This window comes from Podarcis cretensis (assembly GCF_951804945.1).
Source record: "Podarcis cretensis genome assembly, chromosome: 9".
In the NCBI taxonomy this organism is placed as follows: Eukaryota; Metazoa; Chordata; class Lepidosauria; order Squamata; family Lacertidae; genus Podarcis; species Podarcis cretensis.
The window spans coordinates 65883-200524 of NC_137178.1; the positions used below are offsets into that span (position 1 = coordinate 65883).

A 134642-nucleotide genomic window follows, 5' to 3' on the forward strand; every position below is an offset into this window, starting at 1 on the left:
GGATGCAAGCCCAGCTGGGAGGGGCTGTTCTTTGGGGCAAAGGGCTGCAGTCTTTCCCCTAACGACAACCAGGCCGGAGTCGCACCCTTGGTACACAAAAGACACAATTCCACTTCGAAGCCGGAAGCTGGCTTGATTGTGTAACAGGCGGGGTCAGGAGAATCATCGCTGCATAAAAATTCAGGCCACAAGGGCCATCGAGTCCAACCCCCTGCCAAGCAGGAAACACCATCAGGCTAAACATGCCCAGCCACCTTCTGCAGAGGTGGTGCGGTCCTCTGGCAGGGCTTCTCCAGATTGGCCTACATGAACCTTGGGGGTCCCCTTCCGACTGTCCCACTTTATGTGGAACCTGTGCACAGAAGGGCAACCAAGATGATCAAGGCTCTGGAAACTAAGCCTTACAAGGAGTGCTTGAAGGAACTGGGTATGTTTAGGGGGTGGGACTAGATGATCCTTTGGATGTTTAGCCTGGAGAAGAGGAGGTCAAGGGGTGATATGATAGCCATGTTCAAATATATAAAAGGATGTCCCATAGAGGGTTGGACTCGATGGCCCTTGTGTTCTCTTCCAACTCTATGATTCTATGATCCCTTCCAATTATGCCAACCAGGTAGCTCTGGTGAATTTCAAACAATTGGGCACAAATGCACTTCAGAGCAGGTGAAGAAACATGCCTTGGAGACAGACACAAAGGCTCTCTGAATGGCTGCAGAGCAGGCAGTTAAGGGGGTGCTGTGGCAGGGCCAGGCAGGAGGGTTCACAGCCTAGGCTCCCCGCTGCAACTTTGCTTGTTTGGGATTGTGGCCAGGCCAGCAGGGGGAGGGGTACTTCTAGCACAGGCCACCCCCACCCCCCACTGGCCAGGCCACCCCTCCTCCTACTAGTTGGAACTAAAAACATAAGCAGGGCCTGCTGGGTCAGACCACTGGCCCACCTGGAGCAGCATCCTGTTCTCACAGCTGCCAAGCAGCAGCCTGTGGGAAACCAGCAAGCAGGATTCGAGCACAAGAGAGACAGGGCTCCTAAGTTTCATCCCTTTTAATAAGTCACAAAACCAAGAAATTAAAACAACCAAAATACAACAGTAGGAGAGCACAACACCCGTTTCACAGAAAGATGGTCCCTGGTACAGCTTCTTAGGAAGCAAAAACCCTGTGGGACATCAAAGGGGGGGGGTGGCAGAGATCCAGGATATGAGATCAAAGGGGGTACACATTTGGCCACATTCAAAAGGTGGGGAACCACAGAGTCTGTGTCCCTCCGAGACTGAGCAGGAGGGAGGTATTCCAAAAGGTCCTTTGCTCCCACACGGAGCATCCTTCACATTTATCAGTCCGAATCTGCTAGGAGGGGGGGGGGCAGTCTGCCTGCCTTCTTCTGTCCAAAGAGCAGCTGCAGGGATTGAAATGGAGGTGGGTGGTGAGCGGAACAGGTCACCCCCCAGTAAACATTCCAGGTGCTGCCGCTGCAGCTGGCAAGGGGGCTCCATGTGCCAAGGCACTGCCCCTCACTGGGCACTTTGGCACGTCCTTCACAGCAGGTCCCAGGACCAGGCGCTCACAGCCCCCTCGGGCAAGATGGCTGAGCCTGAGTGGCTCAGGCAGAGTGGCAGAAGGGCCTCTGCAGAGAGGGCGGCAGGCAGGCAAACTGAACTTTCCAGTACGCATCACACAGGCACAGTCAGGGGCTTCAACAGGCCCTGGAAACCAGCCCTGCGGCCTCTCTCACAGCCCCCTGCTTCTCCCTGGCCACCAGAAAGCCAGGGAGACCCTCTGGTCTCCCAACATAGGAAGGAGTTGCTCAGCCTGGCCTTCTGCCAGGAGCAGCAGCAGCCCAGCTGGCCCCCAAACAAACTTGCCCTGGCCCCAGAGAGATCTCAGCAGCCTGGCTGCAGTGGGGCAGCCACTTCCAGAGAGCCATCCGGCAAGAGTGAGCTGGACGCCCCCTTCTAGATGGAGGTTTCGTCACACTTGGCCAGGGGGACCCCTGCCAGGTAGATGCGGGCCTGCTCCGTGTCCAGCTCGTTGATGTAGAGGTGGGGGTAGCCGTTGAGACTGCCATTCTTCTTGCTGTTGGCCAGCGGGTGGCGCTCATCCTCGGGGGAGCTGGGCGTCTGGGGCTCGTGGCTGCAGCTGGTGGTGGTCGACTGCATCAGGTCCAGCCCGTTCCGCTCGCGGCAGATCAGCTCCCGCTGGAGGCGCTCTCTCCGCCGCCGCTCGTGCACGAGGAGGCAGCCGCTGCTCACCAGGACACCCAGCACAAAGCAGAGCACCCCCACCAGGACACTGTAGCTGCGCTCCTCTGAGCGAGGGGCACTGCTGGCCCCCCGCCCGCCAAGCACCAGGCTGTAGGCAGCCACCACCCCGCCCACCCCTCGCTCTGTGCAGCGGCAGGTGTACTCGCCCAGCGTGGCTGCGGCAGCCGTGAACTCCAGCCCATCCCTATGCAGGACGTAGGCCGAGGTGTCTTGGGAAGGCCTCTGCCACTCGCAGCTGGACCAGGCAGACTGTGGGGCGCAAGGCAGGACCACGCGGGCAGACAGGGGGGCCAGGATTTCGACCACCGGGGCAGCTTCTGTCGGGGAAAAGGCAGGCAAGGGAGTCAGAGGGCAGCAGGAACTGGGGAGGGGGTGGAAGCACCAGGACAGCCCATGAGCAGAGGCTGAGGTGCCCATCCCCCCAAATCTTCATACTGTGGCAGCTGATGCCCAGGCGGCACCCCACCGAAACCTCCTTCCCTGCTTCACAATTCCCCCTCTAGCCCCCCACAGGTCATCTCTCCCGCCCCACAGCTGACTGTCAGAGGGAGCTCCCTGGGCACTTCCTCTCTGCAGGAGAAGGTCGGACGCACCTGCAAGGCCTTCCTCTGTGGGGCACAGCGCCAGCACCTTGGTTGCCGTCATATCCTGGACCAGGCTGAGGAGAGGGAAAGGGGGCAGTTGCTGAGCAAAGCAGCTGGGCAAAGAGGCAGCCTTCCGAGAGGCCCAGCACCCAATGAGCCTCCTGCTTTGAGAGAAGGCTCTGCTTGCTGCCCGCTGGCCGTGCACAGTGATGTCCTTTTAAAATGTGGTTTGGGGGGCTATTGGGTTGGTTTTATTTTTATTAGGTATTTTGTGCTTTTATATCTTGATTTTATTTTATGAATCACCCTGAGACCCCCTGATATAGGGCAGTATATAAGTTCAATAATTAATAGTAATAATGTCCGTGGTGACCTCCCCAACCCCAACACTGGCTGGCAGCAGAGTCTATCCCTCCAGGCTCCCCCAACTCCAAGCAGAGGTGCTCCTGAAGCTGCACCTAGAATGGCCTGCCGGCTGCATTGGGGCCCTGGCAGCTCTGCTTTCGCAGCTGGGCCCCCAAGCTCCCACCCTCACTCACCCAGCCTGCCCGTGGTGGTCCCTGCAGGCCCCCTGCTCCCTGCTCCAAGCACAGGCTGGGTCTCTGGCCAGGACACACTGCTGGCATGTCCTGTACGTGGCACAGGTGGAGGTGCTGATCTGGGTCACTTCGCTGTCGGAAGCCACAAAGAGCCACTTCTGCAGAGGAAGCAAGAAGAGAGAGTTGCTCATTGGGAGATTGGGGGGGGGGTCCCAGGGAGGGAGTCTGCAAAGATGCATGTGCGGAAAAGGTCCCTCAGGTGCGCAGCATCTCCCACATGGGGCCAGCTGTGGCCATTGGGGGGCAAATGCGGAGCAGCCGCCACCACCCAAGTGCTGCACTGGCCATTCTGCAGAGACAGAGAAGCAGAGTTGGGAGGATCGAGAACTGTTCCCTTTCCAAGAAGGAAGGAGGGGCAGCTTTCCCTGTTCACTCAACAGGCCGCCATCCTGGCTGGCTGGGGAACGGTCCTTCCATGGCAGTTCACAGCCCCCCCCCCCCAAAAGCTGCTTTGGCAACCAGTGAGCTCCCAGTTCAGCTTCCCACTGTCTGGAAGGGGCCACGAAGGGCTGGACCCTGAAGAGGAGCCAGGCTCCCCCCTTCCTCCAAAAGGAGGGCAAGGAAGGCCAAGTCCAGCCCTTTTGGATGGGGGTCCCAGGGCCAGAGAGAGAAGATCCCATTGGCCCTTGTCCCCCTTGAGCCTTCTGGGCCAGGCCAGACCCACCAGCCACTCACCTGGTGGAGCTGCAGGTTGCGGATGGGCTGAGGTTCAGCAAACAGCTCCAGGTCCTCTATCACCCAGGAGGTTCCTTGGCTGGTCCTGACCACCTTGTGCAGGTGTCCGTCCTCTGGGGGAGCAGAAGGGCAGTTCAGCCTGGCCCCCTCCGATACCTGCCTCCCCACTTGGCATGCCTACCTGCTGCCCAGCCACCTCCTTACCTGTTCCCAGGTACAGGACATCATACTCTTGCCCAGAGAGCGCCCTGACCCGGTGGGCAGCCAGCCGGCAGTACTGGGTGTTCAGCTGGACCAGCAGCGGAGAGCCCTGCTGCGGGTGGACAGGCTCGTCCATGAGAGGATGGTCACGAACAAAGGTCAGGACTCGGTCTGGGAGGGCCAGCGTGGACCCGATCCCCTCCAGCTTCAGGCTCTTGGTGACACACTGAGGGGAAGAGAGGATGGGGGCTCAGGATCGGGGGCTTTGCTCAAGCCCAGGGGACCCAGGCCACCCAGCACCCAATGAAGCACCCCCCTGGGCCTCACTCACTGCCCCCGGCCGTGGGTCAGGAACATCGTCCTGCATGACACTTGTCCACTTGTCGCAGTCGCGCCGGAACTCCTTGAAGCGTCCAGCCATGGCCCTCTGGATATCCTGCAGGCTGTAGGCGCAAATGGCACTCCCCTCCTTCCTGAAAGGCACCAGCAAGGCAGCCTCACTCAGGGGGGCGGGGGGAGTGGAGCCCTGCTCTGCCAGCTGAGACAGCACCCCCCAGCAAAGCAGCCTCCCCCTGCCAGGCCAGCCATTCTGCCACTGGGCTTCCCCTTTCACCTCCATCTCGGCCCCCAATGAAACTGGCTGGGAAGGAATCCAGGAAAGTCGAGAGCAATGTCCTCCATTATGCAACCCAGAAAGGATTCGTGGAGACTGACCCCAACCACCAAACAGGGATGGCTTGGAAAGGAGCAAGGAAAGAAGCTGGTTGCCAGTTGTGTGTCACAGCAGGTGAGTGGAGCCCCCATTTCCAAGGGCAGTCTACCTTGAAACCTCTTTGCTAAGCAACAAGCACAGGAAAAGAGGCAGCTGGCATTCAGGTCCAGCTTGGGGGCTTCCCCTCTGGTCTGATCCAGCAGCCAAGCCTTGCAAAGGCGTCCTGCCACTCCTTCCGCTCCTCCCTCTTCAGTGCTGGCTGGCACTGTGCCCAGGCGTGGCAGCAAGAGAGAAGCAAGAGCCCATGTTGATGTTGCCGCCTCACCCCCCACAGAGCACCCACCTCTGGGCAGAGAAAAGCCTGCCTGGTGGAGCAGCCCAGAGGGAGGCACCTTCCCTCCTACCCTGCCCGCCCCAAAGGTGGCCTTGCCATGGGTTTCGCCTCCCTCACCTGTGGGCTGCAAAGACCCCATAGAAAACGGTGGCGTTCCAGTTGTCTGACGACAAAGTGACCACGTCCTTCAGGATGCCAAAGACGGTGCCACTCTGAGGGTCTGAGCAGACCAGCTGCGTCTTGAGGAAGGTTGTCCACCTCTTCTGCAGCGTCTTCTGGCCTCCCAAGTCTCCCTGCAGACAGAGATGGAGGGGGCAATGCAGGCACAGCAAGGAGCCCCCACCCCAGCAGACATTTTGGGTTGGGGGAGATGGTGCGGGGGGACTGAGCCAAGGTGGTTGGGGCAAAGAGTGGAAGGCCGGCTGAAGCAGGAAGTGGGTCACAGCCCCATATGGAAGGAGGACATGGGGCTTCCAGGGAAGAGGGAGAACCAGCTGGGCACCAGGCCTCAGCCCCAGAGCCCCCCGCCCCCCATCAGGGCACTGACCTTGCAGACTCTGGCCACGCGCGCAACCTTGACTTTCTCGTAGAAGTCGTACTCGCGCGCAGTCTCCGTGAAGAAGAAGTAGATCTTGTCATCTTCGCCGTTCTCACTCTCCCGCACAAAAGCCGAGGCCACAAATTCGGGATCTGGGCAGCGGAAGAAACAAGCAAAGCTCCATACAAGGACTTCTCCAGCCCCCCCCCCCCCCCCGGCCAGGCCCTGATCCCAAGACACCACCTTGCCCAACCACAGCAGCCGCTGCCTTCGCCAGCTCACCATTCAGCCAGGCCACGGAGTTTTCTGTTCGGATGAACTCTGTAGGGTTCCCTGTGGCTCTGGAGATGATGGGCTCCGTGGCCAGGAAGTTGTTGACTGTGGCTGCATACAGGACGCCATCTAGGGGGCAAAGAGGCATAGCAGGAAAGGGCAGGAAATGGGGGCGGGAAGGGCCACCTCAAGGCTTCATAGATGGGGGTGCAAGTGGCCGCACCCCAGCAGAGCGGCCAGGCTGAAGACGAAAGGGGAGGAGCCAAGAGGGGCAAACGCCAGGGCAGCTACATCCATGGCAAGGAGGAGCCAGAAGGGCAACAGGACGAGGGCAGGGAAGGATCTGGCCCCCAGACCACAAGAGAAGCAGGAACAAGGGGCTTGGCACTCCCCAGCCACCCACGGAGGCCCCTGAGGTGGCCCCTGGCTTGTGGGTGCTGCACTGTTCTGCCAGACCCTCACAAGCCCCCCCTTGATGCTCCCCTCCCCCCATACCTGCCATGATGGCTGCAGACGGCTGCAGGGGCTCAAAGGGGCACCTCCCCCGCCCGCTCTCCTGCCGCTCCACAGTGCGGAAGTCGCTCACTTTCTGCAAGAGAAGAAGGACCCCCCAGCCATGTCTGCACGTGAATGGCATGGAAGGGGGTGTGGGGCCCCTACCCTCTGAAACCCTCCAGCAGATGCCAAGGGGTTTTGCGGAGTTGCCCCTCCCCAAGGCTGAAAGACATCTGTCCCAGTCAGGGTGGAAGCAATACAGACCCCCCCCCCCAAGTTGAAGGGTAGCGCTTGCAAGACACACACACACACACACACACACACACGGCTGAGCCAGGCAGCCACTCACAATGTAGCCACATTGGGGGCTGAAGGAGAAGGTCCCACAGACAAAGAGGTGCGTCTGGTTGGCAAACTCCAGGATGCGAATGAAGTTGTGGCATTCGGCCTAAGAGGCGAGAGGGAAGCAGCCGTCAGCCGGGTGCGAGAGGGAGAGGCCAGGAACCCCCCACCCTCCTGGCTTTGAGGGGAGCCTTTTGCTCTGTGGGGCTCCAGGATATGGGCAGCTCCACAGGAACACTCAGAGCCCTCGGGAAGATGAGGAGGAAGAGGCCAAGGGCCCCCCCCCCACAAGCCCCCAGCAGCACTTACCTCTTTTTTCCCTTTCAAGGTGCAAGAGATCTGGAGATTCTCAGGCACATTCCAGGCTATCTGGAAGACAGTGAAGAAAAGCCCCAAGGCTTGCCAGTGGCCATCTTCCCCTCCCCCACCAGGGGAGTGGGGCAAAGAGGACCCTTCCTGACCCGTGCAGCGGGGCTTGTGATCCCCACCCAAACAAGGGGGAGGCAGGCAGGGCCACCATCTGATGCTCCTGGTCCAGCAGAGGCACCTTGGCCAGGATGGCAGAAACACCCCCCCACCACCACCACCACCAAAAAACCCCACCGCCTTGCCCCACCCCAATTGCTCCCTGCCCAAGCGACAGAGGTAAAAGGAGGGCAGGGGCCACAGGGCTCAGGCCCCCCAACCATCCCTGGGGACTCGGCTGCCACCCAGCTCACCTTCTTGGCCCCCTGACTGATGGTGCCCACAGACAGAGAGAGGAGGGTGTCCTTGGCTCCCACGTAGAGCGTGTGGGATCGGGGATCCACCCGGAAGGTGCTGTAGTTGGAAATGGCCTCATGAGAGAATCGCTGCACCAGACCCTCCACCTCTGCAAAGAGAGCACCCGAGGGTGACTGGCCGGCACACAGCACCCAAGGCGTATGCCAGGCATGGGGGCAGCAACTCAAAGGTGGGGAGCAGCCCAAGACATGCAAGCCCCCGGCCAATGCCAGGAGGGGCCAGCTCTGCCCGCCTCCCCACAGTGCACTGAAAGACGCAGCATAGGAGAAGGAGTTGGGGGGCAGGAGTGCCTCCTTTAGCCCTGGGGAGGCATCGCCCCAGAGGCTCCATCCCCACAGGGCTTGTGTGCAGCCCTGGGCAGAGAGGGGACTGGGCACGTCCAGACAGGAAGGCCACCCTCCCTCCCATGTTACTGGGTGTTACTGGATGATTGTTCTTATTTTGACTTTATATATTGTGATATTTTCTGTGAACTGCCCAGAGACATCCAGCTATAGGGAGGTATAAAAATTAAGTAAAAATAAAATAAAATAAATGGTGGCAGCAAGCATCACCTCCAGCCTTCGCCCTCCAAGGAGTGGGGCCACAGCCTGTGCCAGCTGCACCCACCCAATGCCAGCCATGCCTGGGTGCCACCTGCCCTATGTCCAGAGCTGCCTGGGCACAGAGGCAGTCGCCACGCTCAGCGCCCAGTCCTGGACCACTTGCAGGGGTGCCTGAGTAGCTCATCCGCAGCCTCTTAGGCCAAGGGAGGACCCAGCAGATGACAGTCCTCTGGCCACGCTGCTCTCACCCCGAGAAGGGCTGCAGGCTCCCCTCATCTCCTGCTGTGGGGCCTGGCTCTCAGCGACTGGCTGGATGTGGGGCACCACAAGTTCCTACTTGCTGTGGGGTGGGGAGCGAGAGAGGGGCCTCATGGGGAAGGGCTGGGCTTTTGCTGCAGAATCAGCCACTTTCAACAGGATGTGCTTTAATTGCTGCTTTCCTTTCCTTTTTCGCATAGCAGCTGGTGGGGTCCCTATTTTGCTATAAAAGGCAAAGAGAAAGGCCCAACAACGAGAAGGCTGTTGGGGAGCAGTTATCAGGACATTTCTCAGCCCCCCTCAAGGAGCAGGAAGAAAAGGGGCAGCGCTGCCAGCAGGAAGCTTCCAAGAAAGATTATTAGGCTGACCTTTGGCAGCCACCCACTTCTCAGCAAACATCCCAGGAGGCTCTTGGCAGGGGAAGGGCGTTGCAGGAAGGGCCAACAGAAAAGGGCGGCAGCAGAGAGACTGCCTGCCAGTCGCCTTCAGGGACTGCCACCCAGGTGGGCAGCTGGTGGCACTTGCAGAGGAGACCTGAACCTCCCAACCCTCAGCTTCACCGGATGCCCAGAACTCCCAGGGTTAAGAGAAAGAGAGGAAAACATTGTTCTGCCCATGTTCTCCCGGCCAGGCCTGGCTCTATGCACCTCTTCCATGCCCCACTTCCCTTGCCTTTTCCCTAAAGAAAAAAGTCCTTTCCTCACAGGAGAGTCAAACCCGCCCCCCACGCAGCCCTGCAATATTTCTGAGGGGAGGCAAGCAGACCTTCCTTCAATTTCCTTGCACCCCAAAGGCCACTGCTCCCCTCCCTTCCCCTTTGTGTGCATGCAGAAGTGATGCAGACAAGACCTGTCCCTCCCCATCTACGGAGAGCCAGCGGTGTGGTGTAGTGGTTCAGAGCGGTAGTCTCGTAATCTGGGGAACCGGGTTCGCGTCTCCGCTCCTCCACATGCAGCTGCTGGGTGACCTTGGGCCAGTCACACTTCTCTGAAGTCTCTCAGCCCCACTCACCCCACAGAGTGTTTCATAGAATCCTAGAGTTGGAAGAGACCACAAGGGCCATCGAGTCCAACCCCCTGCCAAGCAGGAAACACCATCAGAGCACTCCTGACATATGTTTGTTGTGGGGGAGGAAGGGAAAGGAGAATGTTAGCCGCTTTGAGACTCCTTAAAGGGAGTGAAAGGCAGGATATCAAATCCAAACTCTTCTTCTTCTTCTCCATCTGAACTGGTGAACTGGTGGGAATGGGGTGGCCTGCCCCCCACCCACCCACCCCAGGCACTCCTTTCATGGGCCCAGAGGATCCAGAGGATCTAAGGTAAAGGACCCCTGGATGGTGAAGTCAAAGGCGACTCTGGGGTTGCAGCGCTCATCTCATTCTGCTCATTCTGCTCTGGTCAGACCTCACCTGGAGTACCGTGTCCAGTTCTGGGCACCACAGTTCAAGAAGGACACTGACAAACTGGAACGTGTCCAGAGGAGGGCAACCAAAATGGTCAAAGGCCTGGAAACGATGCCTTATGAGGAACGGCTAAGGGAGCTGGGCATGTTTAGCCTGGAGAAGAGGAGGTTAAGGGGTGATATGATAGCCATGTTCAAATATATAAAAGGATGTCACATAGAGGAGGGAGAAAGGTTGTTTTCTGCTGCTCCAGAGAAGCGGACATGGAGCAATGGCTCCAAACTACAAGAAAGAAGATTCCACCTAAACATTAGGAAGAACTTCCTGACAGTAAGAGCTGTTTGACAATGGAATTTGCTGCCAAGGAGTGTGGTGGAGTCTCCTTCTTTGGAGGTCTTTAAGCAGAGGCTTGACAACCATATGTCAGGAGTGCTCTGATGGTGTTTCCTGCTTGGCAGGGGGTTGGACTCGATGGCCCTTGTGGTCTCTTCCAACTCTAGGATTCTATGATCTCGCTTTCAGGCCGAGGGAGCCGGCGTTTGTCCACAGACAGCTTTCCGGATCATGTGGCGAGCAGGACTAAGCCGCTTCCGGCACAACGGGACCTGTGACAGAAACCAAAGCGCACAGAAATGCCATTTACCTTCCTGCTGCAGCTATACAGATTTATCTACCTGCACTGGTATGCTTTCAAACTGCTTCCTTGTCAGCTCACGGAGGCTCAAGGCTGAGGGCGGGTGGGGCATCCTGTGAGGGGGCTGGCGCCTCAGGGCCTGGCCTGGCAGGCATTGTCTGAGCACAAGCACGCAGAGAGCCACAAACAATCACATCTTTTGAGAGCAGAAATCTGAAGGAGCAGCCAGAGGCCAGAGCAGCGCTGCAGAAAGGCTTCTGCACTAACCGTCTTGCTGAGAGTGGTAGGAAGAGAGGCAGGGCAGCTGCCACCATCGTCCCCAGCCAGGCCAGATGCTCCGCGGTGACAGCAGGCCGTGGCCAGAGTGGCATGCAAGGTGGCCAGACACAGCCAAGTCCCCCATGGCTGGGTTGGCAGGGAGCGGCGGTGGCTCTGTAGCCAGGCTAGGGCTCAGACAGCAAAGCCTTGGGCTGGGCCCACATTCTTCTGGGTCAGGGCTCAATGCCTCAGGCCAGGGCCCAGATAATCCCACGTGGCCATCCAAGGCAGGAAACCAACTTTCCACACCTTGTTTTGAGCCCACCCCCACAGCACAAGCCATGGGCCTCCCAGGGCCAGGGCCTCCCTGCCTCGCCATGCTGCCCCACGGAAGGAGGGCCCCTCTCCCAACCCGTTCCCACCTCCATCCGGGCTCTGCACGCCACGTCTGCCACCAGAATCTACCATGTGAGTTAAATAGCCTTTTTTCAGAAGCCATCGAAGTTGCCAAGAACTGCAACCGCCCCCCCCCCCCATCTAGTCCAGCATCCTGTTCTCCTAGATGCCTCTGGAAAACCACAAGCAGGATGTGAGAACGAGAGACTTCTCTCCTCCAGTGGTTTCCAGAAACCGGCCTTCAGAGACATTACTGCCTCTGCCTCCTTCCTCTTATCTATCTCAATCTTCCAACATTCAGTTTCATTGGATCCTGTCCCTGGTAGCTGAGGAGGAACAGAGTCACCAGGGCTAGCAGCCTCCAAGAGCCCTCTCCTCCTCCATGAATTTGTCTAATCCTCTTTTAAAGCCATTCAAGCTGGTAGCCATCACTGCCTCCATCCGCCCTTTACAAAAGGCCTGAGATGGTGAAGTCCAGCCATTGCTGGAGTTTGAGGTCAACAGAAACAGATGGAGAAAACTAACAAAAGGAATTTCAACAGAGATTAAATGTAAAATTCTGCACTTAAGCAGGGAAGAATAAGATGATGCACAAAAAACAGGATGGGTGTCATCTGGCTGATAGAATCAGAGAATTGGGAGGAACCTTAAAGGTCATCCAGTCATATAGAAAGGAACTCAGGGTTTCGGAGGAGACCTCAAGTTACAGAATGAGTCAGCTGCGGGACATGGCAGCCCAAAGGCCTGATGCAGACCTGTCCTAATGGACCCACTCGCTTTTGCTTAGCCTTGCCATCTCACCTAAAGGGCCGTGTCTGGGGCTGGACAAATGGGAAAGTGTCCAGAGGACGGCCGCAAGGATGGGGGGCTGAAGACAAAATCCTGCCAGTGGGAAGCTATGAGAGATGCTCCACCCAAAGAAGGGGCGACACAATAACCACATGCGGCCATTGGAAGCGCTGCCACTTTGCAGGAGGATGGAGCAGATCTGCTTTCTGCTGCTGAGGGTTCAAATGACAAGGGAGAGAGTTTGGATTGAGACCCAACACTAGGAAGGGTGAGCCACTTGCAAAGGAGCAGATTCTGCCTGGGAACCACAAAGGGTGGAGGATTTAGAGCAGAGACTGGAGAGCCACCCGTCCGGGATGTGGACTCTCCCCCATCCCACCTCTGGAGGTTTTCAACCAGTGAGGGGGGGGACATCTGCAAGGAGTGCTGTAGCTGCAAGGATCCTGCTCTGCTCTCTGCGCACATCTGTCATCACGGCCCTTAAAGCAGCAGCAACACAAGAGGGGCAAATAGAGGCAGTGGCCTTTGCCTGAGTCAGACCCCGTTGTCCATCAAGCTCAGCACTGCCCACACTGACTGGCAGCAGTTGGGGCTTGAACCTGGAAGCTTCCACACAGAAAGCAGGTTCTGAGCCAAGGCCCTTTGCAGGGGGGTCTGCCTTGCAGCAAAGGGGGCCCCTCCCCACTGCAACCATATCATGGGGGGGGGGGTTCTGCTACTGATCCCCAGGTTGAGCCAGTGAGAGATCAGGGCCCAGGCAAGGCAGGCAGGTGAATGAAGAAGTGGAAAGAAGAATCAGTAGATATTGGGGGGCTTCACAATGAGGGAAGGAGGGTCCCTCAAAAGGTGTTCTGCTCTGCTTGGGGGCCACCCCCCCCCACAACAGAAGCAGAACCAAGGGGCCTGGCACCCCCAGCCAGTCTCAGAAGCACCTGAGGAGAGCTCCAGAGCTGGAAGGACCCAGAGCATGTGGGGCTCCCCTCTCCTTGGGTCCCCCCCATCCTGCCCCTTTCCCACAACACCCACAACTGCTTCTCAAAGCTCTTCAGCTCCAGGAAGGGCCATCTGAACAGCATGGGGGGTTGCATTGGGGGGGGGGGCCTGAAGACTCACTGGAGACAAAGGGAGTTGCCCCAGCCCAGGAAGGAATCAGTGTCAAGTCTGCCATTTCAGTAGCCTTCAAGTAACCACTGAGCCCCCCCCCCCCCAGCAAGAGCCTGTGTGGGAAGCACCAGAGTGTGGGAACTTGATCTCTGTGGGTGATGGCAGTTCCCGGCAGCAGATAAGGCGGCCACTGGCTTTGCTCAGAGAAATCCCTGCTGCTAATTAAAGAGGAACCTCCGCGGCTGCAAGCAGTCAGGTGCCGCACAACGGGCAAAGCAGTTCTGGGGGCTCTGGCGGTCCCAGAGAGGCAGCCCCACAGGCCCGGGGGGGGGCTGTTTCACAGCAAAGGGCCCTTCCCCACTGCAGGGCTGCCCTGCTGATGCCAGAGGGAGAGATCCTGCGTCTGCTCGACACAGGCAGGCCAATGGAGGGCATGCAGCCCCAGAGAGGAAGCAGCCCCATTCCACTTTGCAGAGTAGGCCAGGCAGCTGGAAGGAGTGGGGCCAAGGGAAGCAGCTCCCCTGCAAGAAGTGCCAGCCCCACCCCCACCCCTCAAGACCACCCTCTGACCAAGGGAAACGGGGCCCAGGGGCTCATACACGCCACCCCCCTGTGCCAGGCACTCCCCAGTGCCAAGAGGGACTCCCCGCCCACAGCCCCACCCATCTGCCAGTGGCTTGTTCCCAACACCTGGGCGGCCCCGTGAAAATGCCAGAGAACCAGCCTCCCCCTGGGGCCTCTTGCCGGCTGGGCTCCTCCCTTCTCAGGGATTGGCAGCCGCCACTTAAACTAGCCCCGGGCCACAGTCAGATGCACAGGCCACATCATTCCGCCTAGGCAAGAACGTCCCTGCCCACCTGGCTCAGGAGCATACCCGCCTGGCCACTGCAGAGGAAGGCAGAGGATCTGCCCCCGTCTGCAGGCCTGGGGAGCTACACCGGAGGGCACACCCCAAAGCCATGGGAAAGGAGCACCCAGAGACCCTGTAGCCCAGGACAAGACCATCGGCGGCTGCCAGGAGGGTCGGTTGAGACATCTGCCTGGGCCCTGCAGGGCTGCTGCCGCCTGCCCATGCTGAGCTACAGGGACCCCAATGGCTAAGACTTGGCTTAAGGCAGCATTCCTACACTGAAAGGTTTTGCCTCCCTGCTAAAATCTATTGATGTACAGAATTCAGTCCGTTTTGGCTCCTTATTCTGCAGGTATTTGCGGTTCCCTGTGCAGCACTGTTCAGTGGCTTGCCTAAACCCACAGCACTGGAAACCTGGCACAGGCCCCCAGCCATCACAACACGCTGCCAGGCAGTGACCAGGAGAAGAGCCCTTGCTACAGTGACTCCTTTCTAAAAAAATTATATTTATTGCTTTTAAACCTTACAAACCAAAAGAAAAAGAAAAAGAGAAAAAAGAAGAAAAAACAAAAGAGAGAAAAAAACAATACAATACAATATATAAACAATACACCACACAACATTAACGCTTTAAACTCCTGCCCAGACAATGGGGCCCCTCCCTGCAGAGGCTCCTGCTGCCCCACGTCTCCTCAGCACCCCAGAGGAGGAACCCTGGAGGTGGTCAGATCAGGCAGGGTAAGGGAGCCATCCTGCCCCAGACAGGCCCCTTTCGGAGCAGCCCCAGGGGAGAGCCCAGCTGGGCACCCCAGAGATCCCGGCCTCCGCCCTCTTGCAGCAGAATCCCGGCACTCAGCCCTGCCCTTTCCTGGCAAGCTACTGAGCACCCAGCTGGATGTGGCCCCACATTCCATGGGGGTTGAGCTGCAGGACGGCCCCTTCACAGCCCCCAGACAAACACCCCAGTGTGCTCCAGGGGCAGGAGGCCAAGGCTAAGGGCCTCAGGCACAACACAGAGACAAGGCAGGCCGTGTGTGACCAGAGGCCGGGGGGCGGGGGGAGGCCAGGCTCCCCAGTTGGGTGGGAAGTGGCCGAGTCTTGCCTATTCCTACTGCCCACAAAGCCCGGCCAGGCTTGTTCCCTTTCGGAGGACACTGGGCACCTCGGCTCAGCTCTCCCACCAGACCGGGCTTCGGGAGGAGGGCAGCCCTGATCCAGGCAAGCCCTTGCCAAGGGAGCAGGCCCTCAGGCTGCTTGGCCTGGATGCTGGCTGGCTGCAGATGTGAGGATGCCAGTCTACATGCAGGGAGTCAAGCATAGGGCCTGCACAGTGGGGGGCCCTAAAGACATTTAGTCCTGGGGACCCAAATGCCCAGGGTGATCTTGAGATGGAGAATGAACTCAGAGAGGCCTCCCAAGGAGGAAGTGCTGCAGCCATGGGCAATTTCAATTAGACCAGCACTGTCTGCGAGAATAGCTGACCAAGGAACCAACCAGAGACAGGGCAATCTTGGGCTTAATCCAAAGTGGTTCCCAGCACTTGGTGTGAAATGTTAGGTGTTGTTGAATGGACTGAGAACAGTGACCCAAGTGCTCTCCCATTCGAGATAAGCGTCAACAGGCACGTTTAACTTCAAAAGAAACTTTCCCCAAATGAGGGGGCTGTTAAAAAGGCCGTGTAAAAAGGGCCAGATTGCTCTGGAATGTCTGGGGGTGTTTCAAAGCCACAATAATGAAAGCTAATATCTCCATATATCCGCAGATCAAGGAAGGCCAAGAGGATGCCAGCATGGTGAATGAGCAGAGTCAGAGCAGCTTCCCTGAGAAATGAGGCAAAAAGGGAACACACACTTTGGCCCAAACCCGAGAGTTCTCAAAGAGCAAAAATGTGAAATGGCGGATCAGCAAACAAAAAAATGACCCTTGTCCCTCAGATCAGCCTCCATATCTGAGGACTGGAACATGACCAACACAGACCAGTTTTTAAAAAGAGATCCAGGAGGATCCTGGAAATTACAAACCGCTTAACCGCTTAGCTTAAGTGGTGGAACATATTGTCAGAGACACAATGACCAAGCAGATAGCAGAGCAGGCAGGACTGAAGCAGGGCAGATTCTGCGGGGAAGCTCTGTTCTTGGGGTTCTCTGAAGCGTATCTGCAAGCCATGGACTGAACGGATCCAACAGACACCACACTTCAGATGTCAGCTACCTGCCAAAGACTCCAGAGGAATAAGAGGAGAGGGAGCCCAGGAACTGCTTAATAAGCAGGAAGCAGAGCATGGGAATAAATTCTGCAAGAGGAGGGATGTAGAAAGTGGAGTCCCCCAAAGGTCCATATTGGGACCAGCGCTTTTGAACATATTCATTGGGGACTCCCGGCAGGGGTTCGGGTTTGGGGCAAGTAAAGGGAAAAACTGGGAGCCTTAAAATGTGCTCCCTGTTGTGGGGGAGGGGCCTTGCATTAGGTACTGCCATGGGAATGGGTCCTCCCTGGAGTCCCCAACTGGAGCTCTCCAGTATAGCAGGGCTTGAAGCAAGTGCTCAGCAGCTAGGCTAGGAAGTCTCCCTCTGCTGTGGGAGGAAGCTGGGAATCGCCCTCAAGTCCTGCACGGGAACTTCCACCCACTGGCTGGCTAGCCAAGCCCCCAGTGGTCTGATTCAGCAGCAGTCAGGTTCTCCTGATGGTTTTATAAACCAAGCCAGAAGCAAGGGGGGGCATTGGCCCATCGCACCTGCCTTGCCCTCTGGCAGAACAAGGGAGAGGGATTCTCCTCCGCTCTGTTTGTTCCCTGAGATACCAGGAGGTTAATGCACAGAGAGAAAAACAAGAACTGATCACATCAGCTGTGCTTGCTGCTTCATCTTATGTGAGTTGAAAATAAGTAACAGTTCTGAGCATTGGTATAAAGCTAAGCACTTCCTGTACATCATCACACTTGTCTGTTTTTCTTTAAGCTCAATCATAGAAAGCATCAGCTTATGGTCATCAAGTTGCCTCTGTAGATTTGGGACTCTCTCTGCCTCCAGTTGTGTTACTTTATCTTCTATGACGGCAACTTTTTCCCTAGCTTCCTCTGCAGTCTGTCGAATCAAAGTAGATTGCTGTATCAATTTCTGGATAGTTTCTGTATTAGTATTCACCTTTTGTCCCAAGTTATTTATACTTTCTGTATTTAAGTCAATTTTAATAGTTGCAGCATCCACTTTCGCATTTGTCGCATCCACTTTCGCATTTGTCGCATCTGCTTTCTTATTAAGCTGTTCCAAAGCCTCATTAATCTTGCCCAATGCAGCCACTAATGCCTCTTCTGTTGACATTTCTCTTGGTTTAGAATGTACTGATGCAGCCACTGAGGGAGCAGGGGAACCTGATGTTGAGGCTCTCCTAGGTTGCTGCCAAGACTTCCCAGACCTTGTTGTTTTTTCTGGGATTGACTGGTCTATCTTTCCCTTTCCATCTGCCATAACACTTAAAGAATTCAAGGTCAGTTCCCACAGTCCCACAGTTTTTATCTTTACAGCTGGGAATTACCTGATCCAGCTCTTGTGACAGTTTCAAAAACTTCCTCTAGAGGGAAACAGTTGCAATTTGTAACAGTCCGTAATGTCCCCTTTTAAAATGCAGTTCAAGCAGTAAAGTTAATTAGTTACAGTTTCAGTTACTTTTTTTTTTAAGTCAGATGGAGACAGTCTAAACAAAGTATCTCTCTTATTTGGCAAGCTGTCAAAAAACGTTCTATTTGCAGTGCGTAAACATTTCAAAGCGCGTCAATCTTAATGGCAGCCCCAGACCAAGTTCAGAGCGGTAGTATTCTAACTTCCTTCACTCTCTCCTGCAGGCATGTACGATCCACATTTCCCCCCTCTTCTCCTGCTTCCAAGGGGGGGTTAGATGTTTTTTACTGATGGAAATTTAGTCTTTTAAGATAGGCTTTCCAAGACTGTAGCTTACAGCCTCTTTGCTTCAGTCTATTTACAAAAGGGGAAGGCGGACTTCCTGTTTTTAACCTCCCCCATTCGATGCCAAATTAAGACGTTTTAAAAAGTCCAATTCTCCACTCTACTCACGGGTAATTGCTTTAAAGTCAAATTGTCCACAGGAAAAAGTCAGTGCTCTCCGGCAACAGCTGTGCGGCTTCGCTCTGTGAAGGAAGCAGTCGGTTCGAAGCACCGCGCCGCTCACCCCACGTCGCTCCGGATCCCCGAAACTGGGTTTCCCCACGAGTGGGGGGGGGCGAAGAAGGTGCCAGCCGAATCCCAGGTTCACAGGCTTCACCCGCCTGTGATTTGTAGTGGGTCTCCGCCTTTGCCGTGGTGGCCAGACCGAAATTTTCACGAAGCAAATTCCTCTCAATCAGAGGAATTCCGCCATTGTCGATGGCACTAACCCGGAAGTCCCCTGTACATCATCACACTTAGCCATCACTGGGGTAAAGCGGGAAAGTCATGATGATGCCTGAGGCTACTTAGTCACTTCAGGCCAGAAGTGAACAAGAGACTTCCTTCTCCTGGGCCCCCTGCATTGCACTAAAGTAGGGAGGAATGCAACGTTTCTAGATGCGCCCCCTGCCCTGGCTCATGTCTGGAATGCAGTGAGTAGGACTAAGGGCCTCCAGGAGCATAACTAAAAATGCAGGGCAACTCAAGCAACCACAACCTGCAACAACGTCCTCAAGGAGGAAGCCAGAGCAGTTGCTGGGAAGAAACCAATTAGAGGACATAGCAGGACTTGCAAGGCGCAGAGGGAGCCAAGCGTTCTTCATGGCAGCCCTGGGCAAACACAGCCAAAACAACTGGCGGCAGAATCAAGCCAAAGAGATGCAACACTTGCAGAACGCTTTGCTGCAGGATTTTATATGTTGCTGTGCATTTACAGCCTGCCCTTCAGCATGCAGTCCAAGGGTGGATGACGGACAACACATGACAAGAAGCAAACTATGCAACACAGAAATGTTACAAGACCATAAACGAACTGAATCAAGAGGAGTCAGAAACAGCAACAAGACTATGATGAGAGGAGGGATATTCTGATCTCATCCTTCACCCCAAAAGGCTCATTGTTACCTAACATGACATGAATACAGTAATACGGGCAGGTGCTGCTGGGTGCCAGGAAGGGCATCCCACCATCTCAGGGGCCACCAGGAAGAAGAGCCCCCCCTCTCTCATACACCCCCCTAGTGGAGCTGCCAGCAAGGCCTCCCTGCAGACCCCAACATCTAGGTGGGTCTGGACAGGTGTCGCTGCTTCAGGTGTTTGGGGGCAAGTCAATGAGGGCTCTGCATGCCAACAGAAGCCACAGAAGATTTGAAAATAGACACACACTTATTACATTTGGAAAATCGTAATAAAAACATATTTAGAAAGCAAACAGAAGCCACAGAAGCACGTTGACTCAGGCCCTCAAGCACAGCACCAACCAGTCCTGGTACAATATGTGTCTTCTGCATAGTCTTCAAGGGCAGCCCCACAAAGAGCACATTTCAGCTGCCGTCTATTGAAGTGACCAGGTTGCGGGTGGCTGCAAGTGGATGGTGCAAGAGCATCTCCCTTCCCTCGCTGGTCCTGCGCAGTATAGGATCAAGCCTGTCAATGCCTATTCCAGGAAGCAGGACCTGTGAGGACCCCCTCCCTGCTGGGGATTCCCAGAGGCCTTTGGGGCCTGAGGCTGCCAGTTGCTGGCCATCCCCAGACAGAACATGGCTGTCATGGCAGGAGCCACCCATAGTCTCATCCCCCATTAATTTGTCTTAATTCTCTTTTAGAGCCCCCCAAGGTGAGGATCATCACTACAGTTTGTGCCAGTGAAGTCGAGTTTGACCACATGCTGCTTGCTTGTCATTTGCTGTTTTCAATCCTACATTCTGACTTGTCAAAGTGCTGGATTATTGTAACCCCCTCCTTCAAATTCTGCAAGCATTCTTGCCCTTATATCCACCCTCTTGTCCAAGGCGGCCTCCTCACCCTTTTCTGCGCGATTCATTTGCCTCTCTCCCGCTGCTTGTTGCACATTGCTGTTCCAGCAAAGCCTGGACGCTCAGCCCGCCCCGTCCCACTCCTCCTATTCGGGGGTCTGAGAGGCCGAGGGCTCGGGGCTTGGCCCCAGGGAGCCGCTTCCAACGCGACGAGGGACCCTTGCCCCTGGGGGAGTCTGGCTCCGGGGCTGGCCAGGCTGGCTTCCGAGCGGGCGCCCCCTGCCCCGAGCCTCGCCCTGCCGCAGGGGACGGAGACAACAGCCCGGGCGCGGGCATCCCCCCTCCCCTCCCGGCGCGGCTGCGGCAAAGGCGCTCGGGCATCGCCGTGCCAGGCGGGCGGGGCGCCCCGAGAGGCCGCTTCCCCCGGGAGCGCGCGCCGCGCCTGGGCGTGCCGGGCGGCGAGGGGGGCGCGGGGGGCAATCCCGGGGGTCTTACCCGGGAAGAGGCGCGCGATGCGGGGCCGCGCGGCGGGCGGCGCCCCCGAGGAGGACCCCGCCGGCGGCGGCGGCAGGAGCAGCAGGAGGTGGCAGGCGAGGAGCAGGCGGCGGAGGGGCGCGGGCGGAGGGCGCCGCGCCAGCCCCATCCCGGCCGCAGCCAGGCCCCCCCCCCAGCCGTCGGGGCGCGCGCGCGCGCTCTCGCTCGCTCCCGCTTCTGGCGGCGGCGGCGGCGTGTCGTCGTCCTTCTCCTTCTTCCTCGCTCGCTCGCTCGCTCGCTGCTCGCTGGGCTGCCGCGTGGCCCCGCCCACTCCCAGGTGGGGCGCTGACGTCACTCGGTCCGCACTCCCAGCCCCGCCCGCCCGCCCGCCGCGCAGGTAGCGTCACCCGCAGCCGATCAGGTGCGGCGGGGCTGGGCGGGGCTTGGCGGGGCTGGCTCCGCCCAGGCAGAAGCGCGGCGCCCCAGGCCACGGCGGGCGGAGGAGGCTCCCCTCCTGCGGCCGGAGGTTCCACAGGCGCCTTGGACCCCGAGGCCTCCCCACGAGGCAGGGGGAAGCCCGGCGGCCCTCAGGCGGCAAAGCGCCTGCCCTTCCGGCCCCAAGCGCCCCCTCTCCGTGGGGCAGGCGAGCAGGACAGGGGGAGATGGGCCCGCCAGGTCAGCCCTGAGTCGGGGGGTGGGGGTGGCCAGGGCCAGGGCCAGATCCTGCCCGTGCCAAGGCGAGGCTGCTCAGCACAGAGGCTGCTCTTGCTCCTGGTTGCAAGATGCTTCTGGACCAGCGTCTGGATCCGAAGTAGGCGAGAGTGATGGTGGCGCATCTCCAGCTGGCGGGGGGGGGGGGGCGGGGGGTCTGAAGCGGCTCCCATGTTCTCCGGACGGAGAATGTAGGTCAGGTTGGTGAAAGGCCTCCGGATTAGAGGCTGCAGCTGCTGCTTCCTTGGAGGGCTGGAGCGGCAGATTGTCAAACGGGGGGGGGGGGGTTTGAGGGAGAGAACTTCATTTGAGAGCTCCTTGAATGGCAGGAATAAGCTGAAACAGAATAAAAAAATTCCTTCCAGTGGCACCTTAAAGACCAACTAAGTTAGTTCTTGGTATGAGCTTTCGTGTGCATGCACACTTCTTCAGTGTATCTGAAGAAGTGTGCATGCACACGAAAGCTCATACCAAGAACTAACTTAGTTGGTCTTTAAGGTGCCACTGGAAGGAATTTTTTTATTTTGTTTTGACTATAGCAGACCAACACGGCTACCTATCTGTAACAGGAATAAGCTGCTCACTGCCAAACCCCAGCTCCTCTCCCTGCTGCCTCAGTTCCTCATTCTACCTGAAGGAAGTTGGCCTGAGGCAAGGACAGCAGAAGGGGGGATTCGGCTGAGCAGGGGGCTGACCCACTTCTGCCCCTGTTTCGCTTTCAGGCCCTGGTTCCCCTTGGAGCGGCTCCCTCTGGTTGGCTGCCACACAGGATCCTGTGGCAACCCCAGCAAGCCCAATCACCCAGGTGCTTCCTTTACAGGTGTCCGCTCAGTGCAGCTGCTCTGCCTTGGCAGACGGAAGGAAGAGAAGCGTCACTTGGGGGGCATTTCCAGGCAGAAGCCGAGGGGGTCAGCCTGTGGGTTCAGGGAGAGGACAGAGCCAGGATGAGACAGGCAGGATGTTTGACACCTGGGGTGGACAGGTGTAGAACCCACCTTATATCTGTGGTGGTTTTAAACTGCTTTTAACATGGCGTTTTAATTGTCGTAAACCACCCTGGGACCTTAGGGTGAAGGGCAGGTAACTTGTATCATAACTATTGCTGTATACCACCCCAATCTCAAGAGGGCCAGATCCCAGTGGTTCCTTTTGGAAGCCCCAATGATGGAGGGGTTCATTGCATCACTCCGAGGGGGTTTTGCTTCTTCCATGGGCACAGCCTTGGATCCAGACAGGCACCAGACATTGTTCTCTGCTGCTTTGCATCTCAGTCACACAACTAATTCTAACCTCTCTAAGCTCTGGCTTTATCTGTTTAGGGAAAGGCACCACTCATTTGCCGTCTCACACCAAGTCTTTTTGATCCTTTGTGTCTTAATGGCCCTTCAACCAGGCTATTTCCTGGACATGGGAAGCTTAGCCTAGCTTAATTAGCTCTTAAAATTTGCTGATTCCAGGGGATTAGAAATGTCTAGCACCCAACAAATACAAATGTATTTGTTGGATCCGGGAAGGGATAAAAATAAAAAATACAGATCAATTAGATTTGGAAGGTCATGACAATAGATTTGGCTAGCATCCATACTTATGGTACGAAAAGGCAAGAGTACATCAAAGTTTTCAAAATCATATTATAAAAAAGCAATATTTAAAGTTTGGGAGAAGTATAAAGGAATACTAGAACAAAAAACACCATGGTGGCTTTCTCCACTAGAGGCAATATCGGGGGGGGGGGATAAATATGGGCTACGTACAGAGAGTTGTTAATAGAATCAGAAAGTCAATTAAAATTGAAAGAATTTAACAAAGTTAGAATGTAACAGATTGGTTACAATATTTACAGTTAAATGAAATATTTAAGAATCATAAAAAGAGGATTTCAATTTTTCAGAGATAAATAATAGAAAATGATATAAAGTTAATATCAAAAATGTACAATCTGTTGCTAGAATGGGAAACAAAAGATGAAGAGGTTAAATCAGTTATGATTAATTGGGCACAAGATGTGGGACACAATATTCAGATGGAGGAATGGGAAAAATTATGGAAGAATTAGTTTAAATTTACAGCATGTGTGGCGATTAAAGAAAATTATATGAAATTGATGTATAGATGGTACTTAACTAGCAAAAATGTATAAAACTAAGGAAAGCAAATGTTGGAAATGTAAAATAACAGAAGGGACTTTTTTCCACATGTGGTGGGATTGTAAAATTATAAAAAAAAATATTGGGAAATGATTTATAATGAACTGAAGAAGATGTTTAAAATAAACTTTGTTTTAAAAAAAATTCAGAAGCTTTCATACTAGGTATTACAGAAGTGGACTTACCAAAAGCGCAACATTATTTATTTATGTATGCAACTACCGCCAATACTTTGGCCACCTCATGAGAAGAGAAGACTCCCTGGAAAAGACCCTGATGTTGGAAAAGATGGAGGGCACAAGGAGAAGGGGACGACAGAGGACGGGATGGTGGGACAGTGTTCTCGAAGCTGCGAACATGAGTCTGACCAAACTGCAGGAGGCAGTGGAAGACATGAGGGCCTGGCGTGCTCTGGTCCAGGGGGTCAGAAAGAGTCGGACACGACTAAACAACAACAACCGCCACACGGACATTACTAGCACAACTTTGGAAAGAAGATGGTGCCCTAACTAAAGAAGATTGGCAAGTTAAATGGCAAAACTGACAGTGAAACTAAGAAACAGAGACGACAATGAATTTAAGGAAGAATGGAAGAAGTTTATTGCATATATACAGCATTGTACACAGGGTAATACATTAGCAGGGTTTTAAAAGTACTTGTAATTTCAGAATGAATGAACAATAGTGATTTAAATAAATTATAAATTTAATAATGGACATGCAGTATATCGACAAATAATGGAACCAGGGAAGGGACTAGAGGGAAATCAATTTGTTTTGTTTTATTGTGGTGGTGTTGTTGTTGTTAGGAAAACGAATAAAATATTCTTTTTAAAAAGAAATGTCTAGCACTCAGCTTAATACACATGGGTCTAGTATCCAGTTTCAACACTCCAAGCATTGATTACATTCTAACACCTACTAGACCCAGGAATTTAGGGGAGTCTGGTACCCACAAACTCTTCATAATCTGGGGCCCAATGTGGGGGCGGTACCCAGGAACCCAGAGAAGAATCAAGTGCCAGTTGGCACTAGATCCTGGTTCCCTGCTTTGGCATTAAGTCTGACAACTTTTCAAAATCATTGGGGGCGGGGGAGGGGTTTAATTGCGTGTAAGAAATCTATTAAAAATCGTTTTGAAAGCAGCAGCGCTCTCCATGACTGGCCCTCAGTGACTGGGTGCCTTTTGGTGTCCAGGGTGGGGTTTTTTTCCTGGGGGGGCACTTATGGGAGAACAGCCGTTCTGCTGCCTGAGGCCCTCTTTCTTGGGGTCCTGGAAGGAAGAACAGCAAAAGAGGCTTGAGCCAAGGAGTCAGCCGAGGGCGGGTCAAAGGCCAGCTCAAGCAGGTGGGTGGCACCCACCCAGGTGAGCCTCGCTCGGGGCTGCAAACCCCGCACACCTGTGGGGGAAGGGAGGGCGGATACTGCCGCCTGAGGCCCTCTTGCTTGGGGTTCAGCTTGAGGTGGTGTAAGTGGGGGTCCCCCAGAGTTGGCGTCCCCCTGCCCCCTGCCCAGAGTCACCCCAGGCACCCCAGGCACAAAAGGGATATGGGGTCTCTCAGGCAGAGGACCCCCCCCTCCCAGCTGACCCTTCCTCTGCCCCCAGGGTGGTTATTACCGTATTTACTCAAATGTCATGCGCACCTTTTTTGTCCAAATTACCGTACTTTTCCTTGTATAAGACGAGGTTTTTTTACTCAAAAATAAGGTTAAAAAATGGGACTCGTCTTACACACAGGCAGTGCATTGTGGCGCTGGGCGATTGGTTGCAGCTGCGAGCTGCAGCTTGTCATTGAGGGCCTTCTCGGTGGTGGCGCCCGCCCTGTGGAACACCCTCCCACCAGACGTCAAGGGGAAAAACAACTGCCAGACTTTCAGGAGGCATCTGAAGGCAGCCCTGTTTAGGGAAGTTTTTAATATCTGAAGGACTGTTGTATTTTAATATTTTGTTGGAAACCCAGCCAGATAGGTGGGGTATAAATTTATTATTATTATTAGTGATTTGGTGGGTGATTGTTGGCTGCTGCGGCAAGGGCTGCTGTGGGTTGACTGTTGCTGCCACAATCGGGCGTTCGATTTCCGGCTGCTGTTGGCGAGTGGGAAGACGCTTCCTGTGTTCCACGTTATGAGCGAATCTGAGCATTTTCCATTCTGGTTAGCGATTTTCTGCAGTCCCCCCCCCCCAAGAAGCTCAAGAAATCTTGGCAACCCCCCCCCAAAAAGTTCAACAACTATGGGCCATCTCCCCCCATTTCCTTTGAGTCCCCCAAAATAAGGGGCGTCTTATACAAGGGGGTGTTATCCACGGAAAAATACGGTATGTCGCAAAAATTAGGGTGTGCATTTAGTTTCGTGTAAATATGGTATTCTTATTCTTTTCATTTGTTCAAGGTTTCAAGAAACCGCAGGCATAAAACACACAAGATAAGAAGCACCGTAAATGGATAGCTTTCAAAGGTAGAGACTAGATGGCAGCTGCAGGCCCAGGCGCCCGACTGGGGAGGAGGCCCAGATGGAGGCCCAGACCAGGCTGGGGCCTTGCCTGCCCTCCTGCCACTGCTCCCTCAGGACCAGTAGGCCCTAAGTGGCCCCTTCGGGGAGGGGGCACCCCAATTGGCCCCCAGAGGACAAGGCCCTGCCCTGAAGGGGGGCAGCTGGGGGGCCATTTTGCAGCTGGAGCCGCAACTCCCCGCCAAGGTCTCCTGCCTCGCCTCCTGGGGACCCCTCCTGGGGGAATCTGGGCTGGGGGTGGAGGGGCTGAGGGTGGCTGGGCCTTGGGGCAGAGCAGGGAGAAGCCGCTTTGTCACCCCCCCCCATGTCTGCCCCCCAGTAGCCACAGCGGCTGGCCCCCAGCCCTCACGCGGTGGAGGCCACGTCAGCTCCCCTGCGCCGGGTGGTGAGAAAGTCCTCGCCTCCCCTGGGGAAGCCACTGGCCTGGTCTAGTCAGCCCTCCCCCCGCCCCCATGCCAGGCACCATCTCCTGAATCTCTGGTGGGGGGCACTCCGGAGCCCCCTTTGCCTGGGCTGGGACTGGCCTTGGTGGCCTTTGCCTGCCGCCTCTGACTCGGTCTCTCCTCTCTTGTCTCCCTTCCAGGTCTGCTTTGGGCCGAGAGGCTTCTCCTTCGTGTAACAGGTAGGATGATGGGGGACTTCTGCGCATGCGGGGAAGGCAGGTTGGAGGGAAGTTTCCCCCGTCTGAGGCCAAAATGGGAGCCACTGGCATGCGTGAGAAGCCCCCTTTTCCTGTGAACAATGCACCTCTCTCCTGGCTGACGACTTCTTGCAGCTGGAGCCTCCATCTACTTGCTGATTAACAAAGAAGCAGATATGCTGGAATTTGGCAGCAGCCCTTCTGCTTTGCACCCGGGGCACATTACATCAGAAACAGTCAGTGTGGGGCAGAGTGTGGGACCAGGAGCTGGGAGACAGGGTGCAAATGCCCACTCAGCTATGAGCCTTGGGGCAGGTACGGTCTCTTAGACTTGCCCCATCTCTCAGGGTTGTTGTGAGGATCGTGTCCCATGGGGGAGAGTCATGCATGCAACCTTGAGCTCTTTGGAGGAAAAGTGGTATGTAAATAGGAACAAACTGGAAGGAAGAAGAAGGAAGAGAGAGAGTGAAAGTACAGTGCAAGTCCCTTAAGCCATGACAAGCGGCTTGGGCAGCCCCTGGGGAACCTCCTAGGGGCAAGAGCTTGCACAACTTGGCTGTGGCTTGTTTTCTGACCTGCTGCGGTTGTGGCCATGGCCTGGACGCCTGCTTGGCAGCAGAGGCCACAGAACTGCAGCAGCCAGACAATAAGTTGGTGGGGAGCACACACACCCCTCAAATCTTGGGCCGGGCAATCCATCTAGCGCCAGTCCCCTCCCGTGAAACTGGGCACATCTTCAGTCTGTTGAACTATTACCTTAATCTGCTGGCTTTTGCTCTGCCTTTGATGGTGAGATAAAAGGGTTGCATCTACCAGCTTGTAAAGGCACATCCAGAATATGTTCAGACAGCTTTTTATTAACCTTCTCTTGGGCTAACTCCAGAATTAGGTAAAGGTAAAGGTAAAGGTACCCCTGCCCGTACGGGCCAGTCTTGACAGACTCTGGGGTTGTGCGCCCATCTCACTTAAGAGGCCAGGGGCCAGCGCTGTCCGGAGACACTTCCGGGTCACGTGGCCAGCGTGACATCGCTGCTCTGGCGAGCCAGAGCCGCACACGGAAACGCCGTTTACCTTCCCGCTGGTAAGCGGTCCCTATTTATCTACTTGCACCCGGAGGTGCTTTCGAACTGCTAGGTTGGCAGGCGCTGGGACCGAGCAGCGGGAGCGCACCCCGCCGCAGGGATTCGAACCGCCGACCTTTCGATCGGCAAGTCCTAGGCGCTGAGGCTTTAACCCACAGCACCACCTGCGTCCAGAAACTCCAGAATTGGGGCCTGTTAAATAACCCACTAGAAGGCAAATTAGACAGTGCTTCCCTGAGTCCTGACTAGGCCTTCCACAGAACTGGCCTTCCCGTCCACGGCAAGAGCAAGACACTCTGGACTTCCGTGGGAAGATGGTGGGAACATGGGCCTTGCCAGGCTGCCTCATCTTGTTTCGCTGGTCAAGGGTCTGGTCCCCAAGAGTAGCCAGTCGGATGGCCCTGCAAAGCTCACTAACAGGGTGTGAGGCCCATTTCCTAACATCTAACTAACCCCTTTCCTCTACCTCCCAGGCCCTATAGCTGACCCTAAGCATGTATAACTGAAACCCTGTGCCTCTCCTTCCTCTGTTTTCTCCCCTCTGTCGAGTTTTAAATGATAAGCCCCTTGGGACAGGGACCTGTACTCTGTAAAGTGTCATTCATACTGATGGCACCATATAAACAAACAATCAGAGACTTTTAGAGTTGGAAGGGACCCCAAGGGTCATCAAGTCTGACCCCCATTTGCCGGACTCCAGTCTGCAGGAGCCTCACCTGTTCTCCAACAATTCCCGAAGATTATAGGCAGAGGCTCTGATATTATACCAGCAAGCTCCTTTCACACCCTTTTGTGCAGCTCATCAGGCCCTGGAGATCTGAATTAATTCAAAACCGCTAGGTGTTCCCTGACCACCTCTTTCCCTATCTTAGGCAGCAGCTCCCTCCTTGCGGCGTTTATTCTGTTATCACCAGGTTGGGCTCTGCTCTCGTTTTGCGCGAAGACACAGGCAAAGTAGGTGTTGATCAGTTCTGCCTTTCCTCTGTCTCCAACAGTATTTCTCCATCTTCTCCACACAGAGGACCTACTACTTGCTTGTTCTTCCTCTTGCTTTGAACATAGCTGAAAAACCCCGTATTGTTTTTAACCTCTCTCGCAGGATTGAGTGATTTCTGAGCTTTAACCTGCCTGACCAGGGAGAATGGCTAAATCGCAGGACATCATAGCAAAGTGGTTGACAACACAGCGTGCCTGCTGCTGCCTCTGCCCCCCAGTAGTCAAAGACGCAACCTCTTCCCCCTGCCTCAGGAGGTGCCCCTTTGCTCTTGCAGCCCTGGGTCTCCCTGGCCTGATGTGCTTTGCGTCTTCAGCCAGGGCAAAAGGCTGCAGCTTCTCATGGCCCTTCTGCATTCTCCAGAACCCTTTTCTGGAGGACTGAAACATTACAGACATTAGTTACACGTAGGTAGCCGTGTTGGTCTGCCGCAGGTATCTGAAGATGCACACGGAAGCTCATACCAATAACAAACTTTGTTTTGTTTAGTCGTTTAGTCGTGCCCGCCTCTTCATGACCTCCTGGACCAGAGCATGCCAGGCACTCCTGTCTTCCACTGCCTCCTGCAGTTTGGTCAGACTCATGTTTGTAGCTTCGAGAACACCGTCCAACCATCTCGTCCTCTGTCGTCCCCTTCTCCTTGTGCCCTCCATCTTTCCCAACATCAGGGTCTTTTCCAGGGAGTCTTCTCTTCTCATGAGGTGGCCAAAGTATTGGAGCCTCAGCTTCAGGATCTGTCCTTCCAGTGAGCACTCAGGGTTGATTTCCTTAAGAATGGAGAGGTTTGATCTTCTTGCAGTCCATGGGACTCTCAAGAGTCTACTCCAGCACCATAATTCAAAAGCATCAATTCTTCGGCGATCAGTCTTCTTGATGGTCCAGCTCTCACTTCCATACATCACTACTGGGAAAACCATAGCTTTAACTATACGGACCTTTGTTGGCAAGGTGATGTCTCTACTTTTTAAGATACTGCCTAGGTTTGCCTTTGCCTTTCTCCCAAGGAGCAGGCGTCTTTTAATTTTGTGACTGCTGTCACCATCTGCAGTGATCATGGAGCCCAAGAAAGTAAAATCTCTCACTGCCTCCATTTCTTCCCCTTCTATTTGCCAGGAGGTGATGGGACCAGTGGCCATGATCTTTGTTTTTTTGATGTTGAGCTTCAGACCATATTTTGCGCTCTCCTCTTTCACCCTCATTAAAAGGTTCTTTAATTCCTCCTCACTTTCTGCCATCAAGGTTGTGTCATCTGCATATCTGAGGTTGTTGATATTTCTTCCGGCAATCTTAATTCCAGTTTGGGATTCATCCAGCCCAGCCTTTTGCATGATGAATTCATAACAAACTTAGTTGGTCTCTAATGTGCTACTGGAAAGGATTTTTTTATTTTGTTTCAATTACGGACATTGTTTATCTAAGTTTTGCTCAGAGTAGACTTACTGAAAGTAATGGACCTACCTTAGTCACATTCATTAATTTCAGTGGGTCTACTTTGAGTAAAACTTTGTTGACTACCACCCTAGTATTATAAGAATGTTATATTATTACCGTGCCCTGGTAGCACATTTCTAGTGTTCTCCTAGCCCTGGCCCACTTGTTTTCTCCCCATCTTTGCTCTCTTGCATCCCAGGATTCCAACTCAGCCTTGCCCAGCCAGCCAGGAAGTGAAGTGCTCAGGTCCAGGCCTGGAGCTCCCCCCTGCTGCCACACTGCCCCCCTCCCTGCTCGCACCACCTGTGCCCTGTCAGCTCAGCACCAGGTGCGCTGAGCAGGTGGTGACTGGATCCCCTCCTCCCTCCTGCTCCCCTCTTGTGCCTCTGACACTCCACTTTCTCTCTAAGGCTACTGCTCTCCTTGCGAGGATTCCTGTGGATCCTTCCATTTGTGCAGCTGGTGCGTTGAGTAGATGCCTTCGGTTGCTACCCTGTCACCCAGTGTCACCCAGTCCTTGAGGCATCTCTCTGGGGTGGGGGTGCTGCATATTGAGGGGGGGAGAGTTGGTGACTCTCAGGCTCCACTCTCAATCAAGCTCCAAAGCCGCTCAGCCCACCTGCTGCTGCATTGGAGGAAGAGATCTCCTTATCGCCTGTGATCTCATTTGACCAGAGTAATAAGAGTCTTCCTTTTGGGATGATGTAGTATCCCCCCCCCCCCCCATAGCTTTCTAGATGGAATGAAGGATATATAATTGAAGGGCAAGTCCCAGGCTGTAGCCAGCTGCTGGGCGGGGGGGGCAGGGGGGTGTCTGCGAAGGCAGCCTGTGTTGCTCATGCAATAGCAGCCCAGGCTGGCCGCCAGCCCTTCTCTAATGAAGCCACTTAGAATGAGCCTAATCTAGAGTCCCTGCCAAGAATGCCACTCTCTTCCTCCCCTGTCCCTGCCAGGCTGCTCAAGGCAGCCCTGTGGGGCAGATCTGCTCTGCCTCTGCTGCCCTGCCCTGGGGCTGCAGCCACCCCTTCTCTGCCAGTTTAATCAGCCCTGGACAGAGTGATCCTAACCCTCCCCCCCCCCCATTTCACCTGCCTGCGCTTGCCCTGGGGGAATTGCCCTCCTGCCACTGGTGTTAATGCAAAGGAGTGGGGAATGTTCTCCTGTGTGTCTTGGGTGGGCCTCTCTTTGAACATGGTCAGGATACTCCAGCTGGTCCAAAACAGGCCAGCAGCAGCGTCTCGCTGACAGGGTCACACCATGCTGCCTGCACTGTTTTACCCAAGGTGTCCTTGCCAGTTAATATTTGCATTTTTAGTGATCTTTCACGGGGCATAAAGACCACTTCTGGAAATGTAGTGGAACTTTAGCACTCAATTCAGGGCTAGTTTTTTCCAGAAAGAAACAATCTGTTTGCAACCCTGTTAATGGGGGAAATCCCGTTGCTGGGCCCGACTCAAAGTGCTGCTATTACCCTTTAAGGCCCCCAAAGGCTTGAGGCTGGGGCAGCTGAAGCGTCAAGGCCCTTTTCTGGATGTGGGGGAAGGAGAAGGTTCCTTGAGCGAGATTCTCTTCAGTTTTGTGTCCCCCAGCCAGGCTCTCCTGAGGCCCACGCTATGACCTTTTTCTGCACCAGCTAAAGACATTTTCATTTCCTCAGACATGTCATTCTCTTTAGCCTCTTTGGTGCTCGTGAGATCCCACATCCTGATATTGCTCTCTCTGGCCGGCTTGGGGTTAGTTTGCTTCTAGATTTCACGTTTGTGTTTTATTATTTGGTAGTCTTTTCATTTTTACTGTAAATGGCAGAGAGCCTTTGTTATTGGGCAATGTATCAGTATTGCAGGAGAGTAAATAAGCCTTAAGAAGAGAACTTGAGGGGCAGCATGGGGCAAGGAAGGTGTGCTCAGTGCTCTTGAGCCTCATGCCCCCCCCAAGACACCTCCCAGAGATCCCTGTCAAGCTGGTGAGAAACTGGCTGGCTAGACAAGACTCTCTGAACACAGAGATGAAGCAGAACCGACAGCCGGCTGCTCTCCACCTTGACTCACCTTGACTCCTGCTGCCAACCGGGGGCTAGGCCTACGGTGCCAGGATGCGGCTGCGGCAGCAGCATGGAGGGCCTTGGAATGTGACAGGGATGCCCCACATTCCCCGGAGTCTCCCTGGGGGCCTTGCCTCCCTAGCAGGAGGAAGGTGGGCTGCCCTCTGTCCCTGAACAAGGAAGCCACCCCACCCCCCTTTGGGGCACGCTCCTCTTTGTCCCCCACCAGCCTGCCTGCCTCCAGACCCGGAATTGGCGTGGGCACAGGAAGAAGGCCTGGGAGCTTGAGGGATGCAGCGAAGGGTGGGCATGGCCGCAGTGGACTGCTTTGCATCTGCTGCCCTCTCCACCCCCTATTTGTTGGTGATGGGTGGTCTTTTCCCAGTGGGGGGGATGGTGGTGCTGGTGGGTGAGGAAAGCACATTCATTCTAGCTCTCCCCTCTTCAGAGGCAGCCGCAAGCTCTGTTTCCCTTGGACCACCATGAGTTCTGGACCGCGAGGAGGCAGCAGAGATGGTGCTGGCAAAGGCCTGGCTGGGGCTGGGGCCGCCTCTCACTCCTGGCAGCCCCCTCACATCCTGGTGGTGGAGGCCCACCCCTCCCACTGGGCCCACACCTGCCACAAGCTCTGCGATGCCCTGGAAAACGTCTTCTCTCTGGCCTGCAGTCTGGCGGGTCCAGCCCGCATCCCTCTGCTCAGCCTCTACGTGGTCCAGAGCCAGCAGGAGTGCCTTCTTCCCTTTGTGGTGAGTGAGTGCTGCTGGGGGGCACCGTGAGCAGCTGGGAGGAGGGGAGGCATCTCTCTGCTGGTCTGTCCATGCAGAATCCTCGTCCTGCTCCTTGGCTTGCCATCCCAGCAAACGCCAGCCGATTTAAAGGGCTCCACACGCCCACTTTCAAGGGGCCTTGTGCCACGGAGGGCTCCTTTGTGTTTTCTGGAGGGGTAAAATGGAGCAGCTTCAGGCGGCAGCACTTCTGGGCAGCAGAGGCAGCTTGGAAGAAGCTCACCTCAGAAATGGTGCTGCAGAGCTGGAAAAGGTCCACAAAGGGGCAGCCAAAGCGATCCAGGGAATGGAGCGACTCCCCAAGAAGGAGTAATGGCAGCGCTGGGGGGGGGGTTAAGTTACAGAAAAGGTGTGTAAAAAGTGACAGAATAGAAGTGTGTGCAGTGCTGCACTGCCTGGAGAATGTGAGGAGCTCTCTCTCTCTCTCTCTCTCTCTCTCTCTCTCTCTCTCTCTCTCTCTCTCTCTCGTAATGGCCAGTCCAGTGATGCTGGATGGTGGGAGGTTCAGGACAGAGAAAGAAAGTGCTTTTCCATGCAAAGTGCCGTTAGACCATGGAACTCCTTCCCACAGGAGGCACCAATGGCTTTAAAAGCGGATTCGACAAATGCATGGAGCATAAGGCTCTCTGTGGCTCTGCCTCCTCTGTCTGGGGTTGAATGCTTCCGAATGCCCGCGGCTCGGAGTGCCAGTGGGGGAGCCCTGTCCAGCTTGGGGGCTTCCCTTGCTTGGCCAGTTGGCAGCCAGTGAGAACAGGGCGCTAGGCTAAGTGGGCCTCCTTGCGCCTGATCCAGCAGCCAGGTGCCTCTGAGGGCCTTGCCCTGCTCTTGCGCAGACCTCCCCCTCCAGAAAACTCTTCTTCAGCTGTCCCCAAAGCAAAGAGGACCCCTCGTTTCTCTGGAGGAGCTGAGCCTCAGAGAGCCTGGCCACCTTCCTCCCGAGCAGACAAGGCAGTTGTCTCCTTGCATGGCTCCTGCAGCGGACTCCCAGAGAGCCTCGGCTGGGCTGCAGCTCATACCTGGCCAAGCATGTCTAGACTCGGGTGTCTCCTGCCCACAGAGGGGCTCATTAACTCAGGCTAACTGGCAGTGAAACTGCGCTCAGCACCCTGGCTGTGTCTCTGCCTTGGCCCCCGGCCATGATGCCCAGGCCGGCCCCAGCAAAAGCCCAAGCAGCTGCATCTTGGGGGGGGGGGGGCTTTCCAATGCCCAATGTGTCCCACTTCATGCCCATCCCAGAGACCAGGGGAGCAGGCAGAAGCTGTGGGCAGAGTGCATGGCCCGGGTCTTCCTCCTGGGAAAGGAGACGAGAAGCAGCTATTTGCCCCCCCCCCCGCCGCCCCAGGGGTGAGCACCCCTCACAGGGGAGGCATTGGGCCCTTGCTGAGGCACATCTCCTGCCCACTGTCATTGCAGCCGGTGAGAGGGAGCTTCTCTCGGCTCCAGAGCTGCCTGGCGGAGCTGCGCGCCTTGCCCTCTGAGGGGGTCTTCCACCTCAAGGAGGACGCCATAGTCCAGGCCGTGCAGGATGGGCTCCAACAGTTCAAGCAGTACACGGGGCAAGGCATGGCTGGGGCCTCCCTGAGCAGCTCTTCCCTGGAGGTAAGAGGAGGCCAGACTGGGGAGGCCAGACTGGGGAGGCCAGACTGGGGAGGGCCCCCCCCCGTCTGCTGCACACCAACTAGCAACTGCCCAATTAGGGAGGAGGGTCGCTGTTTCTCTCCACTTCCATCTCCCCCATCACCTTCCAGCCAGGTTGGGGGTCTTCCACTGCAGGGGGTTAGACTAGATGATCTTCGGTGTCCCTATGAGATTTCTGCCCAAACATCCTTCCCCAAGCAGAAGCTGGCACAGAGGCACTAATAATAATAATAATAATAATAATAATAATGGTAGTGGGCAGGAGCCTCTGGTGCCCTCCAGGACCACATCCACTCCTGAGTTGCCCCCTCTCTGCCTGCCTCTTCTGCAGCCTCCAGCAAGACAGGGAGGCCTTGCAAACTCACCTCTGCCATCCTGCAGGCAATACAAGGAGCTCTGCAAAGCACCAGTTTGCATGGAAAGAGCAAGTTGATTCCTTGCACAGAATCCAGCATGACAGGGAGTGGCAGATTCCCTCTCGTGTGTCCCATTACTGCCAGGGATGTTCATGGCAGAGGGGCATGGTTGGTGGCACTGCCATCTGTTGCTTCAAGAAACTCAGGGCACATGTCCATCTATCCCTCCCCAAATATATCCACTCAACATCCTGGTGAGGTGCATTGAACTGGACCAAGGTCACCACCCTGTGAGGTTCCTGGCTGATCAGGGATCTGAAGCGCCCCCACCCCACCCCTCTGGGCTCCCCTCTGAGTCTCCGGCAGCCATGGGGCTTCTCTTCCAGATGACCATCCTGACTGGCCAGCCCAGCGCCAAGGTGGCCAAGCAGCTGGAGGCTGGGCTGCAGGGCATTGACCTGCTCAGCCTCCGCCAGCTGCAGGTGGTGGAGGTCTCCACAAGGGGGCTGCAGGAGGTGCCTGAGGCTGCGGCGGAGGACGGAGAGGGAGCCACCCCCAGCAGCAGCAGCAGCAGCGACAGCCGTGGGGGTAAGTGCCCCCCAACCTCTGGCATTTCAAATGATGCTTCCGAGCCTCCCGCTGGGTGTTGCTATCGCTCCGGGATGCTCCTCTGGTGTCTGCTCCAGAGCAAGTGCCATTCATGAAAGGGAACTCATGGCTTCTGCCTCTGATTAGCCGTGAATGGCTGGCAAAGTGCCCCCTAAGTGCACAGGAAGTCAGTTTCTGTTCCCTGCAGGGCAATGAGAAAGGTGGTGTTAATTCCTTGGGTCCTCTCATGGGTTTTTACATTTTCTTCTTTGGCTTTTACAGCACATTAAAATAAAATAAAGACAATGAAAGGATGTCACTAATTGAAGCCCACCCCGACCAGGCAGGGAGGAGAAATTGGCAGAAGAGGCTTGCCAGAGATCTGCGCTGGGACCTCCCAGGCTGCTCAGTTTTAGCAGAGAGCAGCTGGAGAGGAACCAGTTGAATCTGTCTGGATTAGGAGGAACTTGGGTAATTGCGCTTGAGTGTCACCTAAAAAGGTGACACTCAGGGCAGAGACGGGTTTCCCGGGGCATCCAGGGCTGCTCTTTGCTGAGACTTAGAGAGTCGGGAGATCCAGTCGCAGATCTTGGTGCTCAGTGAATAATTCATGCCTCATCCCAAGCTCTGCTGAGGAGGAAGCACTTAGAGGCGCAGGAAGCCGCTCGGCCCAAAGGGGGAAACCTCTAATTAAAGGCGCGAGAGCCCAGGAAAGCCTCTGCGGCACTTGGCCTGCTCCCTCTGGGCTGGCTGGCGCTGGAGCTGAATTTTAAGCAGGGGGAAATCACCACAAATCAGATCTTGGGGGAAAAGGCAGGAGAATGAGGCAGGAAACTCTGGCGCACAGCTGTGGGTTGGCACCAGCAGCGCCTGAAAGGGAGCCGGCAGGAGCCTCCGGAGGACAAGAGCCAGGGCAGCTTTCTGCCCTTTGTGCAACCATCACACTGCCGGTTGCAAAGAGGTCCTGAGAGGGCCAGACAGGCCCCGCAGAGGTGACTTGACTTGATGTGGAGAGACAAATGCACTCCCCACCCCAAGTCACCCTTTGGCCAGGCCAGCTGACGGAAGCCCTTCTCTGGGGAAAGCCAAAGATACCGCTGGGGACTTCTTGCTTTCAGTCTCACCCCAGATGCAGAAGGGAAAGCAGTGAAAGGGGCCCAGCCTTGGTGTGTGGCTGGGCTGTGCATTGGGTCTGCTTCCTCCCCTCTTGCTAGCTGCAGGGAGCCTTGATCCGCCTGGGTCTCTCAAGGATCTGGAGTGTGGCTCCCTGACGGGACTGGGGCATAGAATCCTAGAATCATAGAGTTGGAAGAGACCACAAGGGCCATCGAGTCCAACCCCCTGCCAAGCAGGAAACACCATCAGAGCACTCCTGACATATGGTTGTCAAGCCTCTGCTTAAAGACCTCCAAAGAAGGAGACTCCACCACACTCCTTGACAGCAAATTCCACTGTCAAACAGCTCTTACTGTCAGGAAGTTCTTCCTAATGTTTAGGTGGAATCTTCTTTCTTGTAGCTTGGAACCATTGCTCCGTGTCCGCTGGAGCAGCAGAAAACAACCTTTCTCCCTCTTCTATGTGACATCCTTTTATATATTTGAACATGGCTATCATATCACCCCTTAACTTCCTCTTCTCCAGGCTAAACATGCCCAGCTCCCTTAGCCGTTCCTCGTAAGGCATCGTTTCCAGGCCTTTGACCATGAACTGGACACAGTACTCCAGGTGAGGTCTGACCAGAGCAGAATACAGTGGCACTATTACTTCCCTTGATCTAGATGCTATACTCCTATTGATGCAGCCCAGAATTGCATTGGCTTTTTTAGCTGCTGCATCACACTGTTGGCTCATGTCAAGTTTGTGGTCAACCAAGACTCCTAGATCCTTTTCACATGTACTGCTCTCAAGCCAGGTGTCACCCATCTTGTATTTGTGCCTCTCATTTTTTTTGCCCAAGTGCAATACTTTACATTTCTCCCTGTTAAAATTCATCTTGTTTGTTTTGGCCCAGTTCTCTAATCTGTCAAGGTCTTTTTGAAGTGTGATCCTGTCCTCTGGGGTGTTAGCCACCCCTCCCAGTTTCGTGTCATATGCAAATTTGATCAGGATGCCCTTGAGTCCATCATCCAAGTCGTTGATAAAGATGTTGAATAAGACCAGGCCCAAGACAGAACCCTGTGGCACCCCACTAGTCACTCTTCTCCAGGATGAAGAGGAACCATTGATGAGTTCGGTCAGACAGCCAGTTACAAATCCACTGAGTGGTAGCATAGTCAAGACCGCATTTTACCAGCTTCTTTACAATAATATCATGGGGCACCTTGTCAAATGCCTTGCTGAAATCAAGGTAGGCTACATCCACTGCGTTCCCTTCATCTACCAGGCTTGTAATTCTGTCAAAAAACGAGATCAGGTTAGTCTGACATGACTTATTTTTCAGAAATCCATGCTGACTATTGGTGATCACAGCATTCCTTTCTAGGTGCTCACAGACTGTTTGCTTAATGATCTGCTCCAGAATCTTCCCTGGTATTGATGTCAGACTGACTGGGCGGTAATTATTTGGGTCCTCTCTTTTCCCCTTTTTGAAAATAGGGACAACATTTGCCCTCCTCCAGTCTGCCGGGACTTCGCCTGTTCTCCAGGAATTCTCAAAGATGACTGCCAGTGGTTCTGAGATCACATCTGCCAGTTCTTTTAATACTCTTGGATGCAGTTCATCTGGCCCTGGAGACTTGAATACATCTAAACTAGCCAAGTATTCTTGTACTATCTCCTTAGTTATTCTGGGCTGTGTTTCCACTGCTGAATCATTTGCTCCAAATTCTTCAGGTCGGGCATTGTTTTCTTTATCGGAGAAGACTGAGGCAAAGAAGGCATTGAGGAGTTCAGCCCTTTCTGTGTCCCCTGTTTGCATTTCACCATTTTCTCCTCTGAGTGACCCCACGGTTTCTTTGTTCTTCCTTTTGCTACGAACATACCCATAAAAAAGCCTTTTTTGTTGCTTTTAACCTCTCTAGCAAGCCTGAGTTCATTCTGTGCTTTAGCTTTTCTGACTTTGTGTCTACACGTGCTGGCTATGTGTTTGAATTCCTCTTTGGTGGTTTCCCCCTTTTTCCATTTTTTGTACACATCCTTTTTTAATCTTAACTCAGTTAAAAGTTCTTTAGATAGCCACCCTGGCTTCTTTAGGCACCTTCCATGTTTCCGTCTCATTGGTATTGCCTGAAGTTGTGCTTTTACTATCTCCCTCTTAACAAACTCCCAGCCATCATGAACTCCCTTTCCTTTTAGTATTACTGCCCATGGGGTCTCACCCAGCACTTCCCTAAGTTTTATGAAGTCGGCTTTCTTAAAGTCAAGAAATTGAGTCCTAGTATGCTTGGCTGCTCCTTTCCACTGTATAGTAAACTTCAGAAGAGCATGATCACTCGCGCCTAACGATCCTTCCACTTCTACCCCACTAACCAGGTCATCAACATTGGTTAGGACCAGATCTAAAATGGCTGTTCCTCTTGTTGCTTCTCCCACTTTCTGGACAATGAAGTTGTCTGCAAGGCCAGTGAGGAATCTGTTTGACCTTATGCTCTTGGCTGAGTTTGACATCCAACAAATATCCGGGTAACTGAAGTCCCCCATTACTACTATCTCCCTTCCTTTTGCATGCTTGGCCATCTGTTTCAGGAAGGCATCATCTATGTCCTCCGTTTGGCTTGGGGATCTATAGTAAACTCCCACAATAAGGTCACTGTTATTCTTCTCTCCCTTAATTTTGACCCAAATGCTCTCACTTTGGCTTTGAGGTTCTAAATCTTGGATTTCTTCACAGGTATACACATCCCTGACATATAACGCCACTCCTCCTCCTTTCTTGTCTGGTCTGTTTCTCTGAAATAGATTGTATCCCTCCATTATTACATTCCAATTGTGGGACTTATCCCACCAGGTTTCAGTGATGCCTATTATGTCATATTTCGTTTGCTGTACCAAGAGCTCAAGCTCATCTTGTTTATTTCCCATGCTTTGCGCATTAGTGTACAGACATTGAAGTCCATTAATCATTCCCCCGTGTGTCTTATTTAAGGATTTTTTCCTCCCACCACTAGGTCTGCATGCTGTTTGCTCCATTTGGTCTATGACATTTGGATGATCATCCTCATCAATTGATAGACTCCTACCTTCAGGAGCACTGTCTCCCTCCCCCACATTAGTCAGTTTAAAGCCCTCCTGATGAGGTTTCTGAGATTTTTGGCAAAAACATTCCTCCCAACCGTTGTGAGGTGCAGCCCATCGCTCGCCAGAAGTCCATCTTCAAGAAACTGCAGTCCGTGATCTAAGAATCCAAACCGTTCCTGTTTACACCATTTGCGAAGCCAGCTGTTCACTTCCACTATTTTTCCCTCTCTCCCTGGGCCACGTCGTTCAACTGGAAGGACAGATGAGATGACAATTTGTGCATTTAATTGCTTCAATTTCCTGCCCAGAGCCTCGTAGTCTCTTTTGATCTTCTGGGCAGAGCTCTGCTGGATCAGAACCGAGGCCCATCCAGTCTCCCCAGCCCCCAGTGCCCCACCCTGGCCCCCCAGATGCCCCTGGGAAGCCCCACAAAGTTCAGAGGCAGACTACCCCTGGTGCTGGAGGCACCAAGTAGCAGATGCAAGGCTAGGGCTCCTAGGAAGGGAAGGGAAAAGAGACCGTCAGTATCATAATGCACAGCCTCAGGAACGCCTTGCTGCAGCCGCCAGGATTTTTAGCAATGGCCTTCTGCTGCCCCCTAGTGGGCACGGCCACTCTGTCTCTGCCCTCGCTTGGGCTGCGGGCTCTTCCCTTTGCAAGGCAGCTGCCCCCTGGTTGGGCGCTGGAGGGCTGTGTGCTCCCTGCCTCCTCAGTGGGGCTGCTGGGGAGGGACAGATGGTGGCATCTGTCGTTCTTAATCCGGAGCCGCCTCCTTCTCAGGCGCAGATTTTGGCCCCCACCCCCTGCTGGCCTGATCCCCCTGCTCAGCCTCCCGGATTAAGCCAGCCACCCTCCTTGAGCTGTGACTGGTCCTCTCTCTGTTGCTAACCAGGCAGGCAGGATTCCCACTTCTCCTTTCTCACAGCCACCGACTTGAGAGGGCCAGGCTTCCTGCGGGGAGAGACCCAGCCCCTGCTGGGTGCCTGTTTCTGAGCAGCAGTGGCCGGAACCGTGGCCCTCGTGGTCTTGTATTCCTGCAGCAGTGGCTGGTGGGCCTCCTGCCTCCAGTGCCAAGGGGGTCTCTGCATTGGGGGACGAGGTGGGACAAGGTCACCCTGGTCCCAGAGATCACCATCACCTCTGCTGGAGACTTTCCTCCTGCAAGGAGCCTCCCCAGCGGAGATGTGAGTCCCAGGCAGGGTCTCTGCTGGACTTGAAATTGTCTTTAGATACACAGTGGTCTTATGTCCTCTTCTTGCCATGGGAAACCACTTCAAGGTGCTTCCTAAATGTTTTGCATCTGCGCTTGGCCTCCTCTGGGCGGTTCCTCTTGTCCCCCTCAGAAAAGATAGAGTAGAGCTGCAATAAGAGACAACATTTGGCCCGGAAAAGGGCAGCCAACATGATCCATGGGCTGGAGTGACCCTCCTATGAGGAGGGGGCTGGCTGGGGCTCTGCTCTGCCTTTACCCTCGGAGACAGCCAGGCTTGTGAGTGCCAGGAAGCCCAGGAGGGCAGAATCCTGCTCTGGCGCTCAGGTCCCTTGGGGCCCCTGCGAGAACAGGATGCTGGACTAGATGGGCCACTGGCCTGATCCAGCGGCTTCTTCTCCTGTTCGTAGGAGGAGACGGTACAATATTCAGGGCTTTTTGTTCAGAAAAATAGTAAGGCTTTGGGGGAGGAGGGGGGCATGATAGCTTATAGGAGGGTACATGGTGAGGAGAAAGGGGAGCGAGAGCGTTTCACAAGGCTGGAACCAGAGGCCTCCAAGGAAGCGGGAGGCTGGGAGGCTCAGGAGACACAGCTTTTGGCCCCCAGAAGAGGCAGAGACGGCAGCCACCAAGTGGGATGACGTAGAACTCAGGCAGCTCATGGCCCTGGAGGATGGGCCTCGGTTGGGTGGCACAGGATGGGCTGGCCAGGCTGGCAGCTGCTTTCCTCCTGAGGCCTGGGAGTGGGGCACTCAAAGGACACGCAGACCCTCCAGGAGCCCCAGACTTTGCTTACGAAGCTGTGGGCATGGGGGGGGAGGCGCTGCTCTAAGGGAGCTGTCTCTTTGTTCTGGGGGGTGGCAGGAACTTGTTGGGATGCCCAGGCTGAGCCATTGTCGGGGGGGGGGGGGATACCCAGGCATGTGCAGATGGGGCTCCTTTCCTCTCCCTGCAGAGAGCACTGTGACCCTGGGCGCAGTCCTTGATCTCCAGACTGTGGAGAATGATGTGGTGGCCCTGGAGACCTTCTTCAAGGGCTGGTTCCACGACCACAGCCCAGACCAGGAGCACCTCCACCTCCTCCTGCCCGCTGGAGCGCTCTGCCCCCCTGCTGCAGCCCAGAGCTGCCCAGGTAAGTGTGAGCCAATGGGATTCCTGTGTTGCTGCTTCACCCAGACTGAAAGCTTCCTCTTCAGGGAGTCTCTCTAACTCTACGATTCGCTGCTTCTGTGAGCCTGCTGACACCACACCCAGCACCTACCCTTTGGGACCCCTTGCTGTTGTGGGAGAGAGACGGGTGCCCTCGTCTCTTGCCTCCGCTGCTAAACATCTCTGTCCCATCCAGTGTTTGTCCAGTATTCTAAACTCCCTTTACATTTACAAATGTTTTGGTTTTTTAAATTGTTTCCCTGTGTGCAGTTGTTCTTGCTATTTCCGTATTTGTTTCATATAAATTATTGCATAGTAAATTGCTTCGGCATCCCTCATGGGAAGCCACTCATAAATAAAATTATTATTTACACAAATAAATACACACACGTACTAAAATGACTGATACAATGAAATGTTACAAGGAAGCTGACGTAAAAAAATAATCAAAATTTAAATAAACCCAATGGTTTTGAAAAAATAAAACCATATATTTGAATACATATCTGTCAGATACATACATGGGTAAGCTTACTGAAGCAAATCATAATAATAATTGCCGCAAAAGTGCTAGCATCATTCCCATCGGCACGGAGTTCCAGAGTGTTGGTGCTGTAGTCTGTGAGGGGGGAGTCCTTGGGGGCATTAAATGCCCAGAGTGGTGCCTTGAATTTGGACGGGGCCTGGCGGTGGCTTTGCCCAAGGCCCCAGGCTGAACTCCAGGGTTGCTGGAATGCCCCCTGCCCCATCCAGGCCAGGGCAGCCTCTCCAAGGGGTTCCCATGGAGTAGCAGGGTCTTCTGCCCTGGACATCTGCCCAAAGACACAAACCTGATCTCTCCAGCCCTCGCCCTCTGCCCTGAGTTTCATCCTGGGCAGGCAGTGCTGCCCGCTCTGGCTGGCAGTGGCTCTGGGTCCTTGGCAGCTGGAAGGGTCCCCAGCTGCCATGGCTTGGCAGAAGCATGCCCTGCGCCCCCTTAGCCCTGCTGCCTTCTGCCCTTGCAGTGTGCGTGAAATGCGATGCCCAGGAGAGGTTTCTCAGCCCCGCTCTGCTTTCTTCCGCCTGCGGAGATGGCCCCACCACACAACGGGAGGATGCCAGCGGCCCCTTCTGGATGGCAGCTGGCCCAGACCTGGTGCCACGCAAGCTCCACATCCTCAGGTACCTGCCCAGGAGCCATCCGAGCGGGGCGGGGGGGGGAGCACACTGGGAGCGCCCCCAAGGGCCCCTTTGAGAAGAGGGCCAGCCTGCCATGCCCCTCAGCCCTTCCCCAGTTCCCAGATTCCAATGGAAAAATTGTGTTGTAGCCACACCAGCTGCCCTGGGAGCCCTGTCCCATGTTCAAGAGGTGTGACTGCAGTGAGAAGCACTCTGTCCATGCTTAGAGGCACTCTTAACCCAAAAAGGGGCTCTTGTTAAAACTCAGGAAATCTGGCTTTGGCCACTCACTCTCTGGGCTACAGGACCTTTTGGCTAAAGGGCCCCTCAGGTGGAGGGGGCAGGGCAGCTGCTGTGCTGGAGCCAGTGTGTTTCTCTGCCTCTGCCCTCCCCCCCCCCCCGCGCTTCCTGTTCTGGGCCGGCTGCTCCCTTCCCCTGAACCTGCTCTGGCTTGCCTGGCTCAGTGGCGCTTGAGGAGGGTGGGGAGGACAAGCAGCAGCCCCCACTGGCTTCCACAACTGCAGACAGCCTGGGGGAAGGATCCTCCTCCCTTGGGAGAGCCTAAGGCAGAAGTCGCAACACAAAGCCTGAAAAATAGCAACAAACAAATGGCTGCTTGGAGGAAGCCCAGCAAGGCTGTTCCTGACTGAATGAAGGAGACCCCAACTCACCCACCCACCCGCTTCCTGTTTTGCCTTTTTAAATGCAGCAGAGCGAGGAGTTCAGCAGCCTCTTCCCTGCTCCCCACTTCCCATCTGCATGGGGGGAGGGGGCCAAGTGCCCCCACCAACGTGGACAAACTGTGTCATGAGGTGCAGCCACAGATCGCAAGGCTCTGGCAGGCCAGGAAGCCCTCCCCCCCCCGCTCCCCTTGCCATGATGCAGGAGCACCTTAACAGCTCTCCCTCTCCACCCCCAGGGCATGGGCAGGTGGACAAAGGGGGCAGAGGAGTGGGTGTCATAGAAGAGGTTGGAGCCACACTGGGCAAGTCACAGGCCTATCAAGTGGCCTGGTGTTTTGTCTGCTGATGTAACCCCAGTTGGTGGCCAGATGTGCATTGCGGGGTGGGAGTGCACTGCTTGCAAAAGTGCCATGGCAGGGCAGAGGCTGGTTGGCGCTCTGCTTGGGGACAGCCACCCCCCCCCACTCCACCCCCAGCAGCTCAGCACAGAGCCCCCCCCCCCCCGGAGCTGCCAGGCAGGCAAGTAGCTGACAGGCACACAAACAGCAGCAGCAGCTTCCTCTTCTTGGCTGTTCTGGCAGTTGCTGACAGCCAGGCTGCTGCAGGTTCCCCTTTGGCGCAGGACATCCTGCCAGGAAATGCAGACTGCTTTGCAGAAATGGTCCCTCCGAGAACCCCTCTCCCTCCCAATTCTGCTTGTGAGACGAGCCGAAGAGAGCCTCCTGTGGGGTCCAGCCAGCGGCTTCTCCAGCCCAGAATCCTTTTCTCACCAGATGCCCCAAAGGGATCCAAGGGCAGCTCCCCTCCTGGGGCTTCCAGCACCTGAGAATCAGAAGCACGGCTGCCTGGGTCCCGGAGGCAGACCAGAGCGCCCCTTGGGCCCAGGCTCATCCTCTTGGTTAGCCTTCCAAGCTGGTGGCCGTCCCTGCCTCCTGAGGGAGGGAGTTCCACTGGTGAACTCTGCTCTGTGTGAAGAAGTTCCTTTTATCTGTCCAGAGTCTTCCAACGTTCAGCTTTCTGTCATGTCCACCAGCTCCATGGTTTTCAGAGAGGAAAGCTGTCCTCCAGCCACTCTCTCCATGCCAAGCATTGCTTTATAAACTTTGATGCTGTCTAAAACTTGCCTTTCCTGCAAACTAAAAAGCTGCAGATGCAGCAATCTTCCTCCACTGGGGAGTCACTTGCCCCTAGATCATTCCCAGTCCTGGGGGGGCCCTGGGTGCTGCCTGGGAGCCGGAGGCAGGCTCTGCCCCCCCTGACCAAGGCCCTGCCCCCCGTCTCTTGCAGGGCCCTCGAGGCCAAAGGCCTGTGCACCTCGCTGCTCTATGGGCTGCCTCTGGTCATCCGGCCCACAAGCTGCTGGCGGATGAACTGGGATGAACTGGAGGCCAACCAGCAGCTCTTCCGGGCCCTCTGCCACTGTCTGTGGGTGAGTTGGGGTGGAGGGTGCAGAGTCGCAAGGCACTGAGTTATGGGGGGGGTGGAAGGTTCCACGCCTGCAGGGCTAAGCCATAGTGACCCCCGCCATGTGACGGTGCCTGCCTTCAGGAGAGGGCACCCCCCTTCTCCCTGGCACAGGGTCCCTGGGAAAGAGGAAGGAGAACCACCACCACCCCAGGAGGGGGGTGCCTGAGGCTGTAATTTCCTCTTTCAGAAGCGAAACTGGCTGCTGCTGGCCAAATATGAGACCCCACCAGGGGCCCCCGGTCCTGGCTGGGGTCCCCGCTGGCCGAGCCCCCTCCAGGTCCTCCTGCCCTCCGAAGGGGCCGCCTCGCTGCTGCTCTGCTCCCTGGTGGGCCGGGAGCTCCTCCTGCCCTGCAGCTTCCCTCTCCTGCCAGCAGAGCCTCCCCAGGACACTCTCAGCCAAATGGAGGCAAGTAGCAGCACACCCCTCCAACAACCTCGCCAGGCAGGAAGGGGGGTGGTCCCGGGAGAGGGTCCCAGGGGCTGCACCCTCGTGGTCCCACCCTCAGGCTCTGCCTGCTTTCAACCCTCCTGCCCTGGGGGGTGCGGAGATACAGGGCTTGCACCTAACCCTTGCTGGGAGGGGGGGCTTTGGCGGGTGGGCGGCAGGAGGGGCCTGGCTGGGCACCAGTGGCTAGGAATGCCCCCCCCCCTCTGATTCCATGATGAAACCACGTTTTCCCGCTGGCTCCTTCCCTGCAGAACGTCCTGGACGGCCTGGAGCTGGAGCTGGCCTACAGTCCCCTGAGTGGGGGGGCCCCCCTGTACCAAGCCCTGAGGAGCAGCCTGGGGCGCCCACCCCCCTCCCGGCCCGAGCGCAAGGCAGATCGGCACCTGCCCCGTCAGGTAGATATGGCAGGCACCCTCACCCCATGGACAGGGCTGCAAAGATCCACCCCAGTGGCTGTTGGGGGGCGGAGGTCCACCCCACTTGTGATGCAAAGGGAGCCGGTGCCCCCCAGGAGTGGCAAGGGGGACCCAGCCCTCGCCTGGGGGTCACGCTGCCTTTCCACCTCCTCCTTCTGCCCACAGCAGGGCAGCCGCCCCCACCCGGGCAAGGCCAGGGCCATGGTGGCCCCCCTGCGCATGGCACCCGCTGCCCCCCGCCCACCCGCCGTCTCCCTGTTCTCCGGAGATGAAGAAGAGTTCCTGGACACCATGTGACGCCGCAGGGGCCACTCCCTTCGCCCCATGGAGGCCCCGCTGAGCCAGAGCTCCCACAAAAAGAGGAGCCCAACCCAGACAGGCACCCCACGACAAGCACCCTGTTGAGCACCTGAGGGGGGGCTGGAGTTGTCCCTCCCCTTCGTGTGGCAAAACTGGAGCCTCTGCAGCAATGCCTGGATCTCTGTCTGCTTGGGGGGACGAGTGTGGCGGAAGCCCCCTCCCCAGTTTCTGGTTTCTGGAGACCCCCTTCAATAAACTTTTGTCTTTGTTGCACCAAACCTTGAGCTGTGCCCTTCTGTCCCCCCCCCCCTGCAAGAGCAGGGCACTCCCCCCCCCCCAGCTGTGGGGAAGACAGAAGAGGAAACCTGCTGGGAAGCCACAGAGGAGGAAGCAGCGCAGGAGGCGGGGGCTGCAGCCGCTCCCTGGGCCTCTTCCGCCTTGGCACCCCCAGGCTGCACCTTTTGGGGGGAGGGAGTTCTGCCTGGGACTAGTGGAAGGAAGTGGGGGGTGGCTCATCACTCTCAGGCAGTTCAGGGGCTGGGAAAGGGGTTCTCTCCCCTCACCCAGAAAAAATGAAAGTGGGGCAGACCCCCCCCCAGTTGAAGGAGATAGTCCAGTGCTCTGAAGCAGGACACCCCACACTGGAGGGGCCCTTAGGACCAGGGGGAGATGGGGGGGGGAACCCACCCCCTGGCGGTTGGCAGGAGCAGAAGGCAGGGCTCAGCGTCCCCTCTCCTGGCCTGCTCCAAACTGCAGCCTCCCAAAGCAGCTCCAAAAACCTGCTTTGCTCAGCCCCCCACCCACCCGTTGCCCCCTGGGGTACTCAGCCCCCCCCCCAGTGCATTCAGCTCCACTGAAACAAAATGCTTTAATATGAAAATAGACATCTGTAGAAAACTATTGCCCAAGATGGATCCTGCAAGGACCCAAGGGGTTCCCCTGCCCCCCTCCCCGACTTCCCCATCAGATCTCACCCAGGTCTTCGTAGACGGAGGCCGGCCGGCTCTCGTCCACCGACTGCTCCTCCCGACTGCCCCCCCCTGAGCGACGGGGGCTGGCCAGGGGCGGCTTCACCACCTTGCTATAGAGGGGCTCCTCCCCCCCGCGGCCACTGTTGTTGTTGTTGCTGTTGCCGGGGGCCGGTCTGGGGGCTCCAGGCTGGGGGGGCTTCTTGTGGGTGCGGGGGGGCTTGGGGGCAGGGCAGGGCTTGGGGGGCTTGGAGAGGCCTTGCTTCGGGGGGAAGGCCGGCACTGAATATTCCCCTGTGCCCAGCACACAGGGCAGCTCGTAGCCAGCCGGGCTTTCCATGCCCTGCGTCCGCCAGGCCTCGCAGGGGAGGCGGGCCTCATCGTAGATGGCAGTGGGGGTGGGCGCTGGCCACTGGGCCCGCCCCTCCGGCTCGTCGTAGATGTGCACCTTGCCACTGTGCTTCTCCTGGCCAGGCCCCACCTCCTCATACAGCAGTTTGCTCTGGGGAGGGCAACGCTCCTTGCCCCCCTCACGCCGGCTGTCCAGGGGTTCCGCATAGAGGGCGTCCGGCTGGGGGCGAGGGGCCTTGAGCGCGTCCAGAGGCTCGGAGTAGACGTTGCCCGCGTCCTCGGGGGGCAGTGGGTGTCCTGGCACCTCAGGGAGTGGGGAGCGGGGGGGAGTGCTGGGCCACTTGGCCAGAGGGTCGCGCAGGCCCAGCCCCCTGGCGGGGGCCACCACCTCCTCTTCCTCCGCAGCAGTGGCAGTGCTGAGCTTGGCCGGGGCTGGGCGCAGGCCGGGCCTCTCGGGGGCCAGAGCGGGCGCCAGGCTCTCCCCCTCCAGGCTGAGCGAGCCGGCCAAGGCGCCCGGGAGCTGGCCCACCTCGGCATCCAGGGAGCAGGTGCTGTGGCGATGCTCAACCACCTGTGCCTTCTGCGCCTGAATGGCCGCCTCCACCACGTGGAAGATCTCGTTGCCCTGCTTGGTCTCAAAGGTGAAGTTGCCTGGCCCAGACTCACAGCGCCGGCCAGCTTCAAAGGAGAACATCACCTGCGGGGCAGAGAGCGGGCACAGTCAGGGGCCGCAAAGGAGCCCCGGGGCCAAGAGGCACCCTTTGAGGGGCACAGGAACCTCCCCCGCTCCTGCTCTGCCCACTCTGAGCACAAGCCCTGCAAGCCAGAATCCCACAGGGCCAGCAAGAGAGCTTCTGAGCTGGCCGTAAAGCCCTTGGGCAGCACAGAAGGCCAGGGGCTTCTCCCCACTGCCCCACCCAGTGCCAGCTGGGCACCTCCTCAACCACTGAGGGAGCCCAGCCCCCATCACCAGCTCTCCCAGGGCAGCTCTTTGGCAGACAGGCAGCAAGAGCAGCTCCTCCTGTTCACAGAGTTGCAGAATTGAAAGGGCCCCTGAGGGGCATCTAGTCCCACCCCCGTTAATGCAGGAATCTCAACTAAATCACCCCCTGGGCTTCCATGATCCCTGTCCCTGCCCCCAGGAATTCAACCTCCCCCCCCCCCCCGCCTACCTGCCTCTCCCTACCACATGGACCTGGACCCACCTTGTCCCGGCCATATCTGCGGAGCAGGCGGTAGGGCCAGGTGAAGAGGGGCTGGTTGGAGTGGGGGTCCCCAAGGATGAGGCCCTCGCCGGACGCCTTGAGCACGTATACCCCCTGCAGCTTGCAGCGCTCAGCAGCCTCCGTCTTCTGCACCGTCACCCAGAACTCGCTGACTGTGGCCAAGGGGGAGAGTCAGAGCAGGAGACCCCCAGGGACCCTCGAGGGGGCAGGCACCCGCCCAGCAGCCGTCACCCAGAATCAGCAGCCCTGGCAGCCAGAATCCTCCCAGCCCAAGCTGCGTTTTCCAAAACGAGGGACTCCCAGCATGCAATTCTGTCCTGCAGAGCTGTGACTTCCTATGGAACTCCCTCTGCCCCACCACCCAAACTACGGGGGGGAGGGGGGAAACGGGCTGAAAGTCTGATGGGGACAGGGTGGAGCCAGCTCTGCTCCTGAGCACCACCTACCTTCCTCACGGGAGTAGTAAATGGCGTTCATGGCCATCTCCAGGGGTCGCCCCCCAGCGCAGTCGGCTGCAGGCTGTGCTGCTTTGCCTGGGTTGCCCTGCCGGGAGAGAGGACCATCAGCAGACACCCCAGCCCTTCCTAGGAATGGCAGCTCCTCTGCTGCAGGGGGCGTCCAGGGCATCCCCGGCATGCACAGCACCCCTGCCGCCCCTGAGCACAGCCGGGGGGGGGCAAGGAGTGAAGTGGGGGGCTCTTCCCACCAGCCAAGGCTGACCAGCCCTCCACTGTCCCTGGAACACTGGGAGCTGCCTTATGCAGAGCCAGCACAGTATTGTCTACACTGGCTGGCAGCAGCAGCTGAGCAGGGTTTCAGGCAAGGGCCTCTCCCTGCAAGGCGCTGAACCCCCCCCCCCAACCGCCACCCCAGGGTGGGCTCACCAGAAAGGCTGCCTCGCAGAGCCTGGCCATCCAGTCGGCCGCCTCGTGGGGCTCAGCGGCAAAGAGGTAGCTGCGCTCGCTGGTCTCCAGGCGGAAGGTGGAAAGGCCCTCCTTGGGGCTGCCGTCTGGGGCGGGGGCCACGCTCACGCAGTCCGCCAGGCGCACAATCTTCTTGTCCAGGCGCCTGGTGCCCACTCGCTCCACCAGCACAGGACCCTCCTTGCCGTCGAAGAACTCCAGGCGCGCCACACCATGCGGGCTGGCCGGGTAGAGCACAAACCAGCTCTTCTTCCATCGCTGCAACGAGAGGCAGAGCGGAAATGGGGGCAGAGGAGCCGCAGGGACACACAGTCGGTGCACTTGGAGCCTGCCTTTCTGCAAGGGAAGGGTCTGCCCTCCCCTTGCTGCCTTCAGCTGGCATATGAGAGGCCTAACAGGTGCCTCCAAGTCAGGGTTCGAGGAGAACTCAATGCACACGGACACAACCCCCTGGTGGTCAACATGGAGCCCCCCATCCCTGCTGAGCAGGGGCTGATGGGAACTGCAGTCCGCCCGGTCCCTGGAGGCCCCCTTGGCTCCCCCTGCAGGAGCCGATCATCAGGGCAGACGTCCCCCTTGCGCCCCAATGGGGGCTTAACAGGCTTTAGCTTCTTTCTCTGGGGAGGGGCTCCAGTGATGTAGGAGGAAGCCGGCCACTTATTAATAATATGAATGCTTTGATTTCTTTATATGCTGCCCATCTAGCTGGGCTGCCCTACCCGCTTTGGGCGGCTTCCATCAAAATATCAAAAAGCCCTAGAGTAAAGCATCAAAGATTAAGAAAGTCCCTCCACGGGGCTTCCCCTCCCTCAGTGAGGTGTTGTGGTTCTTGTTCTCCACTTGGGGGGAGAAGTGGTGGAAAGACCCTCTTGTCTTCTCTCCCTGAAGGAGGCTGGTCTGGGCCTGTCTGGGAGAAGAGCGGTCAATCCGGCCTGGTCCAGTTCTGCTCCCTGCAGCGGCCACGACGCCCCACCCCGTCTGGGCCAAACCGGGTACCCCTAGTAGCACCCCGGGGCGCTGGGGGGATGCGCTCGTCTGGCGCACGTTTGTGGAAAGAAGAGAGCAGAGCCCGTCGCCGGGGCCGGACCCAGAGTTGGAAGCTGGACGGGCGGCCCCCGAGGGCGAGACCAGGCGCCCGAGCGGCAGGAATGAACGCTGCTGCCGCCGCCGCCAAAGCCGCTTCCTCCGCGCGCGGCTCCTCTGGCTTCGACGGGGCGTCAGAAGAAGGGAGAGCACGGAAGGTGCCCCAAGCAGCCCGGGCGGGTCTTCGGGCAGGGAGGTGGTCGGGGCGTTTCGCCGAGGCAGAGCAGCCCACGGGGCCCCCATCCCGAAGGGGCGGCGCGGACAGGGCAGGGGCGCGCTTTCGCCCCGCGCAGAGACCGCGCGGCCGGCAGCGCCCCATCCCGGAAGCGGGTGGCGCTCGGAGCAACCCCCGCCGAGGGGCCCCGGCCGCGGCAGGACGCCCTTACCTTGGCGCCGATGCGCAGCCCCGACGGCTGCTGGAGCAGGAGCGGCCCGGCCTTGACAGGCGGGTCCATCCGGAAGAGTCGCCGCGGGCAGCCCAGCCGCTCCGGATCTGTCAGCGCCGCCGCCGCCGCCGCCTCTCGGCGCGGGGAGGGGCTTCGCCGACGGAGCGGAAGCCGCCGGGCGGGGAGGGGCGGCTCCGCCCCCAGGCCAGGGATGGGGGCGCTCGCCTGGCTCAGCCCGGCCGCCCAGGGGCGGACCGGAGGGGGCAGGCGGCCGCGCTCGGGGCCGCCCTCTGGCCGGAAGCAGCCTCGAAGGACGGCCGCCGGGGGGCCCTTTCTCTGCTCGGGGGCCTCATCCCGGACGACGAGGCCACCGCCAAGGGAAGCTTCGAAGCGAACTGGTTTCGTGATCCAAAGTTTACCTCTGCGTTTGGGACGTTGCCAGACCAGAGACATCAAAACTTCGACGGGACCAAAAAAAGTTTGAGAAAACAGTCCGCTTCAATCCCCAACCTACGCAAAAAAAGAAGAAAGAAGCGCGTTTGTATTTTGAAGCGTGGTGGCAAGTCCGGGGGGGGGGGTTGGCTGCGACGTCAGAAACGTCGTCGAAACTTTTGCTTCGTGACGCCGGAGCTCGTAGGTCTTGGGGGGGGGGGAGCGCGTGTCCGTGGGCGGGAGGAGCCCCGCGCTGCAGGTCTGTCCTGGACCCCCGAAGAGCTTCTCGGTCGCAATGCGCAGTCGGCCCGGGCGGAGCCCCTCGGAGATGCCCGGGGGGGAAGCAGCAGGAGAGGAGTGGGGTCTGTCGCACTCTGGGCTCGCGGGCGGGTTTCCCAGGATGGGCATCTGGCTGGCAATGGGGGGGGGGGTGGCCAGGAGGCTGGAGGAGCGGGGTCCCCTTTGGGGTGATTCAGCAGCAGCCACAGGGCTCTTGTTCCCTTTCCATTCCATCATGGATGCTTTAGAGGAGGGAACACAAATGCCGCCGGGGAATGACCTGCGCTTGACCACTGGACCCTCCCAGCACAGACAATGGCCTGATCTGGGCCCTCAAGAAGGACTGGCATCCAGCTTAGGATCCCAGCAGGGCGGGGCCAAAGCCTCTCCTGCCCTTGGAGCCCAGAGGAGGCGGGCAGAGCTCCTGCAGCAGCTGCATGGCTGAGGGTGGCTGGCATGGGAAGGGGGCTTCTGCTGAACCCCAGGGCCTCTCAGCTGAGAGGCATCTGGAGTATGGAATTTTTATTTTATTTTGTTTGTTTGTTTGTTTGTTTGTATACCACACTTCATCCCTAGATCCCATAAAATAAAAGAGAAAAACACAAAATATGCAATAAAAACAAGAACAAAAACCAACCAACCAATAACCCGTCCCCACCACATTTAAGAGAGTATCGTTGAAGGCCTGCTTATAAGGGAACAAAGAAGGGCCTCAGAAGATCAGAAGATGATCTCTTTTTTTTTAATAATATTTATTAGAATTTCAAAAACATTACAAAGATACAAAAGCAAAAAAGGATAAAAAGAAAAAATAACAAAATACAGAAAAAAATAAAAACAATTAAAAACATTTCCATCTCTCAATGTCTTATCTTTCATTTACTTGTTTCCCTGACCTCCTCACACCTCCCTTTTTTGTATTCTAATTCAATTAACAATTTCAGCAAATCCTTTCCATTTTAGTTTTTATCCTAATAATTTATCTTAATATATTATAACTTTACATTCTCACCTATTCATAATCCAATTTTACCTTATTCTGTAACATTACTGCTAAAAATTTGTGTTACTTTGTTTAACCTTATCTTGCCATAAAACACCTTGAAACTTAAAACTTAATGCTTATTTATACATAACTCTTTATATCATTTCTACTAAAGCCAGACAGTTTCATTCCAACATTTTCCCTAATATTCATTAATTTTACACTACTTCCCCAAATTAAAATTTTTTCTTTATAGACTTTCCAATTTTCATCCAACGTCCCTCTTTCCTGGTCTCGGGTTATGTCAGTCCTTACTGTCCATTCCACTTAGTCCATCAACCTGGTAGTTTTACGTCCGAGGCTCTTAAATCTCTTCCATGCCCCTTCTGCAAATCTTCTTCTTCTTGTTTATACTCATTGAGGAGTAGGTCTCTGGGGGATTTCAGCCCATAGTTATCTCCATCTCCCCTCATCAAACCAACCCATTCCCCACAGTCCCACTCCCCACAGTCATCAATACAATGCAGAAAGTATTTAACAGGATATTTCAAAGTCCCTCCAAGTTTAAAATCCTCCTCAGCTCCAGACTCCCACAGGCCCATTCCAAATTCAATCTTCCAAAACGACGGCTTATGCTCCTGCAGGGCCTCAGGTTTCTCCATTATTATTGCTTGTGGTACCATCACAACCTCTTCCATTATCATCTGCCCTTGCATTTGCACAGTCGAACCTGTTTCCTGAGTTGGTCTCTGTATAATTTCTGCGTCAATATTCCCTATTTGTTCACATTCCCTGACTACAACAGTCATCAAATCCAACTTCTCATTCATCAAATCCATCTTCTCATGCAGCTGCTCCAGCAAAGCGCTCGTCTTGCAGAAAGCAAGCACCAAAACTTCCTCCAAACACATTTTTGTTCAAGGTCACTGTCTGCTTCCACGATCTTAATCTCGCAGCTGTGAAGTCCCAAATAAACTGCAGAGCAACAATTTGACAAGCTCCCTCTAGAGGAGACAGTTTCTATTTGTAACCATCTTTTTAAGCATATCCAACAAAAGAAAAGTTACTTTCAATTTTCAAATATTTTGTTTCTTTAAAATGCAAAAGGCAACATTGGAATCAATTTATTTCTCTTTTTAGCTATCTGTCAAAATGTTCCATTCACAGTCAATGGACGTCTCAATCAATTTCTGTCTCTGACCCCCGTTCCCAGGTTAGAGACAGTGGAAACTTATTTTTCTTTACTCCCTCTCCTGCAGACTTAAACAGTCCAGTTGGGGATTTTAGTGGTTATAAATGAAGAAAATTTCGACCTTTACCACAATTTTCCAGGCTATTAGCTTGCAAAGGTCTTTGCTTCAGTCTATTTACAAAAAGCGGAAGGCGGACTTCCTGTTTTGAACCTTCCCGCTTCGATGCCAAATTAGAATATTTCTTGGTCCAATTTTCCGTTTCTACTCATGGGTACTTGTTTAGAGTCCAATTGTCAACAGGAAAAAGTCAGCGCTCTCCGACGATGGCAATGTGGCTTCCCTCCGTGAAAATAGCAATCAGTTCGCAGCACCGCGCTGCTCACCCTACTTCACTCCGGAGCCCCAGAATGGGGTTCCCCGCGAGTAGGGGAGGCGCTCCTGGTGCTTTGCCGAACCCCACGTTCCCTGGCTTCTTCCACCTGGGATTTCTAGTGGGTCCCCGCCTTCGCTGCAGCAGGAAGACCCAATTTCCACGGAGCCCCTTCCTCCGATCGGAGGAACTCCGCCATTCGCCGATGGCACTAACCCGGAAGTCTCCTCAGAAGATGATCTCAGGGTCCAAGTACGTGAAGGAGGTGGTTCTTCAGGTACTGCGATCCTGAGCTGTTTAAGGCTTTAATAGGTCAAAACCAGTACTTTGAATTGGGCCCAGAAACTCATTGGCAGCCAGTGCAGTTGCACCAGGATCAGTGTCATGTTCTCCAACCCTCTTGCCCCGGTGAGCAACCTGGCTTCTGAATTCTGCACCAGCTTAAGTTTCCAGAGGCAGCTCCACGTACAATGCCTTGCTTAAGAGAGGGGGAGAGCATAGACAATGGAAGTTAGGCTGTCCCTGTCCAGATAAGGATGCAGCTGGGTCACCAGCAAAGCTGATGGAGGGTTTTCCCAGTTTCCACCGCACTCGGGTCACCTGAGCCTCAAGAAGTACAGTACCCACAAGCGACGACGTCCCTGCTCCTACAGAGTCCTCTGAAATCAGTAGCAGGCGGCCGGGCAGGGCTGCTGTTTCCCCACTAGAGGGCGCTGGCGCCATCCTTGGTTCCAGCACCAGCTGTTCCAGCGCATTTAGGATGCCTAGAAACTCGGCCTCTTTGTCATGCCCGGAACCCACATGCAGCCCGCCTAGGTGAGCGTAGCGGAAGTCGCCCATTGCGTCCGTGCCTCTGCTTTTGGATGCTTCCTTGATTTCATTCATCCTGTCAAGGTCTCCTTGAGCATTTGGATCGGGGGTGGGGGCTGTGGCATGTTTCCAGGACTGAATTACTCCGGGGCTTTCATCCCTCAATCAGTTTAAAAGCTGCCAAAAACTCCTTTTTTATTTTGGTTTCTTGAGGTAGGAGTGGGTTTGTGGGGGAAGAAGAAAACGGGGGGATATGCTCTAGGGGAATGCACTGCATACCAGAAAAAAACCAAGTAGGCTTCTCCATGAATTTGCCGAATCCTCTTTTAAAGTCCCCCAAGTTGGTGGCCATCACTACATCCTGAGTCAGGGAGTTCCAGTGCTTAATCCGGCGTCCTCTCCTGGCCCAGAGCTAGTCGAAGGCCCTGGAGGAGACGCCCCCTGTGGGGTCTGAAGCTGAGTCCCGACCACACCCCGCTCCTTGCCTTCGACTGCAAGATGTGCCTCTTTTCCTCTCCAATGAGGTTTTCCGGCGGAAAGTAGGCTGCCGTGGCCCAGCCATTGGTCTCCGCTATAGGATCACCCTGCGCGCCTCCTCTTGCTGTTGCTGCTGGCTCGAGACCCCTCTCGGCTCCCGGGAGCTCCCCGTCCCCCCTTAAGTAGGGAGGGACCTTCCAGCAAGGCTTCTCCCTCCCGCCCCGCGTAAGTCGGTCCCGCCGCGGAGCTGCGCCCGCCCCGTCCGAAGCGGAGCCCCCGATGCTCTTCGGTGGCGGCGCGCCTGCGCCTCTCCGGCTGCCCGGGGGCTGCTGCCTGCGCCCGCCCCGCCGGCCCAAGCCAAGCGCGAGCAGGCCGGCCGGGGGCGGGGTGAAGGAGAGGCCGGCCGGGGGCGGCCCGTTAGTCGCCTGGCCTTGAACAGCGGGGCAGCGCGGCTCGGAGGCGGCGGCGGCGGCGGCGGGGACGCAGTGGAGGCGGCGCAGCTCAGCCGAGGTCAGCGGGGACCCCGGGCGGGGCGACGAGGACGGCTCTTGCGGGGAGCGCACCGGAGGCGCCCGCTCCTTCGGGAAGAGATGGAGCTGGGCGAGCGGGAGGGGGAACTTTGAAGACGCGACGCCGTCTCCGAAGCAGGCGCCGGTGGCAGAGGCCGCCCCCGAGCCTGGCTGGCTGGCCAGCCCTGCCCAGCTCCGGGAGGACGGGGGGGTTTCCGGGGTCGGCGGCTGCGTGGGACCCCGCGGCATCCCGGGGCAGCTGGGAGGCGGGACAGGGGAGGAAGGGGGTCTCCAGACGCGTCCCCGCCCGGCCACTGGAGGCCAGGACTCCTCGCGGGGGCGGGCGGGGGCGGTTCCTCTCGGAAGGCCCCGACGGGAGAAGGTAGACGGCCTCTGCCCGTGGAGGCTCCATCTCGCTCTCCCGGCTCACAACCACTTTCTCCTTTTAAAAGTCCCGGCTCGGCAAATGCGGCCGCCGGTTGCCTCCTCCGCCCGAAGGGCTCTCTGCCCGGCCCAGGAGGGGCCAAAGCCGCCTCCGCCTTCCTTCTCCGGGCCCTCCGCGCGTCTCAGGTTGCCCACCGGCAATCCCCTTTTTTGCGAAAGTTAAAAGCCCCTCGACAGTTCCGCAGGGTGACTCGATCCCCAAGTGGCGCCCACCTGGCCAGCGGAAGGGGCTCCTGCGGACGAGAGGCTTCTTATGCGGCGGGGGGACTTGTTCCGACCCCTTGGGAGCAGCATCCGCGCCAGTTCAGCAGGAGAAGCGGGGTGGGGCGCCTCTGGTCCTGGGCAAGGGCGCAGGATGGCCGCGGGGAGTTGCTGTGTGCTCCCGGGTGGAGGAGTGGCCTCGCTGGGGCAGGACGACCGCGAGGCTGAACTTGCAGGGCCGCGACTGCCTGCCTGGGGTTCCCCCCCCCTCAAGCTCTCTCTCTTCCCTCCAGGTCCAGGCAGCCAGGACGATGGGTCTTGCCCTGTGGGAGGTGCTTGGGCTGCTGTGTGGTGTCTGGCTGGGGGTGGGCGCCGCCCAGCAGAGCACCCCAGCGGCACCCACAGCGCAGAGCACCCCAGCTGGCCCCAAGCTGCAGTTCCGGCTGGCTGGCTACCCCCGCAAGCACAACGAGGGCCGCATTGAGGTCTTCTACGGCCAGGAGTGGGGCACCATTTGCGATGACGACTTCACTCTGGCCAACGCCCACGTTCTCTGCCGCCACTTGGGCTTTGTGGCCGCCACAGGCTGGACTCACAGCGCCAAGTATGGCAAAGGCATCGGTGAGCATCGAGGGCCGGGGCAAGGGGCGCTGGGATGGGGCAGGGCAGGGGGCGGGGGCAGCCCCTGCACTGTTTCATTCTTGAGAAGAGGAGACACTCATAAGCTGCAGCCTTGATCTAATCCAGGCTGCACATTTTAATTTATTAAATTTCTAGAAGATCCCAGGGTGCTTCACAATATAAAAATCACAAAATACATAACATAGTAACAAACACACCATGCAGTTTAAAAGGCCTCAGATTGTTTAAATACATAATATTATGTAATTGTTTATTGCACTTAAATAAGGAGCTCACAGTGGACCACGTGCTTCTCCCACTCCTCATTTAATCTGCACAACAACCCTGTGAGGTGGGTAAGGCTGAAAGGCACGGACTGGCCCATGGTCACCCAGTGAGCTTTATGGGCAAATGGAGACTTGAACCCTGGTCTCTCCTGGTTTGACACTCTAACCACAAGACCACACTGGCTCCTCGCTTTCCACAGCTTTCTAGGCCACAATCTTGCAGAACCAGTGAAGGAATACTAAAAGATTGTGCATTTAAGCATATGCAGAGAGCATTTCTCCTCTTTGCTGGGTAAGCACAGCCAGTCCTAAGGAGCAGGCATCCAAGATTGACTAAGGAAAAGTCTCTGGCTAGAGATGCTCTCAGGTCAGGCTGAGTGCTCTCTCCTTTTCTTTCTTTCTTTCTTTCTTTCTTTCTTTCTTTCTTTCTTTCTTTCTTTCTCTTTCTCCCTCTCCATCACCCACCTGACTCCTCCTGGCTATGGCTTTGCAGGGCGCATCTGGCTGGACAATGTGAACTGTGGGGGCAGTGAGAAGAGCATCACGGACTGCCGGTCGAGGGGCTGGGGCAACAGCGACTGCTCCCACGAGGAAGACGCCGGTGTCATCTGCAAAGACGAGCGCATCCCTGGCTTTGTGGACTCCAATGTGATAGAGGTGGGTGGGGGTGGGACATTTGCTTGGGGGCAGGGGCAGGGGGGGGGGAGGCCGGCAGGGCTGCTGTGCCTGTGGGAGCAGAGGCAGTGGGAGCTAGGGGGACCCCCGTTCCTGCTGCAGAGAACTGCTCCCTAAGCATGTGGGTCCCAACAAGGCTGCATTAGTCAGAAGGGGAAGGCTTGGAAGAGCACAGCATGTTCCCTGAAAGAGACTGGAGGAGGCCCAGGCGGGGCGGGGGGGGGGTGGAAGGAAGGAAGAAGGGCCCCCAGCTGGGCCAGCCCTGCCTTCGTGCCTGGGCCTGTTGCTTGAGGCTCAGTCCCTCTTGAGGAAGGATTCAGCTACCCTGAATCTTCCAACCTCAGCTTCATGGGCTGCCCAGGTGTGGGTGTTTATGCATCTATGGCAGGCGAAAAAGAGTAGGAAACAGCAAGCGAGAGCAAGGCAGCTCTGGCCAGATGTTCCTCTTGCAGCTGCCTGTGGCCAGCTGGCTGGGACATGTTTCCTCCACGAAGGGAGAGCAAATGTTCAGTCGGAGGGTGATTTTCCAGGAAAAATGTCTCGTGGCTCCAGCACACAGACTTTTCCAGGCGCATTCCTATGTGGGGCTTTAACGTCACTGTTAGCACAGTCTGGGATCTAGCCCTGGGGGTGTAAGGGGGTCACTGCGGAAGCAGGGAAGGAGTGGGGGGGCAAGAGGGAGCCTGGCCTGAGGTGTCCCTGGGAGTTGGGCATGGCTGGTTTGGGGCCACATTCCTTCCATTTTCCCATTGCCAGTTTGGCCATATTATATTCTGGAGAAATTTGAGGTGGGTGAGCTCTTCCCCACCCCCAGTTTTGGGCTTCCCTGCAAGCATTTCCCAGCTGGCCAGGCCCCAGTCAGGAAGTCCTCCTGGGAAGCTACAGTAGACCCCTCACCCCACACAGACCCCCTTGGCTCTTCCTTCCTCTGCTCAGGGCTTCCTCCTCACACCGCCCCGACGGCCTCCCGTCTCCAGCTGGCGGGGGTGACGTCACCCCTGGAACTGGGGCACCAGCTGGGCAGGAGGCCAGAGGCGTTTTACACCCACAACATTCCGTTCTGTGACTCGTCACTCGAGGGGAAAGTGGGGGCCGCCTGGCATCACTTGGACACAGCAAAGCCATGCTGCTTTCTATTAAGCAGGCCCCACACCCCTGTGGCTGCATTTTTGGGTCCAGGGATTCTTTTCTCAACAGCAGGAGGCTCCACCCCAGCCGCCTCCTTCCTCTCAGCAAAAGAGTCTCTGCCCTCTTCCTCCTCCTCCCCCCCCCCCCACTTTTGAGACCCTGCTGGTTTTCTGTGTGTGTTTGGGGGGTGGTGTTAAAAGTTGTTTTCCCAACAGGCTCCCACCAGACAGGTCCCACCTTCCAGCCTCCAACTCCTCCTCCTTGCAACCCTCTCCCAACCCGCAGCAATGTGGGAATAACAACTCAAGCATCCTTTCTCGGGTGGAACCCAATCCCCTGCCAGGCCATGCAGTTGGGGCAGAGGTCTCTGCCTGGGGCTGACCCTCCCTCCCTCCCTCCCTCCAGACAGAGCAGAACCAGGTGGAGGAGCTGCGCCTGCGCCCTGTGGTCTCCCACGCCAAGCGGCCCCTGCCCGTGGTGGAGGGCATTGTGGAAGTCCGCCACCGGGGCAGCTGGGCACAGATCTGCGATGAGAACTGGAGCAGCCGCAACAGCCGCGTCATCTGTGGGATGCTGGGCTTCCCTGCTGAGAAGAAGGTCAACCGCAATTTCTACAAGTGAGTGACTGCATGGGGGGGGGGGAGAACCGAGATGCCCCCCCCATTCAGACCCTTGGAGGACAGTCTTGCCACTGACCTCCATGGGGGAGGGGGAGTGGACTGATCACATGCTGGGAGATTGCTGGTTAACATTGTCTGTCTCTGGAGACAATGGAGGAGGGTGTCTTTGGGGGTGAAGCCAGGCTGTTGAAGAGTTCCAGCTGTGACTGGAGAGACCGATAGGGGAGAGACATGTTTTGTTGCAGCTGGGGCAGAGAAAGGTGGTCAGTTGCACCATGGCATTTCTTCTCTCTGCGCTCCTACCAGTGGTCATTCCTCCTCCAGTCACTGCTATAGAAGCATGACCTCACTGTCTGTCTCCAGGCACTGCGGTCATCTGTTGGGAAATCAGGAGAGGACCTTTGGGCTCTTCCCCATCCTCTGCACTTAAGTCTTGGATACGGTCGTCATCATCATAGCCATGTGTCAAGACCCCTTTAAGGTTCTGCCCACCTGAGTGCAAATTCCTGTCAAGGATTATGCCAAACTGGGAGGTGTCACAAATGCCACAGAAGTCAGAATCTGGATTCAAGATGACCTTTAACAGATTGGGAAACTGGGTTAAAACTGGCAAAATGGATTTTAATAGGGACAAATTTCAGTTTCTACACTTAGGCAAGGATAACCAGCTTTGTATATAGAATGGGGGACACCTGACTTAACATCAGGTCATGTGAAAAGGATCTTGGGGTCTTCTACAATCACAAGCTTGACATGAGTCCACAGTGTGATGCAGCAGCAAAAAAAAGCTAATGCAATCCTAGGCTGCATCAACAGAAGTCTAGTGTCCTGCTCTAGTCTGTCTTGGTCAGCCTCCACCTGGAGTCCCATGTCCAGTTCTGGGCATCAAAATTTATAGGTTTGGACTGCTGTAAATGACATCACCACCCTGGAGCTGAGCTATCCTACAGCTCCCGTCTAGCAATGTCTATCTTGCCTTGCAAGGAGCCAAGGTCTTTGGAGGAGGTTGTTGTCTTGCCTTGGACCTTCCTGTCTTGCCAGCTAAGCTGCTTTGAATTCAGACGGTTAGATTTGGGGACTGTGTCTGAGTGGGAGGTAGGAAGTGGGAAGCTGCTCAGCGGAAGCACCTCCAGCTCTTGCAGCTAGAGAACGGGAGGATTGGGGACCAACTTGGCCAGATGTTGCCCTTGGGGCTCCCCCACCTCCCCCTGCTGGCCCCTCGCCTGTCTTCCTGAAGAGGCGCTGTTGACTTTCCTCCCGCAGGCGGGCCAAGCGAGCTGCCAAGGGCCAGAGGAAGCCAGGCCCCCGGAAGAGGTAACGGAGCCAGGAGGCCCCTGCTTCTGTGCAGCAGGCGGACCCTGGCCCCCCGCCCCTGAGTCCTGCCCTACCCCCCATCTGACAGGGGGCCATGCTGTCCTGCTCAGTCCGGATTCACTGGCTGTGGATCCAGAAGGGGAGGTGGTGAACCTCCTCCCCAAACCGAGCGCCCCTTTCTGCAATGCTTCCCCCGCGGGTTTGAGGGCAGGAGGTTCACCGGTGACTCAGAGGCACTGCTGGAGGGCTGAGCTCTCTGCTTTCTGTGTCCTCTGCCTCTCAGTGGGGCAGCACCTCTCTCTAGGGCGTGTCCCAGGTATGGGTGACATTTCTTGTCTTGCCAGGGGCATGAGTGTCTCATGGCCTTAGGCTGCCCTGGAGATGAGCCATTTCTGCTATGCGGACGGGGGCTGGCACTGAGGAACATGGAGAGTTTGGGGGGCCAGCATTTGTCTTGATAGGACCCTTTGGAGCCCCCCCCCCCGCTGCCGCTATGCAGAGTTGGAATCATAGCATTATAGAGTTGGCAGGGATCTGAGGGTCATTCAACAGACAGACAGACAGACAGACAGGAGAGAACCCCTGGCCTTGCGATGGATGCTTGCCCGTCTTCATCACCCTGACTTGGCCTGGGGAGCTGGTGTGTCAATGGCACGGGAAGACGCCGGAATGTTTCCGAGGAAAGGAGCGGGCAGGGCGGGGGGAGAAGGAAAGTGGGGCAGCACCTGAGCCATGTGAATGGGCGTCTGGCCGCAGAGGACTTTGGACAAAGGCGGCAGTGTGTGCTCTGTCTGGTCCAGGGATGTCTGAGTGGTGACTCATTGCTGGGCTGAGGGCACCTCTGTGTGCCTTCAGCTGGGAAGAAAGAGGCGTCTTTGCAGGCAGGCAAGCAAAGGTGGGCTGCATGGGGGGGGGGCGCTGGGAGGGAGCTGAGCATCCAGGTCCCACCACAACACAGGCACCGTGTAACCTGGGTCCACTGTGTGGCATCATCAGTTTCCTCTCTGAGTCTTCCCTAAAAGGGCAAATTCTGGGAGGCTCTTCAGCTCAGCCTGAGGGCAAAAGGAGGTATAGGAGGAAGATTTATAAAATCACACAGAAAGTGCTTCTTTTTTGGGGGGGGGCTCCTCTTTCATAATTCCAGGACTCAGGAAGTGATCCAATGTTGGGAGAGTTCCAGTGGGCAAAAAGGCAGCTCTTCATTGCAGAACACGGAATCTGCTGCCACAAGTCAGATGGGGGCCACTTTAGAAGGGAATTAGACAAATTCCTGAAGGCCAGAGGAAGTGGGTTTTCCCTGCCTCATTCCCTGGCCCTTCCTGCCCTGAGCTCTCTGTTATGACTCCAAAGGTCCCATCAGGTGGAAAAAAGATCTTCCCCAGCCTTTTGCGTGTGTGTGAGAGAGATTTGGGGGGGGGGGTATCCTGGGCTCTTCTGCATTCAAAGCACCATGTCCTCTGCTGCTGAGCTAGGATCCCTCCTGGCTGAATGGAGCCTCCTTTTACAGAAGCAGCCTACCATCCTACATGTGCCAGCTGCTGGGGACAAAATGGGGACTGCGATCAGCTTTGAGGTTTCTCACAGCATTTTGCATGGTGCTGTGGGGCACAGTGGGGTGGGCCAGAGGAAGGCTTTGAATGCCCAGCGAGGGTGGGAGGGGGGCATTCTCCTGTTCTTCAGTGTCCCAAGGCAGAAATGACACACTGAGCCATAGAACTACAGAGCTAGAAGAGACCTCCCCCTGCAATGCATGACTGCTGGTGTGGGGCTGCATGGCTTCTCTGGGGCTGGGGCTGCTGGCATGAGTCCTGGGGAAATGGATGCCAGGTTTGCTTCTGACAAGCCTGTGCTGGCCTGTGCGGCCTGATCCATCCCGGAGCAGTGCAAATGAGCAGAGAGTTTGCAAGGATCCGGCCCCGGGGGGGAGGGGTGCATGGTGGGCTCCGTCACTCACCTTGTCTGTCTGTCTTCCAGGCCGGTCTCCAGGTCTCGCCCCAAACATAGACGCAGGGAGGACTTTAGGGGCACCAAGAGGTAATGGGGCCTTGAGAGTCCCTGGGAGTCTGAGGGCAGGACTGGCACCCAGCTGCTGCCCTCGGAGGGAGCCAGAGGCTCTTCTGCAGCTGTCATTCCAGGTCCAGAGGAGCCGAGGGCCCTGCTTGGTATGGGAGCGAAGGGGACAGCGGAAGGGGGCCAGATGCTACGATGCACGCCTGCCCCACAGGTGCCCCACCTGTGTGCTCCTGCCAGCCCTGCCCTCTGACCCCGCTCCTCTTCCCTGCAGGCTCTCCCTGGAGCGGCAGCCGCTCAACTACCGCCTGCACTCGGTGGCCTGCCTGGGGACGGAGGTGCACCTCTCCCTCTGCTCCTTCGAGTTCTACAAGGGCAACGCCACGGGCCTCTGCAGGGCGGGGATGCCGGCCGTGGTCAGCTGCGTCCCTGGGCCGCTGTTTGCCACTGGGAACGCGCAGAAGAAGAAGAGGCAGCGGCAACAGACGGGGCAGGTGAGCGAGGAAGGAGGGAGCAGAGGACAGAGCAGAGCTTGCCCAGCCTGCCGGCTCTTTCACAGAATCCTAGAATTGTGGAGTTGGAAGGGACCCCTAAGGGTCATCTAGTCCAACCCCCTGGAATGCAGGACACAGCTCTTTATTATGACCTAAACATCCCTCCCTTCCTCCAAATGGAGTGCAAGTTGGCACCCTCTTCCCATTTTGTCCTGCAACAACCCTGGAAGGCAGGTCAGACTGAGAGATGGCAGCTGCTCAAAGATCGGCCCCTGAGCTCCAGGGTGCTGGAGTCTCTCCCAGGTCCCAGCTCTCAAACCACTGCACTGCACTTCCTCTGAGGACCATGGAGTGGGGCAGCCTCAGGGCCCCACCTCCTGGGCGTCTCAACTGCCCTTTGCTCCCCACAGCAGCGCGTACGGCTGAAGGGAGGGGCCAAGCCCGGCGAGGGGCGGGTCGAGGTGCTGAAGAACGGCGAGTGGGGCACCGTCTGCGACGACCGGTGGAGCCTGGCGTCTGCCAGCGTCGTGTGTCGGGAGCTGGGCTTTGGGAGCGCCAAGGAGGCTCTGACGGGGGCACGCATGGGCCAAGGTGAGCCGCTGGGGGGACGTGGCCTGGGCTGCTCCTTCGGGGTGTCCCCCAGTCCAACAGTCCCTGCACCCCCCACAGCCGTCTGGACTGCCACAAGTGCCAGAAAGGCCTGGCACAACATGTTCAGGGGGGGGTCCCCCAACTCTGTATGCGCCCCCCCCACCAGGCAGATATGTGCTCACTTTGGAAACAAGTATGCCTCTACAGAAAATACTAGCCTGGCAAATGAAATGTGGGTGGTGGCTTGGGATGAAGAAAGGGGGCACAGGTCGTCTCTGACTCCCCCCCACCCCCTTCCCCATAGACTGCCCCCAAAAGGGGCTCTCAGCTGGCCATTCCCAGAGGCCCAGCGTTTCCTCTCCTGCCACAGGAATGGGCCAGATCCGGAGTCCAAATGGCCAAAATATTGGGAAATTTTGGAGCAAGAGGGAGATAAATTGAAATTGCAGAGTTTTGAGAAACTAAAAAACAAAGTGCGAGACTGGCTTCATTATTATCAGACAAATTGGACAAGAAAATTGGATTCCAGGTGGAAAAATCGAAATTATAAACAGAATTGTTAGAACCCAAAACTAAGGTTTTGTCAAAGATGTATAACTTGCTGCTGAAATGGAACACTCAGGGTGAAACGGTGAAGTCTGCTATGATTAAATGGGCACAGGATGTTGGACATAATATTATGTTTGCTGACTGGGAACAGTTATGGACCACCGGTATGAAGTTTACGGCATGTAATGCCTTAAGAGAGAATATTATGAAAATGATTTACAGGTGGTACATGACACCAGTCAAGCTTGCAAAAATTTATCATTTGCCCAAAAATAAATGTTGGAAGTGTAAAGAGACTGAAGGTACATTCTTTCACCTTTGGTGGACATGCCCAAGGATTAAGGCTTTCTGGGAAATGATTTATAATGAAATGAAAAAGGTATTTAAATATACCTTCTTGAAGAAACCAGAGGCCTTTCTCCTGGGCATGGTTGGCCAATTGGTGCCAAAGAAGGATAGAACTTTTTTTATGTATGCCACAACAGCAGCAAGAATACTCATCGCAAAATATTGGAAGACACAAGATTTACCCACTCTGGAAGAATGGCAGATGAAGATGATCGACTTTATGGGACTGGCAGAAATGACCGGCAGAACCCGAGACCAGGGAAAAGAGTCGGCGGAAGAAGAATGGAAGAAATTTAAAGATTATTTACAGAAATATTGTCAAATTAATGAATGTTAGAATGATGTTGGATAGAAATTAAGTGGTTTCCAGCTGTAATGCTTAAAAGATATGAAAATAAGGTATAGAAATAAGTAATAATTAATGGTGAGGATTTGTTGAACTAACATTTTGAATTGGAATACAAGAAGGTATGAGGAGGTCTGGAAAATAGGTTAAAAGAAAATAAGTAATGAAAATGTTATTTGTTTTTTAACTATTTTTGTAGTTTTTTTTTCTTTTCCTTTTTTCTGTTTTGTCTTGCATTGTGCTGTTTCTTTTTTGGAAAACTTTAATAAACATTCTTTTTTTTAAAAAAAGGAATGGGCCAGATCCACCTGAATGAGGTGCGCTGCCTGGGCACCGAGAAGTCCCTCTGGAGCTGCCCCCACAAGAACATCACGCAGGAGGACTGCAAGCACACCGAAGACGCAGCCGTCCGCTGCAACGTCCCCTACATGGGCCACGAAACCATGGTCAGCACTGGGGGCCCCAGGGAAGAGGGGCCTTGTCCTCTCTCCACCCCCAAGTAGCAGCAGCAGCAGCTCCTCCCAATGGACTGGGAACTTCACTAGGCTGCCCCCCCCCACGCAGATTGGGGCTGCCAACCCCCAGTGCACCTGTGGGGGGGAGGTTGGCTTCTGGCCAGGGCTGGGGAACCCTTGAGGCCACGATGACGTGCCCCCCACTCGGCCACTGCCTGCCTGCCTTCCTGGCCTTGGCTGGTGGGAAGGGGCAGCCACCAGCTCATCGCTGGGCTTCCCCACAGATCCGCATCGCCGGGGGGCGAACTGCGTTTGAGGGGCGCGTGGAGGTGAAGCACGCCGGCCGCTGGGGCACCGTCTGCAGCACAGGCTGGAGCACCACCGAGGCCATGGTGGCCTGTCGCCAACTCGGCCTGGGCTACGCCATGCATGCCGTGACGGTAGGTGTGGGGCAGCCATGGGGCTGGGAAGGAGGCAGTCGGGGGTTGGAGGGGTTTCCTGGGAGGGCAGCTGGGTGAAGGAGAAGAGGCCCAGCGGGGAAGAAGAGGGGTGTGGGGGCTACTAGCCAAGAGAACTGTGGACTTGGGAATGACGCCAGAGGCCATCTAGTCTGACCCCCTGCAATGCAGGTATGGCAGCTGAAGCAGCCCTGGCAGATGGCCACCTGCTCTGCTCCAACAAGGCAGGAGAGTCCATTGGATCTGGTGCTCTGGCCTCTGGTTGGACACTGCAAGAACAGGATTTGGGAACCAGCACAACAGACTCCCTCAGGAGGTTTGAAGTAGAGGCTGGATGGCCCTCTGCCCCAGAGACTTTAGATGCGATTCCTGCATTTCAGGGGGCTGGACTAGATGGCCCTTGGAGGGCCCTTCTGAGACCCTTCTGTTTGGTGCCTCTGCTTGTGCTGGCCACAAAGAGGGGCGAAGGTGCCCCACTGCCCTGCCTCTTGTGCTCTGTCCTCAGGAAACGTGGTACTGGGATGCCAGCAACGTGACAGAGATGGTGCTGAGCGGAGTGAAGTGTGGGGGGCACGAGATGGCGCTGAGCCACTGCCAGCACCACAGCACCCTCAACTGCCCCAAGACGGGCACCCGATTCGCCGCTGGAGTCATCTGCTCAGAAAGTGAGGCAGGGGAGGGGCTGCTGGGGGGCAGAAAGAGACCCCTGGGGCTGCTCCTGGGAGCAAGCCCACCTGGAAGCCCGTTGGGGGTCAGGGGGGAAGGGGCTCCTTTGAGAGACACGCCCTCCCACCTTCACTGGGGGCCGGCTCTGAAGCCCTGGGTGTGGGGTCACTGAGAGGCAGAGACTGGCTCTTCAGCTGGCCCTATGCCTTGAGCTAGCCCCACAGCTGCTGGGCCCCTTCTCTCTTCACAGCTGCCTCGGACTTGCTGCTGCATGCCCCCCTGGTACAAGAGACAGCATACATTGAAGACCGCCCTCTGCACATGCTCTACTGCGCTGCGGAGGAGAACTGCCTGTCCAGCAGCGCCCGCAATGCCAACTGGCCCTACGGCCACCGCCGCCTCCTGCGCTTCTCCTCGCAGATCCACAACAACGGCCGGGCCGACTTTCGCCCCAAGGCAGGGCGCCACTCTTGGGTCTGGCACGAATGTCACGGGTGAGCACCTGTCTCTCGCTCGCTCCCTCGCTCTCCTCTGGGCTCAGGGCTGGGTCTCTCGCTCTTTTTATTCTGTGGCCTTTATAGGAACTAAAGGTGGCAAAGGCATGGTTCTCGCCCTGCCCTCTTCATTTAAATACCCCCAACACCCTGCAAGGTAGGCTAGTTGCTCAGGGAGCTTCATGGACCCTGGTCTCTCCTTGTCCGATGCTCTAACCACTACACAACACTGCCATGTCTCGCCCCAGGCACTACCACAGCATGGACGTCTTCACCCACTATGACCTCCTGACTTCCAATGGCACCAAAGTCGCAGAGGGACACAAGGCCAGCTTCTGCCTGGAGGACACTGAATGCCACGAGGGTGGGTGAAGCTGCCAGGGTGCCTGTGGCTGGCGGGGGGGGGGGGGCAGAAGAGCATGAGGAGCCTCTGTGGGGGGAGCAGGGGGCAGCGGCTGCCTTTGCTCTGAGGCTCAGAAGCCCAGATAGGCATGGGATCTAAGAGAGTCCAATGAGCTCAGGTTTGCCTACACTGACTGGCAGTGGCAGCCCCCCAGGGGTTCAGGGAGGCGTTTGCTGCCCCCTGGCAGGACCTGACCCCCTCTCCTTATTTGGACAGATGTGAGCAAGCGCTATGAATGTGCCAACTTTGGGGAGCAGGGCATCACGGTGGGCTGCTGGGACCTCTATCGCCACGACATTGACTGCCAGTGGATAGACATCACCGACGTCAAGGCTGGCAACTACATCCTGCAGGTGAGACCGGAAGAGGGAGGGGAGGGGTAGCAAACTCTGCAGGTTGTATGAATGGCAACTGTCAGGGATGCTATAGTTGCGGTTCCTGCATTGCAGGGGCTGGACTATATGACCCTGGGAGTCCCTTCGGTAGGAGATGAATTGAGGATTAAATCTGTAGATTAAAATTTAAACCACTTATCCCACGTGTGGGAGAAATGGAAAAGCTAAGTGGGCTGTGAAGCCTTTTTAGCAAAGTAAACACACTTAAGTCATTTTGCAGCTCACTGAATTTTAGGAATGAGGCAGTTGTAGGGCCTGATTTGGCACATGGCTGCTTGAGAGGATGGCGGACAGGGAGGGCAAGCGATTGTGTCACAGAATTCCCTCCCAGAGGAGACACACACAGGGTCCTTCCAACTCTCCATTTCTATTAAGGCAGTCCCTGCCAAGCCTGGTCATATGAGAGGCAGCAAGCCATTCCCTCTCTCTACCCCCCTCTGCCTAATTTGCTGTAAATAGGGCCTGATCCAGCCCTGTGGCTGCAACTCTATAGACACTGACCTGGCAGTGAGCAAAAGGCCGTCCAAGGCTGGGCACCAAATCAGGCCCCGTTGAAATCAGTGGAACAGGCATGGCAGGGGGTGACGCACCTGTGGAGCTTCCACCTTGCTCCCCCTCCTCCAGCCCTTCTGCAGGGCTTTGACGCCCAGCTGTAAGAGCGCTTCCCGCCCCCCAGGATGGGTGCCAGTTCTTCCCAGCAACCCGTGGGGCACAGGGCTCCCTTCAGCCTCCCTCCCTCCCTCCCTCCAGGTGGTGATTAACCCCCGGTATGAAGTGGCAGAGAGCGACTTCACCAACAACGCCATGAAGTGCAACTGCAAGTATGACGGCCATCGCATCTGGGTGCACAGCTGTCATATAGGTACTTTCCGAGGGGTTTTGGGGGGGGGCTTGCTGGGGGTCCCCTCCTCTTCCTCATGCCCTCCTCTGGTCCTTCTGCTGCAGGTGATGCTCTCAGTGAGGAGGCAAACAGGCGCTTTGAACAGTACCCAGGACAGCTCAATAACCAGATTTTATAGGCCAGACCACAAGCGCCACCAGCTGGCCTGCCCCACAGAAGGGGAGCTGAACCGTAAAAGCCCATGACAGACAGACAGACAGCGGCTCACCTGGTGTGGCGCAGCACAGCCCTGGACGGTGCAAAGAAGCCAGTTGGCAATGGGCAGAAGAAAAGCAGGCTGCTGACCCCCTGCTCCCCCCCCCCCCATCCACAGGGGAGCTGGGACTGAACTGCAGGGCCAAACCCCCCTTCCCCCACCTCAAAGCTATTTGTTTTCTTCCCCACAAATGGGAGAATCTGACATGATGGAGAAATTGCAGGGGGGGTCAGGAGGAAGGCTGTCTACACCACTCCTGCCTGCCTGCTCAGGAGCTGCTCCTTCTGCCCCCCTGTACAGACCCCCCCCCTTTCTGGTGCTGCAGGCTCTGAGGCCAGTTCTTGTTTCCTATATAAAGTTCATGTCTTTTGTCCAACTTGCCTCCCAGCTGATGTGTGAGGAAGCGGCAGCTCAGCTCTGAGACAGGAAAAGCTCTAACCTCCCCCCCCCCGCATGCCCCCCAAAGGCCTTTGCATCGCCTGGCCAGAGCCAGCTGCACCTGGGAGGGGGCCAGGTCTGGCAGCCCCTCAGCGTGGTGGAGGGATGGGTCCTGTAGCCCCCAAAGTGCCAGGATTACGCGAGATCACAAGAACCTGCAGAATCTGGCCAATGGCCCGCCATCCTGTTCTCACAGCGGCCAACTGGATGCCCCAAAGGGACGCCGACTCGTCATCACGGCAAAGGAGGGCCATCAATAATAATCTCCTCCATGAATCTGTCACTTTCTTTAAAGCCATTCCAGCTGGTGGCCATCCCTGCCTCCTGTAGGAGGGAGTTCCACAGATTCCACCGTGTGACGTCCTTTTATCTGTCCTGAACCTTCCAACATCCAGCTTCTTGGATGTCCACAATTTCTAGTTTTGAGAGAGTAGGAGAAAAACTTTTCTCTCTGCTCTATTTCCCCTATTAATCTGGGTGGGGTGTCTCAGATGGAGACAGCCAAGAAGAAAAAGGGGCATTTAGGAAACACACCCCACCCCACGGGACCCCCCTCCCCTTGGCCACTTCAGAGCTATGCCAGAAATGTCCTAATGGAGTCCTGCGGTCAGTCGGCCGGCCTGGCCAAATTCTCCTGCAAGAACCCCCCTCGCCCCCCCTTACTTTCCGTGTCCTGTTTTCCTTCCTGGCTGGGCTGCAGAGAAACAAATTCCACGGCTGGAGGTGAAAGAGAGGCCTGTCTGGGCAGCCGGTGGTGGCAAGAGGGACTCGCCCCCCCTCCCAGTGAGACGCAGCCGAGCCCCTCAAAAACAAACAGCCCCCCACTCCACCCCCCAAAATTCCTGGGGCTTAGCAAGACCACTTCCAAGGCAAACCACCCCCACCGCCGGCAGAAATCAGCCCACTCGGGAGGAAGGACAGTGGCAGAGCAGAAAGGAATCTGTGTCGCCATCGCTGGGCGCTGAGGTGGCACGTCTCTTTGGTCAGGGGGGCGGCTCTTCTGTTCCCACCTCCAGTAGCCCTCCCTCCCTCAATGCAGGCCTTGTTCTTTTGGGGGGGGAAGGAAGAGCACCCCCCTGTTCCTCCAGGGCGAGGCAACAGATGTGCGAGTCCTTTGAGCCGCCCAGGCAGCAGCTGTGCAGCCCCCGCCTCAAATGGGGGCAGCAGGAGCCACTCTAGAGCTGCTAAATTAAACTCCCTCGAGCATCCCATAATAAAGACGAAACTGCTGCCCCCTTGGCAGAACCCTTTATTGGAGCAGAAACGACCGAGGCACAAAGCCCGTCCCCGTCTGGCTCTGCAGCAAGTCAGGTAAGGCTGAGCAGCGGCTAGCTCTGAAGGGTTTAAAAGCAACTTTCTAGTCCTTAAGGACCCTGTGGATGGCGCAACCACCAGCCCTCCCAGCCTCCATTAATTTACCCCCACCCCTTATGGCACCCACTGCAGACGGACCCCTGCAGAGGGGCAAGAGACCCTCCTTAAGGATTCCTGCTTCACTGCAGTACCAGTTGGGAGCAGAAGGGGCTGCGGATTGGGACCGGCTGGGCTCGTGCCACATGATTCTGAGTTGGGGGGGATGGCAAAAGGGACCACCCTGCTGCCAATTCCCCCAGAGGGATGGCCACTTGCCCCATGGCTTGGCCTCTTGGCCCCTTTTAAAACAGCTGGGCAAGGGGCAAACCACAGCCCGCAGCTGGCCTGGCCTTCGATGCCCATTTGCGCAGCACCGCGACAAAGGAGGATGACCCTCCACAAAATGTGGGCCTGGACAGGTCAATAGCCAAGGGGGAAAGGGAAAAAGGAAAGTGCTGCCCCCCAAAGGGCTTTTCCTGTCAAGTCAGGGAGAGCCGCCAAGCTGACATCACACAACCACGGAGGAGCAAGACCCACCGAACTGCCACTCGACACCCGCTGGACTCCCCTCCTTCTGTGGGGACAGAGGGCAGGATCAGTCCTCTCCACACTCAAGGCAAAGTCCGTCTTCCTGCCCAGACCCCCAAACGCAGCGGCCACAACCCCCACCTGCCCCTACTCTGTCACTTCCGGGACAATGTTCATCAGCAGCGCCTCGTAGCCGCGCCGGACCAGCAGCGTGAGCGTCTTCTGGCTCCGCACCGCCTCATAGATGTCCTCTGCCCGCCGGGACGCCTGGCCGTTGATCTCCATGACCACGTCCCCCGCCTTGAGCCCCGCCCTGCGGTGAGAGCAAAGCACGGGGGTGAGGGCAGAGAGACAGGCCAGACAGAGACTCCTTGCTCTGCCCTCCAGCCAGGGGGAACTGGGAACCCAAAGCCTGGAATTCTAGGGTTGGGAGGGACCCCAGGGGTCATCTAGTCCAACCCCCATCAGGTGGACAGGTGGGCGTTGCGCTTACTGATGTGCCGGAGAGCCAATGATGACCTTGTGGATGAGGACCCCGTAGGAGACATCAGGGAAGGCAGGATCCCTTATCTTCAACTCAGACAGGATACTGGGGAGGGAGAGGGAGCCACAAGGTTAGGATTCCAGCAGGCTGGGGGGGGGGAGGGAAGGCTTTATGCAGACACCCAAGGAAGTGGGGCGCTGGTTTTCTGGGGGCAGCCAAGAAGACCCTCTGCCCCAGCAGCTTAGGGGGAACCAGGGCCCACTCTGGAGCAACCGGCCCAAGGTGGGGAGACCTGGACCCTTGGGCCTGGAAGGATCTGGCGCTGAGCACCTACCTGGGCGTCAAGGTCAGCATCATCACCCCAATGTAGCGCCTCTTGCCGTCTGTGCTGCCAAACCAGGAGTCTGAGAGGGGAGAGGAGAGGCTGTCATGGACCCCAGGGGGAAGGAGACTCGGGGGCCCCCTCCATGCTGGAAGCCCACCCAGCCTAAGAGAGACTCAAGGCTGCCAGGAGGAACATCCCTGGGTTGTGGGGATATAGAGGCCAACCCCACCTCTCTCCCCCTGGTATGCTCAGCACCCATGGAAGGGGGGCAGATCCTCACCCTTGCGCTTCTCCTCCTGCTCCAGGAAGGCTCGCAGTCGGTCGGAGGGGATGGCGAAGGAGATCCCAGGGGTCACCTTCATGGTGTTCACCCCAATCACCTCGCCGTCCTAGGAGGCAGGGAGAGGAGCCCCAGGGCAGCCACTTCAGGTTGGCTTTCGCGGGGGGGGGGGGGGGAGGAAAGCTTTGCTCCACCCTCATAACACTCCTAGCCATCCAACCAAGATGAACACTGGGTGATTCGGGACTGATAGAAGGAAACTGTGGAACTCCCTCCCACAGGAAGCAGGGGTGGCCGCCAGCCTAAATGGCTTCTGAGGATGAGACTGCGTGGAGGAGGAGGCTGTGGGGGGCTCTAGCCAGGATGGCCGGGCTCTGCCACCCCCACCCCCAGAGAAAGCCCCGCTTCTGAATGCCAGTTGCTAGAAACCGCAGGACAGAGCTGCTCCCGGGCCCCGATCCTGCTTGCAGGCATCCCTTGGTGGCGTCTGGTCAGCCACTGTGAGAACAGGATGTGGGACCAAGTGCGCCCCCCCTGGCCTGATCCAGCAGCAGCAGCAGCAGCAGCAGGCTCTTAGGAGCCAAGCCCCCTGTGGCACCTGGGAAATGAAGGGTCTGTTCCCCAACCAATCAATGAGCAAAGACCCCCACCCTGTGCAAGCAGAAGCCCCCACTCCCGGGAAATAGGCAGAGGACGAGGGACTTACCAAGTTGAGGAGGGGTCCCCCGGAGTTCCCAAACTGCAAAGCAGAAAACCGAAGAGGAAGTCACTTGGAGTGACCCAGAGCTGCCCCATGTCCCTCTGGGCGCCCCTACCCCCTGGCCACAGGAATCACCCAGGCCCCTCGTGCATAGCAGAGGCAGCACCTGCGCCACTCAGGGGACAGGCCAACAAAAAGCTCCCCCCCCCCACGTTGCCCCCCTTCCGGCTCTCATGCCCAGCGGGCCTTACGTCAATGGCTGCGTCCGTCTGGATGTACTCCATGTCCGAAGCTGCCAAGCCCAGCTCCCGGCCCCCTCGCTGGGCAGAGCTGACGATGCCCGAGGTGATGGTGTTCTGCAGGGCGAAGGGGCTGCCCATGGCCACCACAAACTCCCCCTGGCGCACATCAGCGGAGCGGCCCAGGGGCAGCGTGGGCAGTGGGCGCTGGGGGGGGGGGAGGAAAGAGACAGGTGTCAGTACCAGGACACAGCATGGGAGAGCCCCCCCCCCTGCTGAGCTCTCCTTCCGGCCTCATCCGGACTCCTCTCCCAACGGGTGAGGGGCAGAAGCCTGGCCCCACTTCTGAGGGTCAGGAAATCGTCAGGAGACTGGCGTCAGCCCAGCTTGGGGGGGGGGAGGAGTTGGTGCTGGGCAGCTTAGATGGCCCCTGAAGCTGGTTGCCCTGCATGCCCCCACCCAACCAGGAACTGCTCTTGGCTTCTGGCCCACCTCTCAACTTTCCAACAAGGTCTAGGGTGATGCCACCGCTGCCCCCTCCCCGCCCAGCTCAAGAGCCAAGGGGCACTGCTGCAAATCACCCGCTGCCCCGGCGCACTCACCTTGGCGTTGATCTTGATAGTGGCAATGTCAGCCACCTGGTCCACCTGCCTCACTACGGCGTCATAGAGCTCCCCGCTGGCCAGGCGCACCCGCACCCGCTTCCGGTTGGCCACCACGTGGGCGTTGGTGACTATCAGCCCATCCGCAGACACCACGAAGCCGGAGCCGTTGGAGATGGGCACCTCTCGGCCGGAAAATGGGTGCCTGTGGAAGGGAGGGGGGAATGAGGGACATGGGGACCAGGACCAGGACCAGGACCAGCAGAGCCAGGATCAGGCCAATGGGCCACCTAGAGGAGCCTCCTGTTCTCACAGTGGCCAGCCAGGTGCCCCCATGGTAAAACCGTAAGCGGGACAGAGCCTTCTGGGTGGTGGCTGCCGCCAGACCACTTGGAACTCCTTCCCTAGAAAAGCCAGACTGGCTGCCTGCTTGCTGTCCCTCTACTTTTGGAAATGCACTGCTCTGAATGGAAAAGCTAGCCGGGAGGTTTCTACGGTTGGGATCTCCCTGCTCTCCTCCTCCTGGTATCTTCATTCTACCCATTTCATGGCTTCTCAACTCTTGCTTCCTCGCCCGATGCTTGGAGCGGTCAACATTGCAGCCGGAAGCCGCCTGGAGCCTCTGCCCAGGGAAAAGGCGGCTTACACCTCAACGCAGCGGAAGCGCCCGAATGCCTGGGGGGGGGAGGGAGGGAGGGGGGTCCCGTCTTGCCCCCCGGTGCCGCCCCTTTCCCGCCGGGCGCCCAGTACCTGCCCAGGATCTCGATGTAGACCAGCGCCGGCGCCGTCCGCTCCACCACGTCGGCGATGAAGTTGTAGGTGGCGCGCGGGGAGCCCGGCGGGGGCGAGGAGGGCGAGGGCGGCGGCGAGGGCGGCGGCGAGGGCACGGCGGCCAGCAGCCGAGGGAGGAGGCCCGGCCACAGGCAGCCCCACCGCGCCCCCTCGCCCTCGCCCTCCTCGCCCCGGCCCCGCAGCAGCCCCCAGCCCCCCAGCAGCGCCCCCGCCCCCGCCGCCCAGCCCCACCCGCCGCGGGGAAGAGGAGGAGGAGGAGGAGGAGGAGGACGCCTCTGGCCCCCGCCCAGTCCCGGCCCCGCCGCCGCCGCCGCCGCCCAGGCGCCCCCGACCCCGCTCCGCAGCCCCGCCGCCGCCCAGCGCCGCGCCACCCGAGACACCGCCGCCGCCGCCGCCGCCATGCTGCTCGGGGCCGCCTCGCGGGGCAGGCCGGGAAACGTAGTCCGGGGGGGGCGAGACGGCGGAAGGGGCGGGGCGTCGGCGTCGGGCGCGGTGACGCGCTTCCCCCCGGAGCGGGCGCGACCAAGATGGCAGCGGCGGCCCGTCAGGCCCTGGCCGCGTCCCCCCGCCGCGCTTCCCGCTGAGCGGCGCCTCCGGACCGCGGGCAGCATGGACGCCGCCTCCGCCCCCGTGGCGCCCGACCGGCTCTTCGACGCGCACCGGTGAGGGGGGCCTCGGGCGGGGGGGCGGGGGGGCCGGGCCTCCCTTCCCTTCCCTCTTGGCGGCTCGCTCACCCCGCTCCTCGGCGCCCCCTTCTCTCTCTCCCTCTCTCTCCCCCCCCCCCGCAGGCTCCCCCCCGGCGAGGGTCCTCGCGTGCTGCTCTCGCTGCTGCTCTACGCGCCGGTGGGGCTGGCGCTGCTGCTGCTGCGCCTCTTCATCGGGCTGCACGTCTTCCTGGTCAGCTGCGCGCTCCCGGACAGCGCCCCGCGCCGCTTCCTGGTGCGCGTGATGTGCTCGGTGCTGGGCGTGCTCGTGCGCCAGGGCGACCCCCGCCAGCGCAGCCTCCGCGCGCGCGTCTTCATCGCCAACCACGTCACCCACTTCGACCACAACGTCCTCAACCTGCTCACCTCCTGCAACGCGGTGAGCGGGGGGAGGCCGGGGGGCGGGGGGAGGCCGGGGGGCAGAGCCAAGGCTCCCCGAGGAAATGCGCCTTCCGGGAGGGGCAGAGGCTTCGGTCTGGCTCGCTCAGCCGCCGCCGCCGCCGCCGGGCCTCTTGCTCCCGAGAGATGCAGGTCTTGTTAGCGCAGCATTTGGCAAGGTAAGAAGCACCCGCTGGATCAGGCCCCTGTTCTCCCGGGCGCCCACCAGATGCCCCAGCCGGATCTCAGCAAAAGAGCCCTGGTCCCTCCTCTGGTTTCTGGCATCCAGAAGTGTTATTGCATAAGACGGAGAGCAGAGCAGAGCCATTGTGGTTAGCACAAGACAGTTCTCTCATTCTCTTTAAAAACCATCCAGGCTGGTTGCCATCACTGGCTCCTGCAGGAGGGAGTTCCAAAGTTTAACTATGCACTGCATGAAGAACAACTTTATTTTATTTGTCCTGATTTTTCCAGCTCTCAGCCTTGAACGTCCATCTTTGGGAGTTCACCTCAACGTAATAATCATTGCCATTTGTGTGTGTGATCGTACGCGTATTCATGTACACAAGAACAAGCCTTTTCTGTGGTGGCTCCCCATTTGTGAAATGCTCTCTCTAAGGATGTTTGGCTGGAACCTTCATTATACACCTTTAGGCGCCAGGTGAAAATGTTCCTCTTCAACTGGGTCTTGGGCTGATTGACCTTTTAAATGTGTTGTGGAGTGGGGGGTTATTGGGTTGTCTTTGTTTTTGTTTTGTTTTGTGCATTTTGTGTTTTTTATGTTGTAACTCTATGTTGTGAACTGCTACAGATATAGGGCAGGATGGAATTTTAAGAAGTAATAAATAATAATAATGGATACAGTTTCATGCAGCACATAATTTAAACAGTGGATTTAGCTCCCACCAGAGTTTGTGCTGACCCACCAACTTGGATGGCTTTAAAAGTGGATGAGACAGATTCACAGCAGAGGAGGGGGCTCTATCCCTGATGGCTGCCTTCTGCCCCAGAGGCAGAAGGCAGTGCATGCCCTTGAATGCTCATGTCCTTGTGGTCCCTGGGGGCTGGCTTCCCCAGGGCTGCAGGTCCCAATCCCCACCAGTGGAGAGCCATGGGCTGCCGCCTGTCCCATGCAGGCCCTGACGGATTCTCTTCCCAACAGCCCGTGCTGAACGGCACCTCTGGCTTCATCTGCTGGTCCCGGGGCTTCCTGGAGGTGGGGGGTGCAGAGAGCCGAGCCGAGCTGCTGGAGTCCCTGAAGGCCTACTCCTCCCAGGGGAGCAACCCGCCCCTGCTGCTCTTCCCCGAGGAGACAACCACCAACGGCCGTGTGGGTCTCCTGCGCTTCAGGTGGGCAGAGCCTCTGGCCTGGCGCCAGGCACCCGAGAAGATCCCCCGGGATCAGGCCAAGGGCCATCCAGCCCACAATCTGGTTCTGATTTTGGCCGACCAGGTGCCTCAGGGGGAAGCCAGCAAACAGTGGGATGGGGGGAGTCTCCTGCTGAACGTTGCCCCACTGACTGCACCCTTCCCTCTCCTCTCCAGCTCATGGCCCTTCTCCATCTTGGACAGCGTCCAGCCAGTGGCTCTGCAAGTCCAGAGGCCTTTTGTCGCTGTGGTGAGTGATGGGGAGCAGGGGGCTGTCTGCTTGCTGCTGTGAAGCAGAACCCACAGGAACATCCCCCCAGCAATGGGTGTTGGGGATGGGTGCTTCCTCCCCCGTCCCAAGGGCCAGGGCTTGCACTTGCAGCAGCCCCCACCCCTCTTGGCTTTTTACTGTTTTCTTTCTCTCCTCTCCCCCCCCCCCCAAGAGTGTGGCTGACGCCTCCTGGGTGACGGAGCTGCTCTGGACGTTCTTTGTGCCCTTCACTGTTTATCAAGTAAGGTACTAACAGTCTCTGCTACTTCCTTGCATGGGGGAGGAGGGGGGGCCTGGATGGAAGAAGAGGAGAGAGGCTCTCAGAGCAGAAGGGAAAGAAGCCTCTGCCCTTCAGCCCCTCTCTCTGCTTTTGCCAATGGGGGAAGTTTGGTCCTCGTTTTGGGGAGGGGGGAGGCTGGGTAGCCTGGGGCTTGTCCTCCCCTCTTCCCTTCCTTCCTCCCCAGGTGGCTTCCGCCCATCGGCAGACTAGTTGAAGAAACTCGCGAGGAGTTTGCGCTGCGGGTTCAGGAGGTAGGAGCAGAGGGCTTGGGGGCGGCAGCATGAAAGACTGGCTGGCACGGCCGGGGTCCTCCACGTTCCTCAGCGGTGGGGTGGGGGGCGTGATGCCCGTGCTGAGGTGCTGCCTCTGTCCGCTCCGGCTGTGTCAGAGCCTGGACTGGGGAGCTTCCTAGCTGAGCCCTGGCCTGCGCTCTCCTCCCTGCAGCTCCTGGCCCTGGAGCTGGGTGTGGTCTCAACTCGACTCACTGCTGCTGACAAAGCCGAGCACCTGAAGCGATTGCGCCACAGCCCCTCAGCCCCCTACAGCCCCCCAGGTGAGTGGGGCCGAAGTGGTTCGTCTCCCCTGCCGCCATAGGCCTGCTTGCTGGCAGAGCTCCAAGCCCTGGGTGGCTCCTGCCTGGGCTCTGCCTGCTCCCAGCTCTCTCCTGATGGGTGGCGAGGGTCTTGCCCACGCTGCTTAGCAGTGGCTGGCAGGGAGGGAGGGAGGATCCAGGCCACCATGGGGGCTGTGGCGCCCCCCCCCCGGCCTCTGTGCCTCAGCCGCCCCCTTTCCCCTTGCTTTCCTTCCTTTCTCTCAGCTCCAAGCCAGCCTTCGGGGACCCAGGACCGAGCTTTTCCCAGTGTTGCCTCCGCAGAGGATGTCCGCTGGAGTGGCATGGCCCAGCGTGTTAAAGAAGTCCTGCCCCACGTGCCCCTGGCAGTCATCCGCAAGGATCTAGGTGCGTGGGGGGGGGGGCGAGGCTCCTGGGGGGGTGAAGCATTTGGGTAAGAGCTTGAGGGGGGATTCTCATACCCAGGAGGGTTGGGGGGGCAGCTTCCCCCCACTAGAAACACAGAATCTCTCATCATGACACTAGAAGGAGGTGGTCTGTTAGATATTTGAGGCCTAGTCATATATTTCCATTTAGTTTTTAATAAAAAGTTAGGTCTTGCACCAGAGTAACGTCTATCTGTCTAAGGCTTGCACAAGGACCCTAGTCCAGCCCCCTGCAGTGCAGGCATCCCAACTGAAGCGCTCCTGAGAGAGGCCCACCCAGCCTCAGTCAGTTCTAAGTCTGGCCTCCTGCTCTCTCTTCCAGCTCGGACGAACTGTGTGGATGCGACCATTGCCAATCTCCTGGAGGGGCGGGTTCCCTTCATCCCCAGCGAGGCGGAGGCAGAAGATTCCTCGGCTGCCCCGTCCGTCTCTGGCGCTCACTACCTCGCCTCTGCTCCCCTGACCCCGGTATCCAAACCCCCCACCCCAAGGAGGAGGGAGGGAGCAGGCGCTGGGAGGCCCATGGGGGGGGGGCTGAAGAGGTGCTGGGGCTTCTCAAGGCTGAGCTCCTGCCCCCTCCTCTCTCTCTCTGCAGGCCCCCATGAAGCTCTTTGCCCGGTCCCCAGAGGCAAGGCACGTCTCCCTCCAGGAGCGGAAGCGGCTGCTGTACGACTACGCCAGGAGGTGAGGCCGGGACCCTTTCCCTGCCACAGAGGGAGCAAGGGGTGGAACACCGCCCCCCCCCAGCAGTCTCTCTCTGACACACACCCCAGCCCGTCTGCGCTTGCTCTGGCTGAGCAGCTGTGCGCCACTGTGTGCTGATGAAAGGCTTCTCTTGCTTTCGCAGGAGATTCATGGAGAAGCATGGGATGGCGCTGAAGGAGGGGAGCCACTGACCAGCTGGTGTTTTTCTTGAGGACTGCTGGTTTGATCAACTCTGGATCTTTGTGGAGGGTTTCTGCGGATACTGCCGTCCCGCTGTACCCGTGTGGGGTTGGCAGTGTGTCCGTGGCTGCCCCTGAGTGGTGTGTGCCCATCCCGCCTGATGTCTCCGCAGGGCAAGAGGAGGCTCCCAGCCCCCACCCCGCCCGCTGCAAGGACTCCACATCCCACATCGCCCTGCCACACAGCCGGGGCCACCGACGGCCTGCCTCAGAGTGCGGGTGGGAGGGGCCAAGCTTTCACTATCAAAATAAACGTTACTCTAATTCTCATCCTCTCGGACGCGCCTTCCTTCGCTGCTGTTGATTCTGCTTGAGAGGCAGCAGAAGCCCCGCCAAGGGAGATGCAACGGGTCCTTGTTCCGCCACCGCAACTGCTGCTGGGACGGGCCAGGCTGCCTTCCCTCTGGCTCTGCCCTCTGTGCCCTGGCTCTGGAGGGGATGGGCCCCCGAGTCACTCAGCTGGCGGGCTGAGCTGTCTCCTGCCTCCAGCCAGGTCCTCCTGTCCTGACCCAGCCTGAGCCACACGAAGCTCTATCCCAAGTGCTTTTGAGTGGCTGTTTTTTGTGTCCTCGCCCTCTTGATTCTCTGGTTTCTGTTTCTGTGTGGTGAGAGTCTGCTTTAGCTTTGCGCACTTTACAGTGGAGGGGCTGCTGGATAGTGGGGTTGGGGGTGATTCTTGCATTGTGAGGGGTGGAGTAGATGCCCAGGGGCTCCCTTCCAATGCCTGACAGCCTTTTATAGCGGCTCTTCCCTTAGCAGGATGGCTGCTTCCTTCCTTAGAATTAACCTGAGCCTTGAAAATCGCATAGAAGTTGAAAGTGGGTGGTTGTCACTCTGTCCAATTGGCTGCCTGTGCTGTAGACAAAGGGACCTTCCTGGCCACCTGGGGAGGGTGGCAGTTCCTGGAGGGAATCGGGTTCCAGGGGGAGGTCTTGGACGACCCTGAGGGGGCAAGGGGGGTGGGTGCTCCCCACACCTGCCAGAATCCAGTGGCTGCCAGTGTGGCAGGAGGAACTCTGTATCCTTGCTACCTTTATTCTGGGCATCCTTTCGATGAGAGCGCCTGCATTGGGGGGGGCGCTAGACTAGATGTCCCTTGGGGGGGGGTCCCCTTCCAGTTCTCTGAATCAGTGGGGCAGCCTAAACTGTTGAGGTTTCCCCCGCCTCGCAGTTGTGGGCAGATGATGCTGCGAGGAGGAGAGGGGAGGAAGGCTGTCTGGGAGGAGGGCGCGCGGCGCGCTCCGGAGGATGCTGGGCGGGGGGGGGGGGGGGGCGGGCAGCTGCTCCCTTCTGCTCGGCTCGCGGGGTCGGCCCAGGTCAGCCTCCTCCTCCCGGGCGGGACATGCGTGCAGCTCGGCATGTCTGGCTGCGCCCCTCCCGGGCGCGCATTCATTCATGGAGCACGTAGCCGGCTACCCTTAAAGGGGCGACAGGAGGCGGCCCGGGGTTGCCTTCCTCGGCTGCCTCCTTCCGTGGCTTCGGCGGCGCCCCGCTCGTTGAAATACCAGCGGGCGGCGCGAGGCCGAAAGAAACAGAGCAGGACCAGGACTTCTCTTGATGCAGCCTGGAATAGCATTGGCCTTTTTGGCTGCTGCATCACCCTGTGGACTCGCGCGAAGCTTGTGGTCCCGCAAGACCCCGAGATCCTTTTCACATGCCTGCTACTGAGCCAGGTGTCCCCCGTCCTCAGGGCCGGATTGAGGTTGGATGAGGCCCTCAGCTCCTGAAGGTAATGGGGTCTTTTATGTGTCCTGCTGCCCGTGGTCAACAACAAATTATTGCTGTTTTTTGTGTTGAATGCAGTATATGCTCTCTGGTAACTTTGGGGGCCCCAAGAGAGAGGGACCCTGAGCTAGAGCTCCTTTAGCTTATAGGTAAATCCGGCGCTGCCCGCCCTCTATTTGTGCATCTGGTTCTTCCGGCCTAAGTGCAGAGCCCAGCATTTGTCCCCATTGAAATTCATTTTCTTAGCTTGCGCCCAGTTCTCCAATCTGTTCCGGTCATTTTGAATTCTGATTCTGACTCGACGGTGTGATGTTCAGATCCTAGAACTGCAGAGATGGAAGGCACCCAAGGGTCATCTAGTCCCACCCTCGGCAATGCAGGCATCCCTGCAAAAGCATCTCTCCTGCGAGGAAGAACGGCTTTTCCTGTCGAAAGACAGAATTTCCTTCCTGGGGCAGCAGCCCGTCCGATATTGGCATATGGGGCGGTGCCCCTTCCCCTGTCCCTTGCCGGTTGGGGTCCCCACCCCTCCCCGGAGCAGGCTGGCGTCGCCCTTTTAAGGCGCGAGGGGGCCCGGCGCTTCTGTTTACAGAAGGGAGCCGGCTGGGCGTCACGTGGCCTCCAGCTGGCCGGCTGGCTAATGGGACGGGCACCTGCCTGGCACCGGGAGGGAGCCCAGGCAGCGGAGCGATGGAGGCGCCCCGGGAAGACGCCCTGCAGAGTGAGTGGCCCTGGGCGGGCGGGCGGGGGGAGGGAGGAGAAGCGCGCTCCCGCGCCGAGTCCCTTGCGGGGCCAGATTGGGGTAGGGGCTCTGGGACCCACCCCCCCAGCAGCTGCAGCTGCATCCCCCAGGCGGTGGCGGGAATCCAGTTCGGTCCCTCTAACTGCCCCTTCCTGCTGCTTGCCCGCTTCCTAGGCTCCTGGGTGGAGGTGCCCCCACTTGGCCTGGAGGAGCCCCCCACGCCGGCCTGTGCGCCCCACCGCGACATGGAACGGATCCTGCTGGAAGCGCAGCTGGAGGTGGAGCCGCCGCGGGCCGAGGGGTAGGTGGCCGTGGGCGGATGACTCTTTCGTGGGCAGCGGGGTCGGCGGAACTCCTTGCAACTGGCTGTGAGCGCAGCAGGCGAAAGGGAGGCTCTGCGGTGGACAAGCGGGCGGCGGCTGCTAGCTCCGCAGGGCCGGGAAGCGACGACACCGGGGGGCGGCGAGAGACCAAGCTTGGACTGCCGGGTCTCGGGTGAGGGGACGGCAGATCAGCCCCTCGGAGCCAGACAGGCGCTACTGGGCATCCCTGGCTCTTCGCCCCTTCCTTAACCCCCGCTCAGGGCTGCGTACCCAGGGGGCGGCCCACTGCCTGGCCTGGGGGAGGCCAGCGCTTCCTTCCAAGCCCTCCCGTGAGCCTGACTCGACTCCCCCCACCCAGGCTATGGGGCCGCATGTGGGGCTCCTTAGGCTTTCACTGGAGTTGACATAACTGCGCTCCTAAGCAAATTCCGGTCAGCTCCTTTTAATGCTAATTATTGCACAGATGTTCCCTCAGTACTTGCGGTTCTGTTCCCTTCCCTTCCCTTTTGGGATGCTCTGAAACGTCAAAGTTTGAACCAAATCGCCTCTCTTGAGATTTGTATTTCTGAACTTCTCACTGCGAAATTGGAAAGTCTGGCAGATTTCCTTTGGGCTCCACCTTGCCACACGAACCTGAGGATGTGAACCCCACATCCTGCCATTATAAATGTACCAGAGCTGGAAAAATCATGGAATCACAGATTTGTAGAGTTAGAAGGGACCTCCAAGGCCCATCTAGTCCAAGCCCCTGAAATGCAGGAATCTCAACAACATGACAGGTGGCTTTAAAATCTCCAAGGAAGGAGGCTCCATCGCCTCCGTAGAGAGTCTGTTCCACTGTCAGCCAGCTCAGAAAGTTCTTCCTGGGGTTTAGTCACAAGGAGCCTTTGGTTTCTACAGCTGCTCCCCCAGAAAGAGCGGCCTGGGAGTGGCCACCAGACGTCTCCCAGGGACTGCCACAGTCAGGACACACAAAAGCCCCTGGAAGGATGACCTGGGCTGCTTCTGTGGGTGACAACTCAGCTCCCTTCTCCTGTCTGAGGCAGGGCTCCACTGGCCAGCCTCTTCACCTGCCCAGGAGGACAGGAGGCTCCTGCCTTCTGAAGGGCTCACCTGAGCATCCTCACGGGCTGTGGACAGGTCTTGCCTGGTAGAGATTTAGGTCCAGTGTGGGCATCAGCCTCTAAAGGGCTTCACAGCAGCTTCTGAGCATGCTCACAAACAGCATGGCAGCAAAATCTCTCTTGTGCATGAACACACAGACAGCGAGAGCAATGTCTCACCAGCAGATTCCATTTCTTGTGTTTCCAGCTCCTTCCTTGCACTGAAGGCACCTGGTGTGGAGGACCTGAGCCCAGGGCAGGTGAGTGTCAACGCTGAGGTGTGCAAAGGACCCACCTGGGCCATGGGCTTGTGGTCTTGTAGCCTCAGATTGAGAAGGTTCAATCTCAGGGGTCATTGTGGTGACCGATCCACGAAGCACCTTGACTTCCGTAGACAGGTGTGTTCACACCCACCCACAAGACATGCCCAGATGGTTGCCCAGGTGATATGCCCCCCTCCACCCTTAAAAAAAAATTATGGGATGCTGCACTTTCTCTTTGCAGAGGGAAGACGCTGAAGGGTCTGTCCAGCTAGGGACCCTGCCCTGGTCGTGGCCCAGCCCCCCTGAGCACCAAAAGTAAGGATGGCTCTTCACTGCCTTTCCCCAGGGGTCCTGGCTTCAGGCAACCCCCCCCCCCCAGACTCTCACCCCACTGCCTGCTCCACTTTGGACTCTGTCTGTCTGTCTCTCTGCAGGGAGCTGGCCTGCCTGCCCTCTGCGTGTGCCCCCCTGCTCAGCCCAGTTCTACACAGGAGGAGGGGGTTGCGGGACCCCCAGCTGCTGCTTCTGGTCATCCCCTCTCTGCTGCTCAGCCACGTCTTGGCCTTCGGCCTTGGGTGAGTTGGGGGGGGGAGGCAACAAACCAGGCACAGTTAGCGCCTCCAAACCTCTTGCCTGGACTCCTCTCTCACACACAGCAGTGGCCCATCAGCTGAGGATAAATGGGATCGTGGCAAAACATGGGGATGGGGACGGTGGTTGATTTTTCTCCCTTTATGGAAACACCCTTAATTCTGCCCAGTGCAGCCAGCCCCCTATAGCGTCTGTCTCCTACCTCTCCCCTCCAAAACGTCTTGAGACCTGCGGTGAAGTCTCTGCGCTCTGGTTCCCCACAGGGACCTGGCTAGCTGCTGCAGAAGCAGATGCTGGATTAGATGGGTCTCTTCTGGCCTGATCCAGCAGCCTCTTCTCATGCTCTTCTGCTGCTGCTCAGAGCCTTCCCTTGCCTCTCCCACTTGCCTGGAGGAGCGCAGCAAGAGAGGGGGCTGTCGGCCTGGCCTCTCCTGACCCAGCCCCTCACTCACTGCCCTTTTCCTCTCCTCTCTCCAGCATTTGTATCGGGAAGCGTCTAGCTGCCTCCCCCTCAAGCAGCCTGTGAGGAGCCGGAAGAGGGGCCTCCTGGGACACCCACCCCACCCCAGCTCCCCACCAAACTGTTGCACGGCCCTGTCTTGCCCAAGACCACCTGAGAAGTGGTGCAGAGCCCAGCATCAAATCTGATACCCCCACCCACCCACCCACTTCCGTGTACACAACCTTCCTTGCCTCCGCTGTGGGGCCCAGCCTTCATAAAGAGTGTCATGGACTTAGCCCCAATGCCCCCTCTCCACTTTCCCTGCTGCAGTGGGGCAGAGGGGAGGGGGTTGCTGGACTCCAACGGCAGCAGCAGCAGCAGCTACCTTCCTCCCCCTCCTCTCCTGTGGGTCCTGCTAGCAGCTGGGAGTTAGAGCCTGGACACATCTGGAAGGCCACATCTGGAGGTTGCTCTACCCCCCCCCATGCCAATCCAAGGAGCTTCGGAAAGACACTCTGCAGCAAAGCATGGCAGATGATCTACTGGAACATGCCCTTGCTTCAGTCGAAATAAATCCTGTTTTTCAAAATCCTAAAAAAAGTCTACCAGGCGTTTATTTTTAATGTACGGAGGAGAGTAGTTGTGCTTTGGGTGTGGAGTGAGGGGCACCATGTCCTGGCAATGCCATGGGGGAAGAAGCCCCCTCAAATGTGTTATTGGGGGAGCCAAAGGAACCTCAGACCCTAGGGGTTGGCTCCTGTGTACCCGTAGAAGCCTGGGCTGCCTTGGATTGAGGCCTCCTCAGTTACTGGGGGGAGCACTCCATGTTGCTGGGGGGAGTTGCTGCTCTCAGCCTGGCTGGGGGCACCTCTCTTTTCTCCTGTCCCTGGCTGGACCCCACACTGCGCTTATTTTTCTCTATTCAAAAGTTTACATACTTTAACATCTAATTTATCCAGTGTTTGTTTTCTGGGGGGACGCAGGGGTACGATTTGAACTATAAAATTGTGATTTTCTTGAGTCAAAATGAGAGTACCCCTCAACATTTTTTTATAGGAAAAAAAGCACTGAATTTATTCACTGACTTCCCCTTCCCCTTCCCTGATGTTCTATATTTATCCTTTAACTTTTAACACTCCATATGGAGCCCACACTTCTCCTCGCCACCAGCAGAGGGTGCTGCAGATCAGCATTTGGCCTTCTCCTGGCGCCTCCATGCTGGTCTGCAGGCCAAGGTTTCCTAGTCCTGACCTTGTTGCACAAGGCAAAACCAAGGGAAGGTTCCACTTGCCTCAGTGAGCCCAGCATGGCCCACTCTGACTGGCAGCTCCTCCCTTCCCTGGCCTTGCTACTAGAGCTGCTTATCTGGACATGCATCCTTGGAAGCTGAAAACATAGCCAGAGATTTGGAACAGGCAGGAGAACGGACTTCACACCCCCTCGATAGACTTGTGGAACTCACTGCCACAAGAGGGGAAAGCCCATTTGGATGGCTTTCAACGAGGTTGTGGAAAAGAAGACTAGTAATAGTCACTAGCTACAATCAGAATCAGAGGCAGAGGTCTCTCAATACCAGTTGCTGGGAATCACAAGGAATCAGAGTTTGGCTCTTGAGCTTTGATCCTGCTTGTGGACTTCTTCCCATTGGCTGGCCACTGGCCTCATCCAGCAGGCTCTTCCTGTGCTCTGATTACTGGGCACCCCCCCCCCAGCACCTTCCATAGCCCCACCTCTGGGACCGCAGGGGCTGGCAGCCTCCCTGCCAAGCAGCTCAGTCTCTTCCTCACTGGATCCCTCCATGGGGGGCAAAGGGGCAGGCAGGACACAAGCTTCCTTTGCTACTGCTGCTGCTGCTGCAGCCACTGGCTGGGAAAGGCCCAGGCCCTTGAGATGCCCATGGGGGATGCCAAGCCAGAGGTCAGGAGCCCACGTGGGCCTGGTTCCCTGCCAAGTCCAGGCCAAGCTGAGAGCTCCAGCAGCCTCACTCTGTTGTGCAAGGAAGAAGTTGGAGCTTCGTGGTCACCCTGAGGGCCTTGCGGGTGCAGAAAGGGACCCTCCCCGATCAAGACTGGCCATGGCAGATGAGGGCAAAGGGGTTGCCCCCTCCCCTTTAGTTCCTCGGGGCCACCAGAAAGTGTCTCCACACCCAGGCACTTGCCTCTGGCCCACAGAAGGACTTGATCCTCTGGCCAATCAACGTCACTGGGTGACGACACCGCCATTTTTTCTAGCAGATGAGACAGAAGGGGAGGAATCTCCCCACTCCAGCTACAATTTAAAAAACAGCTGGTTAGATTCCCATGTGATGTGGGTCTTTGATTTTACACCCTTTGCATCAGTTGTGGCCCAAATATTTCAGTGCTTGAAACAATAAACCCAAATGTGGGGGTCACTTCCCCAACAGTCAGTATCTTATAATAAAGATCATTGGTTGAACTTTACTGGTGCCCCAATTTGGGTCCTGCAGTGCCCCCCCCCCTGCCAGGTGACTAGGAACAGCAGCGTAGCTAGCCCCTCGGGTGCCTGGGGTGGTGCGCACGCCTTGCAGCCAGGGGCAGAGCGAGCCGCCCATGGGGACGGGTTGTGCTTCGTGGAGCCTCTCCGCAGCTTCCCCCTTAGCTGTGGGGCGGCTGGGGCAGTGGACGGACACAAGCCCTCGAAAAAGCAGCGCGGAGCTTGCAGGCAGTCTGCCTGCCGCCTCGCCCTCAGGAGAGATGCGTGGCTCAGGCAGGCTGCAGGCCCCCCGGTGTGGCACCTAGTGCCCCCCGCCTCACCCAGCTATCTGGGCTTCTGCAGTGGCGTAGGAAGGGGCGTGTGGTGGGTGCGGGAGTTATTTTTTGTCACCCCCCTCAGTGATGACACCTGGGGCGGACCGCACCCCGTGCACCCCCCTTCCTAAGCCACAGACTAGGAAGTTACATTGCTGCCAGGGGTGGGGAGGGGCTTGTCCTGATTCTGGGATAAAGCAGCCCCCCCCCCCCCGCTTCCCTGAAGAAAGACTCTGAAAGAGAAGCAGTTTGAAAACAGGCGCCTCACAGGAGTTTATTGAGACCTCCTCGGATACAGTGTGTGTGTCTTTCCGTCTCTCCTCCCATCCTTTCATGGAGGGTGGGGGCTCTGCAAGTTAAACTGGACAGATTTGAACAATAAAAAGGCTGGTGCAATCCCTCCACGCTGCGGCTCTGTGGCAGGGTGACTGGTGTTGACTGATGGGGGGGAGGCAGCCGCCTCCCCCCATGGCTCCTTTTCCTCTCCTTGGGGAGGGAGACCCCCGGACCCTTCTGGGCACAGCACCATCACAGAAACCAGAAACACTTTCGCCGGGACTTCTTGGGCTCCGCTTTCACCACGGGCAGATTCAGCGTTGGCGACGGCTCCTGGTGGCTCGGCGTGGCAGCTCGCGGGGCCACCGGGGGGCTGTGGCTCAGCTCAGGCTCAATGGTGCTCAGCACCTGCTGCAAACGCCCCTCCTGCTTCCGGAAATCATGTTCCACGCTGTGGGGAGGAGGGGAGCAAGTCAGAGGGTGGCGTCTCCCAAGGAACCAAGGCTAGTGATTGGGGGCAGAGATGGGGGTCTGGCTGGGCTGGGCTGCCCCATCCCTCCTGGGGGCCTTGGGAGCTGGTGCAGAGGAGGCAGGTCAGCCAGCAGGAGCCTGGGGGGGCCGCCAATGGGAGCCCGCCTGCCTCTGCCGACCCTGGCATGTCTCACCCGTCGCCACAGTGGCAGAGACAGACCCGTCAATCCCAATTAGCGCTGAGGCCTTGTGTGAGCCACACAGGCAGGAGGCCAGAAGGAGCCGGCGGGCGGGCGGGCGGGCAGGCAGGCAGGCAGGCAGGGTGGCGGGGAGAGGAAGAGGGCCCAGTCAGCCAGGGAGGCTGTGCACAGCCAGCCAGCACCCCCCACCCCCGAAACAGCCTCCGAAGGTCAATGGAAATGTAGGGGAGGAACACAGAGAAAAGACTCCAAGGAACAGAGGCTGCCGGTCTCTCCTTCCTTGAAGGTTCTTAAGCAGAGGTCGGGAGCCTGTTGGTCAGGGATCATTTAGTCCAACCCCCTGCTAAAGCATGCAAGACAGGTGGCCATCCAAGCAAGGGCCCAGGTGTCTCTAAGCAGGACTGGGGGGCAGCCTCACCGTCTGAAGCCTGGCCACCTCCAGCTCTTCAGCCATAGGCCAAAGCAGAGGCCAAGGCAGGGAAGGGGCTCTGCTGGAGAAGTGGGTTGTCGGGGGGGGGGGAGAGAAGGCGAGAGGAAAATCTGCTGGGCAGAGAAAAGAGTGGCCTGCCTGAGACCCAGCAGGACCCCCAGACTGGAAAGCAGCCAGAAGACGAAGGAGCTGGGTGGGCTTAGCCTGAAAGTGGGTTGGAGGGGAGGGGAGATGCTGGCTTCACCCCAGGCCAACGATACAGCCTTCCTCTCTCTCCAGAGCCCCCTTTGCCCTCCTCAGCAGAAAATTCAGGGTCATCACATCAATAATAATGTTGATGTGAAATGTGAAGGTCAGCAGCCGATGTCTGGGCTGCCGGTGGATGCTGTGGCCGGCAGCCGAGAGCAGAGGAGGTGGGGGAAGCCAGGGGGCACCCCCACCCCACCCCCGCTGTGAGGCCCCTCCTACCTGTAGATGATGCAGGCGCAGTCCCGGCACGTCCCGCAGTTGGTGGTGTCCTGCCCTGTCCGGTAGGACTGCCGCCTGAAACGGAGCAGAAGGAGCCCATGAGCAGAAGGCCCAGAAGCCGCCTCCCTGCCTGGTCGCAGGGGCCCCCTTTGGTGCCAGCGGGGCACAAGCAGCAATGCCCAAAGGGCATCTGGTCAAGCAGCAGGGACCAGGGGGAGGGGAAGCATCAGGGCTGGCTTGGGGGGCCAGGAGACCCCCGGGAGGTCTTAGGGAGGGAAGCGCAAGGCAGGCGGGCAGGCAAGGACTCCCTCAGGCCTCACAGCACACAGGCTGCCCCAAGGCAAGGGGGCTGGCCCCACAGTGGCACTGCTTCGGCTTCCAAAGTGAGCAGGCACAGTGCCAGGTGATGCCAAGGCTGGCTTGTGGCCCACAGAACCCGCTGCTGCCACCATAAAAAGGCTCCATCTAACCAAAAAGTCGTGTTTTGCTGGACAGGCAGCCGAGAGCAGCTGAAGCTCACAGCATTTCCCTGTGCATTTGCTGGAGAGAACTCTGTGAGAGACAGTCCCACAGTGCCCAGACGGGCAGAGGGCACAGCTCTCGTTTTTGTCTCTTCATCCCCAAGCCAGAAATGGGAGAACACCTGCAAAGCCTGAGCTCCAATGCTCAGACCCCATTTTAAGCTAAACTTAAGTCTGCCTCTCAAATTGGCTCATTTGGCTGGAGCCTCGATCCCCGTATGGGATAGCTGCATATTCCTCCGTGGCAGGGGTTGGACTAGATGACCCTCAGGGTCCCTAGAGGCTCTACAAATTTGGTCTCTGTAACTGAGTTACCATTTTAAGCCTGCCTGAATAAAGCTGCTGTTATTCTGCCGCAGAAACTCTGAGTAGATGTTATTTTTTTCTCTTACAACACTGTTTGTGTGATTATTGTTTTAAAAGGGGGAGAAAAGGGGGAAATATCAGAGAATCCAATCTGCCTTAAAACATCCTAGATTACTTAAACAGAAAGGCTAAAACTAGCCCATCTAAGCTTCTTTTTAAGCCGCAAAAGGGATATCACTCTGCAGAACTCACAGATGTGAGGAAGGAGAATATCTAATAAATACAGCCTCTCCTGGCATCTATTCAAGATCGCTGGCTCCAAAGGGTCAAGGCGGCTGTAGCCTGGCCAGTGGGGGCTCCTTGGGCAACCCAGACCCCCCCCAGACCCGCCTCACCCATCACGCTGTGCCTCCTTCTTCTCCAGATCCTGAATGACATCGAGTAGCACCTTGATGGTTCGTTGGCTGGTCTCCAGCACCCCCTCGAGGGACTGCAGCTGGGAGTGGATGTCACCCACCCGCCCGGGGAGGTCCTGAGATGCTGGTGGGGGCTCCCTGGGCGCGGCAGCCACAGACACCAGCTGCAGAAGGTGGTCCTGGCCGTGGGGAAACGTATCCCCAGGTCTGGCGGAGAGGCAGGTCTCAGGGGGGCAGCTGCGACCGGAGGAGGGCAGAAGGGGGTCTGGAGGCTTCTGGGAAGGCGTGGGGGCTGGGGGGTGGGCCTGAGTGGTGCTGAGGCTCCCTGGGGAGGCCGCAAGCGCTGCTGGTTTTCCTGACTTAGGGGGCCCTGCTGTGGGAAGCAGGAAGGCAGAGGTGGGGTCTTCGGTGGGGGGGCCCTGAGCAAGGGGGCAGGGGGCAGGGATGCCCCTCTGGGGCGCACAGGGAGGGGCTCTCGAGGCCTGCTCAGAGGGAGTCTGACAGAGAGGTGGTGGGCACAGCCAGGGGGCGCCAGAGCTGCCGCAGCTGCTTGGGGTGCCATGGGGCTGCGTGGGGGAGGGGCCACAGTGCTTGTGCTGGGAAGACCAGCTGGCCGAGAGGCACGGGGCCCCCTGCTCTGGGTACGGGGGGCATGACTCCCAGGGAGGTGGCCTGGGGCACAGGGTGGCCGGAAGTCTGGGGCACTGCTGGGCGTGGGGTGAGGCGAGGGAGCAACCAAGGGCAGGAAGGCTGGCGGTGCCCCCCAGGGGCGGATCCTGGCTGCGGCCCACTGCACAGGGCGCCCCCTCCTGGGCAAGGTCACAGGAGCTCTTGCTGCGGGGGGGCCGCTGCAGGCTGGGTGACGTCTGGCTGGCGGTGCTGATGCCAGTCGCCCCGTGGGGATCCGGCAGGGCGAGCAGCAGGCGGGGCCCGGATTGGGGCCAGCTCCGCCTGGCGCAGTTTGCGGCAGAGGCAGGTGGGGGGTGGCTGCCCGGGGGCTCCTCTCCGCCCTCCTCCAGGTCCTTGAAGCGCACCTGCTGGGCGCGGTGGCGGCGCTGCAGGCGGTCCTCCGCACCCGGCGAGTCGCGCCTGAGCAGCACGGAGCGGACCCCGGCGGCAGCCTTCTCTTGGCCGGCCTCCGGGGCTGCCTCCTGGCTGGCCATGGCTGCCCCTTTGCCCCACCAGGGGGGGGTCACAGCCTCCTGCCCCGCATGACTGCAAGCCGCTCCCTAGAAAGCATCGATTCAGCTGCCCCCTCCGCCAGGGCCCAAAGCATCTCTCCCGTGGGTGCTGCTGCCTGGGGCTCAGCCTCAGCAACTCCCAAGGGGGCAGCCAGCGCCTCATGGCTGGAGGAGGCCTGGCCTTTGCCCCCCAGCTGGCAGGAACCCCATGGCCTGCTCTCCTCCCCCCTCCCCCCTCTCTAGGGTCCGTCCCTGGCCCCCGAGGGCCTCTCTCTGGGCCGGGAGAAGGGAGAGGGGAGAAGGGAGCCCATCCTGCTCACGGCGGCTGCTTCCGCTTCCCAAGGGTCGGTCACTTGTGGGGCCAGCAGGCACAGCGCCAGCCCATAGCCTCCCTGGGCAACAGACCTGCAGAGAGAAGAGAGGAGATGAATGGGTGGAAACCCATTCCAGTTATAGTCCACACTACAACCAGGGCGAAGAAAAACACTGCAAAAGTAAGATAGGAATAATGAAAATAAGAGAAGTGTAGAGCTGCAAGGGACCCTCAAAGGACATCCAGTCCAACCCCCTGCAATGCAATGCAAGAAGAAGAGTTTGGATTTGATACCCCGCCTTTCACTCCCTTTAAGGAGTCTCAAAGCGGCCAACATTCTCCTTTCCCTTCCTGCCCCACAACAAACACTCTGTGAGGTGAGTGGGGCTGAGAGACTTCAGAGAAGTGTGACTGGCCCAAGCTCACCCAGCAGCTGCAGGTGGAGGAGCGGAGACGCGAACCCGGTTCCCCAGATTATGAATCTACCGCTCTTAACCACTACACCACACTGACTTGGAATCCCTGACTTGACCTATAAACCGGCCTTAATGCTATGCAGAGCAGATGGGGAGGCTCAGATCAAGTGGCCCAGGAGCCAAGGCGAGGAGGAGAGCCTGCCGCTGGATGAGGCCACCAAAGTGGAGCCTCCTAGTCCAGCACCCTGTTCCCCCCTGGCCAACCAGATGCCCTCAAAAGGACCTGAGAGCAGCAGCCCTCTCCCCCTCTTGTTCTCCACCTTTCTAAGGTAGACTGATGCTGTCCATGGAGGCTCCACTTAGGAATCACAAGAACCTAAAGGGAGCTTTGTAACAGCTGGATCAGGCCACTAAAGGGGCTGACCATTTAGGAGTGGCTGGGGGGGGGCTTAACCCTTTCCATTCCATTCACTTTTCTTCTGAAATAACTCCCCAAGTCTGTCGCCCACCAATCCCACCCAAGGTCTGGTGAAACAGGCATTCGTGGAGGACGAGAGGGCGATTGATCGAGGGCCACTAGCCAGGGTGCCCTGCTCTGCCTCCACAGTTGGAATCTGCAATGCTTCTGAATCCCAGTGGCAGGAGGGGAGCGCTGCCATGTGCTCAGCTCCTGCTTGGGGGGCTCCCACAGGTCGGCCCCTGTGAGGACAGGATGCTGGACTCAATGGGCCCCTGGCCTGACCTGGCAGGCTCTTCTGGTGTTCTTAAAGCCCCTGCCAAAGTTGCCCAGTTTCCTTTCGGAGGCTCCCACAACCTCCTCTGCCACGTGGCCACCCCCTAAACACACCCCTCTCCCGTCCCTCTGCCACCTCCAGTCTCAGGCAGGATCACAAAACACAAAGCGACAAGCTCTGGTCTTTGGTGCTCTGCTGCCTCTGTTTGAAAAGAGCGAGAGAGAGGAAGAGAGAGAGGGAAGGGGGGGGGAGAGAAGGGGCCCTTCAGCGTAAACAGGCCAGGAACGCCAGCCAGGCAGAAGCCACAGCTAAGAATAGCAGCCTGGCCTTCATGGGGAGCAGGAGGAGGAGGAGGAGGAGAAGCCCCCACCATCCTGTTCGGAGGATCCTCCTTCCCTTCCAGCCGTCCCACCGCCTCTGTCGGCCTCCAAGAGGAGCATCAGGGAGGGGACACCCCCAAAGAGCCTTTGCTGTGCCCCCTCATACCAACCAGGGGGTCCATCTCCCAGCCCAGAGGCAGGAGGAGGCCACAGCCTCTCTTTGCCACAGAGAGAATTCCCCGGCTGGCATTCCTTTCCCCCTGCGACTCAGTTTCCCAGGTCACCTCCAAGTGGCTGTGCCGGGGGGGGGGCACCTTTGGGAATTGGGGGGAGAAAGCAAAAGGTAGCAAGCCTGTGAACATTTTACATTGCTGTCATTATTATCAGTGGCTCTTGGTTTTCTTGCCTGCCCTCCACCGTAAGGTCCCAGGATACAGAATGACAGAACGGTCATCCAGACCAGCCCCCCCCCCTTGCAGGAATCATAACTGATTCCATGATTCTGACAAATGTCCATCTGACCTCTGCTTAAACTGACAACAAAGGAAAGGAAGGTTACAGCCATTTAAAAATGCAGTATTAAAAACAGTTTAAAATGAATTACTGTGGGATCTATCTACCAGTATCTTCAATAGAGAGCCAGTGGGAGAGACTAGGGTTCGAATCCCTCCTCAGCCAGAAAACTCCTTGGGGGATCTTAGGGCTCCGTCAATGCTCCTCTCAGCCTGACCTACCTCACAGGGTTGTTGTGGGGCTTAAATGAGGAGGAAGGGAGAACCATGCACCTGCCCTCCTGAGCTCCTTGTAGAAAAAGGTGGGATGGAAATTCAATAAAGAAATAAAACCCCAGGTGTCATCGAGGGCAGAGTAAATGGTGTGTCTTCAGCATGCAATGGAACCTGTTCCACAGGACTGTCAGGTGCCATGAGAACAGGATGGCGGACTCGATGGGCCGCTGGCCTGATCCAGCAGAGCTCTAAGAAGGCCTAAAGAAGGTGCCAGGAGCCCCCTCTGTAAGGTGGGAATTCCCAGAGAGCCAAAGAAGAGCCCTTTAGCCAGGTGGGAGTCCCCAAAGCCGTGCCCTGTGCACAACACTCTCCCCTTCTGCAGCTGACTTGGCAGAAAGGGGTGAGAATGAAGGGCAGAGGCCTCCGGGTTGCGCAGGAGGGGCGTCCCAGGCAGGCCAGCGCCTCCTGGCAAGAGGGCCAGGCCAGGAGAGCCCCTTTCTGCCCAGCTGCAGTGCCCCCCCCCACTGTGCCATCACTTCTCCCCAGCAGGAAGGGAGTTGCCGGCTCAGCACAGCCGCCCAGACTTTCTCCCGCACTGCTAACAAGCAAAGTTTCCAACTGCTGAGCGAGCGAATCACTGGCCTTCCTCAGAGCACCCCAGGAGGAGGAGGAGAAGAAGAAGGGAGCCTGCCTGCCTGCCTGCTCCCCCCACCCATTTTGCTGCAGCAGAATTGAGGATTCTGGACCACCTGCCACCCAGGCAGACACCTGGGCAATTTCCTTCCTGTTCCTGGAGCTGTGCCCAGAGCCAGACCTGACTGGAAGGGCCTCTCATTAGTATTGGCAACACCGGGCGAGGAGAGTGGCGGCGGGGGGGGGCATGTGCCTGTGCGTGGCTTACAGCACACCCAATGCCCAGCCGGCTGCCCATGATCACCAGCAGGACCCCTCCCTGAGGGCAAGTGGGGGGAGAGAACTGTCTCCTTCCTTGGGGGCTTTCAAGCGGAGGTTGGATGAGCATCTGCCTTCGTGAAGATTCCTGCCTTGCAGGGGTTGGGCTGGATGACCCTCAGGGTCCCTTCCCATACTAGCATGCTGTGGTTCTATGAATGTTCTGCAGAAGGAGAAACCCAGCCTGGAGCAGGCGGCTGGGGGCTGGGGGCCCTAAGAGGCAATGAGCAGAAGGACAGAGAGCTAAGAGACACAGAGGCCAGGCTCTCCCCCCACTGCCAAGACGCCTCGGAATGTCAGTGGCAGGAGATCATCCCAAGTGCAGCTGCTGCACTCAGATCCTGCCTGGGAGCATCTGGCTGGCCAATGTGGGAGCAGGACGCTGGCCGGAAGGGGCACCTCTTGCCTGATCCAGCTCAAGAGCTCTCATAAGAGTAGAACTGCAGAGCTGGAAGAGAACTCCAAGGGTCATCTGGTCCAACCCCCTGCAGTGCAGGAATCTCAGCTCAAGCATCCAGGACAGGTGCCTCCTCCAGGTAACAGCCTTTCAGGTATTTGAAGGTGGCTGCTTCATCTCCTCTCAGTCTCCTCTTTTCCAGGCGAAACAATCCCCAGCTCCTCCAACCCTTCCTCATCAGGCTTGGTTTCCAGAGGCTTCGCCATCTTGGTCAAAAAGCACCCCCACTTCTCCCCCCTTCTCCCCACCCCACAAGCCTGGAAACGGAGACCCCAGAAATAATGGGTGCCCAGGGGGCAGGGGGACTCCTCCACTCCCCCACAGGGAGCAAAGGCACTCAGGGAAAGTGAGTCAGGGGCCACAAGAGGAGACTCCAGGGGACCCTGGAGGCCAGAAAAACAGGAGAGGGGCAGGTTGGAGCTGTGGGGCACTATCCAAGGAGAGCTTCCATTGCCCACGCCTCAAGGCTGGTCGGCTGTGCCCCACATAAAACTGAACCTCTAGGGTGGCTGCCCTGCAAGGGGGAGACCAAGCAGTGGCCAGCCAGATGGACTGGGGGCCTTGCTCCAATGTGAGGGTGCCCCCCCCCGGGAGAAAGCAGCCCCTCCTGGAGGAAAAGAGATTCCAACTCAACATTGGGAAGAACTTTCTGCCAGTACAAACCGCTTGACGGCGGAACAGACTCTCTCAGAAGGTGGGGAGGCTTCTAGCCAGCCGTTTGGTGGTCACGCCAGGGATTCTTCAGCTGCGATTCCTGCACTGCAAGGGGGTTGGACTAGACGACCCTTGGGGTCCCCTCCAACTCCACCATTCTATGATTCTAAGTCAAGGTGTCGCCAAGAGGGAGCACCAGCCCTGCCCTGCCTCAGGCTCTCGCCTGGCCCTCAGGGTCACACACACAAGCAGAGAAGCGGCTCAGGAGCTCCCAGCCAGAGTCCAGAGGGCGGGGGAGAGATCCAGGGTCCAAGCTGCAAAGAAGAAAGGAGTGGCAAGCCCAGAAGAAGGTGGTCCCTGGCTGCCGCCCCCGCCTTCCGAGATCCCCTGAAGGGCAGCTGGGCACTCGGATGCAGCCAAAGCAGCACTTTCATGGCAGACGCATTTCTTAGGGCAGCATGAAGCCTGGCGGGCTGGAGCCTGCTCCCCAAAAGCACATCCCACAATGAAGGGGTAGGTCTTTAAGCCTCTGCGTTGGTTCCTGCTCCCTGCTGGCAAGGGGCGGGGGGGAGAGGAGACGGGGGTCAGACATGTCTTGGGGTCCCCCTCCAATAATCCCCAGAACCCTCCTTAAAACCCAGGAGGAGCCAGCACCCGGACCACAGGACTTTTGGCCCCAGCCTAAACTTTAAGACACCGGAAAACACAATCGTCACCACCAGCCGCCCCTCCCGCCAAGGGAGCTGCGGACGGGAAAGCGGCGACTCTCCGAAGTTCCCCTAAACACCGCAGGCGCCGCGGAGCAAACTTTCCACCCCCAGGACAGATCACCCTTGGCGCCTTACTGTCTCTTTCAAAGGGATTTTTGGGGGGTGCAGGCAATCTAACCCCCCACAGGCGCCACAGACTAGCCCCCACCCGCTTCCAAGGGCTCCCCAAAGGCTTCCACCGCCCCCCCCCATTCCGCTTGCCCGCCCAGCCACCGCGCCGCGATCCAGAAAGGCGTTCGTTCGCAGCATCCGCCCGGTCGAGGCAGCAGCCGCGGCTCCGTAGCAGGGTGTGCGTTTGAGGGCGTGGAGTAGCCAAGCCGAGGCGTGGTCCACCTAGCTCAGCCTTCGCGACACGGGCTGGCAGCAGCGGCTGTCTTCCGGGGAAGCCATTGGCGGGCGAGCCTTCTGCATGCCAAGCAGCTGCCCTGGCGCGGAAGAGGGGCTGCCTCCCCCCCCCCATGGCAGCCACAAAAAAGACCCCTGCCAATCCGCGCGCCCTGCCATCCCTCCGTCCCCGCTGCGCGCTCCTTGCCTGCCTGCTCGCTCTCCGGCGAGAGGGTCCTCCGGCCGCGAGGAGGACGAGCCGCCGCCGCCGCCGCCGCCGAAGCGCTCGGCCGAGAGAGGCGGAGCCGGGGCGGGGGGCGTCGCGCCTTCCCGGGAGAGCGACCGGCGCTCCGCCGCCGCCGCCGCCGCCGCTGCCTCCTCCCTGGGCGGGGCTTCGCCTGGGCGGGCGGCCCGGCCACGCGGCCACGTGCGCGACCCCGAGCGGAGCCCCGGCAGCAGCTGCACGTCGCGGGGATGCTCCTCTGCCTCGCGGGTTGGCCCTGGCGCGCGAGAAGACGCCTCCGAGCATGTGCAGAGGGCGTGGCGGACACCCCCTCCCGGGCTTAGCCGGTGCCGCTTCCTGGCAGGATTGGCCCTCTTGGGGGGCTGGGGTTTGCTGCTGCTTCTGTTCCCCCACCCCTGCCGGATTGGGACCCCGCTCTGCCTCGTTCCGAAGGTCGGGAGCTATTTTGGAAGGCCCCTTTCCAGACGAGGTCCCAACAAGGGCCGGGCCAGTGTGTGGCCTGGGGCAATCTCTAAGATGATTCGGGGGCATAGAAATCTGATTAAACGAATGAAATAAATCAGACTCCTTTGTGAAATGTCTCCGGGGGGAAGCCCTCCCCCCATAGCCAAGACATGGGTGGCCACTTGTCAGGGATTCCTCAGCTGCGATCCCTGCACTGCAGGGGGTTGGACTAGATGACCCTTGGAGTTCTCTTCCAACTCTACCCTTCTAAGATTCTGTGAAAATGAGACACTCATCCTTCTGAAGGTCAACGGAGCTGCTGGAAAAAGGGCCACAGTGACGCCGGAGCAAAGGACAGTGGGGTTGTCCGAGGCACAATTTGTGTGAATGAAGACAGCAACTCCACTCTGGAGGCTGATGGGAATAGAAATTGAACATTCATCAGCCGCTTGCTTTTGGACCCAAGCTATGCAGACTCTGCCCTGCAGGGCAACCCCACCCCCCAGGTGTGGCTGGCCGCCCTTCAAGGCTGCTGATTTCAAGTGGCAAGGAAGGCAAGGTGGCTCCATAAGTCCGGCCTGTGGACAAGGACTCTTTCCTCCTTAAGTGCACAGAGGGAAGGGTGCAAAAACTGCCCAGCAGATATTCAGTATTGTGGCAAGGACTGGGTGTGATTCTGGCACAGAAGCTCAGGCACCAGGAGGGTCTCCCCTCCCCTCCAGGGAGCCTCACAGCAGCAGACAGAGGGGGGGGGCAGACACCCTTGGGGAGGGCAGCAGCCTCCTCCTTGCATTCTGAGAGAGAAACAGCATTAAATGGCAGCTGGAAGTCACGCCTCTCCAAAACCCATACCGAGGCATCTTGCAATGTCAAGTGTAGCATTTCATTGTATGACAACAGGATTATGGTGATGATTTATTAATTTATATACCACTTATATGCCCAAATGGCTTCTAAGCAATTTACAACTGTGAAATCTGTCCATAATTAATTACACTGTAACATCAAAACATTCTTAATTAAAATATACAATAAAACAAGCAGATAAGAAGTGAAACAATTTAAATAGGTTAAAACCAAAACATGTTAAGGTAACATAATCTCGAATTCAGTGTCTTCAGAAGTTGGGGCAATGCCTCTCCAATCTCAAAGGGAAGGCATCCTGCAACTCTGGTGCCACCCATGAAAAAGGCCACCTCCGCGGTACCACAAGCAGATAATCACCAGGCCATGCCCAGACTAACTGGGTACCATTATTTTATTTTTATTTATAAATTTATATGCTGCCCTTCATCCTAGAATCATGGTGATTTACAATACAGAAAGACAAAAATGCATAACATAGTAACAAACAAAAACAAAACCCCCTATAGATAGTTTAGTTAGCCCAAGCCCTGGGAGGAGAGGAATGTGTTTGCCTGGCGCCTAAAGAGATGTAATGAAGGCGCCAAGTGAGTCTCCCAGCAGAGAGCATCCCGCACATGGGGAGCCACCACAGAAAAGGCCTGTCCTTGTGTTCCAGACCTCTTGTGGAGGAGACACACGAAGAAGGGCCTCCGGTGATGATCTCAGGGTTTGGGTCAGTTCAGTAGCTGATGGTGTTGCCCTTACCGGGCAGAAGAGTCCTGGTGGAGGATCCATCCCTGGCCAAACTGACTGACCGACACAAATACCTGAGTGGGGACAGGTCTGGGATGCCACAAAAGGTCTAGCCGGAAGAAATGTTTATGGGGTTCGACAGAGCGAAATGTCACAGACCAGCCCTCCTCTTCCTGAGCCGCTTGGCCAGACAACAGCCTTGAGTCCAGGCGCATCGTCAGCTGGTTTTGGGGTGTCCGTCCGCGCCACTTCCATCCCTTCCCGTCAAGCGGTGTGTGCACAGAGTGTCACCTCTCGTTCCGAGAACAGGGACATGATGCTGGTGTACAGCTTGGAGGGGAACGTTTTGTTCACAAAGCAAAGGCGCTGACAGAGGCTATTAGGAAAGTGAAGCTACCAACATTTTCTTGCACTGGGAAGAAAAGAGCAAACTCCACGCTCTGCGGTGGGGATGAAGAAGCCTTTCCTCCTGCTTCACAGAGCAAGAGAGGGACAGCGGGGACACCAAGAGCCCGTTGCCCACCCCTTTCCTCCTTCCTTTTCTTCCATGGGTCACGTTATTTGATGCAAGCAGCTGCATGATTGCTGCCAGCCAAGCAGGAACTGGAGAAAGGTCTGCTGTCTTCAGCTGACCAGTGGCACCTGAAAACAGCACCAGAGCGCTGGCTGGTTCTTCTGGGCTTGGTCTCCCAACCATGTAAGCTTCAGTACAGAAATGTGGCAGCTTGCACTGCTCCTAACCAGTTTTCTTCCTGAAGCTTGGTGTGTTCTCTGTCATTTAACCTGCACAACCTAATGAGTATTGCACATTGTTTTGCTCCTAAACTGCCGACATCAGCCATGAGAGTCACTTCTGTTGTTTGAAAATACTATGTCAGCAAACCTTTGATCATAACTCACTGTCATTGCCCCTGTTAGGCCATCTCCAATGGCTCTGCTGAGGTAAAACAACCTATGACTGAACCACCTGGATTCCATTTCCAGGAGGAGAGATCTGGTGCAAAGGTCCAGATGCCTTCTTCCTCCTCCTCCTCCTCCTCTTAGGTTCCTCCCAGCAAGTGGGGACATTCTAGCCACATCTGATCCAGTTCTTTCATACTATTGTGAGCTGAGGAGTCCGTCTTCTTGATGTCCTGAGCCCCTTCTAATTCTTGGAGTCCTCTGCCAAGTACAGGTGAAAAACTGGTGGAAAATTCCACTGCTTACTGGGCAGTTGTAAGATATTGGCCATAGCTTGCCATCTGAGCACCTCCATCAGCTTCTCTTTAATCTTGGCAATAGTTGTGAATCTGAGTAGTTAAGCACAATGATGAGCGTAACAAAAGACTGTGTGCCTTGCCAGTCCTCACCTGGCTGGGGCTTAGGACGACTCTAGCCAGTGTGGAACCAGGCAGAAGCTGGGAGACAGAGCCATGCTTGATTCATGCTTGATTCAAAGCTGTGACTAAGAGAAGCAAGACCTTTTGGGGTGCTAATGCCCTCCATCTTAGGCTCAGGTTATATATATAGTACTGTATGCATTTTAAAAATTATGGATCCTAAAGGCACCGCAGTCTCTGCTGTTCCTCATTTCAAGGGAAGCGAACCCCCTAGGTAAGCACCTTGAACCCCTGAAATCTCTCACGACTCGGAGATTGGGGTGACCTGCAACAATAGTCACTGGCGGCGATTCAGGTGGTTACCTAAATCAGCTTTGACTTTCCTGTGGGCTCTGCAGGTGGAGGCAGAGAGAGGAATGAGGAACTCAGGGGCGACTTGATGAAAGCTGACAGATCTCCTGGTTGCTAATCCAGCCCCACCCCTTCCAAGAAGGCTGCCTTGCCTTGCCTTGCCTCACCCTAGAAGGTCAGTCACCCTGGCGCTGCCTCCCAGCTGCCTTCTTCATCCTCAGGCAGGCAGGCAGGCAGGTGGGCTCACACTGCCCTGGGGCCCCCCGCCCTGGCCTTGGAGGTCCCTACGGCTGCCTGCCTCCTCCGGCTTTCTTTCTTTCCTGCTGGCCAAGCAGGGCCTTCTTAGCCAGAGTGGCCCTGCTCTCTTCCTCTGATGTTTTCCCAGCTCCTCTGATGCTCCTTTAGTCTCACCTGAGGCAGGAGGCCTTGCCAGGGTGGGTCTGAGGGCAGCTGGGTGGGTGTCTCTGTCACGGCAGCTGACAGTGGTCTTTGCCTTTACTGCTGCATAGAATCACAGAATTGCAGAGTTGGAAGGGACCCTGGAGGGCCATCAGTGTTTGCCAACCGGGGGGGGGCATATGGCCCCCTAGGGCCCCCAGGCTATTCCATGGGGGGCACAGGTGAAATTGTGTAAATTGGGGGCCACAGCATGAAGGGGGGGAATAAAAAACCCCCTCATTGGCTGGCTATCCGCTTGGCCAATCCCAAGTGAGTAAGGGGGCAGGGGTGTCCCACCAGGGCCTAAGGCTCCTTTTTGCCACTTGTGTTTTCTTGGAGCAGCCCTGGTTTGCTTCTGCTGGGAGAGGGCAATCGCTGAGACTCCCCACGATCCGGAACCTGCAGGTCAGGGAAGGGCAGTGGTCGAGTGGCCATGGGTGGGGCTGGGAGAGCCAGAGCTGCTTGCTGCTGCTGCCTGTGCTGGGCCTGCTGGCATCCCAAATTCTAGTACTGAACGTTGGGAGATTTGGGACAAACAAATGGAAGAACTTCTTCACGCAGTGTGTAGCTGAACTGTGGAACTCCCTCCCACAAGAGGCGGTGACGCCCAATGACTTTAAAAGAAGATTAAGGCAAATTCATGGGGAGGGCAAGGCTGTTATCCCCTACAGCTGTGCTTTGCCTCCAGTTTCTGGGGGTCTTGTGTGGGCTCAGATCCCCCTTGTGCACTTCCCTCTGGTCAGCCAGTGTAAGGAGGATCCGAACTCGATGGCCTGATCCTGCTTCTGCTAGGCTCCTCCTGTGCCCTTGATTGCAACGTAAATCCCGTTTGGCTCTCTGCTTCCGTTCCTGGTGCTGCAGCAAGTTCACCTGAATCGGAGTCCTGGGCCTGCCAGAACGGATGTTTCCAGCTGGCTGAGCTCGCCACATCAGTCCCCAGAAAAGACTCCTGCGCTTCTGGCTGGCTGAGCCTTGCCAGGGTCTTGTTGGCCTCGTGGCTGGTCTGGTGAGGAGGTGGACCTGTGTCCTCCTGGCCTGGAGGGTTCTGCAGGCTGCTTTTGCCCTGCTGGGGGGGGGGGGCTACTCTGAAGCAGAGCCCTCTCCCTCTCCAGGAGCTGGTTGTGAGCTCAGCTCCCCTCTTGCACTTGTGCAAGTCAGTCCTGGCTGGCTGGCGGGTTGAAAGTGTGCAGCCTGGAGCAGGCAGCGACCCCACTGCCCTTATTTCCAGGGAAGGCGGCAGGTGGCCCTCTGGCGGCATGCCAGGCATCGGCAAGGGCTGGGCTGCTGCCTCTGCGGCTGCTCTCCTGCCAAGCTAATCGGGATTGATTTCTATTCCTTCCTTGTTCAGCAGGATGGGGATGGGTGGTGCTGGCTGGGTCCTTGGCCCACTTTCCTCGCCCGCCGGTGTCCTTGGCTGGCATCAAGACCGGCCTCCCCTTCGCAGAGCTGCGGCTGCATGAGGTGGGGCAGCCAAGCCCACCACCCCAGACTCCTCCCTGCGGAAGCAGAAGGTGTGGGCCTGCAAGAGGCCTGATCCTGCATCTCTGGCTCCCCTTCTCTTTCCCTTTTTCTGTGGAGGGCAGCCAGGCAGCCTCCCTTCAAGACTCTCTTGCCTGCTACCTGACCCCCTTCTCACTCCCCACAGCCCCCTCCCATTCATCTTCTTCATTGCCTCCTGGTGGAGCCCCACATTGGGCAAAAGATTCTGCATTTCAGGGGGTTGGACTAGATGACCCTTGAGGCCCCTTCCAGCTCCATGATTCTGTGACCACCTAACACAGGGGTTAACAAGGGATGCAGGTGGCGCTGTGCGTTAAACTACAGAGCCTAGGACTTGCCGATCAGAAGGTCGGCGCTTCGAATCTCCATGACAGGGTGAGCTCCCGTTGCTCGGTCCCTGCTCCTGCCCACCTAGCAGTTTGAAAGCACGTCAAAGTGCAAGTAGATAAATAGGTACCGCTCCGGTGGGAAGGTAAATGGCGTTTCTGTGCACTGCTCTGGTTTGCCAGAAGCGACTTAGTCATGCTGGCCACATGACCAGGAAGCTGTACGCTGGCTCCCTCGGCCAGTAAAGCGAGATGACCGCTGCAACCCCAGAGTCGGCCATGACTGGACCTAATGGTCAAGGGTCCCTTTACCCTTTTTAACACAGGGGTCAGCAAACTTTTTCAGCAGGGGGCCGGTCCACTGTCCCTCAGACCATGTGGTGGGCTGGACTATATTGGGGGTGTTGCAGGAACCCCCCCCCCATCATTCAGTTTGTACAAACATGACACACTCACACACGACATATGCGACACTTCTGTTATAAATTCATAGAAAATCACCCGTACATCGGATCTGTACCTGTCAGAGGACCTGGTTCCCTATCCGGGCTACCTTCTGTGCCGCTCGCCTGTACATTTGAACTTGGCGCGTGCGCCCAGCCTGCAACTTTCCTCTTGACCGTTCCCTCGCTCTCCGATGGAGGCGTGGCCACCCTTGACTCCTCTTCTCTTGCTGGTGGTGAATATGTGGGCTCTGATACCTGGGACTCCTCCCCCCCACTACGCTCTGGTGGGGAAGCTGGTCCTGATTTCCAACTGCTGCTCTGGGAGTCCCCGCTGGCCCCTTGTTTCTGGGGTGTCCCCCTTGGGTCCCCCCTTGCCCTGCCCATCGGCGCCCCCTTCTGTGAATCTTCCGATTCGCTGGAGAGGCTCACGGAATCTATTGGGCTGCTGTCATCCTCTCCTACGCTGCCCTCGGATTGCTCCCCCTCGCTCTCCATCTCCTCTCCTCCCTGCACTCCCGCTGAGTCCCTGACAGTACCGTTCCACTTTTATTTTACACCATGAAGGAAGGGCTATCAAAGGGGGGAGACTTGACTCCCCTGCTCCTTCTGCGGCTGCTTCCATATCAGTTCACTCAAAATCAAGAGGAATGTCGACAGAAGAAGCCTTGGCGATTGCATTAAGTAAGATAAATGATTCATTGGAACAGCTTAACAAGAAAACAGATGTGATAAATGTGAAAGTGGATGCTGCAACTACTAAAATTGACTTAAACACAGAAAGTATAAATAATCTGGGACAAAAGGTGAATATCAACACAGAAGCTATCCAGAAATTGATACAGGAATCTATTTTGATACGGCAGACTGCGGAAGAAGCCAAGGAGAAAGCTGTTGCTGCTGAATGTAAAGTAACAGAACTTGAGGCAGAGAGAGTCCCAGCCCTACAGAGGCAACTTGAGGAACATAAGCTGACGCTTGCTATGATTGAACTTAAAGAAAAACAGACGAATCTGAGGATCAGAGCCCAACCTGAATTTGAGAAGCAAAGTTTGACAGATTTTCTCACACAGGAATTTGCTGACTTTTGGGACTTGGACTTGGGCCAAGAAGAGTTTAGAATTGTGAGGGCCTTTAGACTTGGAAGAGGAGGGAAAAAAGAGAAGAACAGAATAAGAGATTGCTTGATTACCCTTCGAACGAAAGAAGAGAGAGATAGAATTTTGGGCTGGCATTATCAGAAGAACCTAGAAGTACAACGGTCAGGAGTGGAAATTTTTAAAGACGTCCCAAAATATCTTCTGGATCTAAGGTCTAACTACAGAGATCTGGTTACAGATAGGTAGCCGTGTTGGTCTGCCATAGTCAAAACAAAATAAAAAAATTCCTTCCAGTAGCACCTTAAAGACCAACTAAGTTAGTTCTTGGTATGAGCTTTCGTGTGCATGCACACTTCTTCAGATACACAGTGTATCTGAAGAAGTGTATCTGAAGAAGTGTGCATGCACACAAAAGCTCATACCAAGAACTAACTTAGTTGGTCTTTAAGGTGCTACTGGAAGGAATTTTTTTATTTTGTTTTGACTACAGAGATCTGGTTGCCCTGTTGAGAAGGAACAAAATTATCTTTAGGTGGGAGTTTCCCCAAGGTCTATCTTTCAGCTTCAAAGGAAGGAAAATAAAAATAAGATCAGTAGAAGATAAAGTAAAGTTTTTGGATAAATACGAAGAAGATCTGCAGAAAGGACTTGGAAAAGAGTCAAGAGCAACAGATAGAAGATCACCAGATAGAGGATCAGAGCAAAGAGCATTGGATAGAGGATCACCAAATAGGGGACTATTGGATATATCAACATTATCCTTTGGACTGGATTTGCCAGTGAACGTGCCACCACCACCACCAACAGAAGAAGAGCAAGCATTGGGTGCAGTTGGAGGAATATCAGCGTAAATACATGATGGCGTTGCAGATTTCGAGCTGGAATGTGAATGGACTGTATTCCCCGGAAAAAAGGCAGAGAGTCTTTCATTTATTGAAAAAAGAACATTTGGACTTGATTTGTTTACAAGAAACACATGTGATAAGGCTACATAGGAAGATATGGAGTAATAAAAGATTGGGCCAAGAATTTATTTCATCAGATAAAGTTAAAAAAGAGGAGTGGTCCTTTATGCAAAGGAGAGCCTATCACCGAAATTCATATTTAAAGATGACCAAGGAAGATTTATTGCAATTGAAATTCAATCACAAGGAGAGAAATTCCTAATTGTAGGTATTTATGCGCCAAATGAAGGCAAATCGGAGTTCTTTAAGAAGCTACATGAGTCTTTGATGGATTATATGGACTACAACATGATCTTGATGGGAGATATGAATGGAGTGGTGTCTACAAATATGGACAAGGCACAGAGACAGGTAGTCAACAAAGATGGTAGACTACCTAAAACTTTCTTTGACATGACTGATAATATGGATTTAGTTGACATCTGGAGAGTGAAGAACCCGATGGGAAGAGAGGGAACTTTCTTCTCCGAGGCTAAAATGACATGGACAAGAATTGATCAAATTTCGGTAACTAGGGGATTGGTTCCAAAGATCAGTAAAGTGGAGATCTGCCCCAAAACCTGTTCTGACCATAATGCTGTGAAGATGGAAATGAAATTGATGCCAACTGGTTCCTTTAGAAGGAGGATGAATGATACCTTGTTTAGGAATGAAGAGGTGACCAAGAAGGCCCAAAAAACTCTAAGAGACTATTTTGAAATAAATATGAATACTACAGTGGAAAAAAGAGTAATTTGGGACGCAAGCAAAGCCGTTATGAGGGGATTCCTAATACAACAAAATGCAATTAAGAAGAGAACTCAGAATGAAAAAAGGATAAAATCCTGGGGAAAATAGAGGAAGGAGAGAAGAATCTGAGAGCAAAACCAAAGTCACAGGAGATCCTGAAAGAGATAAAGTTATACCAAGTACAATATACAAAGCTGATGAATCAGGAAATAGAATGGAAGATCAAACAGATGAGGCAAAAGACATTTGAATCGGCAAATAAGTGTGGAAATTTATTGGCCTGGCAAATGAAAAAAAGACAAAAACTAAATACTATTACAAATTTGGATGTGGAAGGAAAGAATATACAGAACCCAGTGGAGATCAGGAAGTGTTTTCAGAGATATTTCAAACAACTCTATACACAGGAGAAGCAGAAAGAAATAGACATTGATCAATTTCTGAAAATAAACGGACTACACAAAATTTCTCAGGAAAAACAGCTAATGTTGAATTATAAAATAGTGGATCAGGAAGTGGAAGGGGCCATCCAGAATATGCAATTAGGTAAATCTCCAGGACCAGATGGTTTGACTTCAAGATATTACAGATCTTTGAAAGAATGGTTAATACAACCATTGAAGGAAGTCTGTAACGAAATTCTGGAAGGGAGAAAGGCACCAGAGTAGTGGAAGGAAGCTTATATTACACTTATACCAAAAACAGAGACTGAAAAGACACAGCTTAAGAACTACCGCCCCATATCGCTGCTCAATGTGGATTACAAAATTTTTGCAGACATCTTGGCTAAAAGACTAAAAAAGGTTCTAGTAGAAGAAATACATAAAGACCAAGCGGGCTTTCTCCCAGGCAGACACTTGTCTGACAACACGAGGAATATAATTAATATTCTAGAAAAATTACAAGTGAATATCAATACCAAGGCAGTTTTGATATTTGTGGATGCGGAGAAAGCCTTTGACAACATCTCATGGAGTTTTATGAAGAAGAATCTACAGGGGATGGGGGTAGGCCAAGGTTTCGAAAATGGTATAGGTGCAATTTACTCAGAACAAAAGGCAAAACTAATTGTGAACAATGTGGTGACAGAAGAATTTAAGATTGAGAAAGGGACACGACAAGGCTGCCCAATCTCTCCATTGCTCTTTATATCGGTCCTTGAGGTTCTGTTAAATATGATTAGAAAGGACCAAGAGGTTAAAGGTATACAAGTGGGAGTTAAACAGTACAAACTGAAAGCATTTGCTGATGACTTAGTGTTGACTTTACAGGAGCCAGAATCTAGTACTAAAAGGGTATTGGAAGTGATTCAAGAATTTGGACAGGTAGCAGGCTTTAAGTTGAACAAGATGAAAACTAAGGTTTTAGAGAAAAAATTAACTGTGAATGAGAGAGAAAAGTTTCAGGAGGAGACAGGATTAACATTGGTTAAGAAAGTGAAATATTTAGGGGTTAATATGAAAGCCAAAAATGTGAATTTATTTAAAGATAATTATGAAAAATGTTGGACTGAAGTGAAAAAGGACTTAGAAATATGGACAAATTTGAAGATATCATTGTTAGGCCGAATTGCTGTGATAAAAATGAATGTGCTGCCAAGGATGTTGTTTTTGTTTCAAACATTGCAAATTTTGGATAAGATGGATTGTTTCAAGAAGTGGCAGAAAGATATTTCTAGATTTGTCTGGCAGGGCAAGAAGCCTCAAATAAAATTTAAGATATTAACCGATGCTAAAGAAAGAGGTGGATTTGCCCTGCCAGACCTTAAACTATATTATGAATCAGCTGCTTTTTGCTGGCTGAGAGAATGGCTGCTTCTTGAAAACACCGACGTGTTGGATTTAGAAGGTTTTAATAATGTATTTGGCTGGCATGCATATTTGTGGTATGATAAGGTAAAAGCACATAAAGCGTTTAAAAATCACATTGTCAGAAAAGCATTGTTTAATGTTTGGATAAGATATAAGGATTTGTTAGAAAAGAAAACTCCAAGATGGTTGTCACCAATGGAAGCGAAGGCACAGAAAAAAACTCAATATGGAGGCCAAATGGCCGAAATATTGGGAAATTTTGGAACAAGATGGAGACAGAATAAAATTGCAGAGCTTTGAAAAATTGAAAAATAAAGTGTGAGATTGGCTTCATTATTACCAAATAATGGAGGCATATAATTCGGATAAAAAAGTTGGCTTCCAGGTGGAAAAATCAAAATTGGAAACAGAATTGTTAGACCTTAAAATTAAGAATCTGTCAAGAATGTATAACTTGTTGCTGAGATGGAACACTCAGGATGAAATGGTGAAATCAGTTATGATTAAATGGGCACAAGATGTTGGACATAACATAATGATGGCTGACTGGGAACAGTTATGGACCACAGGTATGAAATTTACGGCATGTAATGCCTTAAGAGAAAACTTAATGAAAATGATTTACAGGTGGTACATGACACCAGTCAAGCTTGCAAAAATCTATCATTTGCCCGATAATAAATGTTGGAAATGTAAAGAGACTGAAGGTACATTCTTTCACCTTTGGTGGACATGCCCAAGGATTAAGACATTCTGGGAGATGATTTATAATGAAATGAAAAAGGTATTTAAATATACCTTCCTGAAGAAACCAGAGGCCTTTCTCCTGGGCATGGTCGGACAACTGGTGCCAAAGAAGGATAGAACATTTTTTATGTATGCAACAACAGCAGCAAGAATACTCATCGCAAAATATTGGAAGACACAAGATCTACCCACCCGGGAAGAATGGCAGATGAAGTTGGTGGACTACATGGAATTGGCGGAAATGACTGGCAGAGTCCGAGACCAGGGAGAAGAGTCGGTGGAAGAAGACTGGAAAAAGTTTAAAGACTATTTACGGAAATACTGTAAAATTAATGAATGTTAGGAAAATGTTGGAATGAAGTTATATGGCTTTAGTAGAAACGTTATAAGGAATTAAGGATAAACAGATTAATAGAGTATTAAAGGGAAAATAAGGTTAGAATGTGTTAAGATAATTATAGGATTAAAAATAGAGGAAGATGGAAAGGAATTGCTGGAAAAATTAATAGAAGTGGAATACAAAAAGGGAGGTGCGAGGAGGTCGCGGAAATAAGTGAATGAAAGATAAGATATTGAAATTATTTGATGTGTTTTAAATTGTGTTTGTTTTGTTTTGTTAGTTTAATGTTAGTGTTTTGTTAGTGTAATGTATAGGGTTTTTTTGTTTTTTGGTATTGTATTGTATTGTGTTGTATTGTATGGTTTTTATTCTTTGTAGTGTTTAAACTGTTGGAAAAGGTAATAAATATTATTTTTAAAACAAAACAAAGGGGGGAGACTTGAAACAAGGCAGCCAACACACCCGCAGCCTCACAAAGGACCTGCATATGGAAGTGGATTCAGTACAGACTGAAACAAAGGACAGTGACCAGCCCTTCCCTCTGGGGGCAGGAAACTGCGAACTCCTCTTTGTCCTCAGGAATGTAATCAGGGGGAGGGGGAAAGGAGGAACCGGCCAGGTGACAAGACCCTCAGGTTACCACCACAACTCCTCCCTGAACCCCTCCTCTTTGTGATGTGTCAATGATGTAGTCATGAGGTAGTTATGATGTAATCTTAGGGGTGTAGCACGGGGGATTGGGAGCTAATAAAAGTTGGGGTCTTCTTTTGCTCAGGGCTTCCATCTTGTTCCATCTGGTGGCAAGTGGGAGTCCTGTCGCGACAGTCTTCAATAAAGACCAAGCCTCCTGGCTGCTCTTTTGCTCTGCTATTCCTGGCTGGGGTCCTTTTTTTTTTTTTTTTTTTTTTTGTCCAAGGGAGCCCTCAGATTTCGCCGTTAACAGTTGGGGGGGGGGTGAGCGAATTCTTATGCCCCACAAATAACCCAGAGATGCATTTTAAACAAAAGGACACATTCTACTCATGTAAAAACACGCTGATTCCCGGACTGTCCGCAGGCCGCATTGAGAAGGCAATTGGGCCGCATCCAGCCCATGGGCCTTAGGTTGCCTACCCCTGACCTAACAGGAAGGCTAGTTTCCTCCAGAAGGAGGGCTGGCTGCAGGGGTTTCTGGGAAGGTCCAGCCTCTAGCTCCTGCCTTGTCCACTCACCCCCCCAAATGCCACCCCATCCTCTCTGTGCCATAGGAGATCTCTCTCTCTCTCTCTCTCTCTCTCTCTCTCTCTCTCCCCCCCCCCCTCTCAGCCCAAACGGTTTGTTCAGAGTGAGATGGGGAAGGACTCTGAATATGGTGCTGAATATTCCCACCTCTTCCCGCTCCCTCTGGGCCTTTACTCTGCTTGCCTCACTCATCACTGACTCATCCTTGCCCTCAGGCCTTGGGGGGGGGGGGAGAAAATCTCTCTGCCATGAATATCTCACTTCTCCCGCACCCCCACCATGCTTTCCTCAGGGTCCAGCATCTACATGCCAGGATCTGGCTCTCACATCAGGCAGCAAAAGAATTGTCCTCCTTTTCTCCATTTCCTGCTCACATGCTGCATTTTGTTCCCCCTCACAAAGTGAGGGGCTGTTTTCATATCTCCTTAGCAGGGGCCAAGGCACTGCCAAGACAGAGACAGTGCTACGGGGGAGGGGGGGCTAGCCAGGTTTTTTCCCCCGAGTGAAGCCTCCAGAGGGGCACCACTGAGGCTCCCAGCATGTGTGCGTGTACGCAAATGTGTGTAGAGGGATGCCAAACTGGGTCTTTGACCTGGGTGAGATAAAGCCTCATTTCACCTCTGGCCAAGAGGTTGGCCCTCCAGGTGCATCACAGCTGTGTCAGGCCATTGTGTTGCCCAAACGGAGAGCTAGCTTTCCTGCATCTCGCTGGCGGGCTTTTCTTCTTCCTCCAGGGTTCTCCCTAACAGGCCTGGGCTGGAGTGCGGAGGTTTTCTCCTGCTCCATGGGAGTGAATGGGAGCAAAGAGGGGTTCATTTGCATGCACTGAGAGACACAGGATGGTTGTCTCTCAGGGATGCTTTGGTTGTGATTTAGTCTGTGAGCAGCTGGAAAAAGATGCTGTGATTACTAAGACCCAGTATGGGTTTCTCAAAAACAAGTCCTTCCTTCCTTCCTTCCTTCCTTCCTTCCTTCCTTCCTTCCTTCCTTCCTCTCTTTCTTTCTTCCTTCCTTTCTTTCTTGAGTTACAAGCTTGGTGGATCAAGGGGATGCTGGCAGAAGGACAAAAAGGAGGGAGCCAGTCAAGCTTTTCTAGGGAGGGAGTCCCAAAGTTGTCTGGGAGCAGCCACTGAGAAGACCCTCTCCCACAACCCCCACCAAGTGGGCCTGTGAGGGGGGCAGGAGCAAGAGAAGGGCTCCCCTCAAAGATCTCCAAACGCAGGCAGTTTGGCATGAGAGAATACAGTCCTTCAGATAGCTTGGAGCTCAGCCATGTAGGGTTTTATAGGTCACAACCAGCCCTTGGAATTGTGCCTGGATACAGACCGGTAGCCAGTGGAGCTGCTGAAACAAGGGAATTGTCTTCTCCCCATAACCAGCCCTGCTCAGCACTCTGGCTGCGGCTTTTTGAGCCAGTTGAAGTTTCTGAGCCCTTTTCAAAGGCAGCCCTACGTAGGGCGCATTACAGTAGTCCAGACGGGATGGAACTGATGTGTGTATCACTGCAGCTTCAACTCAGACAACTCAAGGAAGGGGCGCAGTTGGCACACTAGCCTTCGCTGTGCAAATGCGCTCCTGGGCAGCCAGGTTCAGGTCTGAGTCCTGGGGCCTGCCCAAAATGCAAACGTGTCTTTAACAGGCTGCATCCCTCCGAAATAGCAGAGCCGGCTGAGCTCAGCATCACCCAAGATCCTCTCCCTGCAGTTTCATGCATAGCATGGAAGGCAGGCTGGGTCCGCGCAGCACTCCAGAAATGCCCTTGGGAAGAGCAGCAGCAGAGCCACACCCTGCAACCTCTAAAGAAACGTGCTTTGCCTGCCTTCATGTTTGCTTGCTCACCTTCATGCTTGTGGTTTGCTGGAGTTTGTGCTTCTCCTCCTCTTCCTTATGTCAATAAATGCACTTTTCAGAGTCAACCTTTGGTGGCTTCCTTCACTCCGCTCATTAGGCTTGCTGGCATCTCCTTGGACCTTTTGTCATCTGTCATGTACATTTCTCTGCCAGTCTATTCTTCTGATCTCCGATCTTCCACAGAGGGGTTTGGCCTCCGCATATCCCCTTCCGCTTCAGCCAACAGCCTCCCTTTGGAGAAAAGTCCCTCTTCGGAAATTCAAAGTGACAGTGGGTGGACTCCCCTCTCGCTTTCTCCTCCCACCCAGGCTGAATTGGATGGTGTCATAATCACTCCTTTGAATGGTTTGACGAAAACAAGGGACAGTAGTCAACTAAGTAGACCCACTGGAATTAATGGGTGAAACATGGCCATGTGCATTCAATCCAATGGATCTGCTCTGAATAATAATAATAATAATAATAATAATAATAATAATAATAATTTATTACTTATAACCCGCCCATCTGGCTGGGCCTTCCCAGCCACCCTGGGATGCTTCCAACAGGATATTAAAAAGAAAATAAAACATCAAACATTGAAAACTGAGTTACTAGTCCAACCCCACTCAGTGCCAGAATCATGGCTACAGCATCCCTGACTAACAGCTGGCTTTGGCTCACTCTTCTCTAGTCAGGCACTGGATCCCTGAAGCCATGTAGCATAAAAGGGATCTGGCGTTATTTGGCTTCCAGTTAAGGGAAGCTGGTGGGTTAATTTTTCACCAAGTGAGAAGGCAAATGGCTCCTGTTTGCTGCCCTCTGGTGACGGTTTTCTTCCACCCACAGTTGCTCTCCTAAGCGGCTCCCAGCAGCATCTGAAGACCCCAAAGAAAGAGCGGGACAGGCAGCAGAGCTCAGATACCTTCAGGGACCCCCCCCCAAAGGGGTTTGGAGTGGCTTTTTATTGTCTACTCACAGTAGACAGGAAGTGATGGTGCTGCCTACCTTTCAGATGCAGTTTCACATTGGCTTATTTAATGGGGAAACAACTCAATTATAAGCTTTCATGTTCAATATTGCTGAAATGCGTTTTCATTATCAGAACTGTGCCCTTGAATTAAAAAAGCAGGAAATCTGACAACTACCCATTGATCAGAATAAAAAATTACAGAACATTAATCAGCCTTTGATAGCATCATCAGTCTTTTCTGCCCAATCCACCGCTGGCTCAATTAGTTGGGCAGCTTTCTCAAATTGCCCCCACTTCCGTGGGTTCCTTCCCCGATTTTGATCCTTTGCTTTTTGATCTGTGATAATCGCAAAGTCAAAAAATGAAGTAACAATTGATGGGAACAGGGTAGCCCAAGGGGACCCCCCTCTCTTTTCCCTCATGCCCCCACCCTGACAAGACCAGAGGAGCTGGAAAAATCCAATCTAAGTGGCAGAGTGCCCTATTTTAAATGCCACCCCAGAGGCAAACCCTGGTCCCAAATGGAGGGGGCAATTGCTTGGTTGGAGGGGGGGTTGCTCTTGTTGCTCCTTGAGAAAATCCAACTTCACTGATCAACACCTGGGAGGGAGGGAGGGCGGGCGGGCGGGCGGTCAAGTGATGATGCCTCCAGCCCATCCCAGACTCTCTTTCTTGGGGCTCTCAGAATCAATGAAGCATTTATGTGTTGAACATCAAGGACCTGCAGGAAGCCACACAGCCAGGTAAGGTGGCAGGATTTCACAAAGGGACCATTGGCAGCCGGCTGCCCTCCTTCCCCCTTGCAAAGGCCATTCAGCTCTGTGCCCTTTGTGCATGAGAGGGCGGCTCTGAATCGAAGCGCAGGAGGGAGGCTGCCCTTGGCCAAGGTGAAATCAAAGGCCCCCTCCGGAAAGGAGAATCATTGCTCCCCATGGGAGGGAATTAATTGGATCCTTCCAGAGCAGGCCACCATCCCCAAACCCCTGTGCAAACTTTCTCTGTTAGCTGAACTGGGTGGATCAGAAAAGAATATTCCAGCAAAATGAAAGTCAGATTTCTGTGGTCTGACTGTGCAAATGCACACAGCTCAGATTCCTTCAAAGACGGGGGGGGGGGGGGACCTTCATTCATTCTAAGCTAATATAGGAAGACTTTGGAGGCAGGGCAGAGCCATCCTGGCTAGAAGCCATCAATAGCCCTCTGTGAATTTGTCCAATCCTCTTTTAAGCCATCCAAGCTGGGAGCCATAACTGCCTCCCGCAGGCATGAGTTCCATAGTTTAACTCTGTCTTTGTTCCTTTAAAATGTTTATATTATCAATCACTTCAAGTCAGTTTTAGATACAAATAGGGAGCCGTGTTGGTTTGCCGTAGTCGAAACAAAATAAAAAAATCCTTCCAGTAGCACCTTAGAGACCAACTAAGTTAGGACTTCCGGGTTAGCGCGATCCGGTTAATGGCGGATTCCCTCCGAGCTCCGGAGGGAATCGGCTCCGCTGCAGAAGGGTTCTACCGCGACGGCGACGCGGGGACCCCCAGAAACCGCAGGCGCTGAAGCCTGCGGACTTGGTGACTCGGCGGGCACCTAAAGCGCCCCCCGACCCACGAAGAGCCTTTTTAAAGGCTACAGAGAGGGTACGGGGAGCGGCGTGGTGCTGTGAGTGGACCGCTACTGCAGTGGAGCGAAGCCGCGAGCCATGGCCGGAGACCGCTGACTTTCTTCCCTGAAATTCGGACTTTAATTAATCCGTGAGTAGATTGGAATTTGGACTTTAAAATTTCTATTCTTGAATTTGGTACGATCGGGGGATGTGCTAAAGGGAAGTCCGCACCCCCCTGCTTACAGAAAATTTAAAGCAAGGATCGGAGAACTAAGGTGGAGAGTTTTTTCTTTTTGGTGTCTTTTAAAAGATAATATTTTCATGAATTTGACAGAAGAAGATTTGTGCTGGAGAGTAAGAGTGGAATTTTAGAAGCTTTTGTTTAAACCCCCCCAGACCCGGGAGTGTCCTCTATGTGAGCTGGAGAAAAAGGAACAAGGAGTTTGACAGCTGTCAAAGGAGCTGTCAAACGGGCAGTGAAAGTTAAAAACCTTATTATTTAACACCTTTCTGGACTAAATTTGTTAAATTTGAACTAAAGTGGTTGGAAACAAAGCAGGGAAATAACAAGGTAACGGACTATTGGGAAAAGACTAATAAGTAACCAGAATCCCCCTAGGGGAAACATTGAAACACTACAATGGCTGCAGATGGAAAATTACAGGCAGAGATAGAAAGAATGTTCTTTCTTGTGGGAAAGTTGCAGGAGCAGACTATGGCTATGAGTAAACAACTTATAACCTTGAACTCTAAAATAAGTGACTCTGTTGAAGGCACAATGGACTTGACTGGGAAAAAACCTGCAGCTGAATCAGAAGAGATAACTTCGGAGCAGGGGGAGAGTGAACAAGGGCCAGTACAGATGGAGAGTACCAACCACAAGCCTACATTGTCAGAACATAAAGAAGAAGACCCTTGGATTACAAATCTGCGAAAGATGGCGAAAGAGGAGGGAGGAAGCCCCTGGAACACTTGGAATATTTGAATTTAAAAGAAACAAGAAATATGATTGGGGCTTCCTCTTTGAGTATGGATTAGCTGACCTTTCGCAGCAGCTGGTACCAAGTACTTTGGATGGAAGAAAATCTGATGAGACGGTGCTAGAACTCCTTCGAGACCCGAGGACCAACAAAGAGGGCTACCAACAAAACCGGCAGAGAGAGACTGACAGAGACTTAAAAGCCTCTGATGTGAGGAATCCAGGCTAAAAACTGTTTTTGTGGACATGGGGACATTGGGAAGGGACAGAAACCGGGGCGGGGGGGGGGGAAGAAAAAGAATTTTCAAAAGATGTTTATGACCTTTGTGTTTGATTACTATGACCTTTTTTTTAAGATAAAAGGGAAATTCGTGGAAGGAATTCGAGTCGACCTTAGAAAAGGATTTAATATTTATAAGAAAATTGGATAAGTAAAATTTGGCCAAGTAAAAGGTTTTTTTTAAATATATATATATACAATAATAATATGTAAAGGATGAGAGATATGTTTTTGCTGAGCTAATTTAATTGAATTAGGATGTATGAAGGGGGGGGTGGGGGGAGGTCAAGAACTGGGGTTAGGAAAGTAAGGATATGAAATTTTATACGTGTTGTATTTGTCTATATGTGTGTGTGTCTGTCTTTATAAAATGTGAAAATTCAATAAAAAATTTTTTTTTTAAAAAAGAGACCAACTAAGTTAGGGACGCGGGTGGCGCTGTGGGTAAAACCTCAGTGCCTAGGACTTGCTGATCGCAAGGTCGGCGGTTCGAATCCCCATGGCGGGGTGAGCTCCCGTCTTTCGGTCCCAGCTCCTGCCCACCTAGCAGTTCGAAAGCACCCCTAAGTGCAAGTAGATAAATAGGTACCGCTTTATAGCAGGAAGGTAAACGGCATTCCGTGTGTTGCGCTGGTGCTGGCTTGCCAGTTGCAGCTTCATCACACTGGCCACGTGACCCGGAAGTGTCTTCGGACGGCGCCGGCTCCCGGCCTCTTGAGCGAGATGAGCGCGCAACCCTAGAGTCGGTCACGACTGGCCCGTACGGGCAGGGGTACCTTTACCTTTAAGTTTGTCATTGGTATGAGCTTTCGTGTGCATGCACACTTCTTCAGATACTTCATGCACATGAAAGCTCATACCAATGACAAACTTAGTTGGTCTCTAAGGTGCTGTTGTTGTTTAGTCTTTAGTCGTGTCCGCCTCTTCGTGACCCCCTGGACCAGAGCACGCCAGGCACTCCTGTCTTCTGCTGCCTCCCAGTTTGGTCAAACTCATGCTGGTCGCTTTGAGAACACTGTCCCACCATCTCGTCCTCTGCCGTCCCCTTCTCCTTGCGCCCTCCATCTTTCCCAACATCAGGGTCTTTTCCAGGGAGTCTTCTCTTCTCATGAGGTGGCCAAAGTCTTGGAGCCTCAGCTTCAGGATCTGTCCTTCCAGTGAGCACTCAGGGCTGATTTCCTTCAGAATGGAGAGGTTTGATCTTCTTGCAGTCCATGGGACTCTCAAGAGTCTCCTCCAGCACCAGAATTCAAAAGTATCCATTCTTTGGTGATCGGCCTTCTTTATGGTCCAGCTCCAGAGAGATAAGGTGCTACTGGAAGGAATTTTTTTATTTTGTTTCAAGTTTATTACCCATCTGCTGCTGTACAAGGTTAAAGGTGTGTCTGTTTAACATGTATTTAAGCTCGAGTTACCGAGTGTAATTTTTGCATCTCGTCGTCATTCAGTGCACACCTTTCAGTCTTCTCTGCCACCGGCCTGGTAAGGAAGACGCCAAGTGTTTTGTGACATCTCCTGCCATGAATAATTGGCAAAGTCTTTTAGGTGCCACCAGACTTTTTGTTTTTCATTCAAAGCTGAAGGAGTAAACGCCCCGTGCCTAAGTCAGCAAAGCCCAGGAGGCCTTTCCGCAGGTGGGGCTCCCCTCTGACGCATTCAGAGAAAGGCACCAGCCGGGGTGTGTGTGTGGGGGGGGTGCTGAGCAGGGAGTGTCCAGACCCAGCGAGAGCTTTGGGGTCAAGGAAGGAGCAGTGCTGTGAACTGGGCCTGGAAGCAACAAGAGGGCCAGGGAGGTCTGATGGCTGGCAAGATATGATGATCTGGGTAAGCAGTGGCACTCAAAGCCTTCCTCCTTCTTTCCCCTGCTATTTTAAATTGGCAGGAAGCCACCGAGCTGCCCAAAGTCTCAGTCTGGGAGATGGCAACCCTTCAGCGTGCTCCTGCCTGCGGAGCTCAAGGAAGTGAGCCAAGGAGCAGCTGGCACCACAAGGATGCTGCATTCTATCTCCCTGCCGGCCGGCCTAGGTCGCTCCCCCGGGCGGCCCTTGCCTCCTGCCCACCTTGCCCAACGTGTCCCGGGCACCAAGGCCTCCTGCCCCTCCGCGCCAGGGCAGCCTGGCATGCTGCGCCTCTGGGGCTCCGCGCTTGGGCTGGGCTTGTCTGGGGGGCCTGTCCAAGTGAAGGGGGGGGCAAGTGGGCCTCCCTCCCTCCCTCCCTCCCTCCCGGAGGCTCCTCCTTGCGCGCCCCGGGCAAGGCTGCAGCGAAGGGGCGCAGAGCCCGGCCCTGGAAGCCGGAAGGTCTCCGGCAGAGGGAGGGGGCGGAAAGACCCCCCTGGGTGGAGAGCGCCGGGGCCCCAGCTGCCGCTGCTGCCGCTGCTGCTGCTGCTGCCAACCCGTGCAGGCGGCGCCGGGACCCCGAGGCGAGCCCCGCCTTCCCCCCTGGCGCGCCCGCCCCGCCCCCCGCCCCGCCAGGTGTGCATGACGTCGCAGGAGGCGGGGAGGAGACCGGAAGTGCCGCCCGGCTCCGCCCCCCAGCTGGAGAGCCAGCCGTCTAGTCCGGCGGCCATTGGCCGCTCGCGGTCACGCGCCCGCGCCCCCTCCCCTCCCGCTCCGGGGCCTGCGCGGCGCAGGTGAGACAGGTGAGGCCCGGCGGGGGGGGAGGGAGGGAGGGAGGGGGTCGGGGGGGCGCCGTCGGGATCGGGCCCTGCCGGGATCGGGCCCCCCCCTCCCTCCCTCCCGCCTGGGGCAGCAGCGGCCAGGCGCTCCCGGGGTGGTCCGGGTCTCCCCGGTTGCCGGTCTGTGCGGAGGATGCCGCCCTGTGAGCTGGCTGCTTGGCCTCCGCCCAGCGTGGCCTCCCCCGGCTGCCCCCGGCCTCTGGCCCTCCCTTCTCTCCCACTCGGGGCTTGGCCATGGGGGTGCGATTCCTGCCTTGCAGCGGGTTGGGCTGGATGACCCTTGGGGGTCCCTCCCGACTCCACAATTCTAGGAGGGAAGGTGGTTGTGGGCAGGGGGCCCCCGTTTCTTCTCTCTCTCTCTCTCTCTCTGGCCGGGGGGGAGCTGAGCCCTTTCAGCTGCTCTCCCTTGGGGTCTGGAGGAGGGCAGGGAGCAGCCTTCTTCCTCTGTTGCCCACCGCGCACCTTGGCCCACCTGGAGTCATTGACCCCCCTTTGCACCAGCTCCCTCCTCCCCGTCTGACATTTGGGCCGGTCCAGGAGATCAGAGCCAAGAGCCCTTTGTCCCCGAGGCAGAAGCACCGCAGCTTCACTGATCTCGCATTCAGAGTCCCAGGGACCCCTTTCTGCACCTCTTCCTTCTTCAGCTCTTCTGACCCCTCCTCTCCTCTCGGCAGGTTTCCTGGGAGACCCTGAGAGCTGGACTGCCATGGCGGCAGCAGCAGCAGCAGCAGCAGAGGACCCCTCTGGCCCCTTGGACCAGTCAGATGGGCTGAGCTCCCTCCTGGATGAGGAAGAGGAAGAGGAGGAGGAGGAAGAGGAGGAGGGCGGCAGCCACACAGAAGGTCTGTCTGTGAGCGGCGAGGGTGACCTGGAGGTGAATCCTTACGACGGGCTGCCCTTCTCCTCCCGCTACTATGAGCTGCTGCGCCAGCGCCGTGACCTCCCCATCTGGGGCTGCAAGTTCCTCTTCCTGGAGCACCTGGAGGGCGGCAGCAGCATCGTCTTGGTCTCTGGGGAGCCAGGGGCCGGCAAGAGCACCCAGGTGAGGGGGCCCAGCTGGGCTGGCAGCAGCCGCCACCCGAGAGAGGAGAGAGGGGGCTGTGCTGTGGAAAGAGAGTAAAATATTTAAAGAAAGATAATATGTCTGACTGCCAGAAGTGAAGTTGCAGGGAACCAGGCAGAGGGCCTTCTCGGTGGTGGCACCCGCCCTGGGCAACGCCTTCCCATCAGGTGTCAAAGAAATAAACAACTATCCGACTTTTAGAAGACATCTGAAGGCAGCCCTGTTTAGGGAAGTTTTTAATGTTTGGTGTTTTATCGTGTTTTGAATATTCTGTTGGAAGCAGCCCAGAGTGCCTGGGGAGGCCTGGCCAGATGGATGGGGCATAAGTAATATATTGTTGTTGTTGTTATTCCTGGGGGTGAGGTGAGAGACTCTCCCCTTCCTCTGTCCCAAGAGGCTGTGTGGGTGGCCTTGGGTGCTGTGTTGGCGTCTGAACTTGCTTGCTTACCTGCCAAGGTGTGCCCCTGCCTTGGTCTCCAGGCAGCCTCAGGTTTGTCTCAGCTCTGATGCCAGTCAGCCTTTCCTTGACTTGGGGTTTCTGACAGAGAATGCACAAATAGGGAGACATCATCATGTTGGGAGGGGGGGAGCTTTGTGGCCTCAGCCCTTTTCTTTCTTTATATGTACAATTTTTAAATTAAGTTTTCTGTTTTACCATTTTAAATTCTCATTTTACATCCTTAAGATATCAATGACTTTGCTTCTTCTCTTTCCATGGTTCATTTTAGATATCATAAATCCCTGTATATTTTACAAAAAGCTATATCATTCAGTATTCCATTGCTGCATCTGTCAAAGCTTGTTTACACTGTTGAATTGATCTTAATGCTGCCCGTGTTTTCAGCTGCATTTCACTCCTTTTCCTCTTGGCGGGGGGGGGGGGGGCTGGCTTCTCCTTCCTTGCCTACAACCAGCTTTTGCCCTCAGCATGGGGGGGGGGGGAGAGCGCTTGGGAGCCAGACGGGCAGATTCCAAGCAGAGCCTCTCCTGACATGGAAGGAGAAGCCACAGGGAGGAGGACTTTGGCCTGGGTGGGGCACGTTGGACGCAGCCTTCCTCTGAAGACGGAAGGACACCTGTTTTCCCAAGGAGAATCTTGAGCACCGTAGCCCAGGGGGCATCTGCTCACCTGGCTATCTGGTATTAGCACAGCAGTGGGCATAGAGGAATCTGAGTGGCACTGCTGATCAATAGCAAGCAAGAAACCCACCTTTGTAAATTAAGGAGAGCGGTTTGTAGGATTCAGAAGCAGACCCCTCACCCCGCAGCCATGGGGGCAGATCAATATATAGAGCAGAGCTGGTAGAGGTGGCTCCCAGTAAGCGGAAGGGAAGCTCTGCTGGTCTCCCTGGGTTGGGGCATTCCTGGCTCATGCTTCCCAAGCCTCCCTTGGGAGACTTGGCGTCAGCTGTTTTTCTGTGGGGTGTTGTGTCTGAGGCACTAAGGTGGAATCACATTCCCTGCTTATGGCTTTGGAGAGGGGGTGTCCTTGCTGGCAGCTGGCAACCCCTCCACCCCAGGACGATGGGCCTGCCTGTCACTTGGGGGGCTGGATCCTGCACATGCTTGGGTGTTTTCCCTGGAGCAAGGAAGACCCAGTAGGGACATGACGCCACTCCTCAGATGCTGAAGAAAAAGGCTGGAGGGAGAGGGGAAAACATCTGGAGAAACTTCTTGTGCACCATTCAAAGTGTTGGTGCTGACCTTTAAAGCCCTCAACAGCCCAGTAGACCTGTAGGGGCATCTCCACTCGCATCGTTCTGCCCGGACACTGAGGTCCAGCGCCGAGGGCCTTCTGGCGGTTCCCTCCCTGCGAGAAGCCAAGTTACAGGGAACCAGGCAGAGGGCCTTCTCGGTAGTGGTGCCCGCCCTGTGGAAAACCCTCTCAGCAGAAGTCAAGGCAATAAGCAACTATTTTACTTTTAAAAGACAACTGAAGGCGGCCCTGTTTAGGGAAGTTTTTAATGTTTGATGCTGTATTGTTTTAAATATTTGGATGGAAGCCGCCCAGAGTGGCTGGGGAAACCCAGCCAGATGGGTGGGGTATAAATAATAAATTATTATTATTATTGTGTTAGAAGCAGGGATAAGAAAGCTAAGAGCCATGGGTCTTCTGGAACCTAGGTGGTGGGCACTGAAACAAAATGTCTAGGCACTTTTTCTTTTTTCTCTTTCTTTCTTTTTTTTTTTGCTGGCAGGCTACCAGACCAGGCAGCAATTTCTTTTTCTTTCTTCTTTTCTCTTTTTGCTGCTGGGCGAATCAGACGGCCTGCAGGGTCTTTTGCTACTGCACTACCCTGCAAAAGGGGGGTTTCTGCTGGCTGTGTCGGCTCTGCTCAGCCCCACAGCTGGAGACAGCAATGCTGGAAACCACAGGAGGGGAGATCCCTTTGGGGGATCTGGTCAGCCACTGTGAGACCCGGATGCTGGTCTAGATGGGCCCCTGGCGGGATCCAGCCAACTCTTATGAGGTTGTTATAAGCTGCTCGGTGGCCTTCAAGAGCCTCTTCCCCCTCCAGATGGAGGATTCTGGGCTTTTTCCATGGGTGCCTGGGCAGTGTGGAGTCCAGAATGGCACCACCTGGAGGGGAGGGGTAGCCAAGCTCACCTGTCGCCTCTCCCTTCGCCAGGTGCCCCAGTGGTGTGCTGAGCACGCCCTCTCTCTGCAGTTTGCTCCCGGCCAAGTGGTTTGCACGCAGCCCCACAGCCTGGCCGCCCTCAGCCTGGCCTTGCGGGTGGCTGACGAAATGGACCTCAACGTGGGCCATGAGCTGGGCTACAGCATCCCCTACGAAGACTGCTGCACCTCCGAGACGCTGCTCAGGTGAGGGGCGGGGGACCCTCCGGGGTTGCCGGGGGAGGGGCGTTCCTTGGCCTGCCAGGCCTGCCAGTCCCACTTGGGCCTGGTGCAAATGGAGCCAGGCAGGCTTCAGGCTTGAAGGGCCCCCAAAGGTCATCCAGCCCACCCCCTGCAAGGCACGAGTCGCAGCTGACAGACGATCACCCAACCTCTGCTTAAAAACCTCCAAGGAAGGAGAGTCGGCCTCCATCCGTGGGAGTCCTTTCCACTGTCGGACAGCTCTTAGCATCAGAAAGTTCTTCTTGATATTGAGTCGGAATCTCAAGGAAATAAGCAACTATTCTAATTTGAAAAGACATCTGAAGGCAGCCCTGTTTAGGCAAGTTTTTAATGTTTAATGCTGTATTGTGTTTTTAATATTCGATTGGGAACCGCCCAGAGTAGCTGGGGAAACCCAGCCAGATGGGCAGGGTGTGTGTATATATATATATATATATATATATATATATATATATATATAAATAAATAAATATTATTATTATTATTATTATTTCCTATAACTTGAAGCCATGGGTTGAGATCCTGCCCTCTGGAACAGCAGGAGACAAGCTTGCTCCATCTTCCAGCTCTTCAAATATTTGAAGATGGCTGCCATACCCTGCCCCAGCCATTGCAGAAGGAAAAGGGGCAGGTGGGGGGCGGAGCCCAGAGGAAAGGAGCACCCCAGACACTGCCCCATAGCACCCATCACCCGGCCCAGAAGGGGTCGTCCTGCTCAACCCACCCCAGGCTCTGGGTGGCCCCAAAGAGAAGACGTGAACGATCCAAGTGCAACCCTTTGGGCACCTTTGCCCCCCCCCCCCCCCGTCCGGCTAGCTCCTCTGACACACAGGCGAAAGGAAGGCTGAGAAGTGGTGAGGGGTGACCATGCACCCACGGCTTCTGCCACCCCTCCCCCTTCTCCCATCTCTGGGTCACCCAGGAGCCTGGGAAGGCAGCAGGAGTCAGTCTGGGCAGAACTGGATTGGCAGGTCAGCCGGAAATGCCTCATGGACAGAAGGACGCAGTTGCTCATGAGGAGTTTGAGGGAGACGGAAAAAGGAGATCCTGACTAGCTTGAAAGGAAAGGGCGGCGCCGATGGAGGAGGCCCTGCCTAATGAGAAGCCTCGGGAGCCCAAGAGGAAACCGCGCGAGGCAGCAGCAAGAAAAGCAAACGTTATTTTAGGCTTATTCTAGAAGCGTGGCGTCCAGATCAAGGGAAGTGATACTCCTGCTCTCTTCTGCCTCGGTCAGACCCCACCTGGAGTCCGGGGTCCGATTCTGGGGGCCGAAATTGAAGAAGGATGTTGACAAGCTGCGATGTTTGCAGAAGGGGGCAACCCAGATGGTCCAGGGTCTGGAAATAAGCCTGCCTTGGAGGTTTTTCAGCAGAGGTTGGGTGGTCCTCAGTCACTGACCCTTGGGGGTCAAAATCCCCAATTCTTTTATTCCCCAGGGTGGTCCCTCCTCACCAGCTTCTGCCATGAGGCTCTTGAGGGACCTGCCAGGAGGGTCCAGTTATGGGGGGGGTCAAAGGGCAGGGTGGTCTTGAGTCTTCTGCCTGCTCAGGAGCTTCAGCAGCAGCAGGAGAACGGGGGAGGGGGCAAAATCATCGGGGGCCCGGACCCCCGGACCCCACCCACCAGGTGCCTTGTGGCTTCCAGGTTCTGCTCGGATGAGGTCCTTCTGCGGGAGATGACGTCGGACCCCCTGCTGCACCAGTACGGGGTGGTGGTCCTGGACGAGGCGCAGGAGCGGACGGTGCCCACCGACCTGCTGCTGGGGCTCCTGAAGGACGTGCAGCGCCAGCGCCCAGAGCTGCGCCTGGTGGTGGTGACCGAGCCGCTGATGGAGGAGCCCCTGCGGCGCTTCTGCCCCGACGCCCCTGTGGTGCGGGTCCCGGAGCCCAGCCCAGCCCCCCGCCTGGCCTGCAGGCAGCCCCTGCCGGGGGGGCACATCTTGGCCGCCTGCCAGGCTGCGCTGGAGCTGCACCGGCGGAGGGAGCCTGGCGACGTGATGGTCTTCCTGGCCAGCAAGCAGGTGGGGCTCGCGGGCAGCGGGGCTCCCTGGCCCTCCCTTTCCAGTCTGGATGAGGCCCCAGGCAGGCAGAGAGCAGGGGGGGTGTCCCGAATATGCCAGGCCTTGCCTTAACCCCCGAATGCGGTTGCTGTCCCCTGAAGGAGCAGGTTTGGGGGGGTTTCTGGCCCTGGCCCTGTCTCCCTGGGGCTCAGGGAGTCTCTGTAGCTAGAAGGGCCTTTGACAGCTGTGGCTGGTTCTTCACCTGCGGCCATTCCTGGACCAGGAAAGCCTTGCCAGGACTGGATTCAGGGCCAGATTTAGGTTTGATGAGGCCCTCAGCTACTGAAGGTAATGGGGCCCTTTCTATGTCCAGCTGTCCTTTGTCAACAACAAATGGCTGCTGTTTTTTGTGTTGAATAGATGCTATATGGTCATTTATGCAACCAGCCCTTGCAGAATGTCAGCCCCCTGTATATAGAAAGGAGCAAACCAGGGATATTTTAGGGAGCAGGCGGAGCCCATGACTTAATCAGAGGAGCCGACACAACACAAAACACTTGGTTTTATTTTATTTGTTTTTTATCTTACATTTTGGTGTTTTTTTCATTTAAATTTCTTGGGGGGGCCTTAAGAGAGTGGGGCCCTAAGCTACAGCTTGTTTAGCTTATCTGTAAATCCGGCACTGACTGGATTACTGCCATGCACTCTAGATGGAGCTTCCCTCGCGCTGGATTTGGAAGCTGCAGTGAGTGCAGAATGCTGCAGCATGATTGCTGAGCGGAGGGAGGCCTTGCCAGGTTCAAGGGGTTGCTATGAGCATCTAAAGCCCTGAGCAACTTGGGAACAGTTTACCTGCATGTGCCCATTGGCAGAACTGGAACCAATCCAGGTGCCCCATTCTGCACTGGTGAGAACTCCAGAGTTTAGTGTGGCAGCTTCTGCACTTTGGAACTCCCTGCCTCTTGATATCAGGCAGGTGCCACCACTGTCCTCTTGGGGGCACCTGCTAAAAACTTTAAGGTCCAGGCAAGTCTACCTAGTTGTTTTCAATGCTGATGCCTTTTAATTTTATTGCTGGTTTTTAATTTTTTGCATGGTCTTACTGTTTTGTTCTTCTAAATTATTTGAGGTTTTCTCCAATTAAGCTGTATATCCATTTCATGAAATAAGATGAGATAGTGAGTTCTCGGGGGTCTTGGTGGGGGCAGGCAGGTGAACAATGTTAGGGTCTGGGGGTCTGCCTTTCAAGCAGGTTCCCTAGACCCCTGGGTATAGGGCGGTATATAAATAAACAATAAATAATAGTAATCATAACAGTTTCCTGGGGTAGGCGGCTTCTGGGCTGTCCCTTGAGTTCCTCTTCCCTAGGGCGGCTCCTGCAGCTAAATATCTTTCTCTTTCTGCCCCCCCCCCCCCTGCAGGAGATTGACGAGTGCTGTGAGGCCATCCGGTCGGAGGCCCTGGCCCTGGACCCCGGCCTGGGGCCCCTGCTGGTGCTGCCCCTCCACCCTGGCGTGGGCCGAGACATCCAGCGGCTGTACGAGAGCGGCCAGGAGCAGCCCGGGGGGGTCCGGGCACGCAGGATCGTGGTCACCCACTGGCTGGCGGATGCCGGCTTCTCCATGGGGACCGTCAGGCATGTCGTCGATGCCGGGCTGGAGCTGCACAGTGTGAGCCGGGGGGGGGGGAGGCTTGGGAGCCCCCCGGAGGAGCTTTGGGGGGTGGGGAGGAGAGAATTATAGTTGGGGCGGTCCTGGCTCCTCATCCATATTGCTGTCTTCTGCAGCAATCACAGGAAGGTAGCATTGAAAGGGTACCCCCAGGGTCATCTAGTCCAACCCCCCACATTGCAGGGAACAGGCAGCAAAGGGTCTCCCCCTTTGATCTGTCTGCACAGGACTCCTGTGGATCCATCTCCTGATGTGGTTTTTTATATATATAATATAATTTTTATTAGTTTTCAATTACAATCCAATAATAGCCTCATTATAACAGTACCAATTTATAATACAATTATTAACCCAGTAGTTCAAATACCAAATTATATAATTTAGATACAGTGCTAGAATTGATGGCTTGATTATTTGCTTTATTTCTGCATTCCAAAATCTTATTAATTTCCACTGCATTCTGGTCATAATAATAATCCCTTATACAACAACTGTAATATTAATAACTTCTATTCGTGTTGAGGCATAAAATGAAACTACAGGTGAGGCACTCAAACTATATCCTTGCTCTTCCTGAGTGTGGCAATTATCCTCTCCAGGATGTTTCTTCCTGTCCTTGTAAGATGTTGTGTCTTCCTTTCCCCCGGTTCTTGCTGTTCTCCACCTGCTTTGGGCAGAGCTGATATCCCATTGTTGTTCCAGAAATTTCTCCATTGCTCCGTCCCGTGTTTCGTTGTGTTGCAACTTTAACAACAGCTACAAAAATAACTCAGTCCCAATGAATAACCTGTTTTCACAATTTTCCCTCTCAGCCTGGGAAGAAGAGTGGTCTGTCAAACTGCAGATGACTCAATAAAGAACCTTATCAGTTCCTTGGCAAGTTCACAGACTCCTTTCATTCTTCCATCCAACTGAAGATAAACGAGCAACAATACTTCCAATTAAATTAAATTAAATTCCAAGTCCTCTTAGTGTTATTCAGTTCGCTCCGTAAATAATAAAGGATGGGAAAGAGTCAGCTGTAAGTTTCCATCTTAAACCTTTTGCAAAATAGAGCTTCCCTCCTCCCCCCCTTTTTTTGCACACACGGTTCTATTTAATGTTATATTCCATATCTATAATCCGATTTCTTCCGTTCTCACTTGTACAAATATAACTTGAACTAAACATTCAGAGGAGGGTTGCCAAATCATCAATGTAGAGGAGAAAACTTTAAATAAAGAAACCGTAGGCTCCCCTCTCGCCCCTACCGTCTTCTGCACTGAATGAAGTTTTATCTCAAATTCTGACCTTAAAGTCCTTGCAGTTGTTTTTGTCCCGCTGTTAGTGTTTTGTCTCCTGGGCAGGTTTACAACCCGCAGATCCGAGCCGAAGCTCAGGGCTTGCGCCCCATAAGCAAGAAGCAGGCCGAGGCACGGAGACTCAGGGCAGCGGGGAGCCCCCCAGGTAGGCAATGCCTCCTTCCCCAGGTAGGCCTCTGGGAGCTGTTCTGCGGAGACCCTGGGACTTCATGGACCCCCAGGGGTCTTCTAGTCCAACCCCTGCAGTGCAGGAACCTCAGCTAAAGCATCCTTGCTAGGTGGCCGCCCGACCTCTGCTTAAAAACCTCCAGCAAAGGTTTCTGGGTGGGGGTGGAGAGAAGCCTCCTTGTCTTCCCCAGGGACTAGAGTCTTGACTCCGCCCGCCTCACTGCCCCCTCCTGTGCCCGGCAGGGTCCTGCCTCCGCCTCTACTCGGACACCTTCTATCAGCAGCACCTGCCCCCCGTTCCCCCGGCCCCCATCACCGAAGCCAACCTCAGCCGCCTGGTTCTGCTGCTCAAGAGGCTGGACATCGCCGACATGGGCCAGTGCGACTTCCTGGACCGGCCAGGTATGTCTGGGGGGAGGTGGGGGGTGTCTGGGTGGGGCCTTTGCCTGCCAGCCGGCCAGGCTCAGCGGGGCTCTCCTCTCCCCTCCCTGCCCAGCCCCCGAGTCCCTAATGCAGGCGCTGGAGGACCTGGACTACCTGGCTGCCCTGGATGACGACGGGAACCTCTCTGAGGTGGGCATCATCATGTCGGAGTTCCCCCTGGACCCCCAGCTCTCCAAGGCCCTGCTGGCCTCCTGCGAGTTTGACTGCGTCCACGAGATGCTCACGCTGGCCGCTATGCTGGCAGGTAGGTGGAGCCGCCTCCCGCTCAGCCCTGCAGGGGGCGCTGGAGGAGAGTTTTCGCCACAAAGGCTCTTCTCTGGCTCCATCATTGGAGGCAACAAGGCTTCTGAATCCCAGTTTCTGGAAAGCGGCGCTTGGGTGCTGCTTTCTCAGAGTGGGCATTTGGTTGGGCCCCCTTTGGCCTGATCTAACAGCCTGGCCCTTTTTCTGCTCCTGTGGAACCTCCAGGTCCAGGCGCAGTCTATCTAGATCCCTGGCTTCTTGAGGGGATTTGGCAACTGTGAGAAGAGCATCCTTTGCTCTTCAGGCCCTCGTCTCAGACCCCCTTCCAGCCACAGGGGCTGCAGCTAAGGCACAGAGAAACAGAATGGTTGGGGCATCTGGCCCAGCCGTCTGCAAGGCAGGAACTGCAGCAAAAGGCATTCCCTGTAGGGATGAGAATAAATGCTAGGAAAGGCGATATTTGCTAGTTCAGCAGAGTGCTTTCCCTCTGCAGCTTAAAAAGAAGCTTAGGTGGGCTAGTTTTATTAGCCTTTAAGTAATCCAGGAGGCTTTAAGACAGTCTGGATTCTCCAGGCATTTCCCCCTTTTCTCCCCCTTTTCAAACAAGAGTCAAACAAACAGTTTCTGTTGCAGAATAACAGATACTGACTTTTAGAAGACATCTGAAGTTTTTAATATTTGATGTTTTATCGTGTTTTTAATATTCTGTTGGGAGCCACCCAGAGTGGCTGGGGAGGCCCAGCCAGATGGGCGGGGTATAAATAAATTATTGTTGTTATTATTATTGTTGTTGTTATTATTTATTATACTGACGTCTGGCTTAAAATGGTGTCTGAGCACTGGAGCTCAGACTTAGCAGGCCTTCTCACCTTTCTGGCTGGGTGGAAGGTGACGAAAAAGACCCGCTGTGCCCGGGCAGGTAGGAGAATATCTACTGCTACGCTCTCTGCCTGTCGGGGCATAATGGGAGCGTCTCTCGCAGAGTTCTCTCTAGCAAACTTACAAGAAAGCGCTCTGAGCTTCAGCTGCTGTCCTGTGCCTCTTTGGCAAAATGTGAATTGTTGGCTTGGACTGCCCTTGAAATACCCCACATTCCCCAAGGTGGGGAGCAGGCAGGCAGGCGATGGTGGCAGGGACCTCACCAGCTCTCCCCCCCCCCCAGCCTGGCCCTGCTTCCTGGCTCCAGAGGGAGCGCGCTGGGAGGAGGCCCTGGCGGCCCGGCAGCGGAGTCTTCTGCACCCGGCGGGGGACCACTTCACCCTCATCAACGTCTTCAATGCCTTCCAGCAGCGTGAGTTTACGGAGGGGGAGGGAGGGACCCAGGTGGGAGGGGAGCCTCGCTGGGGCCCCCTCTCAAGGGGCGCAGCCAGGAGAGACACCCTCACCCCCTCCCTCCCTCCCCAGAGAGCGACCCGGAGAGCTGGTGCCGGAAGCATGGGGTGAGCGAGGTGGCCCTGCGGCTGGCGGGGGCCGTGCGGGCAGAGCTGCTGGAGGTCATGCAGCGCATCGAGCTGCCCGTCTCCCCGCCGGCCTTTGGCAGCGACAGCAACGTCCAGCGCCTGACGCAGGCCCTCATCTCGGGCTTCTTCCTCAAGGTACAGCTGCTGCCTCAAGGCCTGCATGGCCCCGGAGAAGGCTGGCCCTGAAGCAGCCGGGAAGGGGGTCCGGGGGGTGGGCAGGCAGGGAGGCTGCAGCCCAGGCTGAGAGCCCTGGTTATCTCTGAGCCCAGAGTCCCTCTGAGTTGGGGGCTCCACTCTGCACCCCATCTATTGGCTAGACATCTCCCTGGGACGGCCTGCAATCTCTCCCTGCCTGGGCCCTGGGGAAGGGAATGGATCCATCCCACCTGCTTGAGCCTCTGCTCCCCTCCCGCTTCCAGGTGGCCCGTGACATTGACGGCTCCGGCAACTACCTGCTGCTGACCCACAAGCACGTGGCCCAGCTGCCCCCTGGCTGCTGCTACCGGCTGCGTCGCCCGCCCCCCCGCCCGCCTCCCTGGGTGCTCTACCACGAGTTCACCATCTCTCAGGACAACTGCCTCAGCATCGTCTCCGAGATCCAGCCAGAGATGTGAGCATCAGTGGGGGGCCTAGGGGGGGCAGGGCTGTCGACGCCATTCCTTTGCTATGAGGACTAGGACCTTGGCTTTTCAGAGCGGGTGGGACTGTAGGCCGTGGGCCAGGTCCACAGGGATGCCTCAGCGCTGCCTTGACTTTAGATGAGGACTGGACAGATTCATGGAGGAAAGAGCTCTTGATGGCTCCTACGTGGGATTCTTCTGCTCTGCCTCCACAGTCAGAGGCAAAAATGCTTCTGAATCCCCATTGCTGGGGAGAGTCCTGCTCTTGCGCTCAGATCCTGCTTGCGGGGTTCCCTCTGGGGGCATCTGGTTGGCCACAGTGAGAGACCAGGGTGCTGGGCTAGGTGGGGGTCCCCTGTGGACTGATACAGCAGCCAAGCTCTTCTGGCATTCCTACAGAGCCTCCAGACCCAGAGGCAGTCTGTCTAAACTCCCAGTTTATTTGGGGTATTTGACCACTGAGAGACCAGGATGCTGGACTAGATGGACCCCGTATGGCTCTTACACTCTGTGGACCAGGAAGCAGCAGCAAGGGGGGCTTATGCAGGGTGGGGTGGTAATAATAATAATTTATTCTTTATACCCTGGGTTTCCCCAGCCACTCTGGGCAGCTTCCAACAGAATATTAAAATACAATAGTCTATTAAACATTAAAAACTTCCCTGAACAGGGCTGCCTTCAGATGTCTTCTAAAAGGAGGACTGCTGTAGCCACCCCCAACGACACGTTCTCAAGATGGAGGGTGAGGGAACAGCTGCAGTCGCCTGTGGTTCCTGCGCAAAGTTTGCCATCTTGCCAAAGGTTGCAGGCAGCTTTACCTGCAGCAATTGCACATTGATTGCCCTCTTAGAAGACAAAATCCAGCAACTGGAGGAACGTGTAGCTACGCTCCAAAGAATTAGAGAGCTGGAGCTCTTCTTGGAAGCAACAGAGCACACTGTCTCCACCAAGGAGGAGACAGGGGACTCCCCTGAGAAGGAGGCTAGTTCACCAACACAGGAGCCAGATATATGGAGAAACGTGACTCAAAGAAGTAGGAGGCCCAGGGTTCGCTCTGATTGTTTAGAAATACACAATCGCTTTGAGCATGGAAGACGAAGAGCAGACTCCATTTGAGGATCTCTCCCTCATTACAGTCGATCAGGTATATGAAGACGAGCAGCAAAATCAGTCCTCAGGGAATGTGTAGGCGACCTTGGAACGGACAGATCACGGAAGAACCCCGACCAGACCTAAGAGGAGGCGTGTAGTGGTGATAGGGGATTCCCTACTGAGGGGAACAGAAGCAGTGATCTGTGGGCCTGACAATATGTCTCGGGAAGTGTGCTGTCTCCCCGGGGCTAAGATCCAAGATGTAACTGAACGACTGCAAGGAATCATAAAACCCACTGACAAATACCCCTTCCTCTTGGTTCATGTGGGAACCAATGACACTGCAAGCAATAGCCTCCAGAAGATCAAAAGAGACTACGAGGCTCTGGGCAGGAAATTGAAGCAATTAAATGCACAAATTGTCATCTCATCTGTCCTCCCAGTTGAACGACGTGGCCCAGGGAGAGAGGGAAAAATAGTGGAAGTGAACAGCTGGCTTCGCAAATGGTGTAAACAGGAACGGTTTGGATTCTTAGATCACGGACTGCAGTTTCTTGAAGATGGACTTCTGGCAAGCGATGGGCTGCACCTCACAACGGTTGGGAGGAATGTTTTTGCCAAAAATCTCAGAAACCTCATCAGGAGGGCTTTAAACTGACTAATGTGGGGGAGGGAGACAGTGCTCCTGAAGGTAGGAGTCTATCAATTGATGAAGATGATCATCCAAATGTCATAGACCAAATGGAGCAAACAGCACGCAGACCTATTGGTGGGAGGAAAAAATCCTTAAATAAGAGACACGGGGGAATGATTAATGGACTTCAATGTCTGTACACTAATGCGCAAAGCATGGGAAATAAACAAGATGAGCTTGAGCTCTTGGTACAGCAAACTAAATATGACATAATAGGCATCACTGAAACCTGGTGGGATACGTCCCACGATTGGAATGTAATAATGGAGATATACAATCTATTTCAGAGAAACAGACCAGACAAGAAAGGAGGAGGAGTAGCGTTATATGTCAGGGATGTGTATACCTGTGAAGAGATCCAAGATTTAGAACCTCAAAGCCAAAGTGAGAGCATTTGGGTCAAAATTAAGGGAGAGAAGAATAACAGTGACCTCATTGTGGGAGCTTACTATAGATCCCCAAGCCAAACGGAAGACATAGATGATGCCTTCCTGGAACAGATGGCCAAGCATGCAAAAGGAAGGGAGATAGTAGTAATGGGGGACTTCAATTACCTGAATATTTGTTGGATGTCAAACTCAGCCAAGAGCATAAGGT

The 134642-nt window shown here is 55.8% G+C and overlaps 9 protein-coding genes across 27 annotated transcripts in view; 5 read left to right on the top strand and 4 right to left on the bottom strand.

Annotated features, from left to right (window-relative positions):
- Positions 1-1026: 1026 nt before the first annotated feature.
- SEMA4F (ssemaphorin 4F) lies at positions 1027-20608 on the bottom strand. Its single transcript, XM_079990822.1, has 14 exons — positions 20446-20608; positions 7733-7884; positions 7323-7382; positions 7021-7119; positions 6672-6765; positions 6186-6305; positions 5913-6055; positions 5483-5658; positions 4651-4792; positions 4323-4545; positions 4119-4231; positions 3384-3541; positions 2854-2918; positions 1027-2577 (listed from the first exon to the last, which is right to left on the bottom strand). Exons 1-14 carry the CDS (start codon positions 20591-20593, stop codon positions 1952-1954), a joined length of 2319 nt encoding a protein of 772 aa, XP_079846948.1. The 5' UTR covers positions 20594-20608; the 3' UTR covers positions 1027-1951.
- A 529-nt stretch (positions 20609-21137) lies between these two features.
- Positions 21138-46633, top strand: M1AP (meiosis 1 associated protein). 15 transcript variants are annotated; one of them, XM_079990903.1, is made up of 12 exons: positions 21138-21330; positions 26377-26408; positions 31598-31673; positions 32430-32727; positions 34180-34365; positions 35147-35342; positions 41690-41866; positions 42888-43044; positions 45012-45153; positions 45379-45597; positions 45891-46034; positions 46221-46633. In XM_079990903.1, the coding sequence occupies exons 3-12, from the start codon at positions 31600-31602 to the stop codon at positions 46350-46352; spliced, it is 1725 nt and encodes a 574-aa protein (XP_079847029.1). In that variant the 5' UTR covers positions 21138-21330; positions 26377-26408; positions 31598-31599; the 3' UTR covers positions 46353-46633. The 15 variants fall into 15 exon arrangements, with proteins under 15 accessions (XP_079847029.1, XP_079847023.1, XP_079847026.1 ...); XM_079990900.1 differs by lacking the exon at positions 31598-31673 and adding an exon at positions 28388-28469 and having other exon boundaries at positions 21312-21330; positions 26377-26415; XM_079990909.1 differs by lacking the exons at positions 21138-21330; positions 31598-31673 and adding exons at positions 24604-24648; positions 28388-28469 and having other exon boundaries at positions 26377-26415.
- A 576-nt stretch (positions 46634-47209) lies between these two features.
- On the bottom strand, positions 47210-51434 carry DOK1 (docking protein 1). Its single transcript, XM_079989411.1, has 5 exons — positions 51293-51434; positions 49785-50081; positions 49347-49443; positions 48880-49052; positions 47210-48371 (listed from the first exon to the last, which is right to left on the bottom strand). Exons 1-5 carry the CDS (start codon positions 51359-51361, stop codon positions 47319-47321), a joined length of 1689 nt encoding a protein of 562 aa, XP_079845537.1. The 5' UTR covers positions 51362-51434; the 3' UTR covers positions 47210-47318.
- Positions 51435-56201: 4767 nt separating this feature from the next.
- Positions 56202-70319, top strand: LOXL3 (lysyl oxidase like 3). 3 transcript variants are annotated; one of them, XM_079990828.1, is made up of 15 exons: positions 56202-56348; positions 57286-57613; positions 58394-58557; positions 60109-60320; positions 63612-63671; positions 63922-64141; positions 64552-64732; positions 66267-66421; positions 66715-66870; positions 67394-67553; positions 67805-68048; positions 68297-68412; positions 68668-68804; positions 69597-69708; positions 69792-70319. In XM_079990828.1, exons 2-15 carry the CDS (start codon positions 57304-57306, stop codon positions 69863-69865), a joined length of 2301 nt encoding a protein of 766 aa, XP_079846954.1. In that variant the 5' UTR covers positions 56202-56348; positions 57286-57303; the 3' UTR covers positions 69866-70319. The 3 variants fall into 3 exon arrangements, with proteins under 3 accessions (XP_079846954.1, XP_079846956.1, XP_079846955.1); XM_079990829.1 differs by lacking the exon at positions 56202-56348 and adding an exon at positions 56382-56729; XM_079990830.1 differs by lacking the exon at positions 63612-63671.
- A 1294-nt stretch (positions 70320-71613) lies between these two features.
- On the bottom strand, positions 71614-76295 carry HTRA2 (HtrA serine peptidase 2; the record flags this gene model as incomplete). The annotated part of the gene is made up of 8 exons (XM_079990090.1): positions 71614-72575; positions 72756-72851; positions 73081-73150; positions 73352-73460; positions 74058-74090; positions 74303-74497; positions 74893-75097; positions 75643-76295. The coding sequence occupies 8 exons, from the start codon at positions 76293-76295 to the stop codon at positions 72410-72412; spliced, it is 1527 nt and encodes a 508-aa protein (XP_079846216.1). The 3' UTR covers positions 71614-72409.
- AUP1 (AUP1 lipid droplet regulating VLDL assembly factor) lies at positions 76205-80895 on the top strand. The gene is made up of 11 exons (XM_079991002.1): positions 76205-76346; positions 76473-76767; positions 77929-78116; positions 78312-78384; positions 78578-78651; positions 78870-78936; positions 79130-79238; positions 79503-79643; positions 80004-80149; positions 80277-80365; positions 80529-80895. The coding sequence occupies exons 1-11, from the start codon at positions 76294-76296 to the stop codon at positions 80575-80577; spliced, it is 1284 nt and encodes a 427-aa protein (XP_079847128.1). The 5' UTR covers positions 76205-76293; the 3' UTR covers positions 80578-80895.
- A 979-nt stretch (positions 80896-81874) lies between these two features.
- Positions 81875-86387, top strand: LOC307224386 (BCL2/adenovirus E1B 19 kDa protein-interacting protein 3-like). Of its 2 annotated transcripts, none has more exons than XM_079991251.1 (6): positions 81875-82354; positions 83267-83393; positions 84727-84778; positions 85023-85096; positions 85216-85356; positions 85850-86387. In XM_079991251.1, the coding sequence occupies exons 1-6, from the start codon at positions 82333-82335 to the stop codon at positions 85896-85898; spliced, it is 465 nt and encodes a 154-aa protein (XP_079847377.1). In that variant the 5' UTR covers positions 81875-82332; the 3' UTR covers positions 85899-86387. The 2 variants fall into 2 exon arrangements, with proteins under 2 accessions (XP_079847377.1, XP_079847376.1); XM_079991250.1 differs by having other exon boundaries at positions 81884-83071.
- Positions 86388-88830: 2443 nt separating this feature from the next.
- Positions 88831-93432, bottom strand: LOC307224258 (uncharacterized protein). Its single transcript, XM_079990963.1, has 3 exons — positions 91650-93432; positions 90428-90502; positions 88831-89309 (listed from the first exon to the last, which is right to left on the bottom strand). The coding sequence occupies exons 1-3, from the start codon at positions 92831-92833 to the stop codon at positions 89111-89113; spliced, it is 1458 nt and encodes a 485-aa protein (XP_079847089.1). The 5' UTR covers positions 92834-93432; the 3' UTR covers positions 88831-89110.
- Positions 93433-120281: 26849 nt separating this feature from the next.
- The window catches only part of DQX1 (DEAQ-box RNA dependent ATPase 1), an 18603-nt gene continuing 4242 nt past the window's right edge, over positions 120282-134642 (top strand). The window contains exons 1-11 of one of the 2 annotated variants that reach the window (XM_079990824.1): positions 120282-120395; positions 121106-121473; positions 124125-124318; positions 125999-126374; positions 127775-128023; positions 129370-129469; positions 129736-129894; positions 129989-130180; positions 131342-131470; positions 131584-131774; positions 132059-132249. In XM_079990824.1, coding sequence (XP_079846950.1) covers positions 121138-121473; positions 124125-124318; positions 125999-126374; positions 127775-128023; positions 129370-129469; positions 129736-129894; positions 129989-130180; positions 131342-131470; positions 131584-131774; positions 132059-132249 — 2117 coding nt within the window. In that variant the 5' untranslated portion in view covers positions 120282-120395; positions 121106-121137. The remainder of the gene's footprint in view (positions 120396-121105; positions 121474-124124; positions 124319-125998; positions 126375-127774; positions 128024-129369; positions 129470-129735; positions 129895-129988; positions 130181-131341; positions 131471-131583; positions 131775-132058; positions 132250-134642) is intronic. The other variant, XM_079990825.1, reaches the window with a different exon arrangement.

Excerpts from the sequence above, each read along its gene's own strand:
- SEMA4F (XM_079990822.1), bottom strand. The coding sequence starts at position 20,593 with ATGGGGCTGGCGCGGCGCCCTCCGCCCGCGCCCCTCCGCCGCCTGCTC. Across the intron at positions 7,383-7,732 it reads TCAGTCAGGGGGCCAAGAAG|ATAGCCTGGAATGTGCCTGA; the intron begins GTGAGCTGGGTG and ends ACTGTCTTCCAG. Across the intron at positions 6,306-6,671 it reads GTCTGCAGCCATCATGGCAG|ATGGCGTCCTGTATGCAGCC; the intron begins GTATGGGGGGAG and ends TTTGCCCCCTAG.
- M1AP (XM_079990896.1), top strand. The coding sequence starts at position 25,408 with ATGAGCGAATCTGAGCATTTTCCATTCTG. Across the intron at positions 31,674-32,429 it reads CTCTCTCTGGCCGGCTTGGG|AGGCAGCCGCAAGCTCTGTT; the intron begins GTTAGTTTGCTT and ends TCCCCTCTTCAG. Across the intron at positions 46,035-46,220 it reads ATCGGCACCTGCCCCGTCAG|CAGGGCAGCCGCCCCCACCC; the intron begins GTAGATATGGCA and ends TTCTGCCCACAG.
- DOK1 (XM_079989411.1), bottom strand. The coding sequence starts at position 51,361 with ATGGACCCGCCTGTCAAGGCCGGGCCGCTCCTGCTCCAGCAGCCGTCG. Across the intron at positions 50,082-51,292 it reads GGCTGCGCATCGGCGCCAAG|CGATGGAAGAAGAGCTGGTT; the intron begins GTAAGGGCGTCC and ends CTCTCGTTGCAG. Across the intron at positions 49,444-49,784 it reads TCTGCGAGGCAGCCTTTCTG|GGCAACCCAGGCAAAGCAGC; the intron begins GTGAGCCCACCC and ends CTCTCCCGGCAG.
- LOXL3 (XM_079990828.1), top strand. The coding sequence starts at position 57,304 with ATGGGTCTTGCCCTGTGGGAGGTGCTTGGGCTGCTGTGTGGTGTCTGG. Across the intron at positions 58,558-60,108 it reads TGGACTCCAATGTGATAGAG|ACAGAGCAGAACCAGGTGGA; the intron begins GTGGGTGGGGGT and ends CCCTCCCTCCAG. Across the intron at positions 66,422-66,714 it reads ACATGGGCCACGAAACCATG|ATCCGCATCGCCGGGGGGCG; the intron begins GTCAGCACTGGG and ends GCTTCCCCACAG.
- AUP1 (XM_079991002.1), top strand. The coding sequence starts at position 76,294 with ATGGACGCCGCCTCCGCCCCCGTGGCGCCCGACCGGCTCTTCGACGCG. Across the intron at positions 76,347-76,472 it reads CGGCTCTTCGACGCGCACCG|GCTCCCCCCCGGCGAGGGTC; the intron begins GTGAGGGGGGCC and ends CCCCCCCCGCAG. Across the intron at positions 78,652-78,869 it reads TTCACTGTTTATCAAGTAAG|GTGGCTTCCGCCCATCGGCA; the intron begins GTACTAACAGTC and ends CTTCCTCCCCAG.
- LOC307224386 (XM_079991250.1), top strand. The coding sequence starts at position 83,041 with ATGGAGGCGCCCCGGGAAGACGCCCTGCAGA. Across the intron at positions 83,072-83,266 it reads CCGGGAAGACGCCCTGCAGA|GCTCCTGGGTGGAGGTGCCC; the intron begins GTGAGTGGCCCT and ends CCCGCTTCCTAG. Across the intron at positions 85,357-85,849 it reads GTCTTGGCCTTCGGCCTTGG|CATTTGTATCGGGAAGCGTC; the intron begins GTGAGTTGGGGG and ends TCCTCTCTCCAG.
- LOC307224258 (XM_079990963.1), bottom strand. The coding sequence starts at position 92,833 with ATGGCCAGCCAGGAGGCAGCCCCGGAGGCCGGCCAAGAGAAGGCTGCC. Across the intron at positions 90,503-91,649 it reads AAGGAGGCACAGCGTGATGG|GCGGCAGTCCTACCGGACAG; the intron begins GTGAGGCGGGTC and ends GCTCCGTTTCAG. Across the intron at positions 89,310-90,427 it reads TGCGCCTGCATCATCTACAG|CGTGGAACATGATTTCCGGA; the intron begins GTAGGAGGGGCC and ends TCCTCCCCACAG.